At 38.8% G+C, this 144,179-nt stretch overlaps 3 protein-coding genes across 8 annotated transcripts; all 3 read right to left on the reverse strand.

The window, feature by feature from the left end:
- Positions 1–23,746: 23,746 nt before the first annotated feature.
- zgc:162952 (PKc_LIMK_like_unk domain-containing protein) lies at positions 23,747–48,471 on the reverse strand. Of its 2 annotated transcripts, XM_017452397.3 has the most exons (10): positions 48,339–48,446; positions 45,625–45,717; positions 34,325–34,518; positions 33,209–33,330; positions 31,717–31,765; positions 30,934–31,083; positions 26,666–26,833; positions 26,411–26,494; positions 26,040–26,126; positions 23,747–25,084 (listed from the first exon to the last, which is right to left on the reverse strand). In XM_017452397.3, the coding sequence occupies exons 2-10, from the start codon at positions 45,653–45,655 to the stop codon at positions 24,980–24,982; spliced, it is 990 nt and encodes a 329-aa protein (XP_017307886.1). In that variant the 5' UTR covers positions 45,656–45,717; positions 48,339–48,446; the 3' UTR covers positions 23,747–24,979. The 2 variants fall into 2 exon arrangements, with proteins under 2 accessions (XP_017307886.1, XP_017307885.1); XM_017452396.3 differs by lacking the exon at positions 45,625–45,717 and having other exon boundaries at positions 48,339–48,471.
- A 1,376-nt stretch (positions 48,472–49,847) lies between these two features.
- b3galt8 (beta-1,3-galactosyltransferase 8) lies at positions 49,848–51,767 on the reverse strand. The gene has a single exon (XM_017452398.3). It carries the CDS (start codon positions 51,312–51,314, stop codon positions 50,343–50,345), a length of 972 nt encoding a protein of 323 aa, XP_017307887.1. The 5' UTR covers positions 51,315–51,767; the 3' UTR covers positions 49,848–50,342.
- Positions 51,768–56,549: 4,782 nt separating this feature from the next.
- On the reverse strand, positions 56,550–107,946 carry tncb (tenascin Cb). Of its 5 annotated transcripts, XM_047149946.2 has the most exons (36): positions 107,570–107,941; positions 96,678–97,232; positions 95,274–96,494; positions 94,918–95,181; positions 94,689–94,804; positions 93,722–93,875; positions 92,000–92,269; positions 91,649–91,834; positions 90,593–90,682; positions 89,450–89,713; positions 85,746–86,021; positions 81,856–82,122; positions 80,810–80,932; positions 80,071–80,214; positions 79,810–79,932; positions 79,266–79,331; positions 78,707–78,850; positions 78,328–78,450; positions 75,583–75,726; positions 75,350–75,472; positions 74,305–74,448; positions 74,037–74,159; positions 72,984–73,127; positions 72,716–72,838; positions 71,663–71,806; positions 71,395–71,517; positions 70,787–70,930; positions 67,368–67,487; positions 66,009–66,152; positions 65,034–65,164; positions 63,931–64,063; positions 63,024–63,175; positions 60,395–60,491; positions 60,080–60,241; positions 59,564–59,727; positions 56,550–58,392 (listed from the first exon to the last, which is right to left on the reverse strand). In XM_047149946.2, the coding sequence occupies exons 2-36, from the start codon at positions 97,147–97,149 to the stop codon at positions 58,282–58,284; spliced, it is 6,729 nt and encodes a 2,242-aa protein (XP_047005902.1). In that variant the 5' UTR covers positions 97,150–97,232; positions 107,570–107,941; the 3' UTR covers positions 56,550–58,281. The 5 variants fall into 5 exon arrangements, with proteins under 5 accessions (XP_047005902.1, XP_017307803.1, XP_047005904.1 ...); XM_017452314.3 differs by lacking the exon at positions 79,266–79,331 and having other exon boundaries at positions 107,570–107,938; XM_047149948.2 differs by lacking the exons at positions 72,716–72,838; positions 72,984–73,127 and having other exon boundaries at positions 107,570–107,946.
- Positions 107,947–144,179: the final 36,233 nt, after the last annotated feature.

Here is a 144,179-nt window from a genome sequence, read left to right on the forward strand (position 1 = left end):
CCTTTGTCCATATTACAAATGTAAGTTAATTATTAAAATACTTTACACTTATTTTTACATTAATATGTGAATTAATTTAAAGTTGTGCTTGTATCATCCATTCGTATAGGTTACAGAAAATGCATGTTTTACTGTCCCATGGCATTCACTTAATCTTTTACACATGCACCCGTATGAAATATTGGGAATATTTCAATTATGAGTGACGTGTTCAAAAGGAAGTTGCATCATCCAAATTCTCTGAAGATCATGGGAAGAAGACAAGTAAGTTATTTCATTCTTCTGTTTATTTTTATTGATGTGATATAGCCTACAATAGACTGATGGGGTCCTTTTGAATGTACAATACTGTATAATGGCCATGAAAGGCAAGGTACCTAAAAATTTTAGGAGGTAATTTTAAATAAAATAAATAAATAAACCAAATTTTATGAAAGAGTCAACTTAAATAAAAAGAGTCAACTGTAAATAAAAAGAGTCAAATTAAGAAAAGAGTCAAATTTAAATAAAAAGAGTCAACTTAAAAATAGAGTCAACTTTAAATGAAAAGAGTCAAATAAAAAGAGTCAACTAAAAAAGAGTCTTTAAATAAAAAAGTCAACTATAAATAAAAAGAGTCAACAAAAGAGTCAAGTTTAAATAAAAAGAGTCAACTTAACAAAAAGAGTCAAGTTTAAATAAAAAGAGTCAACTTAACAAAAGAGTCAAGTTTAAATAAAAAGAGTCAACTTAACAAAGAGTCAACTTTAAATAAAAAGAGTCAACTTAAAAAAAGAGTCATCTTTAAATAATGTTTGCTTGTTTTTAAAGTCAACTTTAAATGACTGTGTTAGCTCTGAAGGACAAAGCACCAACAACACTTACACAAATTATAAATGGAAAGCTATTTATTAATCATAATAATTAAAAAAAAAAAAAACATTTTTAAGGATATCATTAGAAGATCCTCATGCCATTAGAATGGATGCTAATTAAACACATTTTGTGTATTTGCTAAGTCTGTCCTAAAAATTCCAACCCTGTTACTCATTTAAGAGCAAAATGCAGTCACTGACAGCCAAGAAACCATGTAAAAATGAGATACTGAGACGGGTGAACACATTTAAAATGGTTATATATATATATATATATATATATATATATATATATATATATATATATATATATATATATATATATATATATATATAAAATCATTTGTACCAATGGCAGTGATTATTTAAAATCACATTAGTAAAAAAAATTAAATCAACTCAAGCGCATGGTTGGTATTGTTGCACTATATTGTTCTGTTTTTTTTTTTTGTGGCATGTTTGAAAATGTGTTTAAGAATTATGTAGTTAGTGTCATTTTATTCAAGTCTGTGTTTGTGTCAATGTGTAAGCATCTATGTGAATATATTTATGAATATATGTATGATACCAGTGTCAATGACAAATTTCTGCTCTGTGCAGAACAGAATGGACTATAAAGTTAAACTAAACTAAAAACATGTTCTCTTCAGTGTTGAAAAAACATTTTTAAAAATATAAAAATTAAGAATGCTAAATAGCTAAAGGATGAAATGCCACCCTAATCATGGAATCACAGCTCTCTGAACTGTAGTGACCATGGGGCTGATAAAGGCCTTGCTTGAAGCTGTGTTTGCTAAATTTAGCTTCTCACCACACGCTAGCAGTTTGCTGCATACCATCGAGCTGTGATGATGTGAACTAACATGGGGAGGGTTGCAAACCCGTCTGCCCACGTCTCCTGCTCATTGCGAGTGTGAGGAGGTTAATTGGATTGAAGCGCATGGATCTGTTCAATCCGCTAAATTGAGAGAATATACAAGAGCATGTGGGAGTAGAAGAGAGACTGCAGAGTTTATACAGCAAAATACTGCAAGACCACATCTTCACAGTGAGGCTGATTAAAATGTAAGGTTTGATCAAAGTTTTGTGCTATATACAGTGGTGCTTGAATATAGAATTTTCTATATATCTGAATAAATATGACCTAAAACATCATTAGATTTTCACACAAGTCCTAAAAGTAGATCAAGAGAACCCAATGAAACAAATGAGACAAAAATTTTATACTGACTCATTTATTTATTGAGGAAAATGATCCAATATTACACATCTGTGAGTGACAAAAGTATGTGAACCTTTACTTTCAGTATCTGGTGTGACCCCCTTGTGCAGCAATAAATGCAACTAAACGTTGCCACTCACAGATTTGAAATATTGTACAATTTTCCTGAATAAATAAATGGCCAAGTATAATATTTTAGTTTCATTTGTTTAACTGTGTTCTCTTTATATACTTTCAGGACTTCTAATAAATCTAATGATGTTTTAGGTCATATTCTTATCTCAAAGATCTTCTTACACCACATTCATCTAGCAGATTTCTAAGATCTTCTGATAGGTTTCTTTTGTATGTCCTTCAATCCTGTTTAAAAACTAACAGGGACAGAGCTTTTTCAGTCACTGCCCCTCGTTTATGGAATCAATTGCCACTGGACATCCGCCTCGCACCTTCTATTATCATTTTTAAAAAGAGGCTGAAAGCACATCTCTTCTCCCAGGCTTTTTAATCAAATTTTTTACTATTGTTTATTGTCTGTCTTTTGGTTATTTGGATTTATTCTGTTTTCTATTTACCTTTATTTTATTTATTTATTTATTTATTTTTAACTCTGTTCAGCACTTTTGGTGTTAAATGTACTATATAAATAAAACTTACTTACTTACATATTTACAACTTTCAAGCACCACTGTATAGTATGACCACTCCAGGGAACTTATTCGCTCAGAGAGAGAGAGAGAGAGAGAGAGAGAGAGAGAGAGCGAGAGAGAGAGAGAGAGAGCGAGAGAGAGAGAGAGAGAGAGAGAGAGAGAGACATAACCTGCCCACTGACATTTTCTATTTCTTCACACTTTATTAGCTCTAATTGGTTTTGGCATCACTGTGTCTGATGTGATTAGAGGCCAGGTGGCAGGAGCACTCATCGGAGGAGTAGAGACATGAGATATGTTTCCCGGATGCATCCATCAAGATTATAAGGGACAGGATATAATACAGCCATGGTGGCAGTGAAGAGAAGAATAAAGGATGAAGTGGTATAATGATCTATCTATCTATCTATCTGCATAAATGAGAAGGTGTACAGATATTCCTGTTAAAGTCACACACACACACACACACACACACACACACACACACACACACACACACACACACACACTGTGTCCCCTGCCTTGTGCCTAAAGTTCCCTGGGATAGGCTCCAGGCTCCCTGTGTAGTATAAGTGGTATGGAAAATGGATGGATAGTTTCCCTTGGTCTGTATTAATGCTAACTTGCCATACATTCCTGTACATTTTATGCTAGCGACCACATGTTAGCCTAGTCAGTTTCCAGGCAACAAATACTGTAGATGGGCGAAATTTTGGAGATTGCAGGTTAGCTAAATAATGAATAATTTGTCCACCCATTCTGATGTATTTGGTATATTCAAGTTTTTATTCTGAAACTGCTCTCAGTCAAGGTAGGAGGAATGTGAGAAAATAGGATTCCCGGAGAGCAGAGTGTAGTCTGTTAACTCAGTATTTCTTGCTTATTGATGCAGCTTGGCATCATGTTCAGACTTGCTCGCACAGTGCTGCTGTCTGTGTAGCTGGAGTAAACCACTGGAGTTGCAATTTTTTTCTGATCTACTTTCCTGATTATGTAATTATCACCTGTAGAGTCCACTGTAGAGGGCACTCAAATCCCTCCAATGGAAACAAATGGCCACTTGTTCTTCTGAGCTGTTGTTATGATGGTGTTGTGTGATTACTCTGCCTGTGTGTGGTCCCTGCTGTGTCTTCTGATGTTGATGATCTTGGATTGACCTCAGTACATCCTTCCATCAAGTGCGGTTCTTTCACTCTCCATTTTGTTCTTCTAAGTGCCTTGGGTTATTCAACTTGCCAATGAAACAAAAGGCCTAAAAGATCTTTAGAAATCAGATATTCTCTCCAGCGCCAATTTTTTTTTTGCTATGTGTAATGAGGTAATCATGGGTGTCTGAGTAACCAACCCGCTGGGAGCAAAACAGTTTATTAGGCATATTGAATTCAGTAACACATTCAGCACAGTGAGAGGTTGAATATGATTGCTGTAATCTTAATGCAATCAGAGAAGTTACGCATGAATAGTGTCTGCTTTGAAGTGTTTGTTCAGGTTATGCATACATGGCATATCGCCTGAGATGTGTGTGTTTGAGTCTCCTGAGGAGTGTTTGTTCAGGTTATGTGTAGATGCCGGGTCTCCTGAGGAGTGTTTGTTCAGGTTATGTGTAGATGCTGGTTCTCCTGAGGAGTGTTTATTCAAGCTTACTTCTAAGTGTTTGTTCAGATTATGTATAGATATCACGCCTCCTGCGAAGTGCTTGTTCGGGTTACTCATACGTAGAAAGAAAGTCTCATGAGAAGTATTTATTCAGGCTGTGTAGACAGCATGTCTCCTGCACTTCTCCAGATGGCTTCATTGGTGCATCTAATATAATATCGAATGGCTTCTGAAAGAATAACCCACAATAACCCAGTTTTTTTGGAATGGCTATGAGTAAGCCGGTCTGTGAGTTCCCAGAATAATTCTGTGCCTAGGATTTCTTTCCTAGTACTGAATTACTTCATCCAGTTATTTGGGGACAGAAAGGTTCTTTGTAATGTATTCACAACACACCATTTTGAGCTATGATATTTAGCCAATAAAGAGCAAGTTCACAAGATACCTAGTTAGCCAATTGCTAACATGTTAGCTAGTATGTCTGTTTGCCAGAAAAGCAATGCTAATGTTGAAGTGTGTTAATATTGTGCTAATATTTGTTTGCTATAATGATCTTAGTACAATTGCTAACTTAATATAGCAATACCTTAGTATATAGATGTATAGAACTTGTACATCCATGCTTGAACATCCATGAACTTTCATGTCTTGAAATACTGAGTTCAATGTCTATTGTTGTTTATATACAAGTGATCTAGCTTCAGGGTGTAATAAATCTCCTTATATTCAATCACTAACAAGGATCTCCATGTTTTGTTTAGTTTTTTTGCTCTGCTCTTGCAACTTGCAATCTTAAAGTTTGAAGGTTAAAAAAAAAATTGATTGATGGTTGTTGTTGTTGTTGTTTTTTTAATTGTGATTTTTTTCCCCAAAAGCACTGCTTTTTAAAACTGTCTGAATTAGACATGCCTTATGGCTGCTTCCCCTGGGATTACATGTAAAATGCCAAGTATGAAAGCACCCTAATACTCTAGAAACACTTGCCGAGTCTTAACAGGTGGTCGTCTAAGATGTTTATTAATAAATAAGAGTGGAGCACTGGAACTCTGTTGCTTGAACAGGCTTTGGCATGTTGTTACATAAGTGGTATTTATATAAAATATCATGGCAGTCCCACAGCATGTGCCCTCCTGAACCCAAAAGATTCCCAAGGCAAGTTGTGCAAGGAGGCGTGCCATTGCTGCTAAATCGGGACTGTTCATCATGGACGTCTACCTCAGTGAGAGTGACAGACAACCGCTCAGTAGCAGAGATGTGATGTTTTGGTGCTTCGGGGTTCATTCTCAGCAGGCAGTGTTATGTTCTAAACCCTGTCGATGAGGATCTGGTGACATCAAGCCCCTCTGATAGAACACAAATGAGTCCTGAGAGGCCTTTTGTGTGCTAAACTAAACTCCTCACAAAGAGCCTTTGCCTTTACTATGATGAAGCAGGGACTGAATGTGCTGCTGCTTGACTCATTTATACAGGAACATTTGTTTTGTTGTGCTGGAGTGAATGGCTGTATTCGCCACAAATTCTGGTCACGTAGACCTGCAGGACATCTAATTTCATGTTCTGTGGAGCAAGAAATCAATACATTTTCATGGTCAGTTTATTTACATAATTTGTCGCTTGTGATTAGTATTGTTAGATGGATGACACGAGTGTTCTAATACACTGGTGGTATAAGTTTATCCCTGTTGTTGATACTGATTCATGCTGATTCATACTGATGCGACTCCAACCACAGTGACCAGTTCTTCAGTTGCATTTTCAGCTCTTTTATGCATCTGCTGTTTCTCTGTGTTTGTTTAGTGTTCTATCACAGTGGTATTTCTCTTTATCTACGCATACTCATGCATAATTATCAGAGCTGGCTGGTATAAACAGGCTAGCAGGGCCTTCTCTTTTAAGGAAAAACACATAAAAGAAGACTCATTTATGTCATCCACATCACCTTAATGTGGCTAAAGAGGATTATTTTTGTCTTTTGCATAACCAAGCTAAACAGCACCATCGATGGTCAGAAGTAAAAATACACATAATGATATGAAGTAGAGGCTGGGGGTAATTTCTGTAGATTTATATTTAATGTATTTAATGTAGTACAATACCAGGTGCTATAAAAATGAACGATCTGGAAAAATCAGGGTTTTTTTTTTTTTTGCCTTTGTAGGAGAAGAGAGAAATAAATATTAAGCAAACACTCTGGAATCAAAGTACAAATTATACAAAGGGACCAACAACAGAACTGTAAATTTTGTGTGGTTTGAACAAAATTGCTGGCTGACAGCAACCACTGCTTTTCTGTTTACTGTGCTTAGGATTTAGAAGCGATGCAGCATGATTACGGATTTGAAACACTTTAAAAATAACCAGCACGGATGGTGTTCTTCAATCCCAGATCTGTTTTTCTGCTAGTGTGCTCCTGGGTGTATGTGTAATAGTTTGGTGCCTATGGTTAGACTCCATGCTATAAGACTCAACCGTAATGGTTTCATAATATTATTGATGGGTAGTAGAATTTCTAAACTTTCTGATTCAATATCATGACCAGCCATCACTGCTAGTTATGTATATCTACTTATAGTAGTTTATTATTATTTGTATTTGTTGGAATGCTAATTTCAACCAATGTGTTGGCTGATAACTACTAACTCCTATCAGGCTGATAAAAGCCTATAAGCGGCTCAAGGCGCAGCACTAATCTGCATAAAGGCTCAATCTCTTCCTGGTAAAAATGCCCTTTGTGATGGACCTCTAAATTTCATTTTAGAGCAATTGCCCACATTTGCATAAGGCTGTTAGTGTCCAAGTGCCAACATCCAATAGGAAGTGGTATTAAATCCAATCCAGGTTTACGGCATGCATCGTAAAACTCCAGTCCATGACCTCACATGACCCAAGCTGCAATTTGCAAACATGTCACAAGCTTAATTAAAGAGGAGCATAATGAAATATTCATTAACATGACAAACTACCAGATTATGTTCATATGCTTTGGCTTGCATTGTTCTTGCACATACCGTAACAGCTCAGATTATGACCTGGTTTCCTGTTAAATTTGCATTGTGGTGTTGATAAAAATGAAGCAGGCTCGGGTCTGGTGGTGTAATGTAAAAGGTGTTTGCCATGGATGGCTGAGTCATGTTTACACATTGTTTCTCTTCTTGGATTATAATAAGGACTCACTGCTAACTTCTATTGTATTGTATTCTATTTCAGCTTATTCTCTGTGAGGTGACAGTTTAAAAGGATACTCCAGCATGTTCTACACTAACCCCTATCCACCACATCTGTAATGTATATATGATCACTACAGACAAGAACTTTGACACATTCACCTGCACTAAAAAGAACATAGAACCTGTTTGCTTGAAACTTACTTAGAAAAGCAGTTGATGGGGCATCAACAAACATGTTATGTAGAATACCTTTGTAAATGGTTTAGCTAAAGGTATTTATAAACTGAGATGGGACTATATATTTTTTTTTAATAAATTTGTTTTCCTCCTGCTTTTCCTGATGAGATTGGTGTCACAGTGGCAATGGGCTGGTAAGGTCAGTCCACACTTCTCTATACTCAGCCATAGCTTCTCCTTGGCAGATCCCCAGATGTTCCCAAGCCAACTGTGCTATTTAATTTCATCAACAGGTCCTGGGTCTTCCCCCAGGGTCTCTGTCCAGTGAGATACTTTATTGCTCTTGATGTATTGCCCTAGCCAATGTAACTTGCACCTCTTGATTTGGATGACCAGCAGCTCTACTCTGATGCTCTTCTGGATTGTCAGCGTCTTTACCCAGCCAGGTTATGTGGAAGGTCTGGTCATCAGGTGCTTGCCTGTGGACACTACCACAATGTCTGGCTGCAGGGATTAATCTTGGTAATCCTGATCCAGGCAAAATACCCTTGGTTTTTTTTTTTTGTACTATTCTTTGGGGTCTTTAGGATCACTCACTGCCGTACCTGTGTTCATCCTCCTGGGTGCATTAAACTCCTAGTGACATAACCCTGAGGTTCACCAAAGTACACAAACCCCTTGACCACAAGGTCTTGATCCATGAAGGGGATCAGACTATTTTGCAAAGGAAAAGTTATCAGAGTTGTGGGAGGACCACCTGAAAACTTTGGAGATAATCTATACAACCACAATTACTTTTACTGTATTGCTCCAGTTTCCTCCAGGTTTTCCTCCCACCTCACAAAAACATGCTGGTAAATGGATTGGCTACTCTAAATTTGCATTATATGTGAAGGTGTGCATGAATATTTGTGCATGATGCCCTACAATGGACTGGTGTCTCATCCAGGATGTATTCTGGCCTCATGCCCAGTGTTCCCAGCACTGACCCCAGAACCACCAGCACCCTGACCAAGATAACGCATTTAATGAAGATAAATGAATGAATGCGTTGGCTCAGTGTTGAAAAGCTACATAAAAACTACAGTACATAAGAACAATACAGGGAAAAGTATCAAAATTGGTGTCGGTTAAAATTCCTATCACAGATAAGCTGCAATGATAGATGCAATGGACAAAGATTAGATTGAACATGTTTGTCATTTTCCTTCAATTTTATTTGGATAAATGTATTATTTCAAAAGATTTCTTGACCAAATTTATTGACCTTCTAATGCTTAAGAATTAATGATTTGTTTATGGCTATACAATTAGACAAGGTGAAGTGGTTATGTTTTATTTCATAGTGACATGTCATGTTCCCACTTTTAACTATTGCTATGAATTCAGAACAGACGAGATGCATCGGTTTTAAATGCGATACGAGGCGAATAAACACAAATTTCTCTGTCGAATTGTCTTAAAAAAAAGCTGTACCATCAGTTGGCTCAGAGCAGAGAGGCTAAATTAAATAAAAAATTTATGAAATCCTAGCTCTGTAGCTAGTCTTTGCTCTGATGATCTGCGTCAGCTACATAATTTACATAAATGCATTTTATTGATTGTTATAGAGGCTCTGCTCTAAGAAACCTCAGTGATGTGTGTTTAGAAAACTAGAGTCGCTGAACTGCAGCCGTTTTTCGGCTCTGCTACAATATTTCTTCTACTCAGTTCAATCTGCTGAAATACTTGATGACCCATTTATCATACCATGTTCACACACTCAAACAGATGTTGTTCACTTTTCTTATTACTGCACTTCCCCTCCCTCTCAATCCCATTTTAAATGAAACTACACTGATATCAGCGATGATCTCTCTCTCTCTCTCTCTCTCTCTCTCTCACACACACACACACACACACCTGCATAGAGAAAAACTCAACCGTTTATTTCTCAGCCTCTCTACATCTCCAGCCCTATCACTTGTCACTCCTTTATCACGTGAGCATAAAGTATAGTCCACTTTACGGGCTCTCTGCAGCATCTCAAATTTATCACCCATGTTTTTCATTCCCTCTTCCATCTCTCTCTTCTTCCCTTCATCCATGGCTGTGCCACGTTCATCATGCTTTTGCAGTATAAACAATCTTAATATATTTTTTCCATTATGTACTCCCCATCATCTGTGGCCTTGCAGTAGGAACAAGATATTAAAGAGCTTTCAAATAGTGCACAGTGCGCACACTCTCTAGATTTCATTTCCTCACTATGTTATCTCGAGTTTTAACGTGTACAATTTGACCTTTAAACTTCAACAAAAGAAAGCAGAAGTGTAAATATTTTCAACATCAGTTCAGAAATCTTTGATGAAACTGATCAAAATGAAACTGCTGTTCGAGTCAGTGCAGGGGAGTAGCTAACTAAAAGTAGCGATGCCACTAACAACTACATTTTCAGTTTTTCAATATTTTTCACTTATTTGCCGAAGTTCATGTGCCTTAAGGAATCAAATAATACATCTTACATCTTGGTTTAATAACTCTTAAAGCAAAGATTAAAATACTTCATCCAATATAATTATAATATGACGTCCAAGAGTTCAAGTACAAATTTAAGAACGCATATAAAGGTGAACGGGATTGTGATTTTAAATTGATAAGTAGCCTAATGTGCACATTATGAATTCATAATTGTTCTGAATTATTTTTCAATTATGTTTCATTTCTTTATGCAAATGTATACACGGTTATTCATAAGCTGATTCGCAATCATGATGTGCTAAAAATGTTGCCCATTTAAGTAGCTTCAATGCAGTTAGCTACTTTTTGTTAGTAACTTGTAGGTTTTTTATTTTATTTTATTTTATTTTATTTTTTAAAAGGGTAGCTTGACTGTACCTTAACTACTTCAAACTTTAGCTTCCCCAACACTGGTTAGAGTAACTTGTGTATTGCCAACACTGATTCTGTCCCTGTTAGTCCCTCATACAGTACATCACCATTTGTCCCGGTTTGCCCCTCGCTTTCTTTAAATGGTCAATTTCCTGTTATTGTTACCCTATTTCTATTTGAGTTAATTAGTCTCACCTGTTGCTTGTTTCCTCTCTGTTTGTCCATTTAAACCCTCAGTTTCTAAAGCGTTGCTTAATTCTGAGCTATAGTTCTTTCCTGTGAGTGTTCAGTATGATCTCTTTGTAATGAGGAAAAACCAGACCGTTGATATGGCCTCAATATTGATGATGACGATGCTCTGAACTGAACATTCTTAAACTCAGCTTTTATCCAGCTTGTCGCACTCCAAACCGAGCAAGAACATAAACTCGGTCAAAGAGTTTACTATTTACATTTATTCATTTGACATACATACCAGTATGCGTATATCTAATGTGACTTGCAATTGGCCTAGCAATGGCCTAGCAATGGCCTAGCAATGGCCTGAGAGTCAAACTACTGACTTCTGATTACTTGGAGCTTTAAACACTGAGCTGCTAGAGAAATGACAGAGTTTTCTTTAAACATGGTGCAAACACCAAACTAACTGTACCTCAGAGACTAGCCAGATAATGGTTTTGAAGGATGGTAGCTCAAAACAAACAACAGTGTTTATCATTTGTCTCTATGTATGGTCATGGTGCATGGTATTTAATATATCTGTATAATTTAAAATAATCAAATTATTGGCGTGTGTGTGTGTGTGTGTGTTTATTTTTTAAATATACATTTAGTTGCATTTAGGTTCAGGTACTTTGTGCAATGGAAAACCTGCCACTCTTAAGGACAAATAACACACAGCCTTGATGTATAATGGCAGTGTTTTTTTTGAGTGTCACGATTCTATCAAATCTCAAGTATCATTTCAGTAGCCTCAATCGGGAAAAGGAGACAGTGCAATCAGTTTCACCGGGAAAAAGCAAACAAAAAACCCCACTCAACCCAAAATCAAGGCTGATCCAGGCCTGCGCCTCAAGCCACTACCAACAAATGAGAGCTGCTGGCAGAGGAGTCTGTTCCCTGTGTGAGGATTTTGGTATCAGGGTTGCTGGAACTGCAGCATTAACATAGATTACTGTCCCTATCCGTGTCCTGCAACTCTGTGGTAAATTTAGTAGCCTTTTAAATCCCACACATAAACAAGAGCAGCGTGACAGAACCGTGACAGAGATGGAGAGTTTCAACACTGATCCACTTCTGTGTCCTTTCCCTGACCTGTCTCTGTGTTGGCCTGACACACTTTTACTGGACTAGAAAGTAGGTTGTTTATAACTGACTCTCCTTCTCTTATCCTCTATTTGTTTACTATTGACCCAGTCAAAGTCTGCATCGCTCTCTTGTCACACATGGCTTGGATTAGTATCGATCATGGAGCCGTGCCCCCCCCAACTAACTGAGTGGAGGGTTTTCATTTACTTTTTCGGCCAGTGAGACAGGAAGTGAAGAGAGTATCACTGAAGATGTGTGTCTTTAATAGAATCATCTCGTGTAAACGTCATAGTTCACACTATGACGTCTGCTTGAATTGTTTAAAACTGGGATTTGTTATGAGCATTTTATCTTCTGTACATTATTAGGAAAAAAAAGGCTTTCTCAATGGCTTTTGGATAGTTAATAACAGGTTCCCCAAAATGGCAAGCCAACGAAATATTAAGGATGCTAGATTTTAGATTATAAAATTGTGATCTTAGTAATAAAATATTTAATATGGCTTTCAATCTAACATCATGTAATGTAGATTTTTTTTTTAACTGTATTGTTAGCTATTGCTAGGTTCCCTAGCTATAGGTTAGCTATTGCTATATCCCTGGTGTATGTAGGTGATGAGTGGTGTCCAAATAGAGTTTAATTTGATCGTTTTATTTTTGATTGAGGCAGAGAGTTTTTCCATTGTTATGTAGTCAGTTATTAGGTTTTTCCAATGTGTGATATTAATGTTATTCTTTGATTTCATGTTTGTTAGTATGATTTTGTTGTTGATGGTTAGCACTGTTAAAAATCTATTGAGTTTTCCTTTATGTTGATCCCAGATGTATCTTCAAGTAAGCAGAGTGAGATGGTGTGATTTAAAAAACAAAATATTTCCTTAGTGATTTTCAGATGTCTGATTCCCTGTAGCCCATTTTATACATCCTATGATCTGTGTAGTGAGTTCTCTGGATTATTTTGTATTGTATCAGGTGCAGACTAGTGTTAATAGCCATGTAGGACATGTTCTGTAAGATTTTTCACCAAAAGTCATCTCTTTACATAACATAATTGTATTGCGGTTTACTGTTAAACTCAAAAACCCTACTAGATATGTACTGAATGCAAGTGGAATACTAATAAAACTGATTATTGAGCTAACACAACACCACAGTTGACTAGATTATAGCAAGTTTGGCCAGCATGGAAAAAGAACCTAATTCTGTCAATGCACTTAATTGAATGTGAGACCTTTTTAAAGGTTTCCTCAGTTATCTCTTGGCATCTCTAACCCTCATCTCCACCACTCTCAAATCTCCTTTCATAGTGCTCTTTTGTCCATTTTATTTATTTATTACTCCAGATAAGTGCAGGCTAAAAGAATTTGGCCAGCAGTCATCGGATAACAAACGGCCGTGTCATCCAGTCAGGCACAATCTGCCCACTCTGATCTATCTTCAAACCCCCACTATGTGGAGAAGTGTAAATCAGCCATCATTGCTGTGCTTCGATTACAGAAAACAATGATAATGTACAGCCCTATGTACACCTACATAAAGTACAGAGGAGGCTTCCTGGAATACAAATTACAGACAACTGGGGTTACACTCTTGGAACGTATAGCCTATACAGCACACTATAGATCTGGGGAAGTAGACATTATCACCAATATAAAGCTTGAAAGCACTTCTTTGGCAAGCTTCACTGGCTTGGAGGTCAGCGTTAAGGCATGAAATGAATAAGGTTTATTCCCCAGTGGGCTCATGATCCATCAGTGGCGCAGGTCCCTTCTGTATGGCTGGATGTGTTTCTTTTTTTCTTTTTTCTTTTTCCATTTTATGGGAAGCATTAGTTGACTTTAGCACAGCAGATGCTAATGGCTATTACAGCCAAGCTGCAGAATACCAATTATGTGAGCCTCCTTTCTTCCCAACACTACATCATCATAAATGTGTCAGTATCAGAGCAGATGAAACCAAGATCTACAAGGTTGTTGGCCTGTTCCTCTTATTTACTGAAACAGTCCATATATTCAAAGCCTTTAAGCTGATTATCACTCAATCTTCCATTAGTACTCGCATAAAAAGTCATGCTCATCTCTCACCCACATGGTTATTTTATTCCAAATCACTTCTATATACAGGTACATGATAAAAAAAAACAACAACAACACCAACAACAAATGCAAAACACCACACGTTTCACATGTTGTAAATGACAACTGCTTATCTCTTTTGAGAATAATTCCTCAGCTGGACACCATATTGGAAATCCATTATGCATTTTCTCCACCCGCTGTCCAGTCATTAATAACATTGACCTACTTTTCCCAAGGCATCCATCACATACCCTACAGCTCCATCTGAGAATATCATCTTCTCTTAAAGAAACATAGTTGCTACTGGTGTATGAAACTTTCCTAGTATCAGTGTTGTGGTAAAAAGGTAAGGAGATCTGAACTAGTTAAAATAAAGTTATGCCACAACAGTTTAAATAATGATGTCCCCTAAAATTATTCAGAATTATCATCTTTTTAATTGGACTAGAACATTTCCAATAAATATCCAATTTATTTATTTTATTTTATTTATTGTTTTTTTTTTTTTTTTTTTTTTTTTTTTTTTAAAGAAAAAGCCAAGAGCACAATTAATAGCCATACCTTGCTTTGATAAACTATTTAAGGCTTGTATTAATCATTTTAAATCAGTTTTAAGTGATTTGTACTGAAATAAAATTTTAAAATCCTTGTGTTACTACTGTTAGGTCAGACAAAGTTGTTTTTTTACCTTGTTATTTCAGTGCATGACTCATCAGTATCATTCACAAAAGACAAGATTTAAAATATCTACTGTATCAAAAAGCAATGACTTTTTTTTTTTTAATCCAACTCCTTACTTACAAATTTGTGAAAGAAAAAGAAACAGCTAGTTTGTTAGATTGCTAGTTGCTGGTATGTTAACTTTTCCATTTTTATTTCTGTCTAACTGGGAATGGTGTGAAACAAGCCATTATTACAGCGCATACCACAGAGCTGTTGAATGCTTGATCCTGACTGGTCAGAAGGTGTGGATTAATTTTCTATAACATCACAGCTCTCTGCAAGGTCTATATTAATGTGCTTGTTCTAATTTCAGTAACATTTATTTCTTCTACAGTAACAACATACACAGGGACTTGTATGGCGGATGCTCCAAATAAACAGATTTAAAATGTGTGCAATTGTTCATGTAGTTTTTTTTTTTTTTTTTTTGAGTGATTACCTCTATGTACTGGCTTTGCAAAACCACCAGTTTTTATTTACATTTTTATTTTACTTGGTTAAACCATGACAGTCATCTTTGTGTCATGGCACACAGCAAATTTTGGTTATACAGCTGTTTATGGAAACCTCAATATCTTGGCTCAGGATGATCCTAGCTCATTGGAACAAAAACTGATCTCTAGAGCACATTACAAGGTACATGGACTATCTAAACTATCTAAAATTTTTTGCACATTCTTGTTCCTTAGACTTAGAACTTCAAAAAGAATTCCAAATATAATCCTCAACATTGCTCACAGTTCCATGTTTAGGGTCAATTTATAATGGGAAGAGTTCGGGTCTCAGTCTTAATTTTTTTAGGGGGTACCTAGGTAAGTATTGTGTGTGTGTGTGTGTGTGTGTGTGTGTGTGTGTGTGTGTGTGTGTGTGTGTGTGTGTCAGCAGAAAATCTCCGGTTTGAGACTTCTCTTATTTTATTTCATTTTTTATGAGGGTGAAAAAGTGCAATTTTTTGAAAAGTCCACCAATTTCAAGTTGAATATCTCTGGTGGGGGGCCAGATACGAACCTGAAATTTTCTGAGAAATAAGTACTCTATAGTAGCATTCTGCTGGAGTTTGAGATTAAAAATTTGGAGTTTGAGATTCTACTGGTTACAGAGCTAGGGGTAGAAATCTGGGGAAAAGCCTAGTTTATTCATGCATTTTGAGAATTGACCAGATATAAGCATAAGAAATAATACAAATGAACAGTATTTACACTATGTTTATTATTGACATACAATAGCTTATGCTTGTCAATGAGGTCTAAAATGTTACTACATTTGATATTGGCAACAGTGAAGCATGATCCATCACAGGGTTCTTCAAATCTGCAGAGTTTAGCTCTAACTGCCAAACTTACCTTCCTGCAAATTTCTAGTAATCTTGAAGACCTTGGTTAGCTTGTTCAGGTGTGTTTGATTAGGGTCTGAGCTAAAATTTGCAGGACACTGAGCCTTGATTGCCAGATTAAACCAATGGAATGATCCAACAGTTAGAGGTAAAGTTGTAAGTTTTCAGTAAGCGGAAAGTCTTCAGAACAGAGCGGTTAGAGATTTTTGGTTTGTATTACACCACCTTGACGCTGATTCTTTTCCTGTTACAGCATACCCCAAAGTGTGTTATTCCTTACTTTGAAATAGCAAAGACCATAATATTGGACTGTACAGAATCATGTAGTGTTGTATGCCATTCCACCCCATGACTTTTACATTCACCACAAACTACATGCTCTCCTCTTAAAGCATTCATTAGCCTGCACTTCTCAAAGTCAACCCTCCCTTTGCTCTGTAGAATGAGAGCTCTTGGTGCATGAGGCTCCCTGCTGAACTCTAGACCTGTTTGATTTGCCTGTGACATTTGAAAGGTCTCAATTGATCACAGGTTTTGCAATGCACCCCAGGGAGGCTGAACCCCAAGGAGGATGAGGCAACTTTGACTACCAGAGAAAGGGAGGAAGAAGGGAAGTGGAGGAGGGTCAAAAGGAACGAGGAAGAGATGAAATGAAGGTAGGGTCTGATGAAGGTCAGACTGCTATTGCTGCAGCAGGATACACTACATTAAGTAGATACATGCGCCATGGGGTGCACAGCGTTAATGATTAGCCTCAGCACAGAATAAAAGTGTAACAATCTGCTTTTACATTCAATTACCTTTCACTCATTTCCTAGATAAATTGAAAGTGAGATGACTTTGTGGTTAGCACATTTGCCTCACACCTCTGGGGTTGGGGGTTTGATTCCCACTTCCACCCTGTGTGTGCAGAGTTCGCATAGTCCAAAGACATGTGTTGTAGGCTGATTTGCATTTCCAAAATTGTCCATAGTCTGTGTGTGTGTATAATTGTGTCCTGCAATGGATTGGCACCCCGTCCAGGGTGTCCCCCACCTTGTGCCCTATCCGAGTTCCCTCGGATAGACTCCAGGCTCCCCATGACCCTGTGTAGGATAAATGGTACCGAAAATGTCCAGTGGCAACTACAGCATGAATTGTGTTGCCTAGCTGTCTTTCTATGACTGTGTGCATTTGTAATAGTCTTATTCTTATCTCTACTATGAGATCCTTCACTGGAAGGCTCCCTAATGTTTTTAAAATCCTAACAGTGAGTTACTGAGAGTACAATTGTTTTTGTCCTTCCATTCAATACCATGAGTAGTGATCATGCCCTTGAAGTGCTTGCACTTCTAGCACAATTAAAATGTAGAGGGATTTTAAACACACATCACTGAGATCAGAAGTGAAATAAAGATATTGAAGATTCGTCATCGATTCCTTTTACAAAGTGCACTCTTACGATACACTGCCCTTTTTTCTTTTTCATCATATTGGTACTATAGACAACAGTCAGATGATGACTGCTCTTTTACGACCTTTATATCCTTATCAGGTAAATCGTACCCTTCTCAACTTCATAGAGCACGCACAGTATCTGTCCTGCATATCATTCTAACTAGCACAAAGAGCTTCAGTGCTGCACACGTAAAACCACGATAGCTCAGATTTTACAATCTCTGTTAAAGGCATTTATGCAGCAATAGATTATATAACCTCAACTAGAAGCAGACGTCTAGCAATTCATCATGCTTTTCTCTATGCAAATGTACCCTGCAGCCTCAGTTCACAGCAAGACCCCAGATCTTGCTTTTATTAGATTCAAATAAATCTCAAAATACAATCACTCCACAACAGATGCATTTGGTTTATCAGAGAAATATGGTGCATAGGCTGTACAGTATTAGGAACCTAATGAGGATCGATGATCACAATAAAGAAAGATGGGATGCAGGATGGATGGAAGCGTCTGATATAAAGAGAACAATAACAATGACGAGTTTAATTAAGATAGTGATACAAGGCTGTGAGTCTGGTGTGAACCACTCAGAGGGTTCTCAGTTGTTTAATTGCAAAGCCAGATTAAGGTCATGGAGCTTTTTCTAGTGACTCATTTTTCAGCTGTTGTCACGAACCTGAATGGCTAATCATGTGTTATGATTCATTCTTTCCCCGGGACCGGTGCTGCGTGCCACTTTCATATGGCGGTAAATGAAGAAGGATATGAGCAACACTTTAAATAAAGTGGAGTACAAATCATTGTCTGGATTTTTGGCACTAGACTAGATAAAAGAATTGGTATGAAATCCCATTTATTACGTCATATTAATGAAAAACTGACAATCTTCACAGGAGATCACGAATTCTTTGATCCTTGCTCTCCGGGTAGGAGAAGCATACTCTCTCTTCCCTGCCAATCACAGCGTTGAAATCTGTGAGCTCATGTATGTGGAAGAGGGTAGATAGCGCTTTCCTCTGAGTGTGTTATGCTGTCCTATGATGCAGCATTAGCAAGAGTTCGAAGACTTGTCCTTGCTAGTTGTTATATGATAGAGGAGAGTGCAAATTGACAAAATTGTAGAGAAAATTGGGAAAACAACATAATGAAAACAGTGAAAAAGCATTATTAGTATGAGAAAATGACATCTGAAAAATATAACATTTTCCACATATGAAATTAAATGAATCATGAGAAATCCTATCTGAAATTAAAAAACATACGCACTACATGTGCAAAATCCATTCCTTAATTTAACATGCCTTTTTTTTCTGTAAAAAGATAAACACAAACCCACCGAATACACCCAGAAATATAACTAAATGTGTTCACTGTTATAGAGAGATACTCCACTTCCTTATGTATCCTCTCAGATAAAATCTCTCATGCCTGAAATACATTAGCCTGACTAATGGTTGCTCCAGAAATTATTTCAACATTGCATGAATGAATTCAAAACTGGTTAAGTTTCTGAGAATCTATTAAAATTGGGGCATGGAAAATATGTAGAGAGACAGATTTGTTTGCATAAGGTCCAATTCATTGGAATATATTAAATCTAATAGAAAAATTAAATTGGCTTCTGGTTATCGAGAGCCTTCGAAAATGGGTTCAACCTCTCCTCTTAAAAGACACTGCCATCTTCTGGAGACATTTAAGAACCATTTGTATCTTCCACTAAGTAACACATCATTGAAATAGGTTTACCATGGTGATGTGGAGTAGTTTCAACCAATTTCCACTATTTGAATTTTTAGTAGTTTAGCAAACAATATTAAAATGCTACATTGAAAGATGCTGTGTGCTTTTTAAGACTGCATCGTAAATCAGTGATAATTAATACGACAAGACAAAAGAATATCATCTCTTGATGTAGTGCGCTGCTAGCACTTAACAAAGGCCAAAATACAAAACTCTCATGAAGAAACGGCTTAATTATTCATTCTTGTCTATTCAGCATTTTAATATTGTCTGAAACCCGAGGATGTTGTGTAATCTCAGAATGAATCTGGTTCTTTTATGATCTTCTGAAGCCTTTTGTGTTGTTTCATATCGCGGGGATGTGAGTGATGGGCTTTGACAAGCAGCTTTGTGCCAGTTTGAGCCTCATTCATTAGACGAAATATAGGGAAAGTAGTCTACAGTAAGTGCCACCAATATCAAGAGCAAAGGGATCTAGTCCATAGAATCGGGAGAATGGTGGATTAGATGGATCGAAGCAGCTCTCAGTTTAGGAGTTGCATGAGATGAGTGCCAAGAAGTGAGCTGGAAAAAAAAATCATCATGGCCTGCACGGTGCCCTCAGGAAAATGGTACTGCTCTATCAAAACCAGTACATCTACATTTTATGGCATTTTCCAGACACCCTCGTGCAGAATGACTTTTATTGCATTTATTGAAACTGAGCAGTTGAGGGTTAAAGGGCCTTGAGCAAGGATTAGAACTCATGACCTTCTGTTCAGAAGGCCAATGTCTTAACTACTGAGCCCCCAGTGCCCCAGTACCACACACCACCTGAACAAGTTTCTTTCCCCTCACCTCTACTCAACAAACCATCTACAAAAAAAATGTATCAGAACTTTTCTTATCAGATATTGCTGAATATGGTATGTGTATTTGTTATTTATTATAAGTTTTTGTGTTAAAGTTAAATTACATTTACTTTTGATGAATAAAGTGATTCTGCTCCTGATCATGAAGAGCTTCAAAGGTTAGCATAATATTTTTGTACAGACTACAAGTCGTACCCAGTAACAACTGGACATTATAAAGGACGGGCATATTAATAATAATTATTATTATTATAATTATAATAGATTAAATTAATCGGTATAAGCTATTATATTAAGAGCACAATTTATTAGAAACTGCTTTATCCAGGTCAAGGTTGTAGTAGATCCAGGGTCTGTCCTGGGAACACCAGATGAGATGCCAGTTCATCGCAGGACACTATGCCATTTAGATTGACCAATCCACCTACTGGCATGTTTTTGGGAGGTGCGAGGAAACCAGAGAACCCAGAGAAAATTCATGTGGACAGAGATAAAATGCAGAAATCTCAGTACTGAAAAGCTCAGGACTGAACCAGGGACCCTGAAACTCTAAGATGCAACACTACCTACTGTAGTTTGACAATGGTGTTGGTTCGAAGGCCAGTGAAAAGGTCATGAAGTCATAAACAATAGTTTCTGCATCTTTCATGTTAAGTAAGGTACACTTTTGTTATGCTGTGGAAGAGAAAGAAATGCAGAAAGCTTCAAAAGTGAGATTCCAAACAGTCTGGGAAAGTTTTAGCAGCACTCAATGTATATCAGCCCTCAAATTTAAGCATCTACGCTGACTTGCATAAGTTTTCAACCCCTCCCTTGACCTTTTCCACAGAGTGTAGTGTTACAACCTGGAACCGAAATGATTTAATTGGGATCATGTCATGAAAGTTTCAAGGGGGTGAATACTTACGCAAGCAACTGTACATACCAGTATTTTGGGACTAATCATGAGTTCTGTATTGGAGGAAATTAGAGTGCATGTGGTATGTGGCATGAATAGAGCAGAGCACTTACTTATAAAAATGTATTTATCATCAACATAGCAGTAAAAATTCATGTCATTGAATTATGTAGCCAAGTTGAAGCATGTGTTGTAAATCATGAAAAGAAGAGTGCCAAGGGCAGATCCTTGAGGGACACCATGAGTGATGGTGCAGTGAAGAAAATGTTTCGTGACAGACCTGAAATACTGTCTTTTAATGAACAGAGAGGTAAATCAGGAGAGCTGTACCAGTAATAATAAGCATGACAAAGCTGATGGTGTCAAGAGGTTAGCTAAGATCAATAACGTAAGCATATTAGGGGCTTCAGAGTCAATAAGAAAGTCTTTAATAAACCTTGCGTTGGTGCTATGAGATGAGACAAGGACTAGACTGGAGTGGCTCATAGATGTTATTTAAAATTCAGTGGCTCTTTCAGTGATTCCGTAAAATTGATATTGTGCAAAATTTGTAAGACATCGAATGAGCGAAGCAGGATGTGGATTGATTTTGTTTTGTTTTTTTATGAAAAAAAAAAAAAAGACTGCTAACCCATCTCCTAATTTAACCATCCAAATCCAGAAGTGTTGATTCTTATGAATCGGCAAGCCTGGGGTCATGTTGCTTTTTCCATAAAAAGCTACGAGACTGAAATTAGACATAGGTCTGTAATTAATTAGCTAGACCTAAGCTATTTTAAGGAATTAAAGTGACTGTAGCACTTTTCAGCAGTGGCAAAGACACAAGAGCTATTCCTCAGATGAGAAATGGGGGCATTTCCTTAATGCATGGACATTAAGCTCAGCCTTATGTTTAACAAATGGACAGTATATTCACCAGCTACTTTATTAGGAACACCTGTACCCCTGCGCATTCATGCAATTATCCAATCTGTCATGTAGCAGCAGCGCAACACATACAATCATATAGAGATGGGTCAAGGGCTTCGGTTAATGTTCACAACAAACATCAGAATGGGGAACATTTTTATCTCAGTAATTCAGTCATGGTTGTTGGTACCAGACAAACTGTTTTGAGTTGTTCATGATCTCTGATCTGGGATTTTGATACATAATAGTGTATTTTTTTACACAGAATGCTGCAAAAAAAAAAAAAAAACATCCAGTGAGCAGCAGTTCTGCAGGCAGAAACACCTTGTTGATAAGAGAGATCAGGCTACAGTAGCTCAAATAGCCACACTTTACAACCATGAGCAATAAAATGCATCTCAGAATGCACATGTTGAACATTTGAGGTAGATGGGCTACAACAGCAGAAGAACTCATCAGGTTCTACTCCTGTCAGCTAAGAACAGAAAGAAACAAACACACTGAAACTGGTTAGTTTGGAAGACTGGAATATCATCACCTTTCATTGTCCTTTTCCTTAATCTTCAATTATTAGTATTTCCTGTTTTTGGTACTGTTGTTGTTTTGGGGTTTTTTTGTTCATACTATGTTTTTGTTAAGGTGGTTGGTAGATGATGCTTACTGCACACGATTACTAAACTTATTTGCATTGAGTGGTCCAGTGACAGAAGCTTCAAAGTAAAACAAGCCTGGTTTATTATATATAATTAACATAGCTAAGAGTTCAGACCATGGAGAAAAATAGCAGGTCATTAGATATGAAAGCTAATAAGGCCCTGAGTGTTATGAAAGAGGTGTTACATGGCCTCAGTACACTTCAAGATCAGAGAGAGCGTGACAGCCCTATTCATTTATAATATAACAGGACAAGTATGAAATAAATCATGACCGGGCGTGCTGTTATAGGAAAATAACAAATGATGGGGTGGTGTGAAGTCACTGTTACCATTCTGAAGTTCATTATTTTCTAATAACAGCACATCACAATGGGTTTTAATCCTCTTATGCCAATGGTAAATGGTCTGCACTTATATAGTGCTTTTACCCAAAGCGCTTTACACTGTGTCTCATTCACCCATTCACACACACACACTCACACACATCAATGGTAGCAGAGCTGCCATGAAAGACTCTAACTTGCCATCAGGAACTTGGGGTTCAGTGTCTTGCCCAAGGACACTTCGGCATGTGGAGTCACGTGGGCCGAAAATCAAACCGCCAACCCTATGATTAGTGGACAACCCGCTCTACCACCTGAGCCACAGCCACCCAATGATTTGCCAATGATTACCCAAAAAAAAAAAAAAAAAAAAGCATTTATATCCATTACTCAAATACTATGTTTATCCATTTCAGAAAGCAACAAATGGTGCAACTTGAAACTTTTGAATTTTTTTTTAAGATTGGAGGTCAGCTAATCAAATGTGGGAATGTGAAGTACCACTATGAAACCAAACATAACCACTTCAATTTGAGTTACAGACATGAACTAATCACTAATGGTTAAGCATTAAATCAGTGACATTTACCTTCCTGCAGGTTTCATCTTTAACCAAAATCTAACATACCTGTTTTAGTTGATCAAAAACTTCTTAAGGCAATCATTAGATGGTGAAGTAGGCGCGATTGTGATTGGAAAAGCCTTCAGGAAGGTCGATCTCCAGGAACAGGGTTGGTGACCATTGATTTAAAGGGTAAATGTTCACCATTTATTCATTGTTGTTGCTTATATGGACCTTTTCTAAGCAAGGAATTGTATGTACCTGGATCCTAACAAATGCATAATGAATTCATATGAATATTTGAGAGTAATATTATCCTGGTCATAATGCCCAAATTGTCGACAACGTAAAACATTTGTTTGTTTTCTTTCACGGCAAACCAAATATGCACGTATAGATGACATAAAGCTTTTAATTTCAACACTTTCATTGTCTGGATAAAACAGAAGGGTACCAATAGTTTTGACCATGTCTGTATATAATTTATACATGTAAATATTGTGCAATATTCATAGAGCAAAGACTTCCTCATTTAAGAAAAAAAAAAAATATACTTAATACATTAAAAAATATAACAGGGAGCTGAAATGATCGATAAGGTGCTACACAAACAACAAGACGGAAAATTCTAGCACAGTTTTTAATCCTATTGAGTCTTGAGTCTTTTACCAAACCCGGATTGACCTCCTGGGTTAGAAAACATAAACGCTGCCGAGAATGAAAGTGTGCGTGTAAATGCGGAAGCAGAAGGTTTCCTCCCATGAGGAAGCAGAAGGTTTCTTGAACTAAAACCACACATCACTAGGCAGGAAGTTATGTTTGTACAACTTCCCTTATTACATAAGAACTATTTTACACAACTCAGCAAGCACACTATAATAGAAAGCAGGAAACAAGATACAATATGGAGGATTGTGTACCAAAATACTTAATGTATATATATGACTTTTGATGTACAAAACATTTACAAAAAATATCAAATAGATCCTCCTCCTCCTCCTCTTCATCATCTTTTCTCTTTGTAATCCTCCAGGTCTGGATTATATCAAAATAAGAGGTATAAGCCTGTGCAACACAGCAGGTCCCAAAAGTGTGACTGGTTAAGGCTCAAAAACTGTTACAAACTTAAGCAAAGATCCAATTAGAATTATAATCTGAATGTGGTGATGATTATAGATTATAGAAGTCCATTTAGCAGCAGCTCTGATATTTCTGCATAACTGTATTGAACTGATCTTAGGTCAGCAGTAGAACACTGAGAATATTGTGCGTCTTTGTTTCATTAATAATGCCAGTCTGGCTCACAGCTCTGTCTTCTCATTTACATTTACATTTACGGCATTTGGCAGACGCCCATATGCAGAGAGACTTACATTTATCTCATTATACAACGGAGCAGTTGACGCTTAAGGGCCTTGCTCAAGGGCCCAGCAGTGGCAGCTTGGCAGTGCTGGAAATTTAAACTCACGACCTTCCGATCAGTAGTCCAACGTCTTAACCACTGAGTTACCACTGCCCTTGTTTTTCCCGTCTGTCCGGCTGAATTCTGTGAGAGATTTTGCTTGGCTGCTCGGGTGTATGTACAGAAGCATGCAGTATTCTCTCTAGGACTGGTGTACAATCAAGCTCAGCCAGTAGTCAGCTCTGTGTGTGTAGGCGGCTCCAGCGTCTCTGCGATCTCAGCTAGCTCATCCAGCACCTCGGTGAATGATGGCCTCCGGAATGCCTCTATCTGAATATTTGACAGTGAAATATATTAAGATATGCAGGTGATGCGAACAATTCTACACTGGAGAAAGGAAAATGATATTCATATTCTGCTGTTTTATAGACTTTACTGAGCCAAACAGTTGCTTTTGAGGTGATTGCATGATGATTCAGGCATAAAATTTGCACATGTTAACTGGAGATTATAAGCCTTTATTTATTTATTTGTTTGTTTGTTTATTTATTTTTTAAGTATTTACTTGTTGAGAATTAGGTCCAGCACAAAACATAAGAAGCCAATGTGAAACCCAGAACATGTCTTGACTGGGGTAAGGGGAACATTGTGTACATTATATTGTTTAATCTCTTATTCAAATTTCCAGGCTTTAACTGTGTATATATATATCACGCAATGACAAAATGACTTTTTTTGAATCCAAAGTTTATTTATAAAAAGATAAATAAATACAGTATATCTATACACTTATATTTGACTACTGTCATTCAGAGTAATTGTTCATATTGCACTTCTAAATGTCCAAATGTTATTTTTTTCTTTACGTTCTTTTTTATTTATCTATTTATTTATTTATTTTTTTATTATAACTAAGATTACTTAGTTATATTCCTTTGAAACTCCTTGACCTGTATATGATTTGATTGAACAGGGTTTGCAGTAATCAGGCCTGGTTGTATCCAGTCAAGCTGAACCACATTATGAATGCAGTTTCATAGATTTGGGGAATTACTAACTAGGGGGGCAAATACATTTTCACACAGGCCCAGTTGGTATTGGATAACCTTTTTTGCTTCAATAAATAACATTATCATTTAAAAACTGTATTTCGTGCTTGCTCAGGCTGCCTTTGCTTTATCGTAGATTTTGTTTTCATTTCTGAAGTAACTTAGAAAAAGGGAAATGAGGATGGGGCAAATACTTTTTCACAGCACTGTATGTGTTATGAAGACCTGGTACGTACCAAACAGCAGTTAGATGCCAGGTCGAGTACACGCTGTGGACATCCAGGAGCCATCTTCTTGAATGCAGAAGCGTCCAAGCCGTAGTCCTGACACACACACACACACACACACACACACACACACACACACACGTGCGCATGCATAAAAGTATTAAAAGGTGAGAAAATGTAGCAGTAAGGTCAGACCTAAAATATCAATCACAGACATATTAATTTTATATATATATATATATATATATATATATATATATATATATATATATATATATATATATATACACACACATACATACATACATACATACATACATACATATATGCTATATTTGAACCCTTACAGTGTTTGGGCATGGTTATATTTATATGTTTACCTGAGTTCTTGGAAGTATTTCTGGATCTGCTGGGACTCTGGCTAGGATTTCGCACAATACTATCCCAAAGGAGAACACATCGACCTAATTATAACACAAAAGCCAAATCAACCTTAAGAACAGCATGCTAGAGACAAGCACAATAACTCATAAAGCGAGTTTAAGTTCCCTTCTCAAAGTGATTTGCTGGTGATGTTGTAAATGTACAGTGGTTATTACATGAACAGTTTTATTTTTAGGGATGTTTGTTATCACCTTGCGGTCGTAAGGTTCCCCACGCAGCATCTCTGGCGCCATCCAGAATGCTGAACCAACCAGAGACAGCTTCCTGTCTTTGGCAGGAAGTTCGACCACTTCCCTAGCCAAACCAAAGTCTGTTACCAAAGCCTCCCTGCCTCGGGCAGTCACCCTTATCAAACAGTTCTGTAAAAGAAAATCAAATGAGAGATCAGTAGGAGGAAAAAAAAATCAAAATGGTTTAAATATAGCTGTACATAGAAGTATTATTGCATACTACAGTACAGTATGTCTCAGTTTGCAGGATGTAGAATAAATATTGAAAGATTAAAGTGGAAAGTTTTTTAGCCTTAAATATTGAATTACTCGGGTGATGATGGATATGATATTTAGATTTAGATAAGTTCTTGGAATTGGATGATAATATTGTCTTAACCAGGAAATCCATGTAATTAAACAGTAAAAGTCACTTTTAACCTCCTTAATTTCCAGTGTAGCACTTATTTTGAGCCAGAAGAGGGCAGTGTAAGCCAACTTCCCATCTCTACACACTCTCAGTCTCGTCTATACACACAATAGGCTAACATGATGTTGATTTCAAATCTGTGGTCTTTCCATTGTTGTAGCTCAAGGTTAAAAATAATCTTTTTTAGGTGTACAAGAAAAAAATAATGACATCAGAACAATAAAAGCTGTCAAGGAGTATAGTCGTCATGGCCTTAACAGTAACTCTACTTTGCATCAGGCCACTTCATACAGTCATGTCCTATTACTTACATACCTATTCCTATTACATATACAGTATATTATGTAATCAAATATGAATACATTATTCAGAACGAACAGATAATGTGTTAATTCATGCTAAAGCCATCTGTGGCCGGGAGCCAAGGGAGTCAATTAGGCCATGCTCTCTAGGTGGGAGGGATGGCATACGCTCTCTCCCTTGTCAATCAGAATGACACTAGCCAATCATGAGCGTCTGTGAGCTCACGTATGCGGAAGAAGCAAACAGCCCTCTGATTCCTTTTAGTGTTTTGCTGCCCTGTGACGTGACATGAACAGCAGTTTAAAATAATGAGGTTGGCTGGTTTCATAGGAAGCACATGTTAGCCTTCACCCTTCCTGGTTCGTTGCTGTCATGATAGGAGAGAGCTGGCTGGTCAGCAGAAACTGGCAAGTGATCAAATTGGGGAGAAAATTCGTGCCACGAAGGTATACAGGGCATCTAGAGGATTGGGACGCCATGGGATGAAACAAAAACTTTAATGAACAGTCATATATCAAGTCTGCAGGACTAAAGAAAGGCTGTATTAATTAACAAGAATGTGCTGTGCAAGCGATGTATTTAAATTTGGCTAGTAGTGTGTATGTTTTGATAAATAGAACCATCTAAACTTGTTAGAAAATATCACTGGAGCAAAATCTTCCTGCTTCAATTCTGAATACAGATACAGACATGGTTCAAACCCATGGTTTAGCCAAAAATGATCAGATATAGGTCATTTGCTTGCCAGTGTAAATGAAATCCAGTAAAAGAGCAGAACTAATGCTTTAAAGAGAAGTGCATCACTGATCGCTATAACAGAACTCCTACACGCTCTTTCTGACAGCCTGGTTCAATGAAATCTGCCATCTTCACTCTCTCAACTGCATGAATTACTCAATCCTGACGCTGTGTTCCTCCATGGGGTCTCACTACCCATCACCCCTCTGGTTTATCCTCTATGTCCCTGGGCTTCCCGAGGGCATATTAACAGCCTCTAACTAAGCCCTGTTTCTTGCATGCTCTATTAAAGGCCTGTCTAGACACATGACTCATTTGAGGTTTCTGACTCAAGATCAGTAGTGATGCATCTTTCCATGCCTAATGACTTTAAATCATGTATAAAAAAAAAAAATAATAAAAAAAAATAAACCCACCTGACCCTAGTAGTGTGGCACAGATGCTGGCATGAGTGTAAGGGGAACTCTAGTCCTGTTTGAAGTAGGTTAAACACATGCCAATGAGATTTTTTGGGGCAACAGGTGCTGGTAAACAGGCCAGACGTGGAGCTCAGCATCTGGACTGCATTAGTGTTTCCAGATTGCCTTTGATTATGTGAGTACTTTGGGAATCTGGCCTGTAGCCTCCCAAGTGCTAAATTTAGTTTGAGTCCTTGCCAGGTGTGAGACCTTTACGTAGTGTCTTGCAATATTGAGCACAGAATGGTGGGTTTGGGAGAAAAAAAAAAAAAAAAAAACAGTGAGGGAAGAACTTCAGGGAATTGATTAAAGAGTCATCATGATACTATGACACAAAGCACCACATGGAACTGGTTTGTAACTCATTCATTGTTAACAGGCTGAAGGTTTTTCACAAGCGGAAGCTATTGTACATTTGCATTACCAAATACAAATACGTTCTTCAGAAAGAACAGATAATGTGTCCTAAATGGATACAAATATGAATAGGAGGTGCACTATTTATATTTGTCTTGAAAAGAAAGCTTGCCACAAATGTTCACAGGGCATACAGAGGTTTTTACAGCTCATGAGACAAAGAAAGACCACAAGCATATGTCAACACTGCATTTACACCATTCATTCTTTCATCCTTAGTAACTGCCTGGTCTGGGTTCAGGTGGTTTAAATTAGACTACATGTTTTTATCTTTTGGGAAATAGAACCAACTAGATTTGTTAGAAAATGTTGCAGGCAGATACAAACAGAAACAATAACTGGGAGTTGTATTTAAAAACAGTCCTGCACACATCTCAGTTAAAGAACAAACAAACAAACAAACAAACAACTTCTGGTTTACGACACACCCACGTTGGATTTAAATCCAGATACAAATATTTAGGTAACAGTAACAGATACAGCTAGTGGGTTTACGTTACACCCCACACATACTGGTACTCACGCGTTACATAAGGACGTAAAAACTAAATAAGTTTTTAAAAAAATAAAAAATAAATAAATAAAAGAAGTAAAAGCTGTCTTTTGCTCCAAAAGTCCCACTGGAAACATGGGCTAATGGGAGCTTTGGGGAAGAAAGTGCTGATAAATGGATTTCTCTCTGAGCTCAGCATCTGGCCTGCATTACAGCCTCCAACATGACTGTTATTTTACTATTTCCAGATGCAGTGGCCTCTGATTATGTGAGTACTTGGGGAATCTTCCAGCCTTTGATTCAGGAATCGGGGACCAAACAAGAGAGAATCTGAGTTAAATCATCAAACCAATGCATAACGGTTATATAATATAATAGTAATATAATATAATCAGTCATAAACATCACTGGATATTGTAGCAACAAAATATCATGTAGGGACAATAATATGGTTATGTCACACAAGCCTACTGTTGATTCTTTTCCTATAAGAGGAAATATGTTATACATGCTTATGTGGTGTAGGTATCATGTAGCCTTATGATCTTCACCCTTGGATGACGTGCTACCAAATAATTTAGTGCTATTTTGTTTGAAATCCCTTAACTAGACATATTATTTGAAATAGAACACATTGTCTTGCCAGTGTTAGATTCACAACTCCCTTTTCTAATTGCTTAGATTTTATTACACTGCAGTTTCGGACTTTGGAAATATTAAGGTCTTATATTGTTTTTTTTTTATGCCAAGGGAAACCAGAGTTCACATATTTCACAGGCTGGCACAAGTTTATGCAACTGCACAGAGCTATGTGTGAAAGGCGCCTATTCATTGTGGTAGCTGGTGTGTCGGACAGCACAGTGCTGTGTGTGAGCTCAGTTTTGTTCCCTGCTGCTCAATTGTTCTTATCTAAATGGCTGACAAATGGGTCGCTGATCTCACCCGAGGGCAGCGTAAACATGAAAGGAGTGTGTGGGTCCGTGAGGCTGGACTATACACTCAGCAAGCCTTATGCATTTTCAGATGATATGGAAACAGCTTTGTTTGTGTGTGTGTGTGTGTATGTTTTTGTGCATGAGAGAGCGAGAGAGAGAGAGAGAAAGAGACAGTGTATGGGAGTGGGAGTGAGTGTATTAGCATAAGAATGGCCTGGCCTTGTTGATTTAACTCTGCTGTTCATCACTAGAGGCTTGGTGAGCACTTGTGGGAATCCTGGCAACTAATGACCCACGGACAAACACACACACACACACACACACATTGCCTCTCTAGTGCTGGGCAATACAAAGCTCAGATATGAATATTGGCTCTGCTCCATGGATTTCTATAAAAAGCATTATGAATAAACAAAAACAGTTAGAATTTAGGAAAGAAACAAAAAAGAAGAGGTATTGTTTGCTCTAAGGCTTGCCTTGGAATTGAGATCTCTGTGGTAGATGTTCTTGTAGTGGAGGTAGATCATTCCTCTGGTGATGTCTGAGGACAGGTCCACTTTCTCCCTCCAGCACAGAGGAACATCTTTCCGAGCTAGCAGTTCCTCCAGACAGCCTCCGCTAACATACTACAAACACATCCGCAAATGAAGGCAGACAAACTGGTAAAAAAAATGTTTAGGGCAAGAAGGTGCTAAAAACCTGTGTACTGGACTTGAAATCAACTCTGTGACTCACAGAAAGTGTCGCTTTCTGGCATATTTGTCTAGTAAAAATAAATAAATACAGACTTCTAAATGTGGAAAAGAGTGTTGTTGCTTCTTAACTTGGTCATCAGTTAGCATGGTTTTCAATTGTTGGATGAGGTTTATTCTGTCACTGTTCTATCTGATCCGTTCGCTACAGTGCATGTTACCATATTTGTCTAACAAAGCTTCTGTAAAATGAGAGCGGATAAACTGTATAAGCAATCCCAAATTGCATATTCAGCTATCAGCTGGTACAAAAGCAGTGCTATAACGTAACCCACCAATTGCAAATCTGCCTTGCCACATCCTACCTCCTATTGGTTAAAGTTTACATCTTAACATTATGCAACTAAGCACCTATCAGATAACAGCTTCACAGAAGGAAAGACTTTTAAACGTACATGGCAAAATCTGTAACAGTGTCAGAGAGAGACATCAGGTGTATGAGGTGACAAAATGTGCAGTCAGACACATAATATAGGAGAAAATAACTAACAGAGACATGGACCTCACCTCTAGAATGGGATACAGCTTGTCTTCTTTCACACAGATACCAAGATACCTGAAACAATGACGGAAAAGGAGAAATAATCACGTGTTCCCTATATTAATGCTGACTATAGTACTGATTATAATCCTTATGCTTTATGCGTTGTCTAGGTGCCTCTTTTTCAAAAAACAAAACCAGTACACCTACAACTACAGCTGACAGTAACTCAAATAACCAACTCTTTACAACCATGGGGAGCAGAAAAGCATCTCAGAATGCACAAGAAGTTAAACGAAGTGGGCTACGACAAGAGAAGGCCACATTGGGCTCCAGTCCTCTCAGCCAATTACAGGTATCTGAAGCTACAGTTGGCACAGGCTCACCAAACCTGGACAGGAGAAGATTGGGAAGAATATTGCCTGGTCTATTTCCAATCTTCAACAATCCACTGAACTGCTGCTCACTGGATTTTTGTTTGTTTGTTTTTCTCACCACTCAATGTAAACCCCAGAGACTGTTGTGTGTGGAAATCCTAGGAGATCAGCAGTTTCTGAAATACTCCCACCAGCCTGTCTGGCATTAACAACCAGGCCATGATCAAGGTCAGTGAGATCACATTTTTTTTTTTTGTGAGTTAAAGCATTGTGCTGCTGCGACACAACTGGCTGGTGTGATAATTGCATGAATGACCAGGTGTACAGTTGTTCCTGTTCAAGTGGCTGGAGGACGTACTTAAAAACATGTTTCATTCATGATATTTTTGATATACAGTGAAAGATCGAACTGCATATAATCTCCAGAAAGCACTGTGAAGCACGCTAAATGCATAACAGCCTGATAAAATGTGTGCAAAGTACACCTGGTACCAGGTAACTGTAGAGCTGTGACACCGAAGAGTCTTGTGCTTTCGTAACGCACAGGAACAAACCACTTTGAGATTGCTTAGACAAATAAAATGCCCCATGATGTCATGTCGCCTCTGACTCGATACCGGCAGTACTCAACGTCACAGGCTCTGTTTGTTCACATGTATCAGTAACTTGGATACAATGAAGTCAGATGAATAAAAAGTATTAGTGTGTACCTCTGTTCTGGGTTATGATTAAGATCAAACAAAAAACAAACAAAAAACAGATTGTATTGTATTATAATAATGATAATGAGTCTTTATCGATCACATACAGTACAGGGAAATTCTTTTCTTTGCATACCCCAGCATGTCAGGAAGCTGGGGTCAGAGCACCGGATCAGCCATGATGCAGTGCCCCTGGAGCAGAGAGGGTTAAGGGCCTTGCTCAATGGCCCAATTGTGGCAGAATGGCAGCGCTGGGGCTTGAGTCCCATGACCTTCTGATCAGTAACCTAGAGCCTTAATTGCCAAGCCACCACTTCCCCATTAGTATATAAAGCAGTCCAGGTACTGATGAAATCAGGAAAGGTCTAACTGGATGGAAGGATTGCCTTGCATGCGAAACATTCAGGGCAGGGTTAACACTTTTAAAGAGGAACAGTTACCTGACTATGTTGGGGTGAGAAAGTTTCTGTAAGAGGCTGATTTCTCGGACAATGCTGTCCTGGTCCACGTCATTTTTATAAATCTTCACCACCATCACCTTGCGCGTGTTGTTGTGCATCACCTGAAAGGCAGGATACACAAAACCAGGATGTCAGGATACAAATAGCACAATGAATAAAGAAATCGCGTATGTAAATTATATATTTACATATCAAAGGACTTCACTCCCACACTTTAAACTTCTCTCAAGCCCCACCCTCAAAACACACACACATGGCAGCTGGACTGACAAAAACAATGTTATAAAATTTATAAATAATGGAGATACACTTTATGTTCATGTCAAACATCAGAATCAGGGAGAAAAAAACACTCTGATCTCAGAGTGTTTGATTGTGGCATGGTTGTTAGTGCCAAACGGCCTTGTTTTGAGCATGTCAGAAACTCCTGGAATTTTCATGCACAACAGTATAAAGTGTAAATAGTGCAAAAAAAACAAAAACCATCAAAAAGCCTTCAATTGCCTTCTAAGTCACCAGATCTGAATCTAATAGAGCACATTTTGGATGAGGTAGCTGAAAATTCTGCAGCAACTATGTGATACAATCATATCAACATTGACCAAAATCTTAAAGGAATGTTTCCAACAGCTTGTGGAATCCATGCTATGATGAAATTAGGCTGAGAGCAAAGTCGGGTCCTCCCCAGTACTAGTATGGTATTCCTAATAAAGTGGCCACTGAGTGTAAAACTAAGTACTTACCCATTATTTAACCCATTGTTGGACTGTAGAACCTACCTAATCATTTTACACAAGTTGCTATGTACTTGAATACTCAACATGCAAGTACTCTAATAACATGGATATTATTACATGTTTAATACCATCTAGTTCCTCTACAGAGAAATAAAGCAACCTATATTGTTCTCTTACGTCCAATGGTAAGTGCATGCATAAAATTGTTGCTGTGATATAGTTTTCAACCAAAATTGTCATATACATGTCTAATTTTTTTCAATCCATTAGAATTCCATAGGCTCTACTTAAGTGGGAACTATCTGAGAGAAACCACCAAACATCCCAACATCTGTGACACCGCACGGCCTTTTCTTACCTTATAGACTTTGGAGAAGAAACCGCTCCCAATAAGTTCATGGCTGAAGTTCTCCCAGAACTCGAGTTTCCTCACGGCTGTGCGCAGCTTCTGCCAGCGGTCCACGTGGTAATATGCATCTGATGACTCGCTGTACAGCGTTGGACTGCTCGGTTCAGACGACACATCCACTTCACACATCCTGTGGATCTGAGCTACAACACAGATGTTGTAAAGAGGACATTAAACCTGTACACGGTGCAAAGACTAGACTAAAAAATAAAAGCTGTTCATGTGTGTGCTCTTTTTGACCAAAATTGGATTTTTCAGCCTATTAAATACTTTGACAGGTCTACTTCAAGAAAACACCAATATATTTCCCCCAAAATCATGTATATTGCCTAGGTTTCCTGTAAATCTCACATTAAGGTAGATGAGAATTCAGGGAAAACATCTGTCAGCTATGAATAAAACCAGGTATAAAGATAGACATAGTTTTCATGGTCATATTTATTATTTTAGGCTTTTATTTATTTCATGTAAAAGTAAAAGCAAATTTAGTCAATATATAGTATATATTCAGTCAATATAGTATATATTCTGATTGGTCAGAACGTGTTGAGTAATTGTCTATAACGCCATGCATAAAAATGAACAGATTTTAAAAAGAAAGACGTATAAACATGTATGAACATGCTGAATCTTCCTGTTAGGAGCTGTTAATCGAAAATTTATGGAAGAAGTCTCAGGTGTCAGTGCTTGGTAACAGCTAGTTTTCAGAGTCTTCAGGACGGAGGACATTTCCAGTCATACAATGCATTTTCCGGTTTCTTTGTAACAAAAAAAACAAACAAAAAAACTTTTTTTTTGTCTTATTAACTTCAAGAGAGAAAAAATGAGAAGCTGGCAAGAGACTGAGGTTTCGTGGTTGTTCCAGAACATGAAATATTACTATAAAGAGTTAAAAGTGTGAATAAATACAAAACTGTAATCAAGGACAAATTACTGTAATGTAAGAGGAATGAAACACTTCAGGACATCCCGTTATTGTAAAATAATCAACTTCAGGGTGTTAACAGTCACTCCGCTTCATCACTCCATCATTGATAAGTCCCCGTTACAGCACTCCCCTATGTGTATTATGCTTCACTTATAGCGTTTGCTTTTACACAGTTTGTTGGTATTGTTCAGTTAAATTGGAATGAAATTGAATTTTTGAATGTTTTAGGAAACCAGACTTTAAAATGCTAGAACTTTACTTCTGTTTACATGCGAAAGAGAAACATATCACAATTCAACACAGTAGTCTGTAGTATCCATCCATTTTCCATACCGCTTATCCTACACAGGGTCGCGGTCGAGCCTGGAACCTATCCCAGGAGACTTGGGGCACAAGAAGGGTGACACCCTGGACGGGGTGCCAACCCATTGCAGGACACAATCGCATGCACATACATGCTATGGAAAATTTGGCAATGCCAATCAGACTGCAATGCACGTCTTTGGACTGCAGGAGGAAACCAGAGTACCCAGAGGAATCCCCCAAAGCACAGGGCAGGGCACGCAAACCGCACAAACAGGGCAAAAGCGGGAATCAAACCCCTAACCCCAGAGGTGCTAGGCAAATACGCTAACCACCAAGCCACTGTCAGTTTGTAGTATATATTTGGAAAAACTCTCAAAAATTCACCATGTGAATTGTTTTCCAAGGCTGCCACACATCACGTTTGTGATCAAGTTTGTGCTTATGAATGAAGTCACTTTTTGTGGTTGTAGTAATTGATGATAGCAAAAGCTATGTGTCCTTAAGAAAGATTAACAGCTAATATTTGAGCTTTTACATCCCATACTATTCTGTAATGTCTGAACTACTTCACATCAAGAGCACCAGCCTGAATAAGCAACATATTAATAAAGCAAACCTGAAGCTTGGTCTGAACAGTTAATCGTAACCAACACACAGACACTTCATTCATGTAGGTGGAAGTGTGGGCTGATGAAAGTGAAAGCCTGATTTTGATGTCAGGAGTGCTCAATTATCTTATATATATATATATATATATATATATATCTCAGAGCTGTGTGGAACAAAATGTTGGAGGATAATGAAATCTTAAAATGGTGATGAGGAGAGCTCTGAACAGGTTCACATTCAATGGGCTTTCAATCACTACAATCAAAGGTAGGGTGGTCAAATTTAGACCTCAAATTTAGCAAGATTGATAACCAAATTTCTGGCTTAAATGAATGAAAGGAAACAATAAAATGTTAATAGTGAAATATCCATGATGTGACTGCTTAGAGTTTCTGGTGCTAATTTGTTAGTTGGTGGTGTATTTTCTTGATTGCTGTCAGAGGTTAGTGGTTATCTGTTGTACTGATGTCACAGGAAGGCAATGTTACAGTAGTGTTTAACAGACAAAACAAATTCGACATTATCCAAACAAAAGGGATGACAGTCAGGTTTCGCTGTTAGTTTCTACAAACAAAAGCTTCCGTTTCACTTATCATTTTCTAGAAACGTTCAACATGAGAAATCCAACATAGAAGTAGTGGAGACGTTGGACTCCAAGCTATACAAGTTATACTAGGTCAGCTTTGGAAGCTGATCAGTTTGAGCAGAGGGAATAAATGAGGAAGTGAGAGACCCGGACAGACTAAAGGGTTAAAGCACTGCTGCACTACTGTCTTTAGGTAGAGATGAACCAAGAATAACTATCAGCAGGTAGTCAAATGGCATTGTGGGTCATTTAGAAATTTGTTAAGCAAAGAAAATAAACCAATACGTTGATAAAGATGTTTAAACTAAAATGGTCGACTTCAAGGTTTTTTGGATGCCGTCGAAGATCACGTTGATTATAAAGGTTATCATGCAATACGCTCAGTGTGGCCTTTTCCTTTACAAATCTACACTGATTAACAAGAAGTGGCACCAGGGTTACCAGGTCTAAAGAGCTCAATGGTTAATAAAAGCAAAACACAAAATTTGCAACTCCCCAAATCATTTTCTTACACAGTTTTAAAATACTTTTCAAATTGAACACAATATTTACAAATAACACCAAGCATTTTTTTAATTAATCGGTTATTTAAAACACTGTCTTATTCTGTTGCTGGCTTGGCTTTGAGACTGACTTCCACTCGGTTTTGGCTGACAGACTTTATTTATGCTAAGGGAAAAATAGTGTAAAGTAGACTTTTGGTTACAAGCGTTAAATCTACAACTTGCACCAGATGGTCCCGCGGCATGTGGACAATATTCCTACTACAATCTAGCATGTTCAGTATTACTCACATTGATTTGCAGGAGATAGTGCTGGTTCATGCACATGTTTATCCTGCAGGTGATATGAGTACACATGGCTGGAGTCATTAGTGTCATGGGGGAAGGCAGTTACAGTGAAGACCTCACAGCTGGGGAAAACTACAGACTGACACACTTATACAAGTGGCCTGATTTTTTGGTTGTGGCCAAATGATCTACTGCTGTTTCATCAGGACAGTAGCACATACAGAAGCACATGCATGCACACACACACACACACACACACACACACACACACACACACACACCTATACAGCCTCAATGTAGAAAACACTTACAGTGCAGCTGTAGGACTGTCACAGTTTCTCACACGTTCTCTACAACATGATCTCGCTCTCTCTCACTTTCTCTATCTGTCTGTCTGTATTTTTCTGATTTCTTTATACCTGTCTCTCTTATTTTCCCTCTTTGTCTTTCTGTCTCTCTTGCTCTCTGTGTTTGTCTCTCTCTGTATTTTGTCTCTCTCGCTCTGTTTTTCTCTCACTATTCATTTATCTCTGTATCTGTGTTTCTCTTACTGTCTCTTTCTCTTATTTCTCTTACTGTCTCCTCCCTGACTATCTCTATCTGTCTGTCTGCATATATCTCTCTCTCTCTCTCTCTCTCTCTCTCTCTCTCTCTCTCTTCTCAGGCACAAACCCACCCACAGACAGACATGCCAGAAGTGTTAAAAAAAACAAAAAAAAAACAAACAAACACAGCTAATAATAATAATAATAAGGTCCTTGTTCCCTCATGCACAAATGTTCTCTTTGCAGTACATTCTCTATGTACATGCAAGATGATGTCAGAGTTTATTAAAAGTTTTAAACATTTCTGGATCAGATTTTGTATCTGCTCATCCCTGACATGAACCAGCAGGATCCGACCCATGTATCTATATAATGTAACGTATGTCATTTAGAAAAGCTAGTCCACCTCGCAGCATGTTTTTAGCATGTGAGAGAGCCTAAGCATTGTTTCTGGGTTTACCATGCAATACCAGACACATTTTTTTTTAAAAGAAATTACACAGAAATACAACTTCCTGGAGAAGAAGAGTTATTAAATCAAAATGTGACGTTAACCGTCATCCATCCGCAAAGATGTTTTACAGCATTACGTTTTACGAATAGTTTTTAAGTTGGTCTTGGCAGGAATTTACCCAGTCACACAAGTGAGCAAATTCCAGCGCAGTGAGTCGCCTGCCCCTGCTCTAAAACCGCAGTTTACTAACTAAATAGTAACTTCTTCATACAGGGTTGCTGAGATCTACTACTACTACTTTTATTCTTATTTTTCTATTCCTATTGTGTATATATATCTTTTAGACATTTTTTTCAATTCTATTCCTATTTAATGTGTATTCTTTCCTATTAGTTTTTTTGTGTAAAAAAAAATTGCTGCTGTAATGAGGGAATTTCCCCAGTGTGAGATCAATAAAGTTTATCTTATCTTATCTTATTTAATCTGTATATGTGTGATAATTATGAGTCCAATCTTTTGTAAATATGAACTTCCCTGAGACATGGTGGCACTGTGCTGTCTGGCTTTATAAAGTCTCTCCCTATTAACTATTCTCATGATTACCACAGTGTTTTTTTTTTTTGTAATCCCTGTTTGGTATTCATACATATATATGTTTATTTCATGCCATAGTGCTGTTGAATGCTTGATTCTGATTGATCAGGAGGTGTTGACATAGCAACGGATTAAAATGACATGTTGACATGGTGAAGTTATCTGTAATAAAATTGCTTATGCACTGAGTCTCCAGTGTCAGTACTTAACAGTCAGAGGAAAAGCTGTAACTTTACGTTTTCAGACTTCAGACAAGTGCTCCTGCATTTTTTTTTTGTCTTATTAACTTGAAGAGATTTAAAAAAAGAAAAAAAAAGAAAAAAGGATGGAATGACTGTTTATAACATCTCAAATGTATGGTGTATTGTTCTATAATTAGAAAAATGTTAACCGTGGCAATTCATTCTTGTATAACACTTCAGGGAATGCTGTTTGAGAAATACTCATCTTCAGGGTGGTAATCATAACTCCGGTTCACGTCGAGCCCCCTCACACCGCCTCGTCGTTGATTATTTTCCTATAAGTATTCAGTTATTTTCTACCCTGAGTGCAAAATAGCATCGTTACTGAGGGACTGAAGAAAAAAGAAGGAGTGGATAGATGACAGCAGGCATGCATAATGTTTACAAGTCAAGCTTAGTGTCCAGTCATGTAAAAGCATGGCGTCACGAGAAAGATGTGCCGATTTCACAGATACATGAGAGGCAGTAAAGCGTCTGTACACAACTCTGACATTCCAGTAACTCATGCTGAGAGAAGACAGAAATGACCGTGTCAGTAATGACCGCGCCGTTTCTCCTCTAGCTCAAGCAACAAATGTTTGTGCAAATATTTGCTTGAAATAATAGCTCACACATCACATACGCATGAATATCTCACAAACTGTGCAAATGTCTGTTAATTTGTGTATACAAGATTTGCTCTCGTGTTGTTTTTGCAGTGTGATAAAGGTGAATTTCCTTTAATGCTGATCTAATGGGATATTTGGATGTGTCTTATGGGGAGAACATTAGAGAAACATTTTCCTTGTATTTTCTTTTTTTTATATAACAATATTAATAATGTACTGTATATAAACTCAACTCTCATTGTGCATAGTGTATCAGATTACTGTACATAACACTGTGAATTTAATGTAACTATACATACTATTTATTGATATTATCTTTATTCTTTTAGTCCTGCTTAAGTCAATTTTACCAGTGTCTAGGGATAGAAAATAAGGACCAAAGACATTTTAAATTTTTACTTTGCTGGCAAATGTAATATAAAGCAAGAGATAATTTATTAATTATAAAACAAACATACAATAATATATGAAAGAGATGGTGGCAATCATTGAAATAATCATGTAATAGGAAATTACTATATACTCCTTCATGAACAATCCTAGTTGCAATTATCACATTAATCACATTAATTACTGCAAATTTGGTTTAATGTAACAATACGGTTTATAATATAGCACTTGATATAAAATAGCACACCTATCATTGTTCTCTTTTGTAAAATATCACATGAAGCTTTTGATTTATTCATTCATTCATGAAGTTTTGATCGTTATTTTGATTTGTCAAATTAGATAAATAAAATAAAAATATAAATAATATATATATTAATTAAGTAACTTGACTCTGAATACCCTATTGATGCATATTTGTGTCATTTATTCTTTTTATTATTGGAAATTGCAATCCTGACAAGGGTAAAGTGGTAACTAAAGATGAATGAATGAATGAATGAATGAATGAATGATAACCTGGGCGTTTACAGAGTTAATGTGGAAATGGAGATCAGATTGTGTGGCATGGTTTAGACCAGATGTATTTGAGAAAGCTTTAGCAAAGGACTCAATGTTCTCCCCCTCACATTCTCTCCCACTTCAGCTCTACAGAATAGGGCAAACCAGTGGGCAACATGACATTCCTAACAACTGTGGTAAACTTCTGTCTCTCTGTTTCTGGGTATGTTTACATCAAGCAGATGCTCCAAGACAATGGCTTCATCTGAAAACAATGTGTATTTTGTCATTACATGACATGTAATTATGCTGCCACTTTTAGTTTAGATATGAACCAATATTGATGCACAGAGAAGGCAAAGAGGAACAACAGTCCAAAAATAATCTGAGAGCGAAATGGCTAAAATATTGTTGACACCTGCCCATCATACCCGTATGTGGTTCTTCCCCAAACTGTTACCACAAGGTTGGAAGCAAACAATTGGATAGGATGTCTTTTATGGAACTAAGGGGCCCAAACCTGTTCCAGCATGACAATGCCCCTTTACACACAGTGCACAAAGTACATAAAGACATGGTTTGCCAAGGTCTTCTCAGAAGATTGGAGGTTATTATAACGGCAAATGGGGGGACTCTGGATCTCTGGAGCGGGATGTTCAAAAAGCACATATGGGTGTGATGGTCATTGCAGGATTGAAGTGCAGAGCTAATTTCAGATTAAACGTATGATGCGATCATAGTCATAAAAACAAGGCAAGAACTGCTGCACTGTACTGTTGGTAACATTAGCATATAGCTAACGAGGTAGGTAACTGTTAGTATATTAGTTAGCATTTGTCAGACGGTAGAAATAAGTGGGATTTCAGTCTCAGAGACTGGATTTGTCATTCTGGCAATTCAATTTATTTAAGAGTAGCCAAAAATATCAGAATATAACATAAACAAGATTTTTTTTTGTTTTTTAACACCTCCCAAAACATGGTGGTAAGTGGATTTGGCTAAGCTAGGTGTGGATGTGTCTCTTTGGTTCCCTGTGATGGACTGGCATCCCATCCAGAGTGTATTCCTTTCTCACACCACGCATTCCCGGCTTCGATAGGCTTTGAAAAAACCGTGACCCTGACTATGATAAAGCAATTACTGAAGAAGATTTACTTCAGTATTTTTCAGTATATTTGCATGTCACTGAGGCTATATATTGTCAGTTTTGCACAGTGGTAATGAGCCAAATACCAAACTAAATCACAATTAGCCATCATGAAGGAGATACCAATAAAAAAAAACACACTAAATGTTAGTATACTATCATACTATGTATGATAGAGGTACTTTTAAACATTTCCGCTCACATTGATAAATCTCATATCAGATGCTTGTTGCTATCTGTATAACCGAACAGCAAAAATTCCTGCGGGTTCACCCCTTCTTCTACTTGATTAACACACTCACACGTCATGCACTTTCTCAATATGCTCTTATCTGCAGAGGCATTTACAGCAGCCAGCTCTTAACTCACTACTCTTTCCAACACAGAGAAGCATTTCTCTCATTCCCACAAAGCCTCCTTTTAAAGCTGCCTGTCCTGTTAACAACAACATGAGCAGCCAAACATCCCCATTAGGGATCAATGGTGTGCTAAATGCTTTCTGCTCCTGAGAGTCATGCTGAGTCTGTAGAACTAGAGCGAGGCCGAAGGTGGAGAAAGGTCGCACAATGACGTGCGATTACAACATACAGTACCTGAGTAGTATTCCTCTTTCACATGCTTACGAATTTGTGGTAGTGAACTAGAAACACGAACCAAAAAATGTTGAAGTGGTATCAATGGCAACTGGTGCGTCTTCCTCTTATAGACAGAAAGAGAACACAAAGTCAAACGTTTCAATAATAGCGCCTAATCATTTCTTAACCTCTTTGCACACCTTGTGCTTCAATTATTAATCGTTATGACGCAATATAATTCAATTTAATTCAAATACTGACATATTGATGAGTGATGCATCTCTTAATACCCAGCACTATCATTTCTTTTCTTTCTTTAAGTTATGCTTTCTGAGTAGTGGACAGACTTTTGGACTATGTTGTACAATTAATTCAAGAGGTCAAATGAAGCCTTATCACATGTTCTCACTGATAATGTAATGCAATGAAAGGTGTATTTGCTAAACCTTGAAAACGCCAAGGATTCAACCATGAGAGAGTGAACACAAAACAGTTTAGAGGTCAGTCCTCATACAAGAATGTGGTATTGTGTGTGTGTGAGTGTGTGTAGTGAGATGTGAGGAAAGGGGAAGTGAGACAGTGCATTTTTCCTGCCTAATGCTAAAGTACAGGGAAAGGCAGTCCAGGATATCGACAGGGAGGATCTCGCACTCTGACGAGTGAAATACTCCTTACTCCTTACAGGAATTTGCCTTCATTAATTAAGAGCTAGAGCAAACAAATAGGCTACAGTCATAGAAAAAGGATGAAAGAAGGAATGAGAGAGGATTGAAGAGTGTGTATGTCATGGGTCATTGTAGACTACAGGATCACTGCCACTCTCTGAATTAAGTCACTAGCTTGGTGTCGGTGATGAAGTAAATGGCAGAAAAAAGGGCAAAATTCTCTTAGGTACTGTTCATTAAAAAAAAACAACATTACATTACATAAGAGTGGTTTCTAAATAGCTCTCTAAGGTTAACATCAGAGAGGGTATTAAAGAAACATTGCTGTCATAAAAAAGACAAGATTTGTAGCTTTTTAAAAAAATAAATTTGCATTTTCTTTACCAGCTTCTTTGAGGTAACTAAAAAGACCTATAATGAACTAAAAAAAAATCATCTTGATCGGATGATTTTGATTATATATTGCAGGTTGGTGTTGGTGAGTCAAATTCGTCATCACAGAGCACGAGCCATATTTTTCCATAGTACTTTCCCTGTACTATTGTACAACACTGATTCAGGAAAGGTTAAGTATGAGGTCAGGTTGTGATGTCATTAAATTCTTGAACAAGTCAGGTTCAAGAATAAAGGATGAACTGGCACCCAATGGACACTTATAGTGCACGTATCAGTATGCTACTTTAGATGTCTAGATAAGTTCTGTTATGTGTTGAACAAATTTTCAATTATGGTATAGTTATATTTACAATCAAGATGGGACAATGTGAACTAAGCTTACTAGCACGTACTGTAGTATCTAGCCGGCTAGCAATTTGGGATAGTAAGAAGACAGTTTCCAAATTACTTCACGGTTACTGATAGCTCATGGTTATATGTAGTAATAGGCTATTCCTAGGCCATTTTTAGTAGTTTTTTGGGCATTAAATAAAGAATAAAACACATGGTGGAGTGGTATTACAGGAAACTAATCTATGCCTCAGTTTTACAACACATGCTATTGCGGACATCGTTGCTATTATATAAAGAGCAGACATTGCTGTTTTATATCATGAACTACAGTGGCAAACAGCTGGGCCTTTGCTCTTATAGCTGTTTGTCAGTAACTAACTGCTATATTTCCATCAACAGCAGCATGACAGCGATCTGCTTCCTGGCCCTTTAAATGCGATGCAGGAGAAAAACCACACAGGATAAGATGGCTGCAAACCTACTGAGGCAACACTTCTGAGTAACATTAGAAAAGAGCAATGCTGATTGCGCTCTTACCATGCAGAATGACACCTACAGTCGTCTGTCTGTGTGTGTGTGTGTGTGTTTATTCCAGAAAAGCATATACAAACTAGTATGGAGTTTGAAGATATGCAAAGAATACAATATTAAATGATCTTTGGTGTATTGATGTGTTATAAGAGAAATAAAAAAATATTTCAATATTTCAAACCCTCCCCCATCATTAATCATTTTCCTATAAAGGTGTGCTATTCTTATTATGCCACAGCAATTTGCCAACTATGATATGTTTTATTTATTAAAGAATGATACATACGTTTTTATCCATTTATAGTAACAGTTACTATTATGGAACATCCACAAGTGAAGTTCAGACAAATAAGACAAAAGTGCATGTTATAATGATGCAGAAACTGCAGCATAATGCAGAAACTTCTGAATTTCTAGCTTTAGGCTTTGACTGTTACAAAGTGCTTGCACTAGCACTGGAGACTCCTTCCCAACAAATGCTAAATAAATATTTTCTCACAGACAGCTTACATTCTGTTTAAGCAAAGCCATGGCATATGTTAATGATTACTACAGAAACAATAATGCAGTAGAATGAGCGCATTAATATAAACCTTGCTGCTGTCCAGGCCACTGCTATAGAAACTTATCCAACACTTTCTGTCCAATAAGAATTTAATAGCGTTGTGGAATAAGAACAAAATATTATACTTTGATTATACTGCTCCATACTGTATATATACCTTGTAATATATTAGACAGTGGTCAGGTCTTTAATAATATCTGGTTAAGTATTGTTTAAGGATAGCAGTGAATCATAAAATCTAAATTTGTATTTATAAAATATTATTGTACTGTGTAATGTATTTATAAGAAGCTAATTTTTCCTCCTGTGATATCAAAGTGCAAATTCCAATACTAGTGCATTAATGATTAGCCAATTATACATCATTCAGGAATTTACAAAGATTGGAGTTTCCTTTCATACAAAGGAGAGCTGCAACATCCTACAAGGTATAAAATCAGCAATCAACTTCAATTGTGAGCAATTTAAGTATTTATTACTTACTCCATTTGTTTAATAAGCTATTCACATTCATCTTGAGGCTGGGTGTAGAAACAGTCTGTCAGAGCATTACAGTGTGGGACAGCTGATGGAGTCCTAATGAAAGAGCGCAGAGGAAAAGCAGACACATGTGCAGCAATGAACAGGTACACACACACACACACACACACAACCACAATGTACAAGCAAAGCAACTGTATGCAACAACTGAACACAAGAACAAAGAAGTGCACGATGAAGAATCTGACTAAGGATGAAACCTGACTGCAGAGCTGAACATGGAGGTCTGACTAACATGTGAAGATGTAATTTTCTGTGGTTGACACATTTGGTTTAACTCCAGATAACGAATGGCACACCATTACATACTAAGGTAAATATGAGCAAAGAAGGCTGTGAAAAATTGTCTTTATTGTTCGACCTTTTGATATTTTGTTGAAGAAAAATCACAAAAATACTCTGCTCTCATGGATATCAAACAATTGCAAACTCAACCCAGGTTTATTAAAAAATATATTTTTTAAATATAGGTGTGCGTGACAATTATTGACACCACTATGAATTCATATGAGAAAAAATATATTTGAAGTATAGTCCCATTGGTATTTGAATTTTTTTTAGTACACCTAGGTGACTAGGAACAGAAAATTGTTCAACCATGACTTCCTGTTTCACAGGGGTATAATTATGAGGTAACACATAGGCCAAATTCCCTAAGTCACTCATAACGATGGGTAAGACGAAGGAATATAGCTGTGATGTGCGGCAAAAGGTTGTTGAGCTTCACAAAATGGGAAGTGCCTATAAGGAAATAGCACAAGCATTGAAAATGCCCATTTCCACCATCAGGGCAATAATTATGAAGTTCCAGTCGACTGGAAATGTTATGAATCAACCTGGAACTGAACATGTGTCTATATTGTCTCAACGCACTGTGAAGAAGACGGTTCAAGTGTCCAAAAAATCGCCAAGGATCACAGCTGGAGAATTGCAGAAGTTAGTTGTGTCTTGGGGTCAGAAAGTCTCCAACACTACAATCCGAAGTCACCTACATCACCACAAGTTGTTTGGAAGGGTTTCAAGAACAAAGCCTCTACTCTCATCTAAAAACAAACTCGAGCATCTTCAGATTGCCAGACAGTACTGGAACTTCAAATGGGATCGGGTTCTACGGTCAGATGAAACCAAAATAGAGCTTTTTGGCAATAAACACCAGAGGTGGTTTTGGTGTACACAGAGAGGTAGCCTTATGGAAAAGTACCTCATGCCCACGGTTAAATATGGTGGTGGATCTTTAATGTTTTGGGACTGTTTTTCAGCCAGAGGACCTGGACATTTTGTTAGGATACATGGCATCGTGGACTCTATCAAATATCAACAGATATTCAATGGAAACCTGACTGCCTCTGCCAGAAAGCTTAAAATGGGCCGTGGTTGGTTCTTCCAGCAGGACAATGATCCAAAACATACATCAAAATCAACACAAAAATGGTTTACTGACCACAAAATCAAGGTCCTGCCATCCCAGTCACCTGACTTAAAACCCATAGAAAACCTGTGGGGTGAACTGAAGAGGAGAGTCCACCACTGTGGACCTTGATATCTGAAGGATCTGGAGAGATTCTGTATGGGGGAATGATCTCAGATCCCTCGCCATGTATTCTCCAACCTCATCAGGCATTGTAGGAGAAGACTCAGAGCTGTTATCTTGGCAAAAGGAGGTAGCACAAAGTATTGACTAAAAGAGTGCCAGTAATTCTTGCACACCTATATTTAACAACAAAATTTTTTTGATAAACCTGTGTTGTGTTGTGTGATATCCATGAGAGCAGAGTAGTTTTGTGAATTTTTATAACAAAAGATCAAAAAGTTAAACAATCAAGACAAATTATCACAGTCTTCTTTGCTCATATTCACCAAGGGTGCCAACATTAGTGGAGGGTATGGAATAGATATGTTTCATGTTGTAGCACATTCATCAAGCTATTTCGTTCCTGTTATCACTTATGATATAGTTACATTTATAAAACAACGTTATTCCTTTTATCCCTTTATAGTTATATTTAATGTTGTGGAGTTACCATGAAACAATTACATTGCAGTTATAAATTACGTTTAAATGGCTATAAACAGTCCACGTTTTCTTGATGTTCTGTCTGTCGTACTGTATGGTTTTAACTATTTCTAAAAAAAAATAAAAAATAGTCTAATTACTCAACCTACTTTTAATTATGTGGTTTACCAATTATGACTGATGTTTTTTTATTTATTATTATTCCTCTTTTACCACATCAACTTGCCAATGCTGATTTTTATTTTTTTTTTATCAGACAATGATACCTCATGCTTAAATAATAAAATTTAAAAAATCCATTTATATTTATATACAATCTTGTGGAATGACCATGAAACAAGTCAGTTAATGTTAGAACTAACATTACAAAGTCATTCCTTGTTTGTATGGCAGAAAATGCACTTTTTCCAGGTGTTGTTTTCACAGGAAAAAGACATTATAACCCCAGTATGCCCATTTTAAAACAACTTACTATAATTGATCAACTTTTAAGTCTGTTTTCTAACTGTGATCAAGAATAACACCTAGCCTACATTTTCACTACTTAAAAAAAAATCATGCATTTTGTTCCATAACTATGTAAAAGGAAAACATTTCGGATTAAACGGGTTAAAGAGAAAAACTAAAACAAGTATTCACTTACCGTGAAGTGCAGGTTCAGTGTGTGAAAGATACTGTGTGTTTAAAGCAGCATCGCTTAAACACGTCCACTCATACACACCGACTGTTTGTCTTCCTGTCTCTCTTTCTCTCTCCCTCATGCACCACTGCGTGGGCGGGGACAAATATGCTAATGAACATGCGCGTTTGATCGGTTGTCATAGAAACCAGTGGCTGTTAACACCAGGAGAACTCACTCAGTTCAGAGTATTTCTTTCTCAAATGTATTTATTTCACTACTGAGAAATGTAAATGGGATGAAACACACACACACACACACACACACACACACACACACACACACAAACATCCTGAATATGTTTTAAAACAAATAAATATATGAATAAATAAATTGTGCATAAATAGCACATTCTCTTTTGGCTTGTGTTCCCTTGCTGTGATGCATCACAGTGTTATAGCCACCTGTTCAGATTGACACATACACTGCAGTGCTAATGATTCATCATGCTATTTCTGCCATTTCTAACATTCACAAAGCGAGAGCATGGATGAGACTCACTTATATCATTACAATCTTGCCTGAGTGTTTCTATCAGAAGTGCAAATGATGTGTGTATTCATACATTATACATTAAACATCTCAATCAACCTACATGCATTTATCATGAACAAGCCTGAACATGGAACATTGAGTACAGCAGGATTCATAATAATAATAATAATAATAATAATAATAATAATAATAATAACAGTAGTAGAAGTAGTAGTAGTAGTAGTAGTAATAGTAGTATAGTCTCCCTTCTTGCTGTGTACATCTGTTAAGAGCTGGGTCCAAACCATGGACTTGGGCACTGGAGGGTGGATCATGATGTTCTATTTGATAGACAGCACTGTACAGAGGATATGAGCTGTCCTGAAGAAAGTGATCTTCAATGGTACGTGGATGTTGATATTTCCTGGGATGCAGTGTGTGTATTTTTCCAGTCCTTCCCTCACTATTCCTATTGCTCCAATGACAACTTGGATCTCTTAGCCTTCATACCCCGCATGTAGCTAATCCCTATTTCCTGGTCTTGGAAAGCTTTTTTGTGGCTATGCTGATCAGATGGAACATATTGAAGCATGCATATTATTATTATTATTATTATTATTATTATTATTATTATCTATTAATATGAATCTCTATATAACGAAGTCGCAGTAATGGTAGTGTTCAAGTTACTCTTTCTTACGTATTGCATCTTGTATTGATTTACCATTTGATGAAACGATCATAGGTGTTTAAATGAAGTCAAAGTGCCACCTACAGGCCTATTAGGTGAAGTGCAGGCTGTTACTAAAGGTCAAGAACACAAAATGTGAAATGGAATTTATTACATTACCACTATTTATAATTATGCAATAATAGTGTAGATTATATATTATATAATAATAATAATAATAATAATATTATATATTGTGATTTTATGGCTCTACCAGCTGAAAAGGTTCCCGACCTCTGCTATAATTCATGCAATAATACACACCAATGTGGCATTTGAAAGGAAAAGAGCGCCCTCGTCTGTTGGACGCCTGTAATGTTTTGAATGTTTAATTTTGGTTTTTGCAGAACTAATACCAATAGACATAATAAAAAACATAAGACTTAACAAAAATAGATAAAAATAATAAACAAACATGAAACATTACAAAAATAAACATAATAATAATAACCAAAATAATACTAAAATAAAACACAAAAACAAACAAACAAAATATTCCATAATATGTGGAAACAGTTTTTCGATTCAGTAAGGCACATAAAATATTCTTTAAGAGCACCAGGTTCAACATTTCAACAGTGTTTAATAATTTATCCTGATATTCTGTTAAGAGAATGGCATTTCTCCATGACGTTGCAGTGCTGTGGTCAATAAGTAAACTATAGATACTTCATAAAGGCCACCAAGTGTTTACTAAGTGATCCTGATTGATTTCACATAGACTTTGGTTATAGATTTCAGTGTATCACTGAAGTGCTGAATCATCAGCATGAAAATGCAGCATTCTGGAAATCAGTCCACATGCTCATGAGCTTTGTGGAAGTAAAACCTGTAACAATGATGAGTCTTGCAAAAGTGCATCTGTCATATTCCAAACAACGGAGCTCGAACAGGTTCCTGTAAGGCAAAAGCGTCCACGCAAACTCAGGCCGAATGCTTAAGAAATGCAGGCACAAGCCGACATAAACATCTTCTATTGGGATTGGACGTACAAACTTGGAGGCCAATAATATCTTTTTGGCCAGGTCAACTGAAAAGACATACCCAGCACCAGCCAAGTAGGGTGGAAACATGTTCGCCGAGTACAGTTCCTCTGAAATGTACCACTTGCTGTCTTGGTGCCTGCGAGGATGGGCATCGTTGATGACTGAACCTGTGATGTAGTTGTGCTTGGCTTTGTTTTGGAGGTACTTTACAAGATAAGGCACATTGAGAAAGATGTCTGCGTCGATCTTCATGGCATACTGGGCAGAAGGGCAGTAGCTGGCCACCCAGTTCATAATCATCATGGTTTTAATAGTGAGATTGTTATAAGTGTCCAGGAAGTCCATTTGTACGATGTCTCTGTATGCCACGCTCTCTTTCTGAAGGTCCTCCTCAAGCTTCGGGTCATGTTCTCTCGGTTCTCCGAGAACGAACACCCTGGCAATGTCCACGTTTGGGACCAGGTTCTCTTGACCCCATGTTTTTCTGATAGTTATCCTGGCTTCAGAGTTCTGAGGTGTCACAGGGATCAGGAGAACCAGAAAAGGCTTCCTGTTTTGGCACAAATCAGGCTGGTTGAGGAGATATTTGTAATTCAATGGAGAGATTATCTTGTATAACTCCACTGGTAGAAGGCGATGCGGTTTAGGTGGTAGCGAAGCACTGCGTTTCTCAAAAGCATACCATGTAAGAGCAACGAGAGCAGCCAGGACGAGAAATTTCAGCATCCGGGACTTCAGAGACGTCGTCATTGCTTACAAAACTCGTAGCTGCTACGAAAACAAACGCGCGCGAAGATGAGAAAAACAAAACAAAACAAAACAAAACAAAACAAAACAAAACACAAAAACAAACCTTTAGACACTCTTCACACGAGGGCGACTAACGAAAACCTCATCTTAGATCACTTTTCGTTAATATTTCCCACAGTGTTAACAGTGCGTCCAGAAACAGTCCGTGTGTGACTGTGAACAGTTCTCCTGCTCCAAAAGACCCCTTATATAAACAATTGCACGCGCATCTCTATTAGAAACAGCAGGTAACATCAGCGTTCAAAGGAAAAGCCTATTTCCGTACAAAGGCTGTTTAACGACAAAACAAGGGGTGCGGCTTATAACCTAGTTTCGAAACCTTCCCACATCATGTAAGTGGTATGACTAGGCAGTCAACCTTTAATGAAATACGCGGTTGGTGCGCACTGAAGATCCCTTATCAACGATAAGCGTGTATAGAGATCTATTTGTATTAAGAAGTATGTATATATATATATATATATAAAAAAAAAAAAACAAATACATGATCCACAAGCAAAATGTTAATATATACAGAAAAAAGCACGACATTTGATATCTTCTGACTTTGGTGGGGGTTTTTTCGTCGTCCCCACCCCCACAGGTAGGCGGGACTTCAAAGAAAACGACCTACAAAAAAAACGTCGATTGGTCAGAGTCCACGTGAAGTTTCACGCCCTCTAACCCTATTAGCCACGCCCACTCCGGGATCATTCGGTGATCTATGCTGCCCCACGCAACATGGCAGACTGCTCAGACTAGGTGGAAATATCCCAGGTGAGTTTAAAGTGCCCCTTAAATCAAAATTAGCGTTATGAAAAATTATATATATATATATATATATATATATATATATATATATATATATATATATATATATATATATACACACACTTAGGAAAATCACTTAGGAAAATTTTTTTTTTTTTATGTTTTTTGATGAGTATTAGTCTTGGTCGTTCATCCAAGTAAATGCTCTCTATAATATTTATGTCTCAGTAGCTATCAGACTACCAAGGAAAAGTAGAAGAAAGAAACCTATACAAGAAGGATGGCCTGACAGTAATAAAAGGAAATCAGGTTTAAGTGTGTCCAGAAGACCTCAAAAAACTAGTAGCCTGGATTAAACCAGTTGATCAAAACAAAGAAATGAAAAGAATCCTGGAAGAAACCGTTGTCCAAGATAAAAAAGAATTGGAAAGAATTCTTAGAAAATACTCATCTTCACTTATGAAGGAAAGCAATAGTGCTACAATGTATTGCCACAAGGTTATCTAAATGCTCCAAATGTGTTCCAAGGAATAATGATAGACATCCGAAAAGGGTTGAAAGTAACAGTGTACATAGATGATCTTTTAATCATAACAGATTAAAGAGGTGAAGAGCATTTTAAAATACTTGATGAGGTCCTTAACAGGATAACCTTTGCAGGCTTGAAGCCATCATTAAAAAAGATGGAAGTGGCAAAAGACAAAGTAGATTTCTTATATAGTAGAAAATTATAGGAAGTACCGAAAGACATTTCCCAATCGATGAGAGAAAAGCTGGAAAGTTGCAACTGACATGAGAAAACAGGTACAAAGCCTTATGGGCACATTGAATTATTGTAGGACCCTAGATCGAAACTTTTCATGTATGACTGGGTGTCATACTTTGCTGTGACTGTTGTCCCCATATCGTCCCATGATGTTGACCCGGTGGCAGTTCTTATACCAGAAAGCTCCCTTGTATTTGCATTTATGTTGAGAAAATTCAGCTTGCTCTTTGTTCCAAAATTACATTGGACCAGATCCATAGTTTACATCATCTGCTCACATGTATTTAATCTGTATTACAAGTACTGAACAAGTTAGAGGAAGAGAATGTGTAGCTTTACTGTTCATTGGAACTTTATTGTTTATTTGGAACTGTCTTTTTTAAAAATTCATTTTATTATGATTTTTTATGAAGTACCTTCAACCTAGGAGAGTCTGGCATCTAACATAATGCATGAATGTAGGAACATGGATTTTCACAATGCGCTCCACCGGCACACTAGTTGAAAAGAAAGTCAAACATGTCAAATCTTCAAAGATCAGGCAGTTCCGCAGGAAGGAAAATAAAAACACATCACCTTTTTAGATTATATCTATGATTAAATTCACATTCAATTAAGAAATGAAGCTCATGTTAAGGCTATTTCTTCTTGGCGAACCATTTTCCAAAATCTTGTTTATAGTTGAAACAAAACGCACGATTCTTTTAAACGGCACTTTTAAACGTTTTCCCTCCTAAAGCTTAATGTTTAGAATGTATGTAAAAACATTTTTTACATTTCTTTGGCCATATCGATGGTTTATCTGTTTCAGGGGTTTTATTTCAGTAAATGTTTATTCAAAGTCATGCCGTTCTCCCAAAAACCTAATCAACAGTTGTTTTCATTTATTTCACAAGCAAACATTCTGCTCATATATATTCACATTCAACCATCATGCTTTTTATAACAATGTGGTCACACAAAATGAAATCCCCACATAGTAACACACCAATATTAACCATTTGATACTCTTTTCTTACATCAAACATATTTCACCGAAACCATCCTTAAGCTTCAAAATAAAACAATACCACAAAAGTAATTTCAGAAACAAACATTCTCTTATACCACAAAAAGGTATACATTTGTGTGTGATTAATTCAGGGAGAAACACGTTTCACAACAGTGTCATTTACATAAACACATTTGTTAGGGGAGATCCCCCACAATACACAAAACACACACCCCCAGGAAGGGAAGGACACAACCCAGACATACAGGGGCCAAAATGTCCCACTGATACAGTGGATAGGGTTACCCCCACCACCCCCACCACCCCTGGTCATAAATTAGGTGTACCTACAGAACTGTCAGTCAGGAAAAACACAAAGATCATAAATTAGCACACTACTTCGATTGACAGTTTGACAGAAAGTACTGTCTGCCGGTGAAACACGTATGGGAGTGGGTTTAGAGAGTGAGAGAGAGAGAGAGAGAGAGAGAGAGAGAGAGACAGAGACTACATTTACATGGACAGCAATAATCTAATTATTGACCTTAATCTAAGTAAGGTAATAATGTGATTAAGGTGTTTACATGAGTCGCTTTTAGAATACTCCAGTCATGTTCCCGTTTTACATGTTATAGAACATAATTAGATTAAGAGCCCATGTCATTACGTCACCGCGCCACGCCGTCCGATGTCCCTCCAGAATTTGACGTATCAACATACAGTTCGTCTTCGTTATGGTACCGTATACAGTTTCGGGTGTTTTTATTAATTTTTTTTTTACGAACGCTTTAAGTGCAGTTAATTATTTGTCATGCTATACGTGCTAATAGACAACTCCTTGAAGCGGTGGGTGTGTCCCAAATGGCATACTTACCGTCTATATAGTAGCCGAGATACATGTATTTTTCCCCACTACAGGCCTATAGTAGGCAAGTATGCGATTTGGGACACAGCCGAACTCTCTTGTTCGCCGTAAAACGTAAAACTGCTGTGTGTGATCGTGTCACAATGCGGTGAAAACTCCCACACGATGTTCATAATGTGATTAAGGTGTTTACATGTCACTACTACACATCCATAATGCGACTATAACAGGAGTACTCCACCTGTCTTAATTAGATTATTGCTTACTTCGATTATGACCTTAATTAGATTAAGGTAAGTAAAAATTGCTGTTTACATGGTAGTTTCTTAATTAGAGTATGGTCTTAATCGGATTAAGAGTGGATTATTGTTGTCCATGTAAACGCAGCTAGAGAGAGATGTCTGAAAACACGTATGTGTGGGCGGGGTTTAGCGAGTGAGAGGTTGGGTTCGTTTTCACTTCATTACTGCTTTTACACAGCGAATGGAAGACATCTCTGCAAAATACTTCTCTCCTAGTTTAAACATTACGGAGATTCTTTTAGCCAGCACTTTAACATTTTTACCTCGTAAGGATCTTTGTTTAGAAGTCATGTAATGTGCGCTATTCATTTAAAACAGCACTTTTAATCATTTTTACATCCTAAAGGTTTGTGTTCAGATTGTGTGTAATACAAGCGATTCTTTTACACAGATTCTTTTTTTTAAAAAGACGCTTTACCTCCTAAACTTAAAAGGTAAACCGGGATCCCTAAAAACATAATCAGCAATTGTTTTCATTTATTTTCACAAAACAAATATTCTACTCATATCTGTACACATTCAAACATCATGCTTTTCTAACAATGTGTTTACACAAACACATCCCCATATTAAAAACATTATTTCTTTTCAGACGTATTTCACCTCACCAAAAACCAAACTCATTAACATAAACACCTTTTGTTGGGAGGGGGGCTATTCCCCCCCCACACCTCTCCACAACACCCCCAGACACAAAGGAGCCAGATTGATCAGCTGATACACTCCATAGGGTTACCCCCCTCACCACCCCTACAGACCTGCCAGTCAGGGAAGCACAGAGGGTCATAAATTATCACAAACAACACTTTGATTGACAGTTTGACAGAAATTGTATGATATAACTACTGAGCACTTCTCTTATTCTCAGAAACCACGGTGATTAAGCACCCATTTGTTTTTACACAGACTTGACACAGGCAGTGGAAAAGTCACTAGCTGTAGGATCAGCAGGAGAGCGTCTAGTTGCTTTGGCTATAACAAGCTACTTGTAAATGAAGTTGTCTGAGAGTTCGTAAACCATTTTTTAGAGGTGAGAGGCTTCAGAAAACATGATATCATTTCCAGTAAGTGAACAGAGTAAGCATCATTGCTGTGCGTTCTAGTGCGCTGGAAGGAATTCGCGATTGACCAGTGCCCTGACTACTGAACTAGGGATCTGATTGAGACGCAGCTATGATTCTAGCCATGCATTTTGCCTAGTTTTCTAAGCTACTGTCAAGTTAGTTTAGTTACCTCGAACGTTATCGACTGATGTCCAAATCAGTCAAGCACTTCAACACCCTTCACTCTGACTTCCTGTTTCAAAAATCTAGTTCGATTACATAAACACTATTAACAGAAATATGAATAGTACTTGTTTACATGAATACATAATCGGCTACACAGGTAGCAGGACGTACACCTGTAGCCAAGCCTTAAACTTTGTATGCAGCCTTTGCAAGTACACCCTGATACAAAAACAAGTAAAGAAAATCAAATAATTACTACAGCAGCATAGTACTATTTTTTAAAAACAAAATCCATTTTATTGTAATATGGGTTACAGAGAAACACCTGTTGTTCACCCAATTAAAAAAACAACAACAAACAAACGAACAAACAAATCATATTCAAATACCAAACAAGAGACTTTAATTTACACAGGTATTTTATAGGGTCAGTGGTTTAGTCTATAGCAGGAAAGGTGTCAGGGTAAGGAAGGGGTGGGGACACGAGGACTCACTCTGTATATTAATTCATTTTGTGTACAATACCTTTTATATAAATGTACAATGTTGATTACAAAATGAAAGTGGCCTTTCTTAAGTATTTATCTGCTGCACAACATTAACCTTATGGCTCTCGTTTATTTATCATACTCATAATCTGCCTGGGTGAACTTGCTTACATCAGTGACATACTGATATAGGTCCTGCCTTTTTACTTCTGAGCAGACACAGTTGCTAAAAATCAAATGAAGCACGTAGTTATGTGTCCCAGTGGCAGTCCACTGCAAAATCACCAGTGTGAAATGAACTTCAGGTCATCAATTGAAGAAATTCAGCACCAGTCATTTAAATGTAGCATGCAAGAGGTGTTTAAAAAAAAACCCAGTCCCTCCAGGATTTTGCAATCACAGAATTGAATGCAAGCAAACTCCGCAATATTCGGAGAAGCTTGCAATTTTTCAAAATTACCACAGATTTCAAGATTTTCCGCAGATTCGGGCCAAGACACGTCATGTGACGCCATCACAACGCACAATCCATCAAGGCCCGCTTAGAGTCACATGTGTCAAACATGAGTACAGCTAAAAGGTCGCATTTACCAACAAAGATCACTGCGAAAGACAAATTTCGTGCAATTGCGATTTCGTCAATTCAAGTAGTTTTCTGCAAAAAAAGCACAAAAACTCTGCAAGTTGCATCGCAAATTTAGAAAAAAAAAGCCAACAACAAAATCAAGCATTTTTGTACTTGATCACAAAAACAAAACTCAGCAAAATCCTGTACGGACTGAAAACACACCACACTGTGCATGGACGATGACGGAGCAGTGTCTGTAGGTCTGAAAACTGAGATCTGTGTATGGTGTGGTGAAACATGCTACATGACAACATTCTTCCTGTCTGGTCAGCTGGAATGATGGCGGAAGGACAGGGATAACATCACACTGAGGATAATTTTCACAAAATGGGTTTCAACTTCTCCACTGGATGGATGACAATTGAACGTGAGGCGCTTAAAACAGTGAAGAGGCACAAACACTAAAAAAGAGCACACACACACACACACACACACACACACACACACATTCTACCCTTGGAACGCAAACCATACTTGAATTACCATGGCCAGATGGGGTACAGAAACATATTTTAATCTTGTAAATTGAACTTTTCAGAGCCACCTCTCCCACAAGTATGCTTTGGTGTGTTTGTGTGTGTGAGAGAGAGAAAGAGATCGAAACTTTTCATGTATAGACTGTGTGTGAAGGAAATTGTGGTCTGACATTTAAGCTGGTGCCGCACACAATCAGTGGCAAGCTCTAGCCTGGTAAGCCTGGACTCATAGATGTCAGTTATAACTGGGTTATATGATGAGGAAGAGAAAGAGAGCTGTAGAGAGAGAAGTGGGAGATTCGGCTAAGCTTCTGCTTTGGTAGCTGAAAAAGTTGGACTGATGCAGTAAGGGCAGAATGACAGAACGGCAGAAAGGAGGGCGTTTTTTAATATTTTTTAAAAAATGATTCTTTTACGATCGCTTTCTTCTTCCCTCAAAGTTTCTGAAGTTGGACGGTCTGATCTTCATCTCAGCAAACTCAATGGAGTGCTCGTGACCCTTCCAGTGGAACCAGTTCACACCCTGGAAAAAAAATAAAAAATTATAGGTGTTAACTTCACATCAAAACTAATAAAAGGAGTAACAAATAAAATACATTTAAAAAAAAATACATTTTTATGTAGGTTTATATTACATATGTCATGAAGGTCTCATAAAAGCAGGTGCCATATAGATTTAGGAGCGCTTTAATGTCATATTTGTATGCAATTTCCTGCAACAACTAAAAATGCATGTTCTAAAATGTACTGATGACTGTGCTATGTGTATTACTTTCAAGAAATATCTTTCTATGACACCCATATTCATAAATCATTATAACTGTTCTTATAAGTATAATAAATATTACAGTTGCTTTATTATTGCATACATGTCATTATTAGATTTAAAGGTTGTTCAGTACAACATGCTATTATTACTAATAATGGCACTTTTAAGTTATCAAGGAATTATACTATATATAGCACATCGTTAGTCTTATGAGGCATGATTAGAGTTTATAAAAAGGCTTACAAGGAATCATGGCCAACAAAAAATTATAAGCACTAGTATAATGATTTATGAATATGGGCTTCAAAAAAGGTGTTATAACTTGCTTTTTTATGATTGAATATATCATAGCTTATGTCATTTGCCACGGAAAGCGCATGTAGGTGTCATATAGCTTTATGAACACAGTCTTTTAAATGTTATGTGTATTGTATAGCGTAGCATAGCTATAAAGCCTACACTCCTAAATCATTATAGCTGTGCTGTGTTTTTTTTATTTTTTAATAATTAGTAGTTTGTAATGCAGTGTTTATGATGTTTTAAAATTGTTAATGAATATTAAAATTGCTTTATAGTTATTAACAGGTTATTAGTTAGTTATTAGTTCAGAAAGTTATAACATCCAAAACACATGGAATTATAATGAATAGAGACACTTTCATAAGCGAGGCATTATTAGAGTTTCTAAAAATGCTTACTAAGAATCATTACCAATGTTATAAGCACAGTTATGTTATGTATGAGTATGGGCTTAAAAGTGGTACCATATGTTTTACATATACGTTTATATAGGCTTATGTCCGTGGTTATGTAGGTGTCATAGCTTTATATCTAATTGTAAGCAAAACTTAGGTCTAAAATGGATATATTTATCATTGTGCTATGTGTATTGTTTTGAACAAACATCCTTAGATAGGTGTCATACTTTGCTGTGACTGTTGTCCCCATATCGTCCCATGATGTTGACCCGGTGGCAGTTCTTATACCAGAAAGCTCCCTTGTATGAGAGGGCACAGTTGGTGACAGCTATGTCGTTATCGTTGTCGTAAGTTGAGAAAGGACGGCCATTGTGGTACGTCATTGAATCACCTAGAAATGAGAAAAGAGGATTAGTGAAGAATTCTTATTATAATGGGAACTGATTTATATTCGGCACACAGGAAATGGGATAATCTTCCATCAGAGTGCATTCAGGAAGTAACTCAATACTAGAAAATGTCACGTATTAAAACACATATTAAATCAATAGATGACATACTATATGACATAATATGTATACATGCATTACATACAGTCAGGTGAGAAAAATGGAATAAAAGGCTGTGAATTTATCAATAGCAATAAACCAGATCTTTTTTTTCTATGATTAGCTATATAGATTTTTACTAGGCTCTATCAATGTTTTGTTTTCAAGTACATGTCTACGTCAAAGGTTTATTACCTGCCGTGCCGCTGTAGCCTCCCACGTGGACCTTATAGCGACTGCGTGGCTCAGACACAGAGAACTTTTCGTACTGAGCATATGCATGCTCGCCCTTATCTCGGAGATCCACTCGCAGCTCGTATTGACCGAGAGAGGTCATTTTATGCAGGTTCAAGAGACCTAGATGCAACGGGAGTGATACGAGTCATTAAAAAGGTTGACTTTAGGTATACTAGTTCGCAGTGTGTGGCTCATGCATTAGCTCCGAGTACACATTTCAGGAATTTATAATTGTGTATTTTTAATGTACAGACATTTTCATATGATCCGTACCAAGCCAGAATTCATCGTTCATGTCCCCAAAACCTGCAGTGTAGTTCCTCCAGTTACGGAAGAAGTCCAGTTTACCACTCTGCCTCCTGACAAAAACCTGCAGGCAAATAGCACATTAACCCACATTACTACGCACACTCAAATGTTTTATGTTCCATCTATTTCACAGGTATGAGTAAACAAATGGTATGAACCTAGAATCAACACAGGGACAGAACAAGAACAACATCACATTGTGTAGGGGATCACTCAGTTCCAGTGTGCAAATGTAATGTGCAAATTTATACCACAGTGCTCAAAACTGATTGGTCACCTTGGTCAAGATGTTGTTTCATTTTCATTAGTTCTGACTGGAAGGCAAATCACAGTTTTATTTTAACACAGAGTCACGTGACAAAAATAAGTTCACCCCATGGAAACAGTTGGCTTTTCTGACATATTTGCACAAGTAAAACATTTGATCATCTTTGAAACAGTGCCTGTTAATGAAGTTGATACTGTATACTTGAACAAAACCACAAGGAAAAACCCTTGGCCTCAGAAGCTATTATTGCCCCCTTTAGCAGAAATAACTTCTTGGGGGTGTTTCGCATAATTGTCCACTAACCTCTGACCTCGGCTTGCTGGAATTTGTCACTAATCTTCCATGCAACATTCTTTCAGTTGCAAGAGGTTTGAGGGTTTTCTTGCAGGTCCTGCCCGTTTCAAATCCCCCTACAACATTTCAATGGGATTCAAATCCATGCTTTGACTAGGCCATTCCATACCCGTCCATTTCTTCCTTTTGAGACATTTCTTGGTGGATTTGCTCGTGTGCTTAGGATTATTATCCTGTTTAAAAGTCCACTTTCAGTTCAACTTCAACTTTCGGACAGATGGCCTCACATTATCTTCAAGCAGGCTTTGATATGATGCAGAATTCATAGTTGAATCAATGAATGCAAGCTGTCCAGTCCTTGAGGCAGCAAAGCAACCCCAAACCATAACATTTCCACCACCGTGCTTCACAGTTGGTATGAGGTGCTTCTCCTGAAAAGTAGGGATGCTCAGATCGATCGGCCACCAATCGTAGCGGCCGATAATCACATTCTGTCACTCGATCTCAAAAACCGATCACAATTTGATGACGTAAAACATGTGAGGACATGAAACACATGATGATGTTAAACTTTAGCGATGCAGTCATGTCCTCACCACTGTGGAATTATTACGAGGTCTCAAGAAACAATGAAAAATTCGCCATTTGCCGTGTATTATTAAAGGCCTATTAAATTGTTCATTGTAAAATGAATATTTGTGGTGCTTGTTTATTTTACTGTAAATAATATAATCAAGGAAACATCAATGGTACTACATTAACTGGAAAAAAAAATAAGCTTAACAGTGACAGTCAACAGAAAGCTTACATATCACTTATATAAAGCTTGAATGATCGGGATTGATATTGGAAATCAGTAATCAGTATCAGCTGCAAAAATCCTGATCGGAGCATCCCTACTGAAAAGCCTGCTGTTACTGTGTCCAAACAACTCTATCTTTGATTTGTCTGTCCAGAGAACATTATTCCAAAAGGCCTGGGCTTTGCCTATAACCTCATTGGTAAACTGTACTCTTGCTCTAATGTTCTTTTTGACAGTAAAGGCTGTTTCCTGGCACGCCTCCCATGCAGGCCAAATTTGTGCAATCTTCTTCCAATTGTAGAAGCATGCACTTTGACACCAACAGTTGCAAGACTTACTATCAGATCCTGTGATTAAATTTTTGGGTACCTGGAGTCTTCATTTTGCATCAGATGGTGTGCTATTGGGCTGAATTTGCTGGAATGATCAGTTCTGGACAAATTGGCAGTCGTTTGAAATCTGCTCCACTTGTAGATGATTTTCCTTATAGTGGAATGATGTCTTTCAAATAAAGAAATGGCATGATGACACCACACACCTCAATAACAAACAGACACTAGATACGAGAGGGGTATAAATAATACAGGTGCCACCTGCATTCCCTTAGCAGGTTCACTGGCATCCAAAATTACTGTCATTTGATAGACTGTATCACCGTTATTAATAGGCACTGTTTTAAAGAGGATCAAATGTTTGCTTGTCCAAATATGTCAGCAACGTCAACAGTTTCCATGAGGGGTATTTATTTTTCCAGATGACGGTATGTTATTGCTTTCTGTAAAGAGATGTTTCTTTAAAATTTATGAAAGGAGTCTCCAATATCGGCAAGTTTTCTGACATTGGAAAGGCTTCAGTACAGAGAGCTTTGCTGTTTCCAGTTGGTCTGTAACAAAACAAGCTACATTTTTGGGAACAACTGTTTATAGCTGCTATAATATAAGTGAAAAGATGAACTTGTTACATGGGCATTAGTCCATAACATTAAATATAACTATACACAGATAAACAGTACAAGAAGTCATTTTGTAACGAATAAAAAAATGTCATCACTGGCATATACAGCTGTGGTATAAGGGAAATAAAATGCTCTCATAAGAAAAATAACCAACGTTGGGGTGGAAAGAATAACTCTGCATCACATGAACGTGTCATCGATTATTTTTCTATAACAGCACGCCCTGTTGTGTTTTATTCCTTACTTAAGAAATGGAAGTTAGTTAATTACGTACAATCCAGCCGCCTCCGTCTGTAGTCATGTCACAGTAGACCTGCAAGGGCTGGCTCTCATCACCACGCAGATAAATGGTGTAAAGGCCTGAGGTGGTGTCTCCATTCAGCAGAGCCTGGGAGCAGTCTTTTGGGTGTGTGTAGAGAACGCCGACTGTGGCACATACGTAAACAAAAAGAAAACGATATTTACAAATAATATTACAGCATTCTTTATCAGTTATTACTAATAATGATAATAACGCATGATACATAGAGCAGTGGTTCTCAAAGTAAAGTCTGGGGACCTTCAGGGGTTTGGGAAGCATTGCCAGGAGGTCCATGAATTTTTTTAAATTTCATTTGAATTTTGTTAAATTGTTGAAAATCACAACTCAGAGTTATCAAATGTATTATATTTATGATTGAGTTCTTGTTGTTATTACTCAGTTTGATTGGTCACTTGAACCATGTTTAATCCAAACCTGGACCTAATGTGTTCTGATGGTGGAGAGTTCATGATCAAAAAGCTCTACGGCTCCAATGAATAGACACATCCAAATATTGTACAAATTTAAATAATAAGTTGAATTTTTGAATAGTTTTAATAGTAAATTATGTTAATTAAAATTAAATCTGTATTGAGGAGTCTATGGAATCTTACAGTTAAACGGATCCTTGGCAAAAAAAAAAAAGTAAAAGTTTGAGAACACCTGGTAGTTACTGGAGGACTGTATAAGTGAACATATTTAGGAAAATTTATGTAACCCAGGCATTCAGATTACTTTCAGTTTCATACATGGCTTTGCAAGTGCTTTCATTTTAAAATAATGCACTCCTGATATAGCAAAACATAAGTAGCTGATGAGAAATATACTGTACTTCTATAAAGATAGATAGTTTTTCACCCTTTGACAAGTGAGGACTCACTGGTGGTGAAAACAGTGGAGATGATGTGGCTCCTCAGGGGACCCGAGATGGCCTGCAGGTGCACTGTGTATTCAGTGGAGGCGCTTAGCTGATTCATGGTGTATGATGTGGATGTGGGGCTGAGGACGACCTCCTGAAACAAGACAGGGCAGACAGTGACTGGATGTTACTAACATCACAATACACTTTTCTGAGACAATGCAGAGAGATCACTACTACTTTTATAACACAGACCAACGCCATTGACTCTTTCAGTGACAGTCTTGTTTTCCCCTTCCATTACAAGATTATTAATTTATTTTTGTAGACTTTAAATAAAAGTATCATTAATCTCATTGATCTTGTATACAATGGATATAAAAAATCTACACACCCCTGTTAACATTCTTTGTGTAAAAAAAAAAAATAATAATTAAACCAAGATAAATGTGAAATTGTGAAATTATAAACGTATAAAAAATTAAGTGAAAAACAATCAGAAACATTTTTAGGGAAAAAAATAAAAATAAAAAAACGTAACAAAACAAAACAATAAAACAAAATGCAGTAGTTGCGTAAAAGTGCACACCCCTAAACTAATACTTTGCTTTTCTGAAGCACCTTTTGATTTTATTACACCACTCTCTATGGTCTATCAGAGGCACATTTTCCTTCCCAAAATTTTCCAAAAACATTCTAGATCCATCAAATTGTGCGGGCATCTCCTGTGCACACCCTGCTTCAGGTCACCACAGATTTTTCAGCTTTCAGCTTACTAGTACTGTAGACGCCTGAAGATTTTGCTCTAAAATCAACAGGTATTTGTAACGGTTCATGATTCCCTCCACCTTGATAAAAGCCCCAGTTCTAGCTGGAGAAAAGCTGCCCTAAAGCATGATAATTATGTACCGTGACTTGAATTGATCAGGGAAATACGCAAGCATCAACTGTGTAGGACTGAAACATGGAAAAACATTTAAATATACTAGCCACTATCACCTATTAAAGTATCTACTGTAGAATAAAATCTAAATATTTACTGCAGTATTAAAAATACAAATATGTACTATGTAGTATCAAACATCAACACCTAAAGAAGATTTTGTCACATGTGCTCCACTGACCCGGACTTTACCATCAGCAGACTCGTAGGTGAGGATGTAGCCAGTGATTTGTGCTCGTGGTGCTTTCCATGTCAGTGTGGCACTCTCTGTCTGGATGTTAGTGGCTTCCAGGTCCTCAGGGGAATCAACATCTGCAGCAGAGGACACACACTTAGGACTGGCATTATAGCTGGCTTTTATGGAGGCATGGAGTCAACTACTTTAACACTCAGTATCAGTATCATTGACCAGGTCCTGACTTACATTCTTCAACACATAATCTTTTCTACTGTGTTGGTACAGTAACAGAATAATTTATACTTACTACTGAATAACATGCATTACGCTGAATGGCTGAATAAAAAGCAGATAATATAGCATGGTTATAACGTATATGTATGCCACTATGTGTGGCTTTATATGGCATTCAGTACATGAAGGTGTATGATTCTGAAAATGGCTCAGCAAGATAGAAATATAGACCTTGACTTTCTCATCAGTCAAGTCATTAATTTTATTCATTTGTTTATTATATAAAAAAATGACAAAGTTATGTTTGGATATGTAGTAACAATAATAAATAGTGATTAATAAACAGATACCTTTAAATACAACATTTACCTATTTAGCCTATTAATGGACCTATTCAAAAGCTAAAGAATAAAAATACGCTTTCAAAGAAGATTTAAAAGTGGCTATTGAAGAAGCTGGCCTCACGTAAAAAGATAGACTGTTCCAGTGCTTAGGACCTAAAACGGAAAAGGCACGATTGCCTTTAGTTTTATAGTGAGAACGAGGAACTCTTAAATAAAAGTTGATCAGAAGACCTGAGTGGTCTATTGGGGGAGTAAGGATGAAGATGCATTGGGGCATGAGACCAGAAAGTGCCTTGTAGACATAAAGCAAAATTTTGAAATCAACCCTGAAGTTTAAGTGCGTGTGTGCGTGTGTGTGTGTGTGTGTGTGTGTGTGTGTGTGTGTGTGTGTGTGTTTTACCAGTAGTAAACTGTGTGGTTGTGGCAGCACTCTTCACTGCTTCCCTCACTGCATAGACTTTAACAGTGTACTCAGTGCCAGGGTAGAGCGAGCTCATCTCAAACTCCACAGTGTTTCCAGAAACTCGCTCTGTTATTGGGGGCACTATCAAAGAAAAAGAAAAAACCCACAGCATTAACAAATAACTGTATGAAGCTGGATTGTCAGTGGTTCCATTTATGGTAATTCATTTAGTGTAGACAGGGGTGGACATATTACTAGCCCGGGACAAGTAGATTTTGTGTCTAGGATATTTGTTTTTAATTCATTTTTGCCTGGCAGTCAACAACCAGGTTTAACAACCAGAAAACAAATTCCTTATTGACATCTGAAGGTTTTCATTTGGTATGTAGCTAGTTTTAAACTTAATGCACGAATTGTGATGCACCTTGATGCTGTAACTAAAGTCAAGCGTGTGCTATGTTTTCTCAATCCCACTGCCTGCTGCACTACACACATCGGCAGTGGCTCAACCGGTTTGCATTTTTAGCATTTTTTTGGTGCATTTTTTTTAGCATGCATAGACGAAGTCAGATAAACTTTTCAGAATCAGTACTATGCAGGTATATAGAAACACTAACACACACCTGAGCAAAATGAAGAACAGTTCAAACTCTCCTGCTAGCATATCATACACTCATGGTCAAACATACAGTGCCCTCCACTAATATTGGCACCCTTGGTAAATACAAGCAAAGAAGGCTGTGAAAAATTGTCTTTATTTTGGACACTCGTTTGATATCCATGAGAGCAGAGTATTTTTGTGATTTTTTTTTAAAACAAAATATCAAAAGGTTAAACAATAAAGACAATTGTTCACAGACTTCTTTGCTCATATTTACCAAGGGTGCCAATATTAGTGGAGGGCACTGTATCTATAGAAATCTATAGAGATAATCAAGAAGCAAGCCGGAATTGAATAATATATTTTACATGCAGTGCGAGGACAGAACACTAGAGCTTATATAACTTAAACGCTGGCTAATGTTTTATATTCAGTTGTTTCCTTTACTCTGTATTATTGTACTTAACTAGCAAACTAGCTTTGTTATTATATTATGTTAGCTATAACATTTTAGCCTATTAACCTCAATCAAGAGAAAACGTGACACTTGGCAGAACAGTGAAGCCTTCATTTGCCCAGTGTGTTTGCAAATAAATGTACTTATTTTATTTGTTCACCTCTGCTAGATAATATACCTTATTCAGCTCTTGAAAAGGATCATGGTAATTAGCTCATGATTTGTGTGATAAACAAAAGAAAATACAAGAATCTCAGTTTAGTTTTAGGATTTAGACTGAATTATAGTGGCTTGTTACTTGATTCTGTGCTGTAGGTGATCACATATCCATCCACCGTGGCAATGGTAGGCTGCCAGTGCAACAGCGCCGTGGTATCAGTGATGTTGACCGCCACCAAACTATGAGGTCTGTCCAAAGCTAAAAAAAAAAAAAACAGCTGTTATTTCCTGGTCCACAAAAAATAGTGGAGTGTACGGCCAATATTAGATCATCATCTGAACTGTACTCTTTGATCATACAGGTTCAAGATGCTGGCGCCCAAACTTATCGTTCCACAGATTCAGTTTGAGGACTGGTTTGTGACAATAGATCTAAAAGGTGCCTATTTCCACATAGAAATATCGCCCAGTCACAGGAAGTTTCTGGGGTTTGCATTGGAGGCAACACATTCCAAGATTGGGTTCTTCCCTCCAGGCTAGCTTTATCCTCTTGGACCTTCACAAAGTGCATGGATGTCATTCTGGCTCCACTGCAACTCCAGGGCATCCGTGTACTAAACTACCTGGATGACTGGTTAATTCTAGCATGATCCAAAGAACTGGCAGTTCAACATCGAGATGTTGTTCTTTCCCACATGAAGAGCTTGGATCTCAGGTTGAACCTCAGAAAAGTATGCTTTCTCTAGTGCAGTGGACAACTTTTCTAGGGATTATAAGGATTCTACTATGATGGGGCGTTTCTATTCCCAACATGCGTAGGGTCAATCCTATCAACATTGAGCAAGATAAAGCTGGATGTTGGCATCCCCTCCAGTCTCTATGAGAGACTGTTGGAGCTTATGGCAGCAGCAGCCAATGTCTTACCTTTGGGCCTATTGCACAGGAGACCGTTTCAGTGGTGGCTGAGAAGTTGGGGGTTTCATCCTCGGACGAAACCTCTGAGAGTAATCAGTGTCACACGGCGATGCCTACATGCCCTGAGAATTTGGAAGTGTCACCGGTTTCTAGCCTTGGGTCACACTCTAGGGGTGTCTCCTTAGCGCAAGACGGTAATGACAGACACCTCCCTCATGGGCTGGGGCGCAGTCCTAGATGGCTGTCCAGCTCACAGTCTCTGGAGCAGCTTTCATCTGGAGTGGCATATAAATTGCCTAGAAATGCGGGCCATATTTCTAGCACTGAAGTTCTTTCTTCCTCAATTGAGAGGGCACCATGTGTTTACAGACAACAAAGTGGTGGTCTCATATACTGACCACCAGGGAGGATTACACCCCCTGTTCAGGCAGGCGCAACTAATTCTTCTCTGGGCAGAGCGAAGGTTTTGTCAGAGAGTGCAATGTACATTCTGGGCAACTGGAATGTGGGGGCAGATATCCTGTTGAGGCAGGGGCTGAGGCCCAGGGATTGGTGGGTCCATTCACAAGTCCATATGGCGGAGGTTTGGCCAAGCGGGAGTGGATATGTTGGCCTCCGAGGAGACAACACACTGCCCGCTGTGGTTCGCCCTCACTCCTCCCGCACCATTAGGACTGGATGAAATGGTGCACATGTGGCCAAGGTCACATCTACATGCTTCTCCCCCGATCGCTCTGCTCCCACAAGCTCTAGCGAGAATTTGCTCAAACGGTCTATGTCTGCTGCTAGTAGCACCTTATTGGCCAGCTCGAATATGATTCTCAGAGACAATATCCCTGCTAGACGGCACTCCTTCAGAGATTCCCATTCGCAGGGATCTACTGTCTCAAGCCAGAGGGCTGATTTATCACCCTCGGCCGGAACTATTTAAACTGTGGATCTGGCCCCTTAAGGCACCAGCTCATAGATTCTGGTCTCACAACTGAGGCTATAGAGACCATGGAGAATGCTAGGATGCCATCCATGATGAAATTGTATGCGCTCAAGTGGCAACCTTTTGTCTCGTGGTGTGAGGAATGTCAGCTAGACCCAGCGAACTGCGCAATAGCTACAGTCCTAGAGTTCTTACAAGGACGTTTCTCAGTGGGGTTGGCTCCTCAGGGTCTACATGATCGCCATTTCGGCCAGCCACACCCCTATTGTTGGACCCTCTGTGGGGCAAGGTCCTCTAACTTCAAGGGCTATGTGTGGTGTCAGGCAGCTGAGGCACATCTGCAGACCACACATACATTCCTTGTACCTTTCTGTGGTCCTGGAAGGTCTGTCAGGTGTCACATTTGAGCCCTTAATATCAGCCTCTGAGAAGCTTCTGACTCTAAAGGTAGCTCTTCTGCTGGCCCTGACATCTCTCAAGCGAGTAGGAGATCTGCAAGCTCTCTGTTGTCCCTTCCTGCCTTGACTTTATCCCTGGATTAGCCAAGGCCTTCCAGTATCCTAGGCTGGATTATATTCCTAAAGTGCCTACATCTGCTGCCCAGCCAGTAGTGTTGCAGGCTTTCTGCCCTCCTCTGTTCCTCATACCGGAACAAGAGAAATTGCACCGACTGTGTCCAGTAAGGGCTCTCTGTACTTACGTCCACTGCTCTGGCCAGTGGCGTAAGTCAGAGCAGCTGCTGGTCGGCTTTGGCGGTGACAGCAGAGGTGATGCTGCATTGAAACAGCGCATCTCTAATTGGATAGTGGAAGCTATATCTATCGCTTATGAGGCGCGCGGTCTCGCTACGCCTCTGGGCATAAGGGCTCATTCCACTAGTGGGGTCGCCTCCTCAAAGACTTTGTCCAAAGGGGTATCCTTACAGGAGGTGTGTGGTGTGTGGTCTACGCCGTACACATTCATTTGATTTTACAGCCTGGATATACATTCCTGCCCAGGCTCGAGTATCTTGCATTGACCCTCGGGCTCAGGTCTTTTTGAACAGACCGTACCCTCAATATGACAGAGTAGGTATTCTCGTTCCTACAGCTTTCAGCTAACGCAACATTGTCATATTGGGGCATGCCTGTAAATTGCGTTTTTGCTTCAGATAATAGAGGCTGACGACACGGTTCACAGGTATCGTTTATATATCACACGACGCGCTTAATTGCCACATCACCTGATCACAGCAGGCCTATAAATAGGCATGATTTTACACAAGCTTCAGATACCGGTCACACGTGAGGGATCTTCCCACAGCATTCAGCTAATGCAGCATCTTGTTCCCTTCTCAGGGAACAGGGTTACATGCATAACCCAGATGTTCTTCGTGCTGAGAAGAAACCAGAAAACCTGCTCAGTCTACTCAAAATCCACTTGGAAGTCTAAGAGCAGTTATTGGGGCAGTCAAAACATATATTTTAAACATTCTTGGTACATTTACAGCATTTAGCAAAAGCTTTTACAGAAGTGGTACTAAGCAGCTGAATACTGAATTCTTCAGTCAAATGTTTTTGCAAATGAAGATTTTTACTGTGAGGAAAGTTGGTAAACTACATAAATATTATCGTGTTTTTCAAACTGTAGGACACAGGACATATCCAGGAGTAAAATTGTTTGATGAAGGTTTGTGTGTGTGTGGGTGTATGCATGTGTGTGAATTGTACCTGTTGTAACTGTATCAGAGGCTGGCTCACTCTCCTCCAGACCCTTCACTGATATGACACTCACTTGGTAGGTCACCCCGGGTGTCAGGTTTGGCAGCACAGTCTGGGACTCACTTCCATCCACTGTGACTGTCATAGGTCTTCCTGCAGAGTGGGTACAGAACCAGCTTTTCACCATGGATGGTGTTAGGTGCATGCATGTGATGTAGAGCACCATAAGAGGGCAGTACTATTAGACAGAAGTTGCTGATCGGTAAACCAGACTATTCTGATTGCAACCATTGCAGGCTGATTGATCTGAAACCTGAGCATACCAAAAAGGACATTGTGCAACTCTGGAACTTTTATAACCTGGTCTGGAACCACCTTCTCTGTGGTGGAAACGGTTTGAGAACTGGCACAGACCAGGAATCCTCACCGGAAAACAGGTCTGAGCACTACTACAAGCTTGCCATATCATGGCTGACCCTGTGCTCTGACCCCAACATCCTAACAAGCTAGGATATATGAAAAAATAAGAATTATACTGTATATGTGACAAAGTCTTTCTTCTTTATTTTATTTTCTGCTAACAAGCCCCAATGTAGAATGAGAGCAGAAACACTTACCTCCATGTATAGGCACATAGTTGACTCTGTAACTATCGACGCGGTAACGAGGGATAGTCCAGTGGGCGGTGGCAGAGGTATCAGTGACATCAGAGAAGCGAATACCAGTTGGTTTGCCCAGACCTTGCAGGAGATGATGCATAACAAGACAACACAATAAGTAGAGCAAAGATGCCGTGATAATCACACATATGCTACACATGTGGCTGAAAAATGGTAGAACATTCTATTAACATTCAACACAGAATCATGTGTGTGTAAACTGTACCTGTTGTAAAAGTATCAGAGGCTGGCTCACTCTCCTCCAGACCCTTCACTGATATGACACTCACTTGGTAGGTCACCCCGGGTGTCAAGTTGGGCAGCACAGTCTGGGACTCACCTCCGCCCACTGTGACTGTCATAGTTCTTCCTGCAGAGGGGGTACAAAACCAGCTTTTCACCATGGATGGTGTTAGATGCATGCATGTGATCTAGAGCGCCATAAGAGGGCAGCACTATTAGACAGAAGGTGCTGATCGGTAAAACAGACTACTCTGATGGACTGCATCCATTAGCAGGCTGATTGATCTGAAACCTGAGCATACTAAAAAGGACATTGTGTAACTCCGGAACTTTTATAACCTGTAATTTTTTTGTGATTATACTGTATCATGCCAAAGAAAATACAATAAATAGCATTGACATTCCAAAGTAAATTTGTTTGAAATGTAAGATGAGTTGGATTGTGGACATTCTGATAAGAATGAATGGATTGTCAAAACTGTGTCTCTGCAAAGATGATGGATGATTTGTGAGTGCCAAGCTTTCAGCTCTACTTAGTACAATGAAAATGCCCATCCTACACTGAAATTCAGTTAGAGATGCTCTTGATGCATAAAATATGAATCTCCAGTGGTTCAAACTATTGGGTGCTGATACAACTACCCCAGAACTACCAAGCTATCACTGACACTACATTCCCCCACCCCTGCACCACCCCGCCCCCTGATATAACCAGTTCTGTAGTTCCAGTCCAGCAAGTCTTTAGGGCCGGGGTGGAACTGCTTTTTCTGGTCTGGAACCACCTTCTCTGTGGTGGAAACGGTTTGAGAACTGGCACAGACCAGGAATCCTCACCAGAAAAGAGGCCTGACAGGTCCCTGAGCACTACTACAAGCTTGCCATATCATGGCTGACCCTGTGCTCTGATCGCAACTTCCTAACAAGCTAGGATATATGAAAAAAATAAGAACTTCATTGTATATGTGACAAAGACTTTCTTCTTTATTTTATTTTCTGCTAATAAGCCACAATGTAGAATGATGCTGGAAACACTTACCTCCATGAATAGGCACATAGTTGACTCTGTAACTATCGACGTGGTAATGAGGGATAGTCCAGTGGGCGGTGGCAGAGGTATCAGTGACATCAGAGAAGCGAATACCAGTTGGTTTGCCCAAACCTTGCAGGAGATGATGCATAATGAGACAACACAACAAGTAGAGCAAAGATGCTGTAATAATCACACATACACTACACATGTGGCTGAAAAATGGTAGACTGTTCTTTTAACATTCAACACAGAATCATGTGTGTGTAATCTGTACCTGTTGTAAATGTATCAGAGGCTGGCTCACTCTCCTCCAGACCCTTCACTGATATGACACTCACTCGGTAGGTTACCCCGGGTGTCAGGTTTGGCAGCACAGTCTGGGACTCACCTCCGCCCACTGTGACTGTCATAGGTTTTCCTGCAGAGGGGGTACAAAACCAGCTTTTCACCATGGATGGTGTTAGATGCATGCATGTGATGTAGAGCGCCATAAGAGGGCAGCACTATTAGACAGAAGGTGCTGATCGGTAAAACAGACTACTCTGATGGACTGCATCCATTAGCAGGCTGATTGATCTGAAACCTGAACATACCAAAAAGGACATTGTGTAACTCTGGAACTTCTATAACCTGTAATTTTTTTGTGATTATACTGTATCATGCCAAAGAAAATACAATAAATAGCGTTGACAGTCCAAAGTCAATTTGTTTGAACTATAAGATGAGTTGGATTGTGGACATTCTGATTAGAATGAATGAATTGTCAAAACTGTGTCTCTGCAAAGATGATATATGATTTGTGAGTTCCAAGCTTTCAGATCTACTTGTAACATTTAAAATGCCCATCCTACACTGAACTTCAGTTGGAGAAGCACTTAATGCATAAAATATGAATCTCCAGTGGTTTAAGCTCTTGGCTGCTGATACAACTACCCCAGAACTACCAAGCTATCACTGACACTACATTTCCCCACCCCTGCACCACCCCGCCCCCTGATATAACCAGTTCTGTAGTTCCAGTCCAGCAAGTCTTTAGGGCCGGGGTGGAACTGCTTTTTCTGGTCTGGAACCACCTTCTCTGTGGTGGAAACGGTTTGAGAACTGGCACAGACCAGGAATCCTCACCAGAAAAGAGGCCTGACAGGTCCCTGAGCACTACTACAAGCTTGCCATATCATGGCTGACCCTGTGCTCTGATCGCAACTTCCTAACAAGCTAGGATATATGAAAAAAATAAGAACTTCATTGTATATGTGACAAAGACTTTCTTCTCTATTTTATTTTCTGCTAATAAGCCACAATGTAGAATGATGCCGGAAACACTTACCTCCATGAATAGGCACATAGTTGACTCTGTAACTATCGACGTGATAATGAGGGATAGTCCAATGGGCGGTGGCAGAGGTATCAGTGACATCAGAGAAGCGAATACCAGTTGGTTTGCCCAAACCTTGCAGGAGATGATGCATAATGAGACAACACAACAAGTAGAGCAAAGATGCTGTAATAATCACACATACACTACACATGTGGCTGAAAAATGGTAGACTGTTCTTTTAACATTCAACACAGAATCATGTGTGTGTAATCTGTACCTGTTGTAAATGTATCAGAGGCTGGCTCACTCTCCTCCAGACCCTTCACTGATATGACACTCACTCGGTAGGTTACCCCGGGTGTCAGGTTTGGCAGCACAGTCTGGGACTCACCTCCATCCACTGTGACTGTCATAGGTTTTCCTGCAGAGGGGGTACAAAACCAGATTTTCACCATGGATGGTGTTAGATGCATGCATGTGATGTAGAGTGCCATAAGAGGGCAGCACTATTAGACAGAAGGTGCTGATTGTTAAAACAGACTATGCTGATTGCAACCATTAGCAGGCTGATTGGTCTGAAAAATGAGCATACCAAAAAGTACATTGTGTAACTCTGGAACTTTTATAACCTGTAATTTTTTTGTGATTATACTGTATCATGCCAAAGAAAATACAATAAATAGCATTGACATTCCAAAGTCAATTTGATTGAACTATAAGATGAGTTGGATTGTGGACACTCTGGTTAGAATGAATGGATTGTCAAAACTGTGTCTCTGCAAAGATGATGGATGATTTGTGAGTTCCAAGCTTTCAGATCTACTTGTAACATTTAAAATGCCCATCCTACACTGAACTTCAGTTGGAGATGCACTTAATGCATAAAATATGAATCTCCAGTGGTTTAAACTATTGGCTGCAGAAACAACTACCCAGAACTATCAAGCTATCACTGACACTACATTTCCCCACCCCTGCACCACCCGCCCCTGATATAACCAGTTCTGTAGTTCCAGTCCAGCAAGTCTTTAGGGCCGGGGTGGAACTGCTTTTTCTGGTCTGGAACCACCTTCTCTGTGGTGGAAACAGTTTGAGAACTGGCACAGACCAGGAATCCTCACCAGAAAAGAGGTCTGACAGGTCCTTGAGCACTACTACAAGCTTTCCATATCATGGCTGACCCTGTGCTCTGACCCCAACTTCCTAACAAGCTAGGATATATGAATAAATAAGAATTTCACTGTATATGTGACAAAGACTTTCTTCTTTATTTTATGTTCTGCTAATAAGCCACAATGTAGAATGATGCCGGAAACACTTACCTCCATGAATAGGCACATAGTTGACTCTGTAACTATCGACGTGGTAATGAGGGATAGTCCAATGGGCGGTGGCAGAGGTATCAGTAACATCAGAGAAGCGAATACCCATTGGTTTGCCCAGACCTTGCAGGAGATAAGCAAAGATGCTGTGATAATCATGCTACACATGTGTCTGAAAATGGTAGACTGTTCTATTAATATTAAGCACAGAATCATGTGTGTGTAAATTGTACCTGTTGTAAATGTATCAGAGGCTGGCTCACTCTCATCCAGACCCTTCACTGATATGACACTCACTTGGTAGGTCACCCCGGGTGTCAGGTTGGGGAGCACAGTCTGGGACTCACCTCCGCCCACTGTGACTATTAGGGGACTGCCTGCAGAGTGGGTATAGAACCAGCTTTTTACCCTGGAGTGCACCATATTTATGCATGAGATACAGAGCACCACAAGAGGGCACCACCATGAGGCAGAAGATGCTGATCGGTAAAACAGACTGCCCAGACATGCCAATTGATCTGAAAATGACCTTTCTATACCAAAAAAAACTCTGGACGTTTTACAGATTCCAGGGTTATAACTTAATTTAATTATAACCCTACAATTAATTTTATTTAATTATATATATTTTTTGTTAATTTATTTTGCCAAAAAGATTTCAATAAATTTTCTTATATACAGGTTTAGGCAACCTTGGGTAAATTACATATTTGAATAATTTTTTTAAGTGAAAAGAAGACAACCTCTGAAGCAAATTATTATTATATTTCAAATAATGCTTTTTTCTGCTAATGTTAAAGTGCCCCATTATGCTTTTTCAGATAATACCTTTCATGTAGTGTGTTATATAGCTGTTTGTGAATGTAAAAAGTCTGCAAAGTTTCAGAAATCAAAGTGCACAACAGAAGAAAGTCCCCCAAAAGAAAGAACCAATTCTGAACAGCCTGAAACAAGTCGTCAGTAATTCCAGACTTACTTTCTGCACAAACCTACTTAGGTTTGTAAGAACAACAACAAAAAAAAACGCCAGTGGTGTTCATTGGCTGCTCCTGAACAATGTGTACTTTAACCCGCCTTTGCTGTTGATGTAGTATCAGAAGCACGAGCTGTAAAGACACAGCCCTCTTCTGGAAAGGGGCGAGGAACAGCAGCTCATTTGCATTTAAAGAGACACCCAAAAAGGGGCATTTACAGCACCCAAAAATTTGCTTCCACCCAAAAAGGGGCATTTACAGCATGGTATAATAAATCATCTGTGGGGTATTTTGAGCTGAAACTTCACAGACACATTCTGGGGACACGTAAGACTTATATTACATCTTGTAAAAAAGGGGCATAATAGGTCCTCTTTAATGCACAATTATTTTATATATAATGAGCTTAAATAGAAAAAAAAATAGAAAAAATTAGTAATTGTGGCATGTGCAAAAGTTAGGACATCCTTCTAGCTGTAAAGTCTCAGAACTTAAGTAACTCATTAGGCCTTAGCTGATTCATTAGGACTCATTGGGCAGGTTAAAAATTGTCATTAGGAATAAAAATTCGAGAGTGTAATAAATGCTCAGACTCTTAAAACCTTGTGCTAATGTTTAACAACCATGGGCTCCTCTAAGCAGCTGCCGAAAATGAAGCTGATTGATAACTACCAAGCACAGGAAGGCTATAAAAAATATTAAAGTACTTCTAGCTCACAATTTTCACTGTCCACAAATGTCATTAACAAATATCAGTTAAGGGGAACTGTGAGAGTCATGGTGAGATCTGGAAGACCAAGAAAACTTTCAGGTAGAACTGCATGTATACTGGCCAGAAAGGCAAAGCAAATCCCCCATATGACACTAAGGACCTGCAGAAAGGTTTAGCTTACACAGGAGTAGTGGTTCACCGTTCTACTCTGCAGCATTGCTTGCACAAACATGATCTGCATGGAAGAGTCATCAGAAGGAAACCTTAGCTGCAACTTTATCACAAAAGTAAATGTCTGATGTGTGCAAAACAATATGTAGATAAGCCTGGGGCATTTTGGAAAAGTGCTGTGGATTGATAAAGTAAAAATGGAACTCTTTGGTCGCAATCACCAAAGGTATGTTTGTAGAAAACAAGCAATTGGTGAACAACTTGCCAACTGTTAAGCATTGGGGGAGTCTATTATGCTGTGGGATTTATGGCAGCCAGTGGCACATTATCCATCACACCGATAAATGCAAGAATGGTTTCCACTATATGTCAGAAAATGCTGGAAGCAAATGTGACACAGTCACTCAAGAAACTGAAGCTGACAAGAGATTGGCACCTACAACAGGACAGTGATTTAAAACCTACCACAGAATCCACCATGAACTACTTCAAGAAGCACAAGCTGAAGTTTTTAGTATGGCCCTCACAGTCTCCTGACTTGAATATCTTTCAAAATATGTAGGTAGATGTTAAACATACTGTGCATACAAGATGGCCCCAGAATATCTCATAACTGGAAGCGTTCTACAAGGGAGAGTGGGTGATAGTTTATCAAACAAGAATAGATGAACTGTCTACAAAAAGCATTTGCAAGCTGTGATATCTGCCAAATGGTGTGTTACTAAGTATTGACTTAGTAGCATGTCCAAATGTTCATAACAAAATATTTACTTTGGCCAGGGGTGCCCAGGTTTTGAATGCAACTGTAAAAGGTACTTTATAAATCACATTGAGGAAAGACCAACAAAGCACTGACATTTTAAGTTAATTTGTAAGATAAGATGGATTTTGGACACTCTGATGGTAGGATTGTGTCAAAAATGTGTCACTGCACAGATGATAGATGATTTGTGAGCTCCATGCTTGCAGATCAATCTACAACTACCATTTGCAATGCCCAAGCTACACGGAACTGCAGTGGGGAATGTACATGAGACATTATAAAAGATATAAATCTCCATTGAAAGCTGTATATAAATTGGCAATAAGGCAGAATGTGGAATGATAAAGGAAGCATTTACCTCCATGAATGGGTGTGTAGGTGACTCTGTAGCTGTCAATGTGGTAATGGGGGACAGTCCAGTGGACGGTGGCAGAGGTATCAGTGACATCAGAGAAGCGAATACCCTTTGGTTTGCTCAGACCTTGCAGGAGACAACACATAATAAGACAACACAACAAGCAGAGCAAAAGTTTTTTTGATTATCACATGTATGCTACACAGATGGCTGAAAAAATGGTGGAGTATTTCTTTAACATCCAGTTCAGCATCATATCCAGGAGAATAACTGATTAGTGAATGATCTGATAGTTTTACAGACTGGGTTTGACTTATAATTTTGTACATTTTTGTGTGAAAAAATGTGTTTGTTTGTGTGTGTGTGTGTTTGTGAATTATACCTGTTGTAAAGGTATCAGAGGCTGGCTCACTCTCCTCCAGACCCTTCAATGATATGACACTCACTCTGTATGTCACTCCAGGTGTCAAGTTGGGCAGCACAGTCTGGGACTCACCTCCACCCACTGCGACTGTTAGGGGACTGCCTGCAGAGTGGGTACAGAACCAGCTTTTGACAATGGAGTGTACCAGATTCATGCATGCGATACAGAGAACCACAAGATGGCAGCACTTTGAGACCGAAGATCTCTGATGGTGGAAGACCAAGGAGACTTTCAAATAAAACTGCCTGTATTCTCGCCAGAAAAGTAAAGCAAAACTCTGTCACTCTAAGGACCTGCAGGAAGGTTTAGCTCACACATGAGTGGTGGTGCACTGTTCTGCTGTACAGAATTGCTCATACAAACAAGATCTGCATGGAAGAGTCATCAGATAGAAAACTCACCTGAAACTTAATCATAAACATCTAATGTATGCAAATCAATATCCAAGTTAAATAAGTCACAATCACCACAATCTATGTTTATAGAAAAAAAAGGAGCAGCATTTGAAAAAAAATACCTTGCCAATTGTTAATCATTGGAGGTGAGGAGGGATGTATTATGCTTTGGGGTTGTTGTGTAGAAGCTAGTAGAACAGGAAATATTTCACAGGTAGATTTAAGATTGGATTCCAGTAAAGATCATAAAATTCTGGGAGCAAATGTGACACAGTCAGTCAAGAAACTTAAGCTAAAAAGAGGTTGGTTTCTACAACAGGACAATGATCTAGAAGATACCACAAAATCCACCATGTACTACTTCATGAAATGCAAACGGAAGCTTTTGGAATGGTCTCTTATAGTCCCCTGACTTGAACATCTTTCAAAATATATAGATTGCTCTTAAACATGTTATGCAAGAAGTCCCAAGAATATCTCAGAACCTAAAGTGCTCTGCAGGAAAGAATGGGTGACAATTAATTAAACAAGAATAGAAAAACTCTTAGCTCTGTACTGAACTTTAGCTGGAGAAGTAATCAACACATTATAAAATATCAATCTCACTGAATGCTGTGTAGAAATTGGCAATAAGCCAGAATGTACAATGATGGTGGAAACACTTACCATCATGAATGGGTGCGTAGACGACTCGGTAACTGTCAATGTGGTAATGGGGGACAGTCCAGTGGACAGCGGCAGAGGTATCGGTGATATCAGAGAAGCGAATACCTTTTGGTTTGCCCAGGCCTTGTAGGAGACGAAACATAATGAGACAACAAACATAGAAAAGACTCTGTGATAATCACACATATGCTACACATATGGCTGAAAAATGGTGGAGTATTTCTTTAACATTCATCATAGAACTATGTGTGTAAATTGTACCTGTTGTAAATGTATCAAAGGCTGGCTCACTCTCCTCTAGACCCTTCACTGATATGACGCTCACTTGGTAGGTTACCCCGGGTGTCAGGTTGGGCAGAACAGTCTGGGACTCACCTCCGTCCACTGTGACTGTTATGGGACTGCCTGCAGAGGGGGTACAGAACCAGCTTTTAACCATGGACTGTACCAGATTGATGCATGTGATACAGAACACCACAAGAGGGCAGCACTATAGGACAGACGGTGCTGATCGGGAAAACAGACCACTCTGATGGATTGCATCCATTAACATGCTGATTGATCTGAAAACCTGAGCAAATCATTCCCATGCCAAAAAGAACATTGTATAACTCTGAAAGTTTTAGAACCTTTGAATTATTATTTTTTTAAACTAAAATTTCGTGCCAAAAAGATGACAATAATTAATAATCTTATATATAAAGTACTTTATAAATCAAACATACAAGGAAGACAAACTAAGAACTGATGTTCCAAAGTCAATTTGTCATAAATAAATATAAATGTGTTGGATTGTGGATACTAAGATTATAATGATTATAATGGTGCAGATGATGGATGATTTGCAAGCTCTACGCTTGTAGAGCATTTACAATGCCCATAATGCACTGAACTTCAGCTGGATAAGTACTTAACACATTGTAAAATATGAATCTCCATAGAAGGCCTTGTAGCAATAGGCAGAAAGCCAGAATATGTCTATGATAAAGGGAACACTTACCTGCATGAAGGGGCACATAGGTAATTCGGTAGCTGTCGACTCGATAATGGGGTACAGTCCAGTGAACGGCAGCAGAGGTATCGGTCACATCAGACAAGTGAATACCCTTTGGTTTGCCCAGACCTTGCAGGAGACAACACATAACGAGACAACAAGCAGAGCAAACACAAAGTGTTAGAGGCTGTGTGAACACAAATTGGACAAGTCTTATTGATGCCAGTCCAAGATGAGCCCAGTCCAGTACACAGATGGCTTCAAAAAGACACCGGCTAGCTATTTCAGAAATATGAGTTATATGAAATATTAAAGGTTAGTATAGCATAGAGAAAGACAGCGTTGAGACAAACAGATAAAAAGAGCTTAAGCCTTTCGGCCATTTTTCAATGTTGGCCCGCAAAATCTTGCGTGACAGACATGGGGAGATTAACTTGCCCCCATTACATGAGTACAATGGTGTGACATGCCAACGTCAGACTCAAGAGCGAAGAGAGGCCCCCTGGGACAGAGCCAGACAACCAGAGACAGACACATATTCAGTAAAAACACAGACCCAATTGCTCTGCCCAATGGGTAAACCTTGTGACTGGACAGTTGGTGAAAGATCTCTGATACAAAAGAAGAAGAAAGTATAGAAAGAAAAGAGATTTGAGTATGTCTAGATTTCTTCTGCATATCTATGGAATTGTATACAACTCCCTTTTTGAAGAGGTTAGGATTTGGTAAAAGAATTGGTGATATAGTAACTCAGGACAAACAACAGACAAGACATACAAAAATGATTGTAAAAGAAACATTGATTGCCTGTGTGAAAGACTAAGTGATTCCAATATTACTCATAAGAACAGGCTCCAGCTTCCCAAAAGCACCGTTATAACTACCACCATCAGAACATTTAGCAGTGATATTTGTGATGCAATGCTTTTGGGAAACTCAGCTCAGGTTAGTATTTGGACTAAACTTCTTCACTAACATTTATAGACATTGTGAAAAGATAGTGATTAAAGACTGACTTCACCGGCTTGCTTGTCCAAGACATATCCAAATACCTGTTAGAGCTTTCACTGAAATGGGCTTGAAGTTCCGTCCTGCAATTGTCCCAATGAGCTCAATTTCATACTCTGTAGCCTCATCGAGGCCAGAGATCACTTCTGTTCTCTTGTCTCCCGATACACTCATCTGTCTTTGCTTGCCCGATCCATCAGAGATTTTGATAATAAACATTTCAAAGATTCCTTCAGGAGCCGTCCACTGCAGCATAAAACTGTCTGGCTTGTTGTTGGAGGTGAAAAGCTGCTCCACCTCAGGTTCTGCCTCTAGGTGGACAAAGGAATACAGGCGTTCTTCCATCTGTGGTCTCCAAACATGCTCAGATGTTTTTTATCCCCAAAGCCACAGCTGATTATTATGCATGCTTTTCTGTGTTAATCATAATTTGGTGTAAGTTATGTTGAGGAGAGGCATTTGGCAATGCTATCTGTGATGTTATCCAATAAACACCATCCAGTTAGAAGATGCACATGCAACATGCAAAGAGAAAAATTTGAAAGTAATGGAAAACTACAGTTGTGATTAAGATTTATTAGTCCTATAGCTAGTCTCTGGTCTGATGAAATGCCTTCAGCTAAATAATTTACATTGATGTCTGTGATTGGATAGACCACAACAGAGGGTCTGATACATGAAGTAATTTTGGTCATGTTTAGACAACCAGGGTCACTGAACTATAGCCATTATTTTCCATGTTTACTCGTTTTTCTACAGTATTTTTTTTTTCTTCAAATACTCGATTCAGTCCACTGAAAATCTTTGCTGGTTACACATCTGGACCATATTCTGCAAGTGTTTTGATGACCTGTAATGTAGATGCTTCTGCATAACAATATAATAATCTGTATTAAAAGAGGTTGGCTTTGGGGGGGGGGGGGGGGGGACAAGAGACTGTAATGTGTTCACTTTGCAAAAATGGTACTGTTCAATAGTGCTATTGGATTGCAATTGATATTTTAAGAGAAATATAATTAATGAAACATTACCCAACTTTTATTCTGTGAGAATGTGGTATGTAACACTGAGAACATTTTAGAACACTGGGTGACTTAACCAAACAAGCAACCATGCTTTCAACAAAGGATTTTGTTGTTGCCAATAAAATTTGGTCAATTATTAATAGTCACTGGTTGGTTGTGTAATTCCCTTGGTCTCCATCACATCATGCAATTATAACCATTAAGCTTGACCATCCACTCCTGCCAAGTCACCCAGACTCTTTACCACATGGAAAATGATGTAGCAACCATTTTCTATGTATAGACAGTTGTATGTACTGCTTCACTTTTTAATGATGATAGGTCTGAGAGCTGCAGTGTTTTCAAAGGAAGAAAATATTGTCCATCTATCCTTCAATCCATCCATCCATTTTCTGTACTGATTATCCTACACAATGTAACAGGGGGCCTGGAGCCTATCCCAGGATAGTCGGGGCACAAGGTGAGGGACACACTGGACAGGGTCCCAACCTATTGCAGGGCAGTCACACACACACTCACACACCCATTCACACACTACGGACAAGTTAGAAATCGACCTACAATGCATGTTTTTGGACTGGGGTGGAAACCAGAGAACCCAGAGGAAATCCCGAAGCACGGGGTGAAAATGCAAACTCGAATCAAGTTTGGGATAGGAATCAAACTCCTAACCCCGGAGGTGTGAGGCAAAAGTGCTAACCACTAAGCCACCATGCCCCCTAAGAAATTATCGTCCATTTTATTAATGGTAAATGATATGCAGTATATAGGAGTGCCACTAGAGCGCACAACGGCTTAGTGTTTAGCATGTTCGTCTCACACCTTCAGGATTGGGGGGTCTATTCCCGGCGCAACCCTGTGTGTGTGAAGAGTTTGCACGTTCTCCCTGTGCTGCAGGGGTTTCCTCCGTGTACTCTGGTTTCCTGCCCCATGCATGGTAGTGTATGAATGGGTGTGTGAATGTGTATGTGAGTGTGTCCTACGATGGATTGGCGCCCCGTCCAGAGTATACCCCGCCTTGTGCCCCATGCTTCCTGGGATAGGCTCCAGGTTCCCCACGGCCCAGTAGGATAAGCAGTATAGAAAATGGAAGGATGAGTGCCACTACACCAAAAAATACCATTATAAATAATAAAACAACATGCCTATGTTTGAATATTAAATGAGAAAAAGATTCTTCTACATGAAGGCAGTATCAAACAGAGATTAGCTTTAGAAGGTAGCCTACATGAAATAAGAAAATGCAAAACCTAGCATATCCTAAAGTGACTCCTTTATACAGTAGTTGTTGTATCTCTTATAATTACTATAGCAAAGGGAGTGCCTCAGAACACTTGACCGTACTAAACCTCTTCTCTCTCTCTCTCAAGCTTGGGCTGACACGAGGTTCGCTATATTTTTTGTTCTGAGGAGGAGAAGTGGTTGGAAATGAACTGGAGCGGGGACAGATCCTGTGGAGCCGTCACTCTTCATTAGCATAGTGCTAGCTGGAGGGTTTGTCAGAAGGAGTATTAGAGGGGGGTGCTGTTTGTGGGTGTTGTGAGAGTGCTAAAGTGGCAACTGCAGATCACTTTCATCAAACTGGTCTCTCCTAGTCTTTTGGCCAGGACAAAGAGCCATCTGTTCGTGAAGGAGGAACAAGGCGCCAGCTAACCTGCAGAAAAGACGAGGTCATGCTACTGAAAGGAACGCTCATCTCGGTAACCTCACAGGCTTTGGCATTCGGATATAGTTGATGCTCATGAGCTAATAGGAGGATATGTACAGTATTTTTTTTATCAGGCGTGATACCAAGAACTCAATGGATGTTTACAATATAAAAGCCTTTGAATCCGTTTTCCAAAACATATATGTAGGAATTTATTTATTTATTTTTTTAAATAAAAATGGCTTTTAATAATCTGTCTGCAGTCTCCTTTGAAAAAAAGTACCTATTAGCATGCACACACGAGTGTCCACAAAAACTGCAGCACTTGCAGCCGCGGCCTGATAAATGCCAAGAAAATGTGTGAAAGTGGCGCTTCAGAGTGAAGACCGCTGCAGAGTTTGAAAACCGGGTCTGCATACTGACGAGATCTTTCACAACAAGTGACAAAAACTCCTTAGGATCACTTCCCTGGCAAACTGCTTTTGCCCAGTCGGCATCTTTATTCGTCAAGGAATCAAGCAAAGGCCGAACTACGATTTGGAGCTAATAACCAGCAGCAGTACTATTGTGGGCAGCAGAGGTATTACAGCTCAGTGACTGAGAATATTTTAATCTCCTGTGTTTAGAAGGCGGTGTTTTCCTAACCGTAAACGACAGTTCACTGGCATGCTTAGCATATGCTTTGTATATTATGGGTGGTTAAAAATAAAAGAGCATTATTCACTTGACTTTTCTTTGGCCGGTGAGCATAAATAAGGCTGTGATCATAGAGGGCGGTCAGTGTGTGCACCTGCAGGCTTTGTCTGTGATTAGGCAAAGCAGAACATGCAGGGCTCTATTTTACGCTACTGCAGGTGTGCTCTGAATATCAGCATGCGCCAACACGTAATTGGCAGGAAAATGTGGTCTGAAGCTTTAAAACATTAGCACTGGTTCTACAAATGTGGCGTTGTCATAAAAAAGACTGCTTGCAGTTTACAAGGGTAGTGTATACATCAAAGAGTGGCATAATAGCATGTTTGGGTGGAAAGTCATGCACAAAAAAGAGGTGCTAATACCTGTTTAAATGGGTGGTTTTGGGGGAAAGTAGACTTTGAGAGTGATTTAATTAGTAGATAGATTGCTATTAGGAAAATGTTAGTCTTTGCAACATTGAAGCATCCAGTGGGTTATAAACTCGTTAGTATTCATTCTGAGCTGCTTCCTGAGAAAATGTTAGAATTTTCATATGCTGATGCACCAGCTTGTCAAACGGCGGTACCTGTAAAAGCCTCCCCAAACACTGGCTCTAAGAGATCTCCCCTATACAGGCTGTACAGAGTGACCCTGTAAAAAGTGCTAGGAGAGAGATCAGTGATAGCCAAGCTGTACTCCTGTCCTGACAGAGTGTAGTTCTGGCCCTTGGAGAGACCATCGATGTCAGCCAACTCGATCAGAAAACCATCAAGCTCACCCCTCTTCAGCTCCCAGGATATATTGAAGCCATCCCAGGATACAGCAGAGATAGTGATGTTGCCCACCAGGGGCTTTTCGTTGTCTGGATGATAAACAGAAGAGATTAAGCAACAGGTAGTGGAGCACGAGTATAGCTCAGTGAGCTGAGTATCAGATGGAGAGCAGCAAGATGTTGAGCAAGACGACCAGAGATGGTCTTAGAAGAAATGTTGGTGTAAAGATAGCGCCTAGTCTTCTTTCACATGCTACACCCATAAAACAGTCAGTACATTCAAGAACAATACATATGTAAAAGAACTGAAAAACACTTACCAGAGTCCAGTGACAACTTGATTTCTTGATTGTATTCATTTTATGTCATTTCTACTACTATGCTCTCTAGATTAATTGTTCCAAAGACTAGCATGTGTGCAAGGGTTCTCCAGGGCCAGGATTGGGAACCAATGGTCTAGTGTATCTTCCCCCAATGTAGTTTAAATTAGCAGTGGAAATGTTGTGTTGGGGAAATTTGAAAATGTTTCTATGACAGATGCAAGAGCAATTGTATGAACCCAATTTTTAAACATCAACAACACCAACCATCTATGTCAAATGTTTGATGGAAAAAGACCATCTCCTCTGTAAACAATATGTAACAAACGTCTTTCTCTGTTGATATTTGTTCAGTTCCATCTGTTCCATGCAGAAAAAAACCCCATCTTCCCATGCAATGAAAAATTGGCATATGAAATCTGCTGCAATAATAAACAAGCTTGTTTGCACAAGCAGCCTTTTGGTCAAACCTCATTAAGAAAATAATTTAAAAAAACATGCACCTGATTGCAGCTTGCTTTAGTATTAATGGCTCAGAATGAAGCCATTAATTTTTTGAAGGTTCTGCGTAGTCTGCTTGAGCAGAAGTACGCAGATTGCTTCAAATAAAGCAGGAAGCCGTGCAGGAAAGCGCAACCCATAATTGAATATCTTTGCGCCCCATCAGCATTCATGAAGAGATGGGAGCAAAGAGCTTGGAGATGCACCATAGGCTGCCATTATCCTCTTAATGCACAATCAAGTGGACACAAGCGTACTGCTGAATTGAGTGAAAGACAAAGAGGATAGAGTGAAAAGCTTTCCCAGTTCCCAGGCATGAGAATTTAAAAGTACCATTGCTGGGAAAATTTAACACTGTCAATTAGAGGATCAGAACTATTAATCATTCCCATGCTAGTCCATGATGATTGATGAAAACATTCATGTATTTAACCGTAACACAGGCATACACTACAGGATGTTTGGCCAAATTCTTTCACAAATTTGCTCTCCCTAAATAAAATAATATATACCACTGCTGAATTTTTGTATTCTGATTGATCAGAAGGTTTTGATTCATTTTCTATTACAGCAGCTCTAACAGTAGTTCCAGCTGTGATCCAAATCACAGGTTTATACATTATCTTTAATACATAATCTTTTCTATAGTAGCTCCTTGACAGAAACTTGTATTATGGATGCTTGACATAATCTAAGGCTGATAGTAAATTATTTTTTTGTTTTCAAATATGATGATGTTTTCTGTAATAAGATGTTTATTTAACATTTATGGAAGGAGTCTAAAGTTTCAGCGCTTTGTAACAGTAAGTTTTTTGCCATGCGAAAGTGTTTAATAGAGGACTTTATGTTTTCAGTTTCTTGGTTTCTCTCTTCGAGAGAGTGGGAAAAAAGGCTGGTGAGAAGACGACTGTTTATAGCTGCTGTAACATAAGCGATAACAGGAAATAAATTTAAATTTAAGTCCCTCAACATTCAATGTAACTATAAGGTTAAAATTTGAATAAGAAGAATAAAACACTTCGGGATGGTAGCAATGACTCTACCTTGCATCAGGCCACACCACCATCCTGTCAGTGATCATTTTCCTATGACAGCATGCGCTGAAGTGTTTTATTCTGTATATATTCAATTATATGAAGATATACAAGTGCTAAGTCTGAAATGATGATATGTGAAATTTTACATTAAATATGTGTGAAATGTCATCTTTGCCTAATCTTCTAGAATGCATGATATTATGGCTAAAAAAAAAAAAAAGGTTATGTAGTGTAGTGAGCTTTAGGTATGGCCTTCATGCTTATGGAGCAAAGTGGTTTTATCAGAGCCCATCTAAGGATCTTGTGAAACAAGTCCCCTGTAAATCCCTTGTAAAAGATCACTGTTAATTTTCCCACCTGAATGACATTATTCTGGTAAAGAGGTTCTACTAAACTGTCTTGGGATGCTTGCTCAGGGTATACTGCTCTGTATTGATAGCACTATATTGGTCCCAAGTGATTTTTTCTGTAATCCTTTCAGTGTACTCAATGTGTGTCTTTCAGAAAAGAGGCCTAAATCAAGAGGATTCCCTTCACCACACCCCGCCTTCTCTCGTCCTATAATGAGCCTGTGGTGAGTGTTATGTTCCATGTTTGTACTTCATGTCTGAGGCTGATAATGGCATCAGAAATGAATCCGTGGGATTATAGCACTGCTGATTTCAGAGACAATGTTTTAACAGTTGCCTCAGCAGGGGGGCCTATTTATTATCCCACCCCTCATTTTGTCCTGGTCAAATCGCACAAAACCAGAGAGGAGTGGCCTCATTTTGACAATTATCACATGAATGAGCTGTGTGTGTGTGTGTGTGTGTATGTGTGTGTGTGTGTGTGTTCCATATTCATAACCCTAATTTTAGCCCAATCTCTTCTCAAGAACCGATTTTTATCTATGCATATGTTTTAAACTTGCAGATGTATTAAAGATTGAGAAAAATATGTATTATTCCTGCTTCTACCTATCTACATTTGTTTTCCTCTTTATTCTTTGCTATGCTTGCTTCTCTCTCCTACTATATAAATGTCACCCCATTCAAAACTACCACCCCCTTCTAAACTGTTTCATAACAACAGACATTTAATGTAATTAAATATTTGGTTTGGACATATAAGCAACACTCCGACCACAGGACCTTAAATAAAAGCCATAATCATCCGAATTTGTCTTCCCTTTGGTGCTCTAAGACGTCGAATAAATCCACATGTTGTTGCTGAAAAGGGACTCACACAGGATGTAAAGCTGTAGCATACAATGAGTTCAATTCATTCCTGAGCTTGGCTTAGACGCCTGGAGGCACATTGTATAGAAGGAAAAGATCTCCCTGGCCAAGAGGCAAGGAAGCAGAGGGAACCTCAAATTAAATTTTATACAGACCACTAAATTTAAAACCTTCACACTCACACAAAAGAAATATTGATCTTTTTTTTTTTTTGGTAGAAAAAGGAAAGATAATTCAGTCCTCATTCTGGCTGGCATGTACGATAAAGTTACAAACCACACAAATCTGTCTTTCTTTAAAAAAGAACTCAAGCTTGCGGAATCCAACTTTCATAACAAATATATCTCATCATCTTTAAAAAGACAGCAAGTTTTAGACAAGCGTCAGGCAATACCGAGCACAATACACCAGTGAAACAGTATAAGCGGTATATGACTGACCTGTTGATGCCTGGATGCTGACTGGCACGCTCTTTTTCCTCCCTCGCTCTGCAGTCAGGGTGATGGTGTACAGCATGCCAGGGTTCAGGTTCCTCAGCATGTAGGTGCTGACACTGTCCGGAACTTCAAACTCGGCCCTGTGGCCGTCAGCGGCCACGAACACGAGCTTGTAGACATCGATCTTAGCCACAGGTCGCCTCCAGATCAGCACCATTGTGCTTTCTGAGGTCTCACTCACCTCCAGGTCCTTAGGAGCATCAAGGTCTGACAAGGAGAGTGAGTTTCATTAATTAACATATACAGTAGAGATGGCTTTGGCACTGGAATGTCATGTGTGATGAGCTGTGATATGAATAGTGTCAGAAAACTGCACAGTGTCCTCGCAGTTGTTGTAAATTCGGTCAGATTATATGACACAGTAGTCCACATACAGTATAGTTCACATTTGCCCATTTTGACATGTTTAGAATGTTCACTTGTTAATTCTGTATGTACTGCTTATCTGCACATGCTGTAGCATTGTATGTAGTATTATTTATCTTATAAAACATATATGCATATATCTGTCCATAGGTTGAACAACTCGCGTTTTAAACAGATACAAATAGGAGGCACACTATTTGGAGCACTAAACAGTATACAGTTACAGATAGTGGCATTTTGTTACAGTTCTATCTTATATTCTATCCATCCATCCATCCATCCATCCATACATTATCTTTACCACTTATCCTTACGGGGTTGCAGGGAGCCTATTCGAGGAGGCATAGGACATAAGGCGGGGGACATCCTGGACAGGGTGCCATTCCATCGCAGGGCATAATCACACACACACACATTCATACACTATGGACACCATGGACACATTTAGACATGCCAATAAGCCTACCATGCATGTCTTTGGACTGGGGAGTACCTGGAACCCCCGAAGCATAGGGAGAACATGCAAACTCAAGGCCGCGGTGGGAATCGAACCCTCAACCCCCCCCCCCCACCCCCCATCTTATATTCTATTTTATGTCAGTAATTCACAGCTTCCTTTCATTTTATTCTCTGTTAATGTAGCAACTACCAAATCAATTTCCTTGCAAGAGGAATCTTAAAATTATTTCTGATTTCTGATATCATACAGGAGCATCTCACCGGTAACAGCATTGGTGGTGGCAGGAGAACTTTCCTTCTCATCTTTGACTGCAGTCACTCCCATGCCGTACTCTATCCCAGGCCTGAGACCTGCAAAATACAACAAAAAAAATGCAGACGTGCATAAATACATTTCTATGTACTGTAGTTGTCAAGAAATTACTTCTTAAGAAGAGGTTAGGGTAAAAAAGGCAAATCCAAAGTTTCTTGTAGATTTCCAGAGGGAGTATTTTGACTGCACAGCCTGTCCATTATGAATATTTTTTCTAAATAATTGCTATTGGTCATCAATTTAAGCTGTTTCAGTCACGGACTTTCCAGTAGCCACACTGAAAAAGCTCTCACATTGGACTAAAAGCAGAAATTACAGTCTTCCAAGAGACTCTTGAAGATGATAAAAGGCCCCAGCCCAAATTTCTGTATTTATCCTTTGTATGGCCCCTATAAAGGTCAATATTCAAGAGGCTTTCAGCATGAAATTATAAAACAGAGGAATCACTTATTACCAATAAAATCACAAGTGTGACAGCAATTATAGATAATAACTGTGTAAAAGAGATGAGTTACACGTGTGTGTGTGTGTGTGTGTGTGTGTGTGTGTGTGTGTGTGTGTGTGTGTGTGTGTGTGTGTGTGTGTGCGTGTGTGTGTGTGTGTGTGTGTGTGTAGCATGCTCGGTTTTTAAAATAGACTCACTGGCTTATGTAGGACACAGGCCACCCAAGGACAATAGAGCCGACCAGACAAAGAATCTATTACACATTTTGATTTATACACATTCTCCTCCTCCTGTGTAATAGTAATGAGATAAAAAAACATCTTCCATGTATAATTTTCTAACTGAAGCACGTACTATTACTGTTATTTCATTTTTGAGGTTTGCTCTGGATATTTTAACATAAAGATGGGCCTTTAGGCAGGCAAATATGTCATTTTAATGCACTTATACGTACACTTACTAGTATTGTTTTAGGAAACAAAACAAAATAATCATAATAATTCATGAATTCCAATTCAATATTTTATGCACAGATAAATCGATTCTCTCTAACCCTTACCTGAAATCTTGGCTTGAGTGATGTCCTGTGGGCCTGTAGGAAAGGTAAGCTCCCCATGTTCCCCTCCAGACAGTGGTCCATATTTGATACGGTAGCTGGGAACGTTGGCTTGGCTGTTTCTCCACTCCAGTGTGATGCTTTCATCTGTCTGATCTATCGACCGCAGGTTCGTAGGTGCATCTAGGTCTGGAGCACATTCACATCATATCGCATATTAGTTCTCTAGCAACTTCCTGTGGGTGGTAATGCTCCAGAGCCAAGTCATTAGACAACGTCGCTTTTCTTAGATGAGTAGTTTGGTCATTATTTTATTAACAATAGCTCATATGGGAAAGAAAAGGATACTCTTACCTGTAGTGAAGGTCTCATAGACAGGCACGCTAGTCATTTCCCCTCGGCGGGCCATGAGAGACACACTGTACTCTGTGTCTGGGTAGAGTTCAGCCAGGTGGTACTGGGTGTCGATAGATGACAGTTCCACTGTGTGGCTGTCTGAGGAGCCAGTGATAGGCCCATAGGACACAGAGACACCGTCCACCTGAGCTATGGGCTGGAACCAGGTGATCAGAGCAGTACTGTCTGTTACATCCCGAACATCCACCTGGCTAGGAGCATCGATCACTGCATGGAGGAGACAGAAAAGAAGCAACAAAAAAAGTAGCTTACACAGCTAAACATACTTTTCATACACAGAATATGTAAATATTCAAAGCCATCAGATATTTGTCTAACTCCTGCTTTAAAAAAAGTATGTTTCCCATCAGCCACTGCACCATGTCACATGTCTCATTCACCTGTTTCACGTTTAGCTCATTAGCACTGGTGTGTAGTCACATTCAGCACTGCACTGTTGTCTTGTGTTGCTTGTTCTGTCTCTATGTATCATGTTATGCTTGTCTTGGTCCATATAAGTCTTGAATTGTGCTTTATTTAATACTTTATTAAATGTTTCACTGAGATTCTGCATTTGCATCTGCCTCTAAATCCAAAGCGTGACAGTATGCTTTAGGAATTTTTTGCTTTGAGTGTATATAAGGTCAATGAACTTAATTATATGATATTTTTTATACAATATTGTGTATTCCATTAAATTGAAGAGAGGCTCTTTGGGATGGGGGGTGTTTGCCCCATGAGATGCAGTGATGAAATATGAAATGTCACTTTTCCCTGAGCTGTAGATAAAATAGAAAATCAGCATTTCGGCTTGGAGCTGATTTGTGAGTAAGCAAAGCTCTTATCCTCTAGAGGGTGGAATGCTTCTTAAGCAGCTTGAATAGGAGGAGGTTGAACCTTTCTTTCAAAAATCAGTGCTTCCTCTCTGGGCAATTCCTTATTGGCACATATCTCCGAAATTGAGTGAGAGGCACACTGGAAGATTTGTTCAGCTGGTATCATATGAGCACACAGTAGCCTTCTTTATTATAGCCTATGAATGGAGCCTACTGTTGTATTTAATTAATTGTGTTTCTGCAAGCTCCTTACTTTTTTCCTTTGTGGCACTTTCCTGAAATTTTATCCTGAAATAATATGCTACAAATGGTTTACTGTGACATTAAAAGGGATCACCTCAGTGCAAACATAGCATTTTACAAGCTAAGCACAAATCACAAGAAAGAAATTGAGCATATTCCCAAATATCACAAACGGTAAAAAGCTTTTTCCAGCTGTGCTTAAGTCACAAAGGTTGAGGGTAGAGCTTGTGACAAAAAACAAATTATATTTGCTGAAAATATATTATATAATTATATTTGATATTTTTGTGTGAATGTATAAGATAAATACCAAGTATAGCCTATACCAGGAACACTGGGCATGAGGCATGAATACACACTGGATGGGTTGCCATCCATCTCAGGTCACCCTAGGGGCACACCTAGGGGCAATTTAGAATAACCAGTCCACCTATATGCAGGTTTTTGGGTTATAGGAGGAAACCAGAGAGCCTAGAGGAAACCCACAGTCTGAGGCAATGCTACCTGTCCCAGTAGGTTACAGATTTTCATAATTCTGAAAGAAAATGTTTGGAAACAAAACAAATGAATTGAATTTATGAAAGTGATGAGAGCTGCTTACTTGTAACCACATTCTTGCTTGCTGGAGGTCCGCGAGTGTTGTTCTTTAACACCTCAAGTTTAACCTCGTATTCCTGTCCAGGGCCCAGGCCAGATTGTTCAAAGGTATTCTCGGGTGGTGACAATGAATTCAAAATCTCCCCATTTTCCTCTTTCTGGAATTTCATAACACCACACAGCCGATGTAAAATCTGATACATAATACCGATTTCATGCTGTCAACTTGTCAAAAGAATAATGAAGACAATATTTACTGTCTTTGGTATATGTAGTTCATAATTTCTATATGGATTGTATAAAACATTGTACTGAAAGCAGTACAAAGCGTCTTTGTGGTACTGGATACAAAATCTTTGTTCTATTAATGTGCATGTTTAACAAAAAGAAACCACAAATGGCACCATGGATATGACTCCAGGCTTTGTGGACTCAATAGTCCCATAAAATACAGAGAAATTAGAGAGATCTTGGAAAGTAAACACTTGGGACTTTCAATCGCATCCACTTCGAATTGAGTGCTGCACTTCAAAGTGAAGGACTTGTTTGGCATGGACAGCCTCAAACTTGATGTATGAATAAAGCTGCCAACTCTGGAAGAATGGAGTATAGGAAGACATGGTTTGCATGTCCTGACAGGAGCTATTTTTTGGAGTTTGCCTAAGCCCTTGAAAAAGAAAAGTATTGTGAAAACAGTGCAGTCCTGTTGCACATGGTCACCAGAGTTGCCGCCAGAAGCTTCTTAGGAGGTTTTGTGGAACAAAACCCTAGACTTTCAGACAGCAGCCTTTGCATATTGGCACCAACTGACTATTTTCCACAGGATACTCATACAGTTTCCCATCTTGAACAGTTACTGGCAGGGCCCTTAATATATGTGGTATTCCTACCACAGATTTCAGGGAAATGCTACCATAACCATCCTCACACTGACATGGTTTGTGGCATGCAATAAGAGGCAATGTACTCACTGTATTTCTGAAGATGAGGTTCCAACCATCAAAGGGAACATTAAGAGGATCCCACTGAACTTCCACTGATGTCTCTCTCACGGCTTTAAACTTAAGGCCTTCTGGCTCCGGAAGATCTAACAATGTGTTCAAATTTAAGGGGCAAATATAACATTTCTTTCCATTGTTCAATAACGGTACTACAGTTAAATATTTCAAAGTTTCTGAAGACCAGTAATCGATGACTCACGTGTTGCCACTCTGGCACTCACAGGAATGCTCATCTTGTTATTTAGAACAGCATAGACACTGATTAAGTATTCCACACCAGGCTCCAGCTCCCTAATAGTAGCAGACCTTTTTTCACCAGGTACTCGCATATCTAACTCCAGACCACCAGGAGCAGTTGGCATGTAGGTGATTAGGTACTCTGTCACCTGTACCTCATTGACCCAGGTCAGATCCACTGTCTCTGGGGTGACTTCAGTCACAACCAGGTCCCTTGGTGGAGAGACTGTGAACGGAGAAGACATAATGACACGCTTCTGGACTAAGCATTCACTGTAAGGTTGAATTTGTAAAAAAAAAAATCATAAACTGACTTACTTTCAGAGCAGTCTTCCCCAGTGAATCCCAAATCACAGATACACATGCCATTCAAGCAGTGGCCTTGGTCATTGCAGTTTCCTGGGCAGGTCATCTCTGAGCAGTCGACACCCGTGTAACTCTCATAGCAGATACACTGTCCATTGTCACAAAACCCACGATCTAGGCAGTTGTTGGGACACGTTTTTTCACTGCAGTCCTCACCAGTAAATCCTTCGCTGCACACACACTGACCGTTCACACAGTGTCCATGGTTGTGACAATTGTTAAGACATGTCAACTCACTGCAGTCTTTGCCTGTGAAGCCAACATGGCAGACACAGTTGCCATCTACACATTCACCATGTTCATGACAGTCACTGGGGCAAGTCTTGATGCTACAGTCCTCTCCGGCAAATCCTTGTTGGCAAATGCACTTTCCATCAATGCAGCGTCCATGGTTGTGACAATCATTGGGGCAGGAAAGCTCAGAACAATCATTACCTTGGTATCCAGGTTCACATATACATTCCCCATTTACACATTTACCCCTGTCATTGCAATTGTCAGGGCAGGAGAGGCTGCTACAGTCCTCACCTTGGAAGCCAGGATCACAGATACATCTTCCATTGTAGCAGTGGCCTCTCTCACTGCAGTCATTTGGACATGTAAGCTTGGAGCAGTCTTCTCCGCTATAGCCGAAATTGCAGATACACTGACCATTTACACAGAGGCCTCTATTGTTACAGTTATCTGGGCAGGTGAGCTCACCACAATCCTCCCCAATGAAGCCCTCATCACAGTAGCAGGTCCCGTTGATGCAACGGCCACGGTCAAAGCAGTCATTGGGACATATAAGCTCTGAGCAGTCAAAGCCAGTCCATGGCTCATTGCACAAGCACTCGCCTTCCACACAGCGTCCCCTACCCAGGCAATTGTTGAGGCAATTGGTCATGGAGCAGTCCTCGCCCATGTAACCTTCTGCACACATGCAAGACCCATCAATGCACTGGCCATATTCACCACAATCCACAGGACACAGCTCAATTCCACAGTCCTCTCCCCCAAAGCCCTCAAAACAGACGCACTTCCCATCCACACAGCGGCCTTGATCTTGGCAGGAACTAGGGCATTCTGTCTCTGAGCAGTTGGGCCCTTTCCAGCCAGGCTCACACACACAGTTACAGGTTTCAATACTGTAGTTGCCATGGCCATTGCAATATGGCTTGGTAGTGATCTCACCTAAAAAAAACATAAGGCAATTCTAAGGTCCTAATATCACAACCATAAACTGAAAAAAAATAATGCTATTCCATAAGATTACCAGCATAAACAACTGACAAGTTAATTTAGAATATGAAGGATGCAAAGGTCAAAAAATGTACCCTGACTCTTCTCAGAGGATTCTAATCTAATAATACTCACCAGTAACTTGAGCTCCACAGCAGCCATTCCCACTGGTACACTGCTCCCTCAGACTAGACACTTCAGCCTCTAGCATCTCCAGCCTATTTAGGAGATCTTTAAGGTCTGGCATGTGGCTATCACATCCACAAGCCTGCTTGGGTATGTTAATTCTGTGCGTAAAGACTATCTGGTTTTCACCATCCACAGTGTGCTCAATGTGCTGCTCAGAGGGGACAGACTTGGGCTTCATTTCTGATCCTCCAGGTGAATCCAGGTCAACAGAGCACAAGGATCCAGTTGGGACATTGATGTTGTATACATGGTTGAAGACCACTGGTTGGTCTGGATTAGGGAGGGTCATGTTCTCGGATTTGGGTGGCATTAGTGACTCTCGTCTGTGCCTGATCATTTTCCTCAGCAGGCCAGCCATGGAGAGATCCAACAGAATGGCCATAGTGACATAGGCCAGAAGCAGGCCTCGCATCCCCATGATGACACACTCACTCTGACGTTTGATTAAGCCAAGAGTAGTGTAGAAGAAGGTACTTTTCAGTTTTAGATGGAGCTTTAGAACTAGAAATTAAAACAGAAAAGGGGTAATGTCATTTCTTATGTGCTCCATTCTGCAGGAGCTTAGACATACATGTAGTGAATGATACATGTAAAGATTTTGATAATTTAACATTACTTGCTCCTGCAATTTGTGTCCAGCAAAACCAAAAGAGTACATTTGAGACAGAACAGTGCCAAAGAATCTCAGCAAAAATGACTCATTTTAGACATCTGTAAAAAGGCAGCTCAATACATTATCAGGTTGTGATAACCCTTATCAGTGTGTGGTTCACATGGCAGGGGACACAGATTCTCAGCTGCCAATCTTAAACTCTCCCTCTTCTACATTTCGCTGAGGAATTACTCTGGCCATTACAAATGGAAGAGGAATGCATAACCTTGTGTTCATTACCTAATCCTTGACAGTGACCTTTCCTCTGATACTCTTCTGTAATCACAAAGCAGGTAACACCTGCATCTAGGCAGCTAGTGCCTCTCCTGTCTTTGTTTTCCATAATCTAAGATGACGGATTAATACTGGTATAGAGGAAACATCTGCGGTGTCCCCTACTATCATGGATGATCAGAGTTCATGCCATTCTCAAATATCAGCATTTTTCTACTACTCTCCTGACAAAGATACAGCTTCACATGGAATAGATATTTCTTTCTTCATAAAAATAAATAAATAAATAAATAAAACCTTTCTGGGCTCAGAGCAATGGTCGGTTGGAATTTTTTTATATGAATTGGAGACAGGTGCATATTTTTCATGTTCCAACTTTTTACTTTTTATGTATTTTTTGGAACATAACATGCCTTTCTGCAAATTTCTGAAAGGGAGCATAAACCCAAATTTCCATAATACAACTGGAAATGTATCTCAGAGGCTGCTTTTGAACACTTCGTTAGCTCTTTTTATGAACACTATATTATCTATTTATTTAGCCTTGTTTTAACCACCTAGTAAAATGTCTAATGCTATGTTATTCTTAAGTGTTCTTTTGTCTTTACAATCCAACCAGATTTCTCCCATTTGATCAAATTTGTACCCATTTCTCATTAAATCAGTTTAAAATATACTCGTTATAGATTCACATGATCAGAAACCTTCCCTGTGGCATGTGTCCTTCAACTACGAACGAGTGATATACTGTGGTGAAATTGCTGACTGAGACAACATAGATGGTTGACAGTCTGTTCTATTCACAGCTAGTGAAGTCACCTGCAGGTAATATGGTCTAAGAGGCAGAGCTCTGAGCACAGAGCCGTCTTGACATGTGATTAGCAGGAATGAGAGGGATCCCACAGCTGCACCGTACATCCATGATTAGACAGACAAGGATGACTGCCCCTGTGCTAGAGAGCTAAAGCATCCTGATGATGGATATTCCTTGGACTATCAAGGCTGTCAAGTACCACCCCCACCACCTGTGCCTGTTTTACACCTCACCCCAAGTGGTAAATCAACAAAATAGCCAGAAAATTTCTTTGTGTTTTAGTTCTAGGGTTTTAGTTCTAGGTGGACAGCTGGCTTCATAACTTTGAAGTATAATTTTTTTTCCACAAATATTTGAAGAAGAAGAAGCCTCAGGATAGTCTTTGTTGAATACGTTTGCCATTTCCGGACAGAATCTGTTGCCGAAGCTGCTATATCGACAGATGAATCACACAAAGTAAGAAGGAAGCAAAGAGACTCTTGGAAAAGTAAACCAAAAGCCATTCATGTGTGCTCGAAAGGAGTTAACAAGGCTATGGAAAATATTCCAGTGGTTATGAATGAAAAACCCAATAGTAGTAGCAGTACTAGTGTTTCTTTTCTTTCCAATGCTGACAAACAGACAAAGAAATCCTTCCTTTTATCAGCTCAGCTCTTCATCAGGACTGAACTATAGCCAGAATGTAATTTTAGATGGAACCAATACAATTATTATTTTCTAACATCCTGCTGCTAAGCAAGTTGGCCTCCATGTATCATATTCACTAAAGCTGAACTTGGAAGCACATATTCTTAGCACAATAGTATTAGCACAAAATATCAGTATTCATTCAGTGTTGTGTTGCTCCTTTATTTTTATGACAGCAGCTGGAAAAGGAAAAACTAGCGCACACAGTGACCAAATGAAAACTTTAATACATCGTTAAGCTTAGGCATAAAAGTTAATTAGATCTAAGCTCTACTGGCCACGTTCCGGTGTAATAAAAAAGATTATTTGCTTAACTTGCAGTTTGTTGGGTTCGTCAAATAAAGCTACGTTTGTGGTAAATAAGGTGATAAATTGTGCTCAGGGAGCATCAAAATATATGAATAATTAACAGTTTTCCAACATTTTACTATTTCATCAGGTAGTTACTAGCTTTCACATGGGGACATATTTTGCAACCACAGAGAATTGGAATGGAAAGGAATGAAAAGTTTATATGGGCTTTGCTAAGTGCAAGATTAAAGAGTTATTGTGTGGATAAAATAAAATCACTCTCAGTGGCATCAGTGTCTCAGTAGCTATTATAAAATAGATTGGACTTACTCAAACATTTCGTGAAATGGCCAGATAAGAAAAGGGCTCATGCATAAATTATCAGATGGGAAATGAAAGGCTGGTGTAATTTGGGGTTAGTCAATGCACCTAGTCTGGAAATCCCCCCCACCCGGGTTTTTAATGCATCACAACACTGATGCTCATTTTATAACCCTGGTAACTCTTATACATTATGTTTTACGATCTGTAAAAATGACTAGATTTATATTAGCATATCCATGTCATATATTAAACAGAGCATTACAAATATAAATTTTGGATGATTAAAAAAAAGTCTTAGTCAGATTAATGTTGATTCATTTTCGATCTCTGACAGTAGGTTTGCCTGCTAGGTTTAAATAAATGCGCTCTTTCTAATATGTTATCTTATTGAGGAACTTGTATGGCGGACACAACATACTAAACATGCCGAACATGCATATATGTAGTATGGAAGGAGTGTCGGTGTCCAGTGTCAGTGCTAACACTCGAAGGTAAACCTGTAACTTTAGGTTTTCCAATCATGGGAAAGTCTTCAGGTTTTGTTGTTGTTGTCTTATTAACCTTTAAAAAAGAGAGAGACTGTTGAGTGAACTGCTGATTATAGCTGTTATAATGTAAGTAATTACATTAGAATTATTATAATTAACATATTTCACAGACGTTCCACAACAATAAATGTAACTATGCATGGACGAAAAGTATAACGTGTCGTCCTTTATTTAAGAAAAATCGGTAAATTGTTGTGGAATAAGATGAATAAAACATGTCAGTATATGCTATTATTGGAAAATTATAGCACCCCATTGTTGATAATTTTCTAACCACACAGCCACCCTGTCATTTTTTTTATTCCTTACATTTATATCCATATGTAAGGAACTGAATTTATTTGAAGCATAAATCCAACCGAAATTAAATTACTTTGTAAATGCGCTTTCCCTCAGTGATTGCTTTCCTGGTGCCCGCCTTACAGAATGTGACCTGTTTTGTGTGCCGCAGTTTTCTAATTTGTTCTGGGAGGCTGATGATTGATGATAAGGCTTTCCACTCTCAAAGTAATTACATACCTTAGGTGAGAACTACTGGCTACTGAAATACTGATATACTACACTACAACTCAATCAGATTAGTACTTACTGTATACAAAACGGTAATGTGGTAATGCTCATGCACAGATGCTTAGCAATACTGCATGCAGCTTTGTCTATATTAAATATGAAAAGTATTTCTTAATATGATTTTAAATGCTGTGTTTTCATGCACTCTAAAAACTGTAAAGTATGGTAATGTAAAAAAAAATAAATAATAATAATAACCCAGAGACACCATTTGGACACACAGACCTTCAAAAAGCAACATCATATTTAATGTGACAGATCATCCCACTGTATAAAATACTGTAGATGTTCAGTTATGTGGAACATCAACCCCACGCTGTGTTACAGAAAAGAGTCACAACACTTTCTGTCTGAAGTCGTCAAGCTCGCTCGGTTTTGTAGGTCAGCCGTGATAGAACATCTCTTCTCTTAATGTGAGTCACAGGCAGTGCTGAATGAATGGGTAATGTCTAGAGATTTTAGTCACCTTGAGAGGTACAGATTGATACGGATTCACTGACACTCACTGTAAAAGGAAGAAAAAAGTCAAGTCATAAAGAAATGTCTCTCCCAAAGCAAGTGTGTATGCTATAGACCCTACCACTGGGAACAAACATTTAAGAATACGCCATAGTTCAGTTCCCGAAGGAGTCAAGGTCAATGCTAAGCACAAGGACTGAACAGTCTAGCTTGGCGACAACACTGAAACTGGACAAATCACAATGAAAAGGTCTTTCAGATATGAGAAACCTACTTATCTGACTCACAAAATCCAGTTTATATTGACCTGCCAACCTGGAAGGTCACAATTGGAGACAGAGTGCTGCTGAGGATAGCACTATGATTGCGCCTCCTAATCATCAAACAAAGAGATGGATTTCCAGGCTAGCTCATAACACTGTCTGCCTGTGTGTGTGAGTTCGGATCGATGGCCCAGCGAGCAGCACTTGCTCATATTATCGGTTCATTAATGGATTTTCAACTTGTCACTCACCTGAGATATGAGCGTGGAGTTCCTAGTGCAAGGTTCTTTCAAAATGTTTTTGCTCGCTTTTTCCTTCACTTTTTCTTTATTTATACTTTCTCGCTTTTTTTTTTTTTACTGTCTGGCTGGTACTCTTTTTTTCCTTTATGTCCATATTACTCTAATATTTTCTTCACCGTGTAAATATGAAGCAGTGAAAAATGAAATATTATGTCTGTAAGAAATAAGTACAGAAAGATATAACAGTGCTGAGAAATTGTTGGTTTGCTGAGCCTTAGCTTATGGGTTGCAACAGTCCACTGGCTCCAAATAAGTCTTTTCGGAGTGGGTGCCAATTCTTTCTTGGCTCTTTATTTTATTTGGCTCAATGTGCTGTAGAAAAGGCACTCATTTAAACCTTGGCTGGAGTCCAGTGGCCAGATCGAAGCAAATGAATATCTCGGGTGATGATAATCATGCATAAGCACACACACAGAGAGAGAGAGAGAGAGAGAGAGAGAGAGAGAGAGAGAGAGAGAGAAAACTACCCACAAATACAGAAGCTCTCAGGGCTCTTAAAAGGCGTAATGACGGGTTGCTAGCTTGAAGTGAAAAACAGTGAGATACAGTGCAAAATAAACAGCAAATGTTATAAATTCCACTATGATGCAATTATAAACTGATTGAGTTCAATGTCAGATTTCCACAACAAATCAAACCTTTCTTATTTTAATAACGGGTAATCTAATTTACAAAAATGACAAGCCACAGAGACTGAATACAACATAAAAGAAAACATTACATTATTTTCATACATGACATTCATTCCCTGGAGTTTACAGAACATTTTCCATCTGCACAGTGACTGAAAGTGAGTGAAGGCTGTTTTTCAGCCTGGAAAGGCTGATTTTCATGCTAGCCAAGCCCCATTTATAGAGCTTTAATGATGCTGGAGGCTCAGATGGCATCGATAAGCGGGTTGGTGTGTGCGCACATGTGATAAGAGGGTGGGTGTGTGGAGAAAAAGCTGTGTTCACACTGCTCTGAGAGGTCTAGCAGTTCGCTGACATCACAGTGCTTTACAATAGCAGCATTTAAGCTAAGCTAAGTAGACTGGGGGGGTTGAGTGACTTCGTAAAGGAAATGGAAAGTTAGACTTAGGACTTAGTTACGAAGACTAAATAATAGGTTTGCTGAAGAGAAAGCAGTTGAGTTGAATCCAGATGCCTTGGAGTCTGGATCTGATGATGTTTCAACATCAGCACTTAAGCAATTTGTCTGACGCCAAGATTCTGCTTTATGTTTCAATCTACTCGTCCAATAAACATTCTGACAAATGATACTAAAGACAGTGAAACTGAACATGTTCAAAACAAGCAGCATATCAACTTTCAACTTAATGGTGAAACAGATACAATTGACACTGACCGTGACCCTGGAATTAAGGCTAACCTTTCCTGACCCGAGGCCCATGTGCACCTTCAATTCGTCCCATATAGTATAATTATAGAGGAGCATTTGTTACTTGGAGTCTGGTTTTACCTTAAAAGCCCTGGTGACCTGATGTTTATTAGCCTGACCCCTGGAGCGCCCAGAATAGCAGTCCTCAGATGTTCTGTTTACAATACAACCGATCCCTGTATTTTCAGAAAACTCATAACAGAATGGTCTTTACAATGCCTGTTCCCATACTTCTTGCTTTTATTTCCAACCTAAAGCTCAATCTAAAAAAAATAAATAAAAAAAAACCTAGAGCTCAATCTAATTTGGTTCACAAGGGCTCTAGTAGTTAGGTCCTGTACTCCTTCTCCTGGATACCATAAGGGAAGGAAACCTTCCAGATGGGGCGTGTGTGAGAGGATCAGGTTACTCTGCCAGGTGAAATCAAATTTCTGCTGAATTTTTCATGTGGTTCTTTCTAGCAGGAGTATATTTATATGTGGCAATACACAATTAAACATCAAGGGTCATATTCATAGTTGAGTTATGCATGCTTAATGTGGAGTGCGGATACTGAAACTGTACTAGCATTAGGATACAAGGTTTCTATTAGAAGTTTATTTCACATTTCTCATTCCTATATCATCGTATTCCTCTTTTTTTTTAAATTAATGTTTCAATGATCAATTCAAACTACTGTACTTTACGGCTCATCTATTCATTCAACAGCAAAGAAAAAAATGCCTTTTGCTTCTTTAGTCTGTGGAAATCTAGATGCTATTGAAAAACCTTGTCTCAGTCACTTTTATTGAAGTCAAGTCTTGGAGGCAACCTTGAAGGCATGCATCACACACAAATGAATACCATAATTGGAATGAATCTGGAACTCAACTTGTGTAACCCATTTCTGAAAACATGTAACTTTCCCTGGATAAATATTGACATCATTTTTGGATCTCAGATGCGAACATTGAATATGCTAGATATATAAATTTCATAGCAGAATTACACTTAAAGCAACTCTCGCTCCAATAGATTCCTCCAGCTCTTCAATCGTGCCAATATGATGATTTAAGGAAGACACATTACTTCCTGCTTGCGTAAGAAGTGAAGAATTTACTGTTCAGCACTGACAGATAATGGAGCATTCGCTCTCAGTCTGAGAACAGTGCACAAACGCTTAACTAGTCTGAATCCACAGCTGTTCATTTCAGAGCTGGAGGACGTTCTCTGTCCTTGGTCCTGGTTCTGCTCCTTTGAGCTACACGGCAGTAAAAGCCAATGACTCTGGCATGCACACAATTCTGACCATGGAACAACACGTACATTTATCAGAAACATGGCCGAATTGTCAAGTTGACAGTTCGAAGGAGACTTCCTGGAGGACTTTAAACTCAAAAAAGGAAAAGGTGCTTCATATCAGCATTTTGCAGTATGACAATTATGGGGTTGTTCATTGAAAAAAGTAACATTTTTGCCAGCTGATATGCGTCTGTGAAAACCTGAAGTCAAGTATTAACTTTACTGCCGCCATCCTGACAGGAAAACACCCGTTTTCCAGCAGCTGGAATGTTGGCTGTCGGGTGAGGACATCTGTTTTGCCTTCTGTACAAAGGCATGAAGTTTGACGCACATCAGGGCAGAGAACTCCGTCCACTTGGGTCAATAAACTCAGAACTATAGGTCTAACTGTATTCTTTTATTAATCTTTATTACATTTCCAGACTAAACCGTCTGCTGCTTTTGTCTTGGTCATGTAATGGTGCACATTCCTGTTAGAGGGATCACTGGCGCTGAGTCAGACATGTGTGCTCATCTTTCGGATTTCAGCAGAACAGACACTGGCAGAATAAAGAGCTCTGAGTCGGCGGCTTTTCGCGAGACCTCTTGCATTAGCATCAGACAGACATTAAAACCATCTGGAGTTTTACTCAGCAGAGTGTTTGAGGAAATCTTTGTTCATGGATTCTCATGAATCATTTAGAGTGCCTTTGTGGCTAAATTGGGAAGAAAAAAAGTGATTATTTATAGACTTTATAGTCCATCTGACATGAAACGAGATGATCATGATCTAAGCAGTGATTTGTACAACAAGTTAAGACTCAACCGCTTTTGATTGGCAGAACATTCTCTGAACGTTAAGTACTTTTGGTTCATTCTTTTAAGTTTTTATGAGATTTTAAGTAGTAGGAACGTTTACATTAATATTTCCACAATGTTAATATGAAACATTCTAGAACAACATTCTAATAACATAACCATCATTACACCAGTTGTTTTTAGAAAACTTCAGGATTCTTATTCATTCAAATATTACATCCTGTCCATCTTAGAACCTGTTAAATACATACAAACTTTCTAATAAAATAATGGTACCATTGCAGACGTCTTTGGAATTTGATAGTTTTTGGAAAAACATGAGATAGTTCTATCTAGCGTCTAACAAACCTCTGCTGTGTCACTCTGGGAGAACCCTTGAAGGTTCTATGTAGAACTGTACAGCAGAATGTTTTTATTTCAGAATAGGTTACAGGTAGAACCCTGTTAGAAAGTTTGAACTGTTAGTACCATGTGATCTATCCAAAGAAGCCCTTGAGTCACCCTCAGGCCTTATCATGGTACTTTGATATACTCATTTAAATGACAGGTTCTTCAAGAGCTCTTTGAGTGGTTAACAGTTCTATCTTTTTAAGCATAAACTGAAACAGGGGTGTTGGTGGAATCTTTTTTCCTCAAATGTGCATCCTTGTGTGAAAATTTACATTGTAAGGTTCCTTGTGAAATTGTAGGAATAAGAAATGTCCTACACATGGAGTTCTTTTGTTCCCTAATGTACAATGGTCTAATTACCTCTAATTTCCTCTACAGGTATGTTCTTCTAACCAAAGACGGAAAAGATACATTACAGTACAGATTCTGAAAAGGTACTGTTTCATGTACTGCCTCAATGACATTTTTTTTATTTTAACACCTCAGTTTATTCATTTATTTATTTGAACGAAGAACACTCTGGCCAGTTTGTCTCAGAGTGGCCAATTCTCTGATGCTAGCAGCTGCTGAAACAAAGCCTACTTTCCCATTCATCTGTACCCAGTGTCAGTGAATGCCCTGAGCATAGCACCAATAAAACATTTACAACATACATTTAGTGCCTGGGGAAAGGCCAGAGTCATAATCTAAACCCTAATCATCAGTTTTGAGACGTCGATTGGCAATAATGACAAAAAAGCAACACTAATGGGCATTTGCTATTCATTGAGCTATACATAACAAACAAAAAGACTAAATTATAAGCTGTTATGGGTCAAAGATTCCTTTTGAGATGTTTCCAAAAATCCAAATCATATGAACATGGTTAAGTATTGTATGGCATCGTTATATCATTACACGCTTACTTCTTACAAAAGTGTCCAGGAAAGAAAATTATGTACATTCTAATGTAATCTTCATTCACAATTTTACCGCCAATTTGACCTTCATCTTTGACCCATATACAGAACCGACATTAAAAAGATTCAATTGAATATTGAATACAAATGTATAGACTGTGTGAATGTCTATAAAACTATGTGAGCAGCTCTACATACGAATAGCAAGTACTCTGATGACAGTCTGTTTCTTTAAAAGGAACCCGGAGATCCTGGGGGTCTCTGTCAGAACCCCCGCCCCTTCTCTCTCTCTCTCCTTCTCTCTCTCTCTCTCTCTCTCTCTCTCTCTCTCTCTCTCTCTCTCTCTCTCTTTCATAGAGCCACACACAGAGGAGCAAACACTCTCTCAGATGATCTACGAAATCTCTCCCGTAATGATGCCCTAAGCAGGCAGGATATTCATACTGTCTCATTGCCGTGAAAGGATGTGAGAGGAGAAGTGGAATCTGACGATCGCTGTTTACCAGTAGCTGAAAGGAGACTAAATAACAGTGGTAACACTAACCAGCTGACACTTTCCTGGCATGGGTGGGCAGCATAGAAAAATCCAGATGCAGTTATCCTGGCAGGTAATATGCACTGACTAACCCAAAGTGGACACAGTGCATAAAAAACAGCCTTCCCTTGTGAACCTTTAAAAGCAGTCCATATATTCAGTTACTCTCAGGTGTATCAAGTATATCAGTCAATCCTCAATCAGTGCAATGTACAAATATAAAGCACATAACATTTATACATCCTTTAAGTTTTTTGCAGTGGATCTAAGTAATCGCAATACCATTTAGAACAAGATGTCAAGACATCAAGCAGCACCAAGCAAGTGGGAAAAATAAAAGAACATTCTAGTGCACAGCCACTCAATACAACTCTTACAGGTCAACATAAATGTGAGTAGCTCTGCACTTACCTTAGTGTCTGAAATAATGTGCTCTTCTTTATCTACTATGTGGCACTCTTTAAAAAAAAAAAAAAAAAAAAAAAAAAAAACTTAAAATCTCTGCTAAGCTTCTTTTTGTGACTTTTTTCTGTGTGCTGTCTTGTTTTCCCTAGAGAGATGCAAGTTGTGCCATTTCTCTCTCTCTCTCTCTTTTTTTCCCCTCTCAGCAGTAGTGATCCACGGAGGCAGGGAGCCTGCTGGCGCTGCAGCCGGAGAGAGGGAGCCAGTGAAAGAGAGAGAGGGAGGGAGAAGTCCCTTTCTCTTAAACAGTAGACACTTTGCGGTCAGACCCCACTCCCACCTACCATTCTTATATATCCCCCTCCTCTTTCTCCTCTCCCTCCTTCTTTCTCTCTCTCTCGCTCTCTCTCTCTCACTATGGAAGCTGGAGAACTGAAACGGGATGCCTCTAGGCTGAGCTGCATAAGGGAGAGTCAGAGAGAGTGTGTGAGAAAAAAAAAAAAACAAGTGTGGGGGGGTGGTGAGAGAAAAAGATTTTCGGGAGACGGAGAGCTAGTGTGAGACGGAAAGTGCGTGAGAGAAAAAGTATAATGAGAGAGAGAGGCTATGTGAGAAAAGAGAAAGAGAGAGAGAGAGAGAGAGAGAGAGAGAGAGAGAGAGAGAGAGAGAGAGAGAAAGAGAGAGAGAGAGCAAGCATTAAGCTACAAAGTGGAGCAGCAAATGGTGGGAGGAAGAAACCCAAGGCTGCATTAACATACATTTCAGGATTAGAATAAACGATGGGTGAAAAGAAAAACGAGCTTGTCTATGAGTCTATGTGTTAGATGATGGTGATGACACCACCAATGACAGGATTTGCATGCCGATCAGCATAATCCCACTTCCAACAGCTCAATGAGAAAAAAACAAACAAACAAACAAAAAAGTCATTTTAGTCAAGGTAGATGTTCCAGAAAGCTGAACTGTTTCTACCTCAGAAGGCTGGATCGTAGTTCTCTGGTGCGCTTCTATAAACACACAGCACTTAATCAGAATTCTGAAATCTCTCCAGCATCACACACACACACACACACACACACACACACACACACACACACACACACACACTGCAGGTAGAACGGAACCCCAAACCATGCTGGCTTCAATTATCATCCCACGCAGTGCCCCCGCATTTCTAGTAAACAGGATCCCCGGTTGAAATAAACTCACTAACAAAGGCGCCCCACACTCTCAGTTCTAAGCCACCAAGCAGAAATGCCCTTTAAAGATTTCCAATGAGCCTCATCAGCTCTGGAGATGATGACACTCTTTGGGTGGGGGAAATCTGACCCTGGAGCTTTTCAGTGCCTGGAATGGGGGGTTGTGGAGACCAGGAGGGGTTTCCCCATGGGAAGAATTGGAAATGTGCTCTCTGATGAGGGAAATCGAGCTTGATCAAAACAGGCTTGATGGGGTCATGCATTGCTGATGATGCACCACATCCATGTGGGATTTTATTCTGGGATTCGTTTTGGAGAAGATGAGAAACCGGGACACTGATGGAATTCGCATCACTCTTCTACCAAGTGGAACAAATCCTCGGTACGTTCAAGCTCAATCCATATCAACGGCAAGCAAAGAAAATTCGAACAATATTGTGTCTAAACAGGGGAAGTGCTGCTCTTTCTTCAGCCTCTATTACAGGTTCCAACCCACACACATTACACTCTCATAATAAGCCATGTCTTCTGCTAATGGCCAAACTCACACCAAAAGAAGAAGTCGACAGTATTCCCAAAGTCGCTTCACACCACAGAAGACCACCTGCAAGAATGACTGGTTGTTATTCTGTGTGTGTGAATCTATGTCTTCAGGGGGAGGTAGACAAGTTCCCTGCCCTCATAAGAACACACAGCACCTCTTTCCATCTGTTCCACCTCTCACCTTTCTCTCACACGTTCTCTCTGCCCTCGTCCTTCATGAGGAACTGTGTTCAGAGAAACACGTGCCTCAATTCATCAAGCTTTCCCATGATTCAGGCATTCAGAGAAAGACATATCCTGCAGTCCTGATTTCCCAAATGACAGTGTTGCTCACCTCCTCCCCCTGTTTTCCAATTTCTATAGCAGGTACTCGCTTGCGTGATCCAGGTTTATTCTCAGCAGCACCAACAGATAACGTGGTTTTTACAGCGAGACTAGGTGTGAGCTTTTCTTTTCAACTACTGAGACCTGATTTCAACAGTTTTCCTAAAGGCTTTTAAAGCAAAATGCTTGATCCCCAAGCAACAGGCCATTATGCAACCATACGTTTGTGATGCACTTTAGCAAAACAATTACTATGTTCACGTTCTTCTACATTGGAGTGGCCCTAACAAAGTACCATCCACAGGTTTGTGTCTTAGGGAGAAAAAAAAGGTAGTTGAGTTCAGGCAGTATTTTTTCCTCCCTGTAATTGGTGGCAGTCCACTGAAAGAAAAGCACAAGGGCTCAACGGGTAGCAAGACACTTTCTGTCAGAGCTAGTGGGATCTAATTATAGGAGGAAGTGGCTCCTGCCTATGGCATAGTCGAGTGTCAGGAGCCGCAAGACTGCAATAAGAGAGCAGAGGGCTGGAGGGACGTGGCCTCAGCTCGCAGGCACCCCGGTGACCTGCACAGACCTGTTTACCTCATTAAAAATGAATTCCCAGGTAATATTGCCATTTCTCCAACCTCCCTTCCCTTTTCAGCCTTGCGGTCATCCATTATGCAGCAGGGAGCCAGAGTCTGATGGGTTAATGCAAGACAGGTCATTTGGCCGGTTTGGCTACAGAACCCGTCACTTCCTGTCACTTTTATTACCCTGGCGTTGGCTCATGTGCTCAGATATTAACACTAATGGTCTGTTTAAAGTGTAAAGTCTGCAGATGAAATAAAAATGTACTCTCAGAAAACGAGGGTCATGCCATCGGTGAGTTAAAGAAAGGAAAAGTGATCTATTGGGGATTTGTCATTCCTAAAACAAAGACAAGGATGAAAAAAATGAAAAAGCAGGAGCAACATACAGCAGTAAAGAGCTATTTCCTATCTATATCCGCTGCTTATTAGTCTTATAGAGACTAAGCGATAAATTGTCATTAGGTTTAGACTAATGAAAAACATCCTTTATTGGCTCTACAATGAAATCTAAGCAAAAGAAAAGCAAGAATTTTTAGTATATGGGAAAGATTAGTTGCAGACCCAGGCTTAATTGCTAAGGCAGGGTAAAACTGGCTGAATGATGTCCTGGACCACACACAGGCCAGCAACCTCTGTGTATGTGTGTTTAAAAAGCCTATAAATTTCTGCTAACTGTGACAAGGGATTAGAACTTTACCCTGACCCCTGTGACCTTGAGAGTCTTGTGTTCCTCAGGCTCGGGGAGCTTTATCTGCTTCCATGGTGCTTCTATGTTTTCATTAAAGCACACTTTCTATTAAAGCACCATGACCTGTTGAAATCGGTGCATGGAGACCCATAAATATCACAGATTAATGACTATGGTCTGGATCTGCACCACTGAGAACATGAAGCTTCACTGTACAAAACACGCCCCATCATGTTTCCAGCCTTTCAAAGGACCTTTCATTCTTTTCCATTTCATCATAGGAGGTGGAATGAGGTCCAGGACTGCTGAGAACATCTCAAACAATGGATCATGTGGATTTAAGGAGGTCATGAGTACAATCCTGTGGGTTGAAAGTGCACATCTTTCTTTCTAATCATGCTCTGTATATTTTTGCAAAAGTGAAGATTTAATGTTTTTCCCTCACTGAGATAGAGATGCAATACTTTAAAGCAAATAGGGCTGAGCTGAACACACAAAGACAAATAAATGATTTCCTCTTAAACAACTTGCAGCAAAGGCAGCTCGGTGAATGGGACCTTTGGGCCAAAATGAAAGATATGAAGTAGAACTTTATTGCGAGGAACAAGAAAGGACTGAGCAGTTATACCTGATAACAGCTTTTCACTGTTCCTTCAAGCAGTCTTGAGACATCACTGACCCTTGTCGAAGTAGAGCCCTCTTTTTTAGGAATCCTATCAATAGATTATCCCGTTCCATGTGACAGCTGCTTTTAACAACAGTGGGATCTGATTACTGTAAGATGATCAAACAAGATGCCTTCGATTGAAATGGAGAGGAATTTGAGATGCAATGTTGTCACCTGCTCAAGAAACTGGCCCTAGGGACTGGAAAGCACCACTTAATCTGATGAAGGCTGTGAAATGTGGGCAGAGAGAGGAAGGAATGCAGAGAAAGGCTGACCTGAGGGACTTGAGACCTGACCTTGAGTCCCAGGGACTTCATCAAATGAGTCAACTGTGGTGCTGCCACATAGGTGGGTGAAAGTGGACAATGTAGACCAATAAGACACCAGTGTCATGGAAAACATGACACAAAAGACTAAGAACCTTAGCCTTGATTTGACATAAAATTTTGATCTGATTCGAACGACCTTCCAACTTGTCTAATATTTCTATGCTGTCCATACCTTTTTCATTCTCCTTCCACAGTCTTACCTGGTGCCATTACATCATGGCTAAAAAATGACCAGATAGCCTGAAACTCCACCATTCTCCTGCAAGGCAAGTTGACTGGTACCTCTTGTGACCTCCAAGTCAAGGACAAAAGTCTTGTCTTTCTCTCCTTACTCCATAAAATAAACACTGTAATATGTCACAATACGTCGGCATGCTGAGACATTTTCATCACAGCTACGCAGTCGCTCTTTTCAAGTTAGCCACCGCATCCACACTGGGGCAGACAGATTTGTTTGTAGAAGCCCTCCGAGAATACAGGCCTGTCTCTGGCTGAATCAAGAACGATGCTTTATCTCTTTGCAAGAGCAGTGGAAAGACAGGCAGGCTGGTTGATTTATTAATGCCGTGTAGGTAAAGCCTCGGGGCTGAGTGTCAGGGTGTATTTCTGGTGAGATTAAGATGTCCCAGAGGTTTACATCTCTGAGTCTACAAGCCGCAAGCTTGTTTTCAGTTCGACAGCCACTGCTGACAGCACACTGTAAAAAACTACACAGAGAACATATTTACAATGTAAGCGATTCTCTTGCCAATGAGGCAAAGTACACAGCAATTCACACTGATTACAGAGACTACCTCTGTACACTGAGCTGACGGTGTATGGCACCTGCTATTTAAAAAACACAAGTCTTAAAAGGTTTAAAGAACAAGCTGAGGTGACTGAGTTCTCAGCAGGGTTGAAGATTTCCTGGATGGTCTCATTGAGGAAGCAGCTTTTGTGCATCTGTTTTCCCAACCCTGTCTGTGGCGAGAGTCATGCCCTCCGTGCCCTTTGTCTACTCGCTGCGATGCATCTCTCTGTGAAAGAATGGGACAGCCAGGCGGGGAACAAAGAGCAGATCACGGCTCTTTACTGGGACTGAGCAGCTTAGCCAAGGATATAACCCCCGTTGCTGTGGATTGCTTGGTAGGAGTTTCCTTTTAACACTGACCTACAGTCAGCTCCCTTCACCCAAACCTACATGTTCACTGGTATAAAATGGAACAGACTTTAGATCAGGGTTAATGTTCCACTTCAGTAGTCTTGAATTTATATTAAAATATGCAACCTTATAAACTGTTTCAGCATAATGCTAATCTTTGAATTAAAATGTAACATTGTACCAACTTATACCACAGCGCTGCTGAATGCTCGATTCTGATTGGTCAGAAAGTTATCATATCTTTATGAACAACTAACACAGGAACTTCAGTGTTGGAACCTTGGCATAAATGGATTATAAAACAACTCATGTAATTGTAGATATGGTTTTCTATGAGGAGAAGTTTATTTTTTGGAAGGAGTATGCAGTGTCAGCATTTTGTACCAGTCAGTGGTAAAGTTTTCAGGTCAGAGGGCTTTGTGTTTTCTTGGTAAAAAGCTGCATTTTGTGTTTTATTAACGTCACAATAGAGAAAAAATCTAGCTGGTGAGGGAACAAATATGTTTAGCTGTTATAACGTAAGTGAAAACAGGAATGTACTTGGAAAATGTAAATTAAGACAAAGAGAAGTGATTTGTAAATGTACTTTGACTTGTACTTAAACAACAACAACAACAAAAAAAAGGTATAAAGACAAGGTATCTGACGTTTTTCCTAATCAACTGCATAGTTTTTTTGAAGATAAACATTTATTTTGAAATTGATGCATATGACATGTTCCAAAAAAGTTGGGACAGGGGCAATTTAGGACTAAGCGATGTGACAAGAAGGTGAAATAATAAGGTGATGTGAAACAGGTGAGGAAATAGTCTAATCATAGTATATAAGGAGCCTCCAAAAAAGGGCTCGAGAATACTTTGGTCCAGAAGCGCCGCCGACTTCTCTGGGCTCGGTCTCATCTGAGATGGACAGTAGCGCAGTGGAATCGTGTTTTGTGGTCCGACGTGTCAAAATTTCAAATAGTTTTTGGACAAAACAGAGGAAAAGGACCATCCAAGCTGTTATCAGCGTCAGGTCCAAAAGCCAGCGTCTGTCATAGTATGGGGGCGTGTCAGTGCCCATGGCATGGGTAACTTGCACATCTGTGATGGCACCATTAATGCAGAAAGATATGTACACATTCTGGAGCAACATATGCTGCCATCCAGAGCAGGACAACGCCAAACCACATTCTGACCGGATTACAAGCGCATGGTTGTGTAAGCAGAGAGTGCGAGTGCTAACATGGCCTGCTGCAGTCCTGACTTGTCTCCAATTGAGAATGTGTGGAGCATTATGAAGCGCAATATAAGGCAATGAAGACAGTTGCACAGCTGTACACTTGCACAGCTGAAGAAATGCATAATGGATTAATGGGGGAATATTCCGCTTGCTAAACTTAACCAACTGGTGTCTTCACTCAGATTATTATTATTTTTTATAAGTTTATTATCTTTGTAATTTTTTGAGATGCACCTGTAAATTATGCATTACATAATTTACATACTGTTTCAATATAGTACTATTTTTTACCAAGTAGCTTATAGTGTAGCTTTAGAAAGCTTTTCATGAACTGAAGGATATTTCTTGTAATCATGTGTTAAGAAGATTTGTCTTTGGGGTAGGGCTTCTTCTGCAGCCTAGTAAAAATATATATTCAGTTTCACACACTCCTCCTACCTGTGTTTCACATAGCCGTCTTCCAAGAAGCCAGATAAAGCAAAATCTCCAGAGAGATGTACAGTATGTGAGATGGATGCTGATGGGTCTATCTGCTGCTTTTATTCAAACAATATTAAGTTGTGTGCTTTTTTAAATATGTTTCTAGAGATTGATAGTATTCCTAGCATGATAGTCCTAGACTGATAGTCCGAGCATGAGAATAGAGAATAGAATATTTCATGGAGACTGGATAAGGCAAATGCTATAAATGTAAATGCAAATATGTATTTAAAAAGTATTATGATATACCACATAGTAAATAAAGGATCTTCAACATTTGTATATTCATGCATTTATAAGGTCAAGACTAAAAATTAACCCCATATATGCATTTATTTACAACCTCTTTTCCCATCTGGAATAAGCTGCAATTCCCTGAAATGTCATTTTTCAATATAGTGGCTTGTCATTCAGCAGGTTTTCATCTTTCCTTCAATTTTTCTCGTCCCTCATCTGAAATTTCAAATGAAAATTCCTTACCACTTCGGTATGCTGTCTCCGCACCAATGCTCTCTCTCTCTCTCTCTCTCTCTCTCTCTCTCTCTCTCTCTCTCTCTCTCTCTCTCTCTCCCTCTCTCTAGCCGTCTATCTCTTTTTCCCACCATCCTGCCCTCCCATCATCTCTCATTCTGCTGCTTATCACCACTTCCTTTCATCTGCACATCACTATCCCTCGTGTCAGTAATCCTGCAGGGTGTTAAATAGAGGACATGTCACGCCTCAGCACCACCAACCAGGACTGGCAGCGCTCTTTTTCTCTCTCTGCCCCACACATACACACACACACACACACACACACACACACACACACTCCGTGTGCGTATTCACACATAAATGCACACATATTAGAGCATGCTTGCACACACAGCGCACATGCAAATATAGCTTATCACTGAAGACATGCAACTTGGCAATGTGTGGTTAGGTAGCAGTTGGTGTTCTGTGAATAATTCTTGACACTTGTCCAATATTTTTTAATTAATTTGAGTGGGTTTATCATATTCAAACATTTATGCAATACTATCTCTGCCATATAATTATTGTCAATTTTAAATCCTTATGCAACTCTATAAATAATGTGGACTTTATATATATACTCAGGATATACACTACATAAACAAATATATCAAAGGTATAATGGTTTTATTATTATTATTATTATTATTATTATTATTATTATTATTATTATTATTATTATTGCTATAGGATTATCCAACATTTATCATTTACCACACACAGTGTCAGATCTCTCTCCCGTTATATACTGGAAAGACCAGTATACATTTCTGCAGTGTTAGCTGTTTAACGACATGAAATTTATCAGAGGTGTACTCATCCATGGCAATGGATGGAAACATGAAGATAAATGAGAATTTCAAAGCACAGGCTACGCAGTATAAATGATCACCATCATATTCCATTTTATCCTTAATGAGCTCCTTCCTTTCAGCAATAAATGGAATTCGACATTAGCTTTAGGTTACTTCATAAACAAGTGCAAATACAAACTACATTGGGTTGAATTCAATTTCCACAAACGCATATTATCTGATAATATATACTATACAGAATGTATACAGTAATAACTACTGGAGAAAAAAGCAATAAAGTAATTTTCACCTTCATAACACCATAGCGTGACAAGGTCAACTCATCAAAATGATTGAATGCGCTATTTTACTGCAATCAGGTGTGAAGTAAAGCTAAGGTCATGGAGTTTAAACCAATGAAATTTGACTAAAGAGTATTTCCATTTGCAATTTCATTCTTTCTGATCAGATCCAAATGTCATTAGAGAGTAAATGAAGGTCCATGATGGATGTTGAGTTTATCATAACTATGTTCCATGCCATTTACACAATAAATCTGTTTGCTTCCAGACAGCATGTCTTGTGCAGACTCTACTATGTGATCTTACCAGATCAGATTTACACACGGAGCCAGAAACTCAATAAATTCAACCTACAAGCAACCAAGGTCAGTGTCTGAAAATATGGTACTTCAGGAAAGACCTCATTCATTACACCAACACTATTTGAGTTAGTGTCCCTGCTGCTTCTTCACAATAAATAACTATGTGGACAAAAGTATGTGGACACCTGACCATCACACCAATATGTGGTTCTTCCCCAAACTGTTGCCACAATGTTGGAAGCACTCAACTGTATAGGATGTCTTTGTATGATGTAGCATTATAATTTCCCTTCACTGGAACTAAGGGCCCAAGCATGTTCCAGCAGGACAATTTGAGCCCCTGTGCTCAAAGGAAGGTGTGTGAAGACATGGTTTGCCAAGGTTGGTGTAGAAGAACTCTAGTGGCCTGCACAGAGCCCTAACCTGAACACCTTTGGGATGAACTTGAACACTGACTGCACACCTAGCCTCCTCTCCGGGGCCTAAGCTCACCAAAATCTAGTGGAAAGCCTTCCCAGAAGAGTGGCGGTTATTACAAATAAAAGGGTGGGATTAAATCTGCAACTGAATGTTCAAACACTTTGGCCATATAGTGTACCTCAAACATTTATCTATGACAAAATAATCAATTTAATTACCAGGCCATCCACTGCAAATGTGCACTCTGTAGGAGTGTAATGAAATTCCATCTGTATTTGTATCTGTTACATCTGTTAAATTGTTGTATCTGTCCTGGGTTCGGACCTATGCTCCTGGAACCTGTGGAAAACACTGAGAAAAAAAAAACAGACCTAGAAACGCCTTCACTGTCAGCAGGGCCTGGGAACTCTGACTTTTGACAGTTCCTCTCTCAAGTTATTATAGATTGCCGCATGTTAATGCACATGATTCATATTTGACCACTGGCTTCAAAATAAAAACCTCCCACTTGTAGGACTTGCATAAGTAATCCCCTCCCCCCTTTGAGACTGATCCAGTAAGTTCACCTTCTAACAGAACAACCCTGCAAAAGATATACTGGAGTGGCTCATAACCAAGAACCTGCATGTGTTAGAATGATCCAGTTAAAGCACGAACCTTGATCTAATTGAGAATCTGTGGTAAGACTTGAAAAATTGCTGTTCACCAACAGTCTCCATTCAGTCTGACAGAGCTAAAGAAATTTTCCCAAGGAAAAAGGGCTCCAGATTCAGGATCCAGATGTTCAAAGTTAATAGAGATACAGTATATCCCAGATGACTTGCAGATGTGATTGCAAACAAAGGTAAATCTACCTTTGGGGGGATATTTATACAACCAACACATGTCGGCTTTTTCTTTTAATTAACCTTTGTGACATAATAAAATATATAAAGTGTAAAACAAATGGAAGTCAAATCCAGATTGTAACACTGCAAAGTTCAAGGGGGTGAATACATATGCAAAGCACTGTAATACTAATAATAGTTATAATACTAATAACAATAATTAAATATTGTTAAATAGATTTTCAATATTAAATATCACATAATTTAACTTGTTACTTTTTTTCATTGTAACTATAATGAGCACTCGGAGGTTAATATAAAACTTATTTAATGAAATCTTTTGAAAACTATGCTAACAATTTCACGTTAGCAGAATGTTTGTAACTCAACCTTTTCCCGATTTTGTCTTGTTTTCAAGGGGACATTATGGCTTAGTGGTTAGCACATTTGCCTCGCACCTTCTGTGTGTGCTGAGTGTCCATGTTCTCCTCGTGCTTCAGGGGTTTCCTTCGTGTACTACGGTTTCCTCCACCAGTCCAAAGACATGTGTTGTAGGCTGATTGGCATCTCTAAATGGTCTGTAGAGTGTGAATGGATGTGACTGCATTGTGCCCTTCGAAGGGTTGGCACCCTGTCCAGGGTGTCCGCCGCCTCGTGCCCCAAATCCCTGGGATGGGCTCCAGGCTCCCCCCACAGTCCTGTGTATGATAAGGAATAGGGAAAATGGATGGATGGATGGATGGATGTCTTGTTTTCATTGTCACCATGCCTTTACATTGTTATGTCTTAAAGACGTAGATAGATGATATTGCATCTATATTTCCTTGTTGCCTAGCAACAACTTTACAGTGGTCATATCATGTATATCAATGTGTCCAAACTGCTGTGTGTTCCCTCTCTTGTGGTATTTTCCACTTCGGAAATGGAATGTCTTGACAGATCAGTTCAAGCTGTGATACAATGTTGATGTTTCTCTAAATTATGAAACCCATGGAAATTTGGTTTGTGGTTGATGTGATGAGTAATTACAGTGTAGTTTTAGTTGTATGAAGTCTTGCCCACATATCTAAGGAAAATGTTAATATTCCCAACAGTGTTGCCTTCTTTCCACTCTCACTATAGCTTGACATTATCTAAATAAAAGACCTTGCTAGCCATATGTATTTTTCAGTTGCCTAGCAGCACCATTTTCACAGCGTTACATGTGAGGTCGAGTGTTGCTTCTTAATATGGTGGCCCATGAACGTTTGGTTTGCAGTCAATTCTAGGTGTCATTATAGCACCTATTTTGAGGTTTTCCAACTCACAATTTCCCTCAGTGATTAGCTAGTTCATGCTTTGCTGGTTTATTTGCCTGTTGTCTAGAAACAGCATGACGTTCCATTTGAAACAATGTGAAGTCAGTTGTTATTATTATGTTACATTTTCAAAACATTGTAGGTTATTTTTGTAACCTTTTTTTATAAAATGTCAAGTAAATTACTCCATGGTGGCTTAGTGGTTAGCAGATTTGCCTTGCACCTCTGGGGTTGGGGGTTCAAATCCTGCCTCAGTCCTGTGTTTGTGGAGTTTGCATTTTCCCTCCATGCTTCGGGGGTTTCCTGGGAGTCCTCCAGTTTCCTCTGCCAGTCCAAAGACATGCGTTGTAGACTGATTGCCATTTCCAAATTGTCAGCAGTGTGTGAATATGTGAGTGGTTGTGCCCTGCAATGGATTGGCACCCCACCCAGGGGGTCCACTTCCTTGTGCCCCGAGTTCCCTGAGAAAGTCTCCAGGCTCCCCCATTACCCTGTCTAGGATAAGCAGTATGGGAAATGGATGAAGTACATTACTGAACGTTTCAGTAACATCTGAGCGCAGGCAACATTTCTGACCAGTCTTCCTTCGCCTACAGGTCAGAACAGGAGGTCTTTGAGGGTCAATTTTGGTGGCTAAGGTGCTTTCAGGGCCTTTCTTCTCAGCTTGGTTTTATCATATGTCTCTCTATCACTTTGTTTCACGATTACCATAGCATCCATAGAGAAAGTCTGTCCCTGGAGATGAGGGTAAGTGAAGAATACCTTCAATTACAGAATCTGTTGTGTTGTGCTTTTTAATACCAGATTTCATAATAACTAATTCAGTGCTGAGCTGTGGAGAGAGCACTTCTGCAACTTCAAACAAACAGACAGCTTCAGGGCAAAAGGGGTCACAGGAGAGGTCACGAGGAGCCTTGGGTAAATGAAGGCAGCGTCACAGAAGATCTGATGAGGTGCTTTCAAGAGCGTCGGTGAGTGATGCTTCAAACATTCATTACGGGAAGGCGGATGGATGAAATGGATGCACCATTAGGCGGATGCAAGATGAGGTCAAACTGCACAATAAGCTGTGGCATTTTCAAAGCAAGCACCAAGATGGACAAATATAATCAGACACAAACTGCAATCTGCCATATGATAAATGATCAGATGTGTGAAAATCTATATGAATTGGTGTACAGTGCTTGGTACCACAAATTGCAAACAATGTGACTTTAATTCTTTTTAACCACTCTAAAATTGAATGATTTAAAGGTACACGTCTTGCAGGTGTGCTGCCTTACAAATACAAACCATGTAGAAGTGGGACATTTTGTGGCCCATCATCAAAATGCTAACAATGTTTGTTGCAAACAGAGATGTGCTTGAACAGCACCAGGTGTCCACCGCTCCCATTGTGCCTTTCAGTTGTCCTTTTTTCCATCCCTGCAGCCATTTTATTGTACCTGCTGCTTTCTTTCTTCGTGTCCTCACTCAGAACATAAAATTGGCTGCGGGCACCTCAAGTGCCAATCACCGCTATTGTTTGTACTTAAGTTTTCTCCAGAGAAATTTCAATCTGCAATTACTGACTGAACACTTTCTAGCGGTAACGCTCCACAAATCCCTAAGAAATCCCACTGTACCAACAGTGATAGTTTACACATCTAATCCTGCATTAGTAAGGGATTTCTGCATTTCTTTTTGTAAGTGATAGTAAAACCTCCAGCAAAATGATGTTACATTTGCTTTTCGCCCCACATAACTGTCCTAATGTTCCCTCCTACAAAGCAGGTGGTAGTCATAGAAGCCCTGATATGTTACCTTACAATTAACAGACAGTTGAGATTTCTGCCAGGAGTCGAGTCCTCCTGGAGTGTTGTATCTGCTCTTTATTTTAATGCTTCTTGAAAAAAAAAATTAACCCGATCCTCATGGCCTTTGTATGCAGTAATTTTGCAGTGCAGCTTGCCATTGTTCTGTCCAGTTCACATCTATTTGCATGTACATTGCATATGCGTGCGAGAGAAAGTGGGAAAAGCATGTAAATGGCCTCCTATGCAAATGCATGCATTCTCAGAGATGTTTGAAGAGCAAAAAACATTCTCTACAGTTTCCCAGGGGAGCATCCATTAGAAAATAAAAGGCCTAGCATAATTACATACATTGCAATGCAAACGTAGACTATCATCACAGGGTGTTCCTCATGCATATTTGTTCTTGCTTATTCTCCACATTCAAAATACAGAACACTGGTAATTACTATGCATAAAATTAGCATGTTAGCTTTTCTGAAATTTTTTGTGCAATAGCTTAATTTAACTACATTTTTATTTCCTACTAGTGCATGTACTTGGAAAAGATGTAGAACATGATTTTTTAAAAATAAGAAAAAAAAAGAAAATTGTTTAAACATGTTGTTTAAACAACACATTGTAGCTGCCATATAATAGGGGAGAACTGGTGCTTTGGTTGACCACAATAGAAGGAAAAAGAAATGTAGCTCATCTAGAAAACTACAATTTTTCAAACATAGGAGAAATTATTTACCAGTGAAGGAGTTGGACATGGAAAGTTTCTCCTGGATATGTATGTAAACGCAATATGTATAAAGCATTGAGCACTGTTCAAATGGCTGGATTTACATACCAAATCAAGGAGGTAACATTTTATCACAGAGAGCCAGGTAAGGTAATGCTTTGGATGAAATATCATCATTGAAATTCATGTAATGGTAGACAACTGCATCAAACCCCCATGCAGTTAACAAGGCTAACTAGCTATCACTGGAAGTGATGGTCTGCTGAAAAACCCATGAGAGCTCTCTACTCAATTTGAGTGAATTTCACATGTTTATATTGGTATAACTTGGCTATCAAGCAGCTGAAAGGCCAAGTGGGCAAAACCAACGCTAAACAATGCTAAATTCCATCTACCTGAACACCACTAACCAGTGCAGATTCTGGGGCGTGCCATTTTGTACATGACAGGAATGGGAGTTGGGTTTGAGGAGTAAAATAAAATCATTCCGACATTTTTGTACTTCACGTACCCAACCACTACAGCTGCAATCTTGTCTCATCTTGACTAACGTGTCTTTAATAAAAACATGAAAAAAGGATCGATTTATTTTTTAAATATTGATATCTTTTCAACGTCTCAGTCAGCTGTGCCGTAGTTCAGGTACGAACCTTGAGCCTAATTCATAAAGAATGTTCAAGCTCTGCAAAACTGGCTTTCACCTCACCACAGCTTGCGTTTTGGCAGTAAGGACTTTACTTGACTCATATGACTTTTTATCCGGCATTCAGACAGACGTTCCTGCCAGAACCAGACCTGCTGAATCATACTCCTTCCTTTTTCCATTGTACATATTGAAAACATTCACCAAGCACTAACACGGCATCCACAGGACTTCTGGCTGCTTAGCAACACTAAAGCAAGAGTCATTAATCTCAAATTTCCTTCGGCATCCTTTCACTTAAATTCTTAAGAGGAAGAAAAACAGGATCTCCTAATTAAGCTCCCAGGCTTAAATATAAATTCGAGAAAAATTCCTTTGCGACTTTGCTACTCCTTGTTGACAGCAACTCAATAAAGAACCTTCATTTTATTTTTTAATAATAAAGATGAGCTTTCTCTCTGTATAGCTTTCATGAGATACTACACATGCTGTCATCATACATTCATTTCTCTCACTTTCCAGTCCTGCCGCTGTGTTTGTGTAGTAAGAGAAAAGACCGCATGGAGCTTTGAGATGAATGCTATTACAGACATGACTTTGGTACTGTAATAGGGAGTCGAGTTAATTTACTCCTCAAGGCTGTTGCTTGTCCTGAATGCATTTAAAGACACGAACACAAATATCTACAAACCTAAGGTGACGAATGCGTCTCTGGTTCATGCTTAACAATACAGGATTATAAATAACACTGAATCCTAGAGCACTGTGCTGTAATTTCAAACATGTACATGCTGCGTACCTGTAGTTCATGATAAGTTATTCTCTACACAGTACTGTCTATCTTTATAAATAAAATAGATCTATATCGTTGGAGGTTCTTCAAAGATTTGCTATCGTCTACCTTCAGTTCCCACTACATTCTGGCCAGTTCTCTCTGTCCCTGAAGACTAGGAAAATGCAGTGAAAGGTTACAGCCTTATCTGAGAAGTGTAATAATTTATAGCAGTTAATGTCCCTCCTGCATATTATAATATATAGCCATCTCCTGGAGACCACAGGAGTTCATTGTGCCAACATGTTGAGGGCTATCTGAATGAAACAAAGAGCCCACAATGACCAATTCAGAAAATAATTTGCAATACATTTCACAATAAAATCTTTATAGGTTATGAAATCGTCCTTTCAGATGATAGGACCTACTGAGTCTGATGTAAAAATGAAAATAGTGTTGACTGAGAAACCAAACACAAGAACTGTAATGTCAACTAGGCTTATTAGTTTTTTTATTTAAAAAAGATGTACTTTTGGTCTGCAACTTTTTGAAGTTGGGGAACATTGCTGCATCACAGCTCCAGTGTCCCTGGTTCGATCTTGAAATTTTTCGGGTTCTCCCCATGTTGAGTTTCCTCTGGATTCTCTGGTTTCCTCCCACGTACCTCCCCAAGGTAAGTGGATTGGCTATGCTAAATTTCTTCCAGGTGTGTGTGAATGTGTGAACATGGAGCACTCCAGGAGACTGTAGTCTCATTCAGGGTGTATCCAGGGTGTGTAGATGAATGAATGAATGCCCATTTCTGTGTCAAGAAATACAAAAAGAAGTATTATGACTGTATAAATATTTCTGGTAATAAAATATTGAATGTCAAAATCGTAGCGGTAGACAAGGTTAATACAGGCGAATAGATAACCAAAAAAAACAGGAAAACAGGGCAGAAACACAGTTTGTCAGTTTCAGTAGTATGGGAATCGTCAATAAGGGTGGGTGCAGGTGATAATAAGCAGGAAGTGTCAGGATATGGATCAAACAGGACCGACAATCCTGCATGGGCAACAATATAGACAAATGTAATGTATATAAATGCTCATATCATGTACTGAGGAACCAGTTTTTATATTTCAGTGAATGTGTAAAATTCATTGGCAATTTTGTCTATGGTATGGGAAGTAAATCCAATTCAGATTAATTTTGTACAGGATGATATATATATATATATTTTTTTTTTTTACCCACTCTGGGGAAAAGAGCAAATGAAAATTTATTGCAGAAAAATATCAGTCAGTTATTCAATCTTGGAAAATATACTGCCGTTAATGCAGTTACAGTGCGATATATCACCTAGCGTGGTTGCCAAGGCAACGTGTTATTACTTTTGCACTTGCCTCGATGAAGGCCGTCAGTTCAGATGGGGGTTCTTTTGTGCTAGAATATGAGAACCTGAACTTCTTCTGAGGCTGAGGCTTCCATTGAATATTTTAACTATTCATATTTAAGGTATTATAAGAACATTTAATCAGATGTTGTAAAAGTGTTCTTCTTCGATGAAGGTGAAATCACTTTATGGAAGGAACACAAAAGTGCTGGCCCCCAAAAGTGAGTGTAATCTGAGATACACACTTAGCAGGGCTAACCTTCAAGTAAAGTACTCTCAAGGGTACGAAACCACAATGCACCCAAACAAACACAATTCTATTTCATATCCATTACCCCATAGACTAGCCATAATAGAAAAGCTGGATATATTTGTGTCCTGATGTTGATGTATTTCTCGATGCATGTGTGAGTCAAAAAAAGATTTCTTGCAATGACCAGCTTGTTATTTCATGACATCAGCTTGGCACAGAACAAGATCTTTGCCCTTCAAAATGCCACACTCATAAAGTGCCTCTATAATTGAGTGTTTAGCTTCAAAACCTGAGGTTTGTTTAATAGTGGAGGAAACTCCTCAGTGGTGGCCTGAAACCCTAACACACAGTCCAGCTGGGTTACAGCCCAAGGCCTGTCTCTGTCACCCCATAACCGCCTATTCTCACAGACCTCTATGACTGTAAAACAGGAATTGAACTGGACAGATTTCTCTAACTGTGCTCCAACACACATCATCAAATTCAATTCGAATCAGCTATCATTCTCAAAAAAATCACTCAAACTACTGGGTCTTCATTACTGACAGTACCGTTGCACATGCTCAGTTCTTAAATGCATATCCGACTCAACCAACAGAGATTAACTAAAACCTAATAAAAGACCTATAAAAAGAGACTCTAGTATTTATGCTGAATGGGCACAATAAACTGCTCCTGTTTTACAGGAGATGTATAAAATATTGCCAAAATCCACCCAATAAAAGTGTACATGAGGTTAACTTTTTATAGTCCTATCTTACTATTCATTCATTCATTCATTCATTCATCCTATTATTTATTTTCAGTAAGAACGTTATTCTGACCAGGGTTGTGGTAGATCTGAAGGCGATCCCAGGATCACTGGGCGTGAGGGGGGGAATACACCTTGGATGGGACACCAGTCTACTGTGCACACATACGTTCACACCTCAAGGCAATTTAGCATAGCTAATCCAGCAGCATGTGTTTGGGAGGTGTGAGTCAGCCAGAGAACCTGGAGGAAACCCACACACACACAGACAGGGAGAACATTATGAATTCTGCACAGACAGTAGGCTGAGCTCAGGGTCAAACTGGGGGATCCTGGAGCTGTGAGATGAAATGCACACTGCACTACTGTACTATAGAGTTATTCATCAGTTCCTACGATGAATTTCTCTGTAATCAAAACCAAACTAATAGGTGATAAATGGGAGTTTGAACCCATCACAGGATCCTGTGAGTTTAAGGGATTAAAGAGAGATCAGGGCATCTCTGACAGGCACGAAAATATAGACTAAGAGTTTAGGAATAATGCTCAGAAATCAAAGTATATGATAGCTTGGCAACAGGAATTAAGGTTGATTGGGCAGATTTGACATGAATGCATATCGCTCTCACTTTCACCTTAGCACTCTTCAGCACGCACCTTGACCAGATCTTAGATCTTGCTCTCAATGACTACGTTTACATGGACAGCAATAATCTAATAATTTACCTTATTCTGAATAAGACAATATTGTGATTAAGGTGTTTATATGAGCCGCGTTTAGAATACTCCTTTCATGTTCCCGTTGTACATGCTATAGAACAGAGATCAATTAACGGCACACGTCATTACGTCCCCATGCCACGCCGTCCAACGTTCAATCCAGAATTTCACGTATTAACACACAGTTAGGGGGCGCACGGTGGCTTAGTGGTTAGCACGTTCTCCTCACACCTCCAGGGTTGGGGGTTTGATTCCCACCGTGGCTCTGTGTGTGCGGAGTTTGCATGTTCTCCCCGTGCTGCGGGGGTTTCCTCCGGGTACTCCGGTTTCCTCCCCCAGTCCAAAGACATGCATGGTAGGCTAATTGGCGTGTCTGAAGTGTCCGTAGTGTATGAATGGGTGTGTGAATGGGTGTGTGATTGTGCCCTGCGATGGATTGGCACCCTGTCCAGGGTGTACCCCGCCTTGTGCCCCATGCTCCCTGGGATAGGCTCCAGGTTTCCCCGTGACCCTGAAAAAGGATTAAGTGGTATAGAAGATGGATGGATGGAACATACAGTTGGTCTTCGTTATGGTACCGTATATAGTTTTCGGCATTTTAATTTTTTATTTTACGAAAGCTTCAAGTGCAGTTAATTATTTGTCATGCTGTACGTGCAAAATGACGACTGCGTTAATAATGTGATTAAGGTGTGTACATGTCTGTAATACACATCGATAATGCAACTTAAAGACCAGTACTCCCCATGTCTTAATTCGATTTGTGTTTACTTCGAGTATGACTTTAGTCGGATTAAGGTAATCAAAAATTGCTGTTTATAAGCTAGTTTCTTAATCAGAGTATGGTCTTAATCAGGTTAATATCGGATTATTGTTGTCCGTGTAAATGTACTGAATGTCTCCAGACTTCGACAGTCAGACCTGACAATCAATCTACTGGGCATCATTGTAAAGCTGGTAAACAGTCTAGTCAATGCATATACTGTACTAAAATGCAAGATGAATATCTGCTCTTACGGTCTGGAATTGCTGTAAGGATATGGAGGCAATGTATGCAATAAATACCCTACTGGTCTCACATCCTGCTGGTCTCACTCTCGCAAGTCTGTCATACTGTATCTGTTCCTCACCCTCCATTTATCTTAATATTTCCTCTAAAAGCATGAAGAATGACTAAAGGGGTTAGGCTTACATGATTCATTCGTGTGTGTGACTGACATGCACAGCAGACCCCCAATCCCATTGTGGGTCTAAGCTTTAGACGCCTGCAAAGTCCATTACTGAAAAGAGTTAGTGCATTAAAATGCTGAAGGAGTATCATGAGGAATGAATGGGCATGGTGGTCCTCTTGTTTTCGTTTCCACCCGTAACCTCCGATGTGTGTAGCACTGGGCAGGATTCAAAACAAAGAGCACACTGTTTCAGGCTCAAGGTGTAAGAACAACCAAAAAAAAAAAGAGCACACGCTAGCACATACTAATTCTTGCAACCACTGTGAAAAATAGACATTTCTTTGGAGACCTTGTATACACTTCCATGTGGTGTTTGGTGGAAATTACAATAATCTTTGCGTGCTATTCAAGGATACCGAAATACAACTGTTGTTGATTATGTCACTACTGAGACAGAGTCAAACTTCCAAACTACCATAAAAAGTTCAACCAAGGAGTCTCTAATAAGGCTGATGTCCTACCGTGACTTAAGAGACTGAGACCCACTACATAAAGCTTCTGCATGACTCATATGCCTTAGAGAAAATGTGAGACAAGCATATTTATAGCAGCCTTCGCTTAAAATCATCTGAGTGGTAGATTTCCATTGTGGAACACCACTCCAATCAGTGCTTGGACCCCTAGACCACTGGAGCGTACTCAGAGATAAGACGCTTCGGGTTATCAGCATGAGCTCTATGACATGTAATATAGCTAAGACGGATAGATGGATAGTCCTGTGTCTTCCAAGCGTCCTGTGTCTAATAAGCCAGTGAATGGGTTCAATCATTTTTCCTCTGCCAAACAGTCACCTGCACTGCAGAAGCATTTCTACACACTTGTGAATGGTACTAAATCACTAAGCCCTGAAATATTATCCTCTGCTTGTACCCGGTCACCCCCTCCCTTATTCTTCCCCTCCATCTCTCCTCTCCTTTGCTCATACAGAAGGAATAGGGGGGCCGTTGAATGGGTGATTGTCCCCCCACAATCACCCTGGCTGCCTGGGCCTCCTTAAGATACATTTCTTACAAGAGCCTTCCTTTGGAAGCAGACATATGGCTGCACAGTACTTGAGTTGGATATGTGGCTGTCTAATGAAAAACTAAGTTATTACCTCCTCCAGAATGTTTCCCCATTAGCTTTGAGCATGTTTCAGCATGTAGACTACTTATCTTAATTTGCATGCAATTGAGCCTTGCACATATAATCCAGCACATATAGGAACAATAAATGGCCAAAAACACTGAGAATCCCAAACAATAAAAGTCACGCTTAACTCTAGTTCCATAATAACCAAAAGATGTTTCATGCTTCATGTGAAATGGTGTCAGAGTGTTTGTGTCTTTCCTCACCAAGTGTGTGACCAGTTCCTTCATGGAGAATAGATGCCATCGCAATCATATTCGGAAGATCTATGAGTCAAAGAAAACTCATTAGAGCAGGGGTTCCCAAATTTTTTTGCATCCAGTAACCCCTTCAAGAATTAAAGCATTGCCCTTATGATCACAGCACAGATTTCATTTTAAGAACAGCAAGGCAATTAACTTCCATCATATTAATTGATTTGAGTCATAACAGCTCCAGCACTTCTTGTTTGTTTGTTTTTTTTAATTAAAATTTCAGTTAGATTAAAATGAAGATTATTTACACTTGTTTTCATAGTTATTGGTTTAGATTAACCTCTTTCACTTCAATTATATCAGTCAATTATACTTATAGCTATGGTGAAATAATAACCATAACAGCCTTGATACTATTTGATAGTAATCTCCACCACAGTCATGTCAATTTTAAAGAAACAATACAGTCATGTCTGGATCTACATAACAGACCCCTAGGACCCCTGTATGTGTAAATGTAGATGGAATCACATAATTTATTTGGTTCATTTTGACCGCAACAAGGATTTGCATCTTCTAAAAAAAATCTGTCACACCTTGATGGAGAACTCAGCAACAGACCTGTTTTCATCGACTCTGGTTAAAAAACGAGCACCGCTTCTGTGAGCAATTTTGATTGCGGTTAAATGATCTGCTGTTCCTGCATTCTACTCACCAGTACAACTCTACTTTAGATGCAAGGCAGAGTGCAGACACACATGGGAAAGTGATTAGATAAACCTGCGAGTCAACAAGGTGATAATGAGTGTATTCTTATCTTGGCTAGAACTTTGTTATTCCTGAGGTGTATTACGTTGGCGGAATCTTTCTCCTGCAGTGTTTTCCAGCAAGTGGGGGTCTACTGGGAATGTAAATTTGAGCTGACTTCATTTTATTACATAAATTGGGATATTACATTTCCTACCTCTTCATTTTACTATTTATGTTAGACAGGTAGTGACTGATGAGTAGGAAATGCACAGCTGGAACTGAACACTCTATATTAGTCATTTAACTCACTTATATAATCACTTAAAAAAAAACTTTTTGGTGTTGTCTGTATGCTTTTTATATTATAAATACCTCCCCAACAGAGTTTTTTTTTAGTCTGATAGTACTCTTAGTCTGTGACCAAGTGAACCAGTATCAAGATGTATTGATAGAGACTATAAAGAACAAAAGAGAATGACATGACAGCAGCACTTGTGACAAAGAGAGCGAAAAAAAATAGTTGTTTGTGAGAGTGTGACTGTTTATAGCTGCTATAACCAGCAAATACTGGTTTCATGGATGTTCCACTTCATTAAATGTAACTATAAATTAATAAAATGTATGATGTGTTGGCTTTGTTGGGAATTTTCTGTGGTATAAGAGGAATAAACACTTCACAACGTGCTGTTATTGGAAAATAATCAACTATCAAGGTTGTGCGAATAGCTTTGCGTTTCACTTAGCCGCATCACACCACCCAACCATTGATTAATTTCTATAACAGCATGCCCAGTAGTGTTTTATTCTTTATATCAGGTTGGACATTACTGAGTGGTTTATCTAAGAAATCTCCAAGAATGACTGATCTGCATATTGGAACAAAAATCTGCTTCAACTGGGCAAATCAGTTTGGTGTGGTGTTATGTGTCTGTCATTTCCATTACATGTAAAGATATAGTGTTTCAATATGTCCCTTTAATGTTTTAAGCTCATTTTTAATTGCAGCTAAGAGGTCAGAATTGAGAATTTGGGTAAATACTGTATAATGTAACGTGCTGTCAAAGATAATATCTAACTGTGCTGCCCTGTGTGTTTTGGTAAATTGACTGAGAGAGAAATAAGGATAAGTTTATTTGGGAAATTGCCTCACCACTCAGCAGGGTTAGAGTTCAGGGCAGGGTTTGAAGTAGTAGTTTGCTAGAATTCTTGCAAATTCTGCAACAGATCAGATTGCACCACTTGAGGTTGCCAAAAGAAAGTCGAGTAGCCATGGATCCCTTTGTTGGTAAGAAGAGGGCATGAATCCATGTCACGCTAAATCCTATTTTGGACTGCAGTGAAGACTAGCCAGAGTCTGGTCATTAGCATTACTTACTGAATGAAGCAAAACAGACGCCAAACACAAGGCCAAGCACACGAGGACACATTTGTACCACGAAGGGTCCTGTTCCTGCATATGCTCATTTGGTCATTTTGCCAAATGGCAAAAGAATTGTAATGCTGAAATGTTCACTTAAGACCAGAGCTGATTCACGGCAATGCCTAAGTGATATAAATTGAATTCAAATGAATTATGAAGTCTAGATTGAACTTCTATTTGCGATTTCACCAAAAGGGATGTTCTGCTGAGGTCGGTTTCAAAAGAAACCAAACCAAAGTAGTCATTTCTAGAACTACATTTCTTTAAAGGAGTGAGGGTTTTTTTTCAATCCATGAACATATGCCTTTCTGAAAGCTCTCTTGTTTTAGCTACATAGCAAGTTGGATAACACTGACTAACACCAACAGTAAAGGATTGAAAAAGTGCTGGTGCCTCAGTTTGTGCAGATTGCCTCCTTTTCTCAGAGAGCGAAAAAGATCTCAAACAGAAACGGGTTGCCGGCGTTCCCTCGAAAGAGGTGAGCAAAAAACACCTCACGCTCAGCAGAGACTGAAAGTCGTCAGTCAATACCAAGAAAATGGAGACAGGTATTTAATTGAGCCCCAAGGACCCTGCTTTGCTACCTGGTTTTGTTTTCAGAGAAAATAGTGGCACAGCAAAATATACTGTGAAAGGTGTTGTTTGGGAAGTAATTGGCTGCCAAATGCACGTGACTGTGAAAAGATGAAAACCTCTCTCCATGAACACTATGTTTGATTCACAGGAGCCGGAGCCAAATGAGTTTTGTTCATGCCAGTGCCCAGTGGGGAGCACATGGACAGCTGGGCGGAGTGTATTCAGTGGCTTTACATAGCCGTTATGTGTCACACAAACGAAATTCCTCAGTTTGAAAGCCAAATGGGATTGTGTCCAATGAGAAATTTCATTGAAGAGGATCGCAAAATGTGAGCAGCGTTACTAACTAAATATAGCCCAAGGTTGGAAGTATCAAAGTATGATTACTTTACTATACTTAATAGGGTGTTAGCTAAGTGTATATACTTCGTTATGTAAATCCGGCCATTAAACAATTAAAGTCTTTATAAGAAGAACGTCTATAATTCCCTTCAACATTAATACATTTTATTTTATTGGTAAAGTGCTACCAATGTTTATTTTGGTTTTACAGCATTTCTTGTGGTTTTTGAAGCATGCCATCGATTTTTTTGCTACAGTAAAAGGATCTGGGCGCTTACTGGGTTTCACCATATCTTCCTTCGGAACAAACTAAGATGCAGGTGGAGTGAAGAGGTGCGAATATAAAAAGACTGACAGGACACCTATGTAACCACACAAGCAATATGGCCCAGAGCGCAGTTTTCCAAATGGGTTTTCTCAGCCACATAATACAATCATGCTGATGCCATTGCTTAAACAATTAAAATTTAATCATGTTTTATATATTTTCCACTACTTTCACTAACCATATACAGTATTTGTGAAGTCTTAAGGCAACTTTTTTTAGTATCAAATTCCTAACAAATTTAAACTTAAGAGATGTGACAGAGAGTGAGACCTAATACATGTCACTGTAACCTATCTGCTCCTACGAACAATTCATATTTATCACGATAGTTTGTATTGTGACAGCAAGTTATTTGCACTCAACTCTTTTGTATCATCAGAATTATTATCACGCTAACTAACATTTCAGAGATGACGAATAAACCTTTTGTTAGTTGGGCTAATGTTTCTCACATTCCTTTTATTCCATTTCGTTTTTTGGTGAAAGAGACACTTATTTACCATAAGTAAATAAAATCAGTGTTTGTTTTTTCTTGTACTTTCATAATTTAAGTAAACTTAACAATTTAAACTTTCCTACATCCAACTGTTACTTTTACCAGATGATTTATTTAGATGAATAATTACACTTTTACTTGAGTTAAGAATTTTGGTACTTGATAACATGTTAATACATGTTATAATATGTTAATACATAAAAAAAAAAATAATAAAAAAAAACATAAAGAGCAGTAAACAGTAGTTAATGAAACTTACTACTCAATATTTGGTGTGACTAAAAAATAAAAATAAAAATACTAGTCTCCAGTACAGTTAATGCAGTTGTATAAGGAAATGAGCTGTAAGGTTTACTGAGCATCTTGCAGAACCAGACACGGCTCTTCTGGAGACTTTGACTGTCGCACTCACTTCTTATTTTTGCAGCAAAATCCAGCAGCCTTCATTATGTTTTTCATCTGAAAAGTGTCACTTACGCAATCTGCTGCTTTCTTTAATGACATACAAACATTTTTCTGTAACATTTAACTTTGTGCTGGAAAAGTAATGTTTGGAAATCTAAAATGTTTTTTGTACTGACTCAATAATGTAGAAGTCATAAAATAAAATAAAAATTATAACCATTTTTTCTTTTTTAATGACACACAAAACATTAAAGGAATCATCTTAGCCATCCATCTTTGGGTCCAAAAGACTGGTCAATAAAAAGTTATTACATTCTCTTATTGCCCCACTTGGGATTTAAACCAGAATGTCGCTAGTTCCTTTTGCCCAGGCATTCCATGCTGCATGCACTTCAGGTCAGCCTCAGTTACAAGTCCATGCTCAATTTAGCCTAACATCTCTTTTTTTCCATTGGAATGGAGCTCAATTGTCCATCTCCACTTTGCTTACGCTGCTTTTATTTTTGTGAACAGTATTGACCTGTGTTGACTTTGTTTAGATCAGCTAACTAATTTGCTGAAAACTCTTCACAGTATGGTCATTCCATTAGTGTCAGCTTAAAAGCGATAGGCAAGACAAGTTGTTTGGACGTTGAGAAGCTGGAGAAAACATCGCCTCTTGGGCCCATTAGCTTCCAAGCTGTCACAAAGTCAGATGATTGGTTCTTGTATCTCAGTTTCAGCTATATAACCCATTTGAATGACTTTATGGGATACTTAAACGGAGAGAAATCTGTATCTTTTATAAGATGTTACTTTTTTGTTTTCCCTTCACATTTTGGTCAGTATTTAAACAAGGTTAGACTCTCAGGCTAAGCATGAGCACTAAGTGAAAACACTTTTCAGTCATTGCTCTTCCATCATTTCCTGATGCGGTACAGCGCCACTGCACATTAACCTGCCCATTTCAACTACCTAATGGCTGTTCATTACGGTGTGATAAGCGGGTGAGCAACTTTTTTCCTGCTTCACTGCAACATTGCATGTTTCTGTCGCTGATTTGAAAGGGAACTGATTTTCAAATAGCAGTCAAACTGGTCATTTATCCTGTCCTGGCTTTTATTATAGTACTTCATAAATGAGAAATGAAGGAACTGTGGGGTTTGAGGATGAATATACAAAGTAAAGAAAAATCTAAATGAGATGCCAAAATGTAACACAGCGAAGAAATGTTAATGCAGAACAACAAACGGCTCTGCTATTCATTATTAAATGTGAATAAATAAGACTTGCAGCATCTTAACATCTTTCAATCTTCCAAACTTGCCCCAAGCTCCACAATATATGTCAGAGAACATACGTAGTGTAGTCAAAGAGGGTCTTTACATATTTTAGTATGCAGCCATGTCGCTTCAGGCTAATTGTTCCTACTTGTATACGTTCTACAATTGCTTCCAGAGGGAGTTTCATGCTCATTCAAAAACACACATCAAAAAGACTAAAACAAAATTCCTTCATGCATTAATGCCAGGGGGAAAAAATACCAGGCAGAATGAGGAGATGGAGAATGAGAAGATCATTAGTATGATGGAGATTACTGAATGTTTGTAAACATTGAAAACCTTTTAAACATGATATGCTAATAATACACGCCCACTCTTGTTTAAAACAAACCCCCTCAGTCTTCTCCCAGAGGACAGTAACCTGCATGTATACCATGGTAATGCAGGGGTAATGCAGTTAAATGCTTTGGAAAGCCTCTAGTCTCTGCTGAGCAGCTTGCTGAAGCAGCTAAGTTCAGGCTTTAAACTGACTGTTATCTTCAGGAACCCATGAGCCACACGAGAGTGTGGAGAGTCCCTTGGTATGTTTCAGCCGCCGTCTCATCTACTATGTTTGCGTTAAGCTCATTAAGTATTAAGAAGAGAGCGGAATCTCATCGTATTTGGTCACTTAGAGAAGAGCTTTCCAATCCATTTCCACTCATTTCCATTGCACTTAGTCTCTTATGCAAATAGTGGTGTTTTTAAACACTAGACCCTTGCACATGTGTGACAAATAGTGGACAAAAATTGTGGTGATTTTCTATAAGACAAAGGAATAAGCACGGGGAAAAGCATCTCCCCATTTTCTCACAGTTTGGTCATTGGCAGTTCTCATTCACTAACCAAAAGCATTTCTGATGTGTTTCTTTATTCATCAGGATCGAGCGCCTGCCAAGAAAAAATTTTAATCAAATGAAATCCACACTAGAATTTTTCAAACACTTCCAGAATAAAAGGATAAAACGGATTCTTTGTGTTGAGATGTTTATTTTGCATTTTTTGGGAGGAGTCTCCAGTGATTATTTTCCTATAACAGTGCAACCCGAAGAATTTTATTCGTTACATTTCACCAGGGGCATCACTAGACCCTTTTAACTGGGGCATGAGCTCCAGTAAAATTTTGCTGTACCCCAGTAAAATGTTTCCTGATATATCATTGACTTGTTCCTACGTAAATGAACAATAATAGAAGACGGCAGTGTTGTAATTTTGTATCTTATTGAATGGAGTGTTGTATTTTATCTTCAGTATATGGAGTGTTGTAGGTTCAATCACACGCCTCACCCCCCTCACTGGGCATGAGACTTGAAAGCATATTAGTATTTCAGTTTCAACCTGTCAGCCAACCTGTAAGTCACGAGTATTTCCCCGTATTTTCCTGTAAACCCTGTCTGATTGGTCTCGCCTCCGTTCACTGAAGATACACAATTCCAAGACTGCCATCTTCTTTTATTGACATTCAGTTAAGTAGTGACAAACCGCTCCAATTATTCAGGGTTAAAGAAAAAATCTTTAGGGCTACAGCCCTCAAAGCCCAGGCCAGGTTACACTCCTGGCAGACAGCGGGGACAAACATTGCATTTGAATGATCTACATTTCAATGCAGAATTTCATTTCTCGACCCCTCAAATAAATCCTTCATAACCTTGACCTGAATCTACAATCACAAGCTCAACAAATTACCCAGATATGGTAAAAACTGTCAAAGCATTAACCCTTTCACACTTAAGTTTCAAATATTCCATCTGGGCACCAGCTGGTGAGTTTTATTTTAATGCAACCATTATTTTTGTAATTAAGTACTGCATTCAGGAAAAACCTTTACAGTAAATTAAAATGAAAGAAAAAATTGAACTAATGAAATGTTTTGAACCCCCTTGCAGAACATTTCATTAGTTTAATATTACATGCCCCTGGACCCCCCTATAAATTCTTTAGAGGCCTGTGTCCCAGAAGTGATCAAACTCTATAAACGCCCATGCATTTCACCATGTTTGGATCAAACATCAGGATTCACAGAGAAAGAAACCTGATGGAAATGTATAGACATCAGGATCTTGAGAAACTGTGAGTATAGATTTCAGAAAGCATTTGGATTAAACATTAAAACATTTTTAACTTAATTTAAAAAAAAAAAAACAGGCATTGTGAAAGGCATTGTGAAAGCACTGTGAGGACATGTCTTCAGTGTCACCAGTGTAAGTTAAGCCTCTGCATTTCTTTGTGAAAATAATAGATTCAAAACTCACTTATAATGAAACACAGTTGTTGGAGCTTCAAGAAGTGTTTATGCAAAACATATTTGTTGATCGCTTTCATGAAGCCTTCAGCTGATGCTTTTGTTCACTCTTAGACAAACAGTTCCTTATGGGGTTTTTTGGATGGTTAAGCATTTGGATGGTTAAGTTTCTTAAAGCGGTTCTGTTTGGATGCTGCAAGGGTTCTTCCAGTTGGACAAACCTTTTGAACCTTTAGAATGCTAAATGAGTGATGCATAGGGGGAAATTTGTGTTTAGGCATTACCATGTATTGATAAGATTTACTCATGGCCATTCCTGCAGGCTTGCATGCTTTTTCTCTCTCTCTCTCTCTCTCTCTCTCTCTCTCTCTCTCTCTCTCTCTCTCTCTCTCTCTCTCTCTCTCTTATACATGCTGTCACATGTATTAAAAATACTCATACACAAGTACAAACAGATTTTCCCACACTAACTGACAGCCTTGTGGCTTATTAAATATTTGCCTTGCCATTTTTTTCATCTCTTGTGCTTTGGCCCTGTTGCTGGATCGAAGGTCCTCTAGGCTAAACTACAGCACAGAAAGAAAAGAAAAAACAGTTCATGACCTTATGAAATTAGGCAAACATTTTATAAAACAAACATAACATTATAAGTTTGCTAATCATACATTGTGATTTGATCATGCGTTAGAGGTGCTTGCCAATGAAGAGTTTTCGAAAGGGTGAATAAACCAAAGGAGGCAAGACCTTACGCTTGTGTGATTACAGCAGTCTTTTAGGATTGACTTGTCACACTGTATGACGTGATCCTAATAAAATCTTCACCACATTTTATAACAGGCTGCTATGACATGCGTTCATTATACGGGACATGTCAGATTGTTTAATGAAGATGCCCTAATGATAGACCTGTGATTCAAGAAAAATCTTATGTTATCAATCAGCGTCGTTCAGGCTCTTGCAGAAAATAAGCTCGCAACAAAAGAATATGAGCTTGCGGCAATATGCATATTTTTGCTGTCCGTTAACATGTTTTATTTCCATTTTGCCATTATACCACTACTGTATTTGTAGCTGTCTCATGAGTTTAGTGTAATCCTATGCCATTCTTCTGTTGGCGGCTTTTATACAAACATCATGCCATATTATACAAGCTGCAGGCCCCCAGACTTTAATTAAAAAGATACTGACTCTACAAGAACTTTGTCATTGGCTGTCTTTAGTTGCATTTGCACTAAACATTACATAATGCCATCTCAGACCACCAATCTCATCTCAAGACCAAAGAATTATTTTACAATATGCAGTGTTTGTCTGCAACAGTGAAACCAGGCTGAAATTCCTGAAAGTGTATACCCAGTTTTAAGCATTTAGACTAGGTATGAAGCTATTTTTCCATAATTGTATTTCTGGTTGAATTTGTTATCATATCCAAACAATGAGTTCATATTAGCAAATTGTAGCTAGATAATCAGATAGCTGTAACGTCATCTAACCTTATGGACATTCTTCCCAAGCAGCAAACACCCTGGAAGACCACAGTGAAGAGAACAGCGATGCTGGAAGACAAGAATATTTTTAGTCTTAAAGAAAAACCGTTGAACTGTTAATAATACTTCTCAGGATGGAAGCAGAGATGTGCCAAAGACAAGCCTAAAATATCTATATTTGCATAAATATAGGCTTCACCCCAAGACTCAAACCACTGACATGTTTCGAGAATAGAAAGGCTAATTTAATCAAAATAGACTACTTAGAGATCTTAGACTTATAAACAAAATGAATGAAGATTGACCAGAATGACATGAGAAAAAACAGGCACTGCTCCTGCTCCTAATCCAAAGTCTGCCATCTTATCTGTAAAACATGTTGACTTGAGCGTGTCAGTTTATCAGTGGAACTGACTCATGCATTTCGATTTAATGATTTGATGCCAATAGCAGCAGTGGGATGAAGTCTGAAGTGAACAGAAGCATCTTAATTGGTCAGATGCAACTAAAGACTTTGAATTTAATTACATCCTGGCTAACCTTGCAGAAAACTAAGGACCTCTAACATGCTGCTATGGGTGCAAAAATGTTGAGTGTGGAATTTGCATGAGTGAAACTATGAGTGAAAATTTTGTTAATCACTTGACCTGAGCCCGACTGAGCAAGACTGAATACTGAATATGAGGCCAAAAAAAAAAAGAACAGAAAAATACAAAGGGAGTTGAAAATGTCATTGATTTGCAAAGAATACAATACAAATATTATGTTCATTTGTCCAAGAAGCCCTTTAAAAACATCTGAACTCCTGATTTTGTCCAAAATTTACATATAAGAAAGACTCACTAATGAAAACCTTGTCTGATCAGCATCAAATCGTATAATTGGTGATAAGTTAATGCAATTTTATATACAGATTATGCTCTCAGGATTAAAAGAAAACAGTCAGTTATTTCATATTGACTTGACATGACTTGAAAGAAAGCAATCCAAAACAAATCCATGAATTAAAACTAATGACTAACTATTCTGTTCGGACAAAATAACTAGAGCTGTAATGGAGGAAGAGTTAGTGTGTGCTTATGTTAGCTGACTCGCTGCAGTGTTTGAGCTGCATTACTGGAAGATTTATCGCATGCAATGCTTCGGAGGTGCTCTTTCACTGTTTAGTCATCATTGTGTTATTTTCAGCTCACTTTCAGCTTGCCTTTCATGGAGTTTTGTGGATGTCACTAATTGTAAATCATCTGTGTCATGGAAGTGCTTGGTAATGTACTGGTGATTGGCATTTTATCATCACCATACACACATAGGTACAAAGAAAAACAGCGGTAATGAAACGTTTGTAAATCTGGCTGGAATTTTTTCTTCAGTTTGGCCTATGAAAGCATTTACACATAAATTTACTCAAAGATTGACAAATGAGGTCCAGTGAATTACCTGCGTCTGTGCCGCATCTCATAATAATGAAGCTGTGAGTTTAACTACTGTATCCAACTGTAACTGTATGTAAATATGGTTAGAAGTGTTTATAAGCAGTACTTTCATTTCCAACAGTGATTAAACGGACTGGAATTACTTGTGCATTATACGGTTTGAACACACACCTTCCAGCCAATCACAATCGAGAATTCAGGCAGAAGTTCTGCTCTTTCACAGTATACTCAATTTGTTTCATTTCAAATCTACTGACTTACAGACAAGAACAACAAGAACAAAAATGGTCCTAGTATTTACAGAATGCATTGAATATGACCCACCTTTTAGAATAATGTAGCTAAAGGACTTAATGCACAATTTTTCAATTTGCTTTCCAGAAATCTGGAGGAAGATTTAGATCCTTATTTAGCAACACAGAGCCGACAATGGTGAGGAAAAGCTCCCTGAGATGATATGAGAAAGAAACCTTGAGAGGAAGCAGACGCAAAATGGTCACCATCCTCTTCTGGGTGACACCAGATAGCGAAATTATAAATCGTTACTATTCTATAACTGTATACTGTAAAGGCAAACAATACTAAATGTATTGAAATGATGTTCGGTATGTACAGGATGTTCAGTCTTTATGATTGCAGCAGATGATTATATCCACAACTGCTAGAGTGAGATTGTTTTTAGAATGTTCAAACATTTATGGTTTCAAGGTGAGGCCATCTATAAGAGTAGAACATGTGTCAGAAGTGCAGAAGTTTCAAGTAGAGCATCATGATGGATCAGGCATGTCCGGCGGGAAAGACGAGCCACAGCAGTGGAAGTGTGTCAGGATCAGGCACCAGCACATTAGTAACACAAGTTAGTCATTTGACACAAGCCAGAAGCAAGCAACTTAAAATAAACTTATAAAAGTTCTGAGGCTGTCCCATAGATCATATTAATGAGGGGTTAAAATTGCAGGCTACTGTTTCCAAAGCTACAAAGACTTGAATTCATTGGCAAATTGAATCCAGACTTGTATTCTTAAAAAGAAAAAGAAAAAATCTCCAGTTCTGAGCATCTTTCATCATTTCAATCTCCACCCTGTTTCCATGGCAACCCACTATAAACCAAAGATTTAAACATAAATGAAAGGAAATTGTAGGTTTTTCGAACATTACGTGAAAATGCACTGGTTTGTGGTGAGGTACGCCTCAAAATGTTCACTAGATACATTTTTACATTGAGTGAGCATGCATTTTATCATCCAACTCATAGGAAACCGCACAGCAATTTTCAAGAGTTACTCCATTATGGAAGGACAAAACCTCATGAAAAGATCATAAGAGTCAATCCATCACTGCAAATCCATAGTCGGTTAGTTCACATAAACAATGACATTTGCATTGCACCAATAACTGATGGCTCTAGAAGGATTGCTAATCACAAATGCCCTGCCTTTCCATGGAAACGACTTCAGGGCTGTCGCCGTCAAATCTTCCTCTGCCATCTCAGACAATTAATCCCAAGCCCAGACAGACTGAATCCAGCTCAGGATTTCCAACCACAGCACAACTTCATTTCAAAATGTGTACACTATGGACCAGATCTGAACCTTGGTCTAGCTATTTCATACATCTCTTAATATATTTATGTCAGTTACATAGATGATTCCATAATTGGGGTGCCATTCGTCTCCCATGGATATTTCATTTACATTGTATGTACTGTATGTGAAGTAAAGGTAAAATACATTTTGAACACAAGTCATGTATTCTTCACATAAACATAAATATATATATTTTTTGCATTAAGGTTTGAATCTATTTGAATCTCATGCTTGAAAAATCCATGAAGCATCCATTACCGTGTTATGAAAAATGTACAGTTTAGTCCCACAACATATCACTCAACTGTGTTACCTGAACACATTCACATATTAGGAATGATTTCGAATATTCCACAAGTCACATATTCAACAGGAGGTTGCATCATACACATATCCTGAAGATCACGGGAAGAAGAAAAGTAAGTTCTATCAAACATTATTTTTCTTATTATCATTGATGATGGGATATGGACTGACAGGGGTTACGTCGAACATATGAACCTGTTATCCCAATTATAGACAAAGTAAATTTAGTTTAGAAACTCCTTAATGTCCTTGTTCCATTAGCATGGATGATACATAGTTTGTGTATTTGCTAATTCTATGCGAAAAAAAAGTTTTAAAAAAACAAACAAACAAACAAAAAAAACCAGGAAGTTTAACAACAGGAAGTTGTTACAACCGGAAGTTGCATCATCCTTTTTTTTTTTTTTTTTTTAATTTTCAGTGATATTGACTGACAATGTCATTTTGACAGTATTGCCATGCTACCCACATTATAAATAGAAAATGTATTATAGAGAATATATTGAAAAATAATTTCAATAAATTCTTAGAATGTTTTCATGGATGCTAGTTAAGTACACTTTCTGTATTTGCTAATTCTATGTAAAAGCTCAACCCTGTTACTCAATTAAGCTCATTCAAACTTGGGGGAAAAAGATAAGAAATAATAAAGTTTGAGAGTTACAAGGGCATTAACTGGTTCATACATACATTAGCATAAACCAAAGATGAGACGTAATAGTTTGATCAGATTTCTTGCCAGAAAAAGAAATTACAGCCTGGAAAATTCAAAAACTCGGTATTCAAACAAAATTAAAAAGAATCCTTGGGAACATTTATTTTCATCAGCATGTGCAAATTAATATGTCTATGTCTGTAATGCTGGACTCATCTAGCTTGCTCGCAGTTAAGAGAACATCTGGAAGCTGTGGGCTTTCAGTGACCCCTCTCAGTGCAACAGATCTCAAAAAGTCAAACCCCCTCTCTGAGCGACTCTTTGCACTGAATACCAAAGTGCCTTATTCGATTGAACTCTATCTACCTCAATCTCTCATCCTCTTCTCCTCACTGTCTGTCTTTCAGGGCAGCTTAAATCCATACTGCAACGTCTTTGTTTGCTGTAGATGTTTATTTATAGGCTGTACATGAGACTGAGATTCAATATCACATACATGCATGCCTTGAATTGTTATGAGAAGCTCTTCCATTGTCTCTGCCGCTCCTATCTCATCCTCTTGATATTCATGGCCTTTCACCATATATATGACTCTTTACTTTGCTGTCATTGCCAGTTGTAACGTGGCTCCACTATTCATAACTGTTATGTGCAGTTACTATGGAGCTTCCAGCACACTACACAAGAATCCCAACTTCAAAATATTCAAGAATCCCATCTTAAAAATATTCCCACTGCACATTTGGATGCATTGGTGATTAAGAGATTTCTTTTTTTTAAATCTGATTATCCAGGTCAAGAAGGGGGAGGGTGCAACCAACTGCTCCACGATGAATGATTATAGGTCAGTGCTTAAATTTAGACAGGAAAAGATCGATATTTTTTTCAAGAAGGATATTTTTCCGCTTAGTTAGGTTTGGGGAGGGGGGGGGGGGGGGGGGGTAGGCTCATGAAAAGCAATATTTGATGAATAAATTCATTTCCATATCTTCAAAATGATAAAGGATTAATTTTACACTGTAACACAGATAAGAAATCGTATTGCACAGTTTAAGCTCGAAGCATGCAGGATGGTATTTCATAAAACAAGCTGATTAAAAATTTCGCAAAAACCTAAGAATTTATACAATGGCGATAAAATGTGAAAACTGCTCGGTCATCAGAATGCCCCTGCTTTATCATAAAAGCAATTTCCCTTTAAAAACAATGAAAGTGTACCTTTTTCTATGCAGATAGGCTCCACAAAAGCATGCCGTCTATTGTGAGGATTTTGCTACTCGCTGATGATGATGAGAATTGCGGCAGATGTCAGCAAGGTCACCTGCTCAAGATAAGACCCGGTCTTGTCTTCATTTTAACTATAGGCCGAAAGGGTCAGCTTCTTGTCTCTGACAGTCGAGCCCAAACCTCAACCACGCGTGCATGTATGAATAATATGCATGCACACGCTATAATGTCAAATGTCTTTGCTATTCTAAATGCCAAAAGCAGTACCCTAAAGCAATATCTTGGTTTACCTGATCTAATATCTAAGAATCTGTCTGCCTGTACAGCATTAAATAAATGATCTATACACATTCATCATACTAGATGGATGAGGAGAAGGACTTTAAGCAAATCTAAGGGGCTTACTTACAGCATCCCTCCAATGGTTTATTCTTGTCTGGATTGGTGCTGGGGGAGGGTGAGGAGGTTTCGCTCTCAAGATACCATGGCAAGCCATCTGTTTGGATGTTTCATCTTCACATCCTGGTTTGATTGACAGTTTTGTAATCCAGTCCTGGCTGCTTCTTCTCAGATTGATAAAACTAGGTCACAGTCTTCTTGCCTATTTTGCCCTGACGATTATTATTTAGGTTGTTTCTACCTAAATGGGGGAATAAATTCAGACAGGTGTCAATGCAATGACAATGACAATGCATTGACTCATTTAGCACTAACAATGTGATTCTGAAAGCCATGTCAATAACAGTGATTGCATGTGTAAATTAATACAAGCAAAGGGCAGGTATTAAATTGAACACTTTTCCCTCATCTCATGCCGATGCACAACAAGATTTTTGTGCCAGTATCTCAAA

This window comes from Ictalurus punctatus, chromosome 22 (assembly GCF_001660625.3).
Source record: "Ictalurus punctatus breed USDA103 chromosome 22, Coco_2.0, whole genome shotgun sequence".
NCBI classification, from domain to species: domain Eukaryota; kingdom Metazoa; phylum Chordata; class Actinopteri; order Siluriformes; family Ictaluridae; genus Ictalurus; species Ictalurus punctatus.

What these genes read in the sequence shown, in the direction of transcription:
- zgc:162952 (XM_017452396.3), bottom strand. Translation starts at nt 48,456, where the DNA reads ATGAGGGAGAGAGAAAGAGAGACAGGAAGACAAACAGTCGGTGTGTAT. An exon ending in TCTTCTCCAAAGTCTATAAG is followed by an intron (nt 33,331 to 34,324) that starts GTAAGAAAAGGC and finishes CCTGCCTTTCAG; the next exon opens with GTGATGCACAACAACACGCG. An exon ending in ACAGAGATCTCAATTCCAAG is followed by an intron (nt 26,834 to 30,933) that starts GCAAGCCTTAGA and finishes TTTCTTTTACAG; the next exon opens with AACTGTTTGATAAGGGTGAC.
- b3galt8 (XM_017452398.3), bottom strand. Translation starts at nt 51,314, where the DNA reads ATGACGACGTCTCTGAAGTCCCGGATGCTGAAATTTCTCGTCCTGGCT.
- tncb (XM_047149946.2), bottom strand. Translation starts at nt 97,149, where the DNA reads ATGGGGATGCGAGGCCTGCTTCTGGCCTATGTCACTATGGCCATTCTG. An exon ending in CTATGAGACCTTCACTACAG is followed by an intron (nt 91,835 to 91,999) that starts GTAAGAGTATCC and finishes AATGTGCTCCAG; the next exon opens with ACCTAGATGCACCTACGAAC. An exon ending in CTATGTGCCTATTCATGGAG is followed by an intron (nt 74,449 to 75,349) that starts GTAAGTGTTTCC and finishes CCCCCTCTGCAG; the next exon opens with GAAAACCTATGACAGTCACA.